Source organism: Mesoplodon densirostris, chromosome 5, assembly GCF_025265405.1.
Source record: "Mesoplodon densirostris isolate mMesDen1 chromosome 5, mMesDen1 primary haplotype, whole genome shotgun sequence".
NCBI classification, from domain to species: Eukaryota; Metazoa; Chordata; class Mammalia; order Artiodactyla; family Ziphiidae; genus Mesoplodon; species Mesoplodon densirostris.
The window spans coordinates 141,369,793-141,513,971 of record NC_082665.1 but is presented as its reverse complement, the minus strand read 5'-3'; the positions used below and the strand labels follow the sequence as shown (position 1 = coordinate 141,513,971).

General features: G+C 37.5%; 1 protein-coding gene across 3 annotated transcripts; it reads right to left on the bottom strand.

Moving 5' to 3' along the window:
• Positions 1–23,343: 23,343 nt before the first annotated feature.
• Positions 23,344–139,903, bottom strand: PLOD2 (procollagen-lysine,2-oxoglutarate 5-dioxygenase 2). Of its 3 annotated transcripts, XM_060099558.1 has the most exons (20): positions 139,431–139,902; positions 89,993–90,084; positions 86,771–86,907; positions 74,744–74,907; positions 71,283–71,395; positions 69,675–69,738; positions 68,121–68,218; positions 47,291–47,392; positions 43,037–43,162; positions 41,253–41,374; positions 37,892–37,996; positions 35,623–35,748; positions 33,280–33,421; positions 32,067–32,129; positions 30,956–31,069; positions 28,348–28,413; positions 26,683–26,787; positions 25,374–25,520; positions 25,139–25,264; positions 23,344–24,971 (listed from the first exon to the last, which is right to left on the bottom strand). In XM_060099558.1, exons 1-20 carry the CDS (start codon positions 139,543–139,545, stop codon positions 24,816–24,818), a joined length of 2,283 nt encoding a protein of 760 aa, XP_059955541.1. In that variant the 5' UTR covers positions 139,546–139,902; the 3' UTR covers positions 23,344–24,815. The 3 variants fall into 3 exon arrangements, with proteins under 3 accessions (XP_059955541.1, XP_059955543.1, XP_059955544.1); XM_060099560.1 differs by lacking the exon at positions 32,067–32,129 and having other exon boundaries at positions 139,431–139,903; XM_060099561.1 differs by lacking the exon at positions 43,037–43,162 and having other exon boundaries at positions 139,431–139,903.
• Positions 139,904–144,179: the final 4,276 nt, after the last annotated feature.

Sequence of the window (144,179 nt, the reverse complement as noted above, 5' to 3'; positions counted from 1 at the left end):
GTAAATTCCCCTGTGTCTTAGTCCATTTGGCTGCTATAACAAAATACTATTGACTGGGTGGCTTATAAGCAACAAAAAATTTATTTCTCACAGTTGTGAAGGCTGGGAAGTCCAAGATCATGGTGCCAGCAGATTTGGCTTGCTTTCTGATGCAGGCACTTTCTAAAACAGCTCGTATCTCTTATCACAGATGATTAGCTTTTGAAAAACAGTTTCAAATTAAAACTAAATGAGGGAGAGGAATCAAGATGGCGGAAGAGTAAGACGCGGAGATCACCTTCCTCCCCACAGATACACCAGAAATACATCTACACGTGGAACAACTCCTACAGAACACCCACTGAACGCTGGCAGAAGACCTCGGACTTCCCAAAAGGCAAGAAACTCATACCTGGGTAGGGCACATACCTGGGTAGGGCATACCTGGGTAGGGCAAAAGAAAAAAGAATAAACAGAGACAAAAGGATAGGGACCGGACCTGCACCAGTAGGAGGGAGCCGTGAAGGAGGAAAGGTTTCCACACACTAGAAGCCCCTTCGCGGGCGGAGACTGCGGGTGGCAGAGGGGGGAAGCTTCGGAGCCGTGGAGGAGAGCGCAGCAACAGGGGTGTGGAGGGCGAAGCGGAGAGATTCCCGCACAGAGGATCGGTGCTGACCAGCACTCACCAGTCCGAGAGGCTTGTCTGCTCACCCGCCGGGGCGGGCGGGGCTGGGAGCTGAGGCTCGGGCTTCGGTCGCAGCGCAGGGAGAAGACTGGTGGCGCCGGGAGGGAGTCCGGGAAAATGTCTGGACCTGCCGAAGAGGCAAGAGACTTTTTCTTCCCTCTTTGTTTCCTGGTGCGCGAGGAGAGGGGATTCAGAGTGCTGCTTAAAGGAGCTCCAGAGACGGGCGGGAGCTGCGGCTATCAGTGCGGACCCCAGAGACAGCATGAGACGCTAAGGCTGCTGCTGCTGCCACCAAGAAGCCTGTGTGCGAGCACAGGTCACTATCCACACCTCCCCTCCCGGGAGCCTGTGCAGCCCACCACTGCCACGGTCCCGGGATCCAGGGACAACTTCCCCGGGAGAATGCACGGCGTACCTCAGGCTGGTGCAACGTCACGCTGCATCTGCCGCCGCACGCTCGCCCCGCCTCCATGCCCCTCCCTCCCCTCTGCCTGAGTGAGCCAGCGTTCCCGAATCAGCGGCTCCTTTAACCCCGTACTGTCTGAGCGAAGAACAGACGCCCTCCGGTGACCTACATGCAGAGGCGGGGCCAAATCCAAAGCTGAGCCCCGGGAGCTGTGAGAACAATGAAGAGAAAGGGAAATCTCTCCCAGCAGCCTCAGAAGCAGCGGATTAAAGCTCCACAATCAACTTGATGTACCCTGCATCTGTGGAATATCTGAATAGACAACAAACCATCCCAAATTGAGGAGGTGGACTTTGAGAGCAAGATTTATGGTTTTTTCCCCTTTTCCTCTTTTTGTGAGTGTGTATGTGTATGCTTCTGTGTGAGATTTTGTCTGTATAGCTTTGCTTCCACCATTTGTCCTAGGGTTCTGTCTGTTTTTGTTTGTTTGTTTTACTTTTTAATTTTTTAATAAATATTTTTAATTATTTTATTTTACTTTATTTTATTTTACTTTATCTTTCTTTCTTTTTTCCTTCCTTCCCTCCTTCCTTGCTCCCTCCCTCCTTCCTTCCTTTCTTTCTTTCTTTCTTTCTACTTCTACTAATTCTTTCTTTCTACTTTTTCTCCCTTTTATTCTGAGCCGTGTGGATGAAAGGCTCTTGGTGCTGCAGCCAGGAGTCAGTGCTATGCCTCTGAGGTTGGACAGGACACCGGTCCTTGTGGACACTGGTCCACAAGAGATCTCCCAGCTCCACATAATATCACATGGCGAAAATCTCCCAGAGATCTCCATCTCAATGCCAGCACCCAGCTTCACTCAAGGACCATCAAGCTACAGTGCTGGACACCCTATGCCAAACAACTAGCAAGACAGGAACACAACCCCACCCATTAGCAGAGAGGCTGCCTAAAATCATAATAAGTCCACAGACACCCCAAAACACACCAGCAGACGTGGACCTGCCCACCAGAAAGACAAGATCCAGCCTCATCCACCAGAACACAGGCACTAGTCCCCTCCACCAGGAAGCCTACACAACCCACTGAACCAACCTTAGCCACTGGGAACAGACACCAAAAACAACGGGAACTACAAACCTGCAGCCTGCAATAAGGAGACCCCAAACACAGTAAGATAAGCAAAATGAGAAGACAGAAAAACACACAGCAGTTGAAGGAGCAAGATAAAAACCCACCACACCTAACAAAGAGGAAATAGGCAGTCTACCTGAAAAAGAATTCAGAATAATGACAGTAAAGATGATCCAAAATCTTGGAAATAGAATAGACAAAATGCAAGAAACATTTAACAAGGACTTAGAAGAACTAAAGAAGAAACAAACACAATAAATGAAATTAAAAATACTCTAGATGGGATCAATAGCAGAATAACTGATGCAGAAGAACGGATAAGTGACCTGGAAGATAAAATAGTGGAAATAACTACTGCAGAGAAGAATAAAGAAGAAAGAATGAAAAGAACTGAGAACAGTCTCAGAGACCTCTGGGACAACATTAAACACACCAACATTCGAAATATAGTAGTTCCAGAAGAAGAAGAGAAAAAGAAAGGGACTGAGAAAATATTTGAAGAGATTATAGTTGAAAACTTCCCTAATATGGGAAAGGAAATAGTTAATCAAGTCCAGGAAGCACAGAGAGTCCCATACAGGATAAATCCAAGGAGAAATATGCCAAGACATATAATAATCAAACTGTCAAAAATTAAATACAAAGAAAACATATTAAAAGCAGCAAGGGAAAAATAACACACAAGGGAATCCCCATAAGGTTAACTGCTGATCTTTCAGCAGAAACTCTGCAAGCCAGAAGGGACTGGCAGGACATATTTAAAGTGATGAAGGAGAAAAACCTACAACCAAGATTACTCTACCCAGCAAGGATCTCATTCAGATTTGATGGAGAAATTAAAACCTTTACAGACAATCGAAAGCTGAGAGAGTTCAGCACCACCAAACCAGCTTTACAACAAATGCTAAAGGAACTTCGCTAGGCAGGAAACACAAGAGGAGGAAAAGACCTACAATAACGAACCCAAAACAATTAAGAAAATGGGAATAGGAACATACCTATCAATAATTACCTTAAATGTAAATGGACTAAATGCTCCCACCAAAAGACACAGATTGGCTGAATGGATACAAAAACAAGACCCATATATATGCTGTCTACAAGAGACCCACTTCAGACCTAGGGACACATACAGAATATAAGTAAGGGGATGGAAATGGATATTCCATGCAAATGGAAACCAAAAGAAAGCTGGAGTAGCAATTCTCATATCAGACAAAATAGACTTTAAAATAAAGACTATTAGAAGAGACAAAAGGACACTACATAATGATCAAGGGATTGATCCAAGAAGAAGATATAACAATTGTAAATATTTATGCACCCAACACAGGAGCACCTCAATACATAAGGCAAATACTAACAGCCATAAAAGGGGAAATCGACAGTAACACATTCATAGTAGGGGACTTTAACACTCCACTTTCACCAATGGACAGACCATCCAAAATGAAAATAAATAAGGAAACACAAGCTTTAAATGATACGTTAAGCAAGATGGACTTAATTGATATTTATAGGACATTCCATCCAAAACAACAGAATACACATTTTTCTCAAGTGCTCATGGAACATCCTCCAGGATAGATCATATCTTGGGTCACAAATCAAGCCTTGGTAAATTTAAGGAAATTGAAATTCTATCAAGTACCTTTTCCGACCACAATGCTATGAGACTAGATATCAATTACAGGAAAAGATCTGTAAAAAATACAAACACATGGAGGCTAAACAATACACGACTTAATAACCAAGTGATCACTGAAGAAATCAAAGAGGAAATCAAAAAATACCTAGAAACAAATGACAATGGAGACACGACAACCCAAAACCTATGGGATGCAGTAATCAAGACAGTATGCTACTGGCACAAAAACAGAAAGATACATCAATGGAACAGGATAGAAAGCCCACGCACATATGGTCACCTTATCTTTGATAAAGGAGGCAGGAAGGTAGAGTGGAGAAAAGACAGCCTCTTCAATAAGTGGTGCTGGGAAAACTGGACAGGTACATGTAAATGTATGAGATTAGATCACTCCCTAACACCATACACAAAAATAAGCTCAAAATGGATTAAAGACCTAAATATAAGGCCAGAAACTATCAAACTCCTAGAGGAAAACATAAGCAGAACACTCTATGACAAAAATCAAAGCAAGATCCTTTTTGACCCACCTCCTAGAGAAATGGAAATAAAAACAAAAATAAACAAATGGGACCTAATGAAACTTAAAAGCTTTTCCACAGCAAAGGAAACCATAAACAAGATCAACAAGACAACCTTCAGAATGGGAGAAAATATCTGCAAATGAAGCAACTAACAAAGGATTAATCTCCAAAATATATAAACAGCTCATGCAGCTCAATAACAAAAAACAAACAACCCAGTCCAAAAATGGGCAGAAGACCTAAATTCACATTTCTCCAAAGAAGATATACAGACTGCAAAGAAACACATGAAAGAATACTCAACATCATTAATCATTAGAGAAATGCAAATCAAAACTAAAATGAGATATCATCTCACACCAGTCAGAATGGCCATCATCAAAAAATCTGGAAACAATAAATGCTGGAGAGGGTGTGGAGAAAAGGGAACACTCTTGCACTGCTGGTGGGAATATGAATTGGTACAGCCACTATGGAGAACAGTATGGAGATTCCTTAAAAAACTACAAAAATAGAACTACCATATGACCCAGCAATCCCATTACTGGGCATATACCCTGAGAAAACCATAATTCAAAAAGAGTCATGTACCAAAATGTTCACTGCAGCTCTACAATAGCCCGGAGATGGAAACAACCTAAGTGTCCATCATCGGATGAATGGATAAAGAAGATGTGGCACATATATACAATGGAATATTACTCAGCCATAAAAAGAAACGAAATTGAGCTATTTGTAATGAGGTGGATAGACCTAGAGTCTGTCATACAGAGTGAAGTAAGCCAGAAAGAGAAAGACAAATACCGTATGCTAACACATATATATGGAATTTAAGAAAAAAAAATGTCATGAAGAACCTAGGGGTAAAACAGGAATAAAGACACAGACCTACTAGAGAATGGACTTAAGGATATGGGGAGCAGGAAGGGTAAGCTGTGACAAAGCGTAAGAGAGGCATGGACATATATAAACTACCAAACATAAGGTAGATAGCTAGTGGGAAGCAGCCGCATAGCACAGGGAGATCAGCTCGGTGCTTTGTGACCGCCTGGAGGGGTGGGATAGGGAGGGTGGGAGGGAGGGAGACACAAGAGGGAAGAGATATGGGAACATGTATATGTATAACTGATTCACTTTGTTATAAAGCGGAAAGTAACACATCATTGTAAAGCAATTATACTCCAATAAAGATGTAAAAAAAAAAAACAGATATGTCTACTTAGAACCCAATTTGTGAATCACTGTTTCAAATTTTAAATAAATAATTTGAAAAATAACAGAATATTTGTAATAGGTTGTAATATTTGTAATATTTAGTATAAAATATTTTTAAAAAACTAAATGAAACTTCTAAAAACAGATGTAAAGAGGTTTTGTAAAAAAAAAATTGCTGGGCTTCCCTGGTGGCACAGTGGTTGAGAGTCCGCCTGCCGATGCAGGGGACACGGGTTCATGCCCTGGTCCGGGAAGATCCCACATGCCACGGAGCGGCTGGGCCCGTGAGCCATTGCCGCTGAGCCTGTGCGTCCGGAGCCTGTGCTCTGCAACGGGAGAGGCCACAACAGTGAGCGGCCTGCGTAGCACAAAAAAAATATATATATATATATATTGCTATATTGACTATCTAAAGAAAATACAGTCTCTTCTTGATTCCTTTAATCCTGAGAGTCTAAAACCGCATGTATTTTGTTCTATAATGCATGGAGGTACAATTTTTTTTAATTCCTTTTTTCTAAAACATAGATTTTTTTTTTTAATCCAGGGGTCATTAGTCCAGGGATGATGTGTTGTTCCAGCCAGGGAAAGTTGAGAAATTGAATATTTCCACTTTCTAGCTTTGATAGTGGAAGGAGATGAGAAATTTGAATGACTTTTAGGCAGCCTAAGTTCACATCTGCCCATAAACTGACATTCTGGATGACTTGATGATGAAACAAATAATGCACCCAAACTTACTCTCTACAGATGAAATTCTTCTGCACAAATATGGAGTGTATTAGCCTCTTGTACTGCAGCTTTTCACAACAAAAGTTTTAACCCCTGCTTAAAAATTTAAAAAAAAGATGAACTATGTAAATTGTTTAAATAAAAATAAGCTAGAGTATTTACAGAGTGTTTTAAGTTAGCCAGATGTTGGTCAGATGCTAGATATATCCAGACTTGACCCCAAATGTAACTTTGCTCTTTCTGTGGGTAAGCTCGAATTACTGCTCTCTATGCTTTATTTAACTTAGGCTTTAAGCTTGCACGTAATGGTAGTTTGTGCTCTCAAATTGCATGAATGGGAGACCCCAGGGCTGTCTGCGTCGCACAGACTACAAGCATATGGGGCTGATAAATTTCTCCAGTGAGAAGTAATGATGAACTAGGGCCGTAATTAGAATCGGATTATAATGTGATAAAATGTGTAATGATTATCTTTCAAAAAGTAAATTCTTGATCAAAGTTCAGGACATTTGTGAATACAAATCCCTCTACTTACGATCTTTTAAAGTTCATGTACAGATAAACAGATTAACAAATCAATGACCTATTCTAGAATTATTTTTCTTAGTAGTGAATTTGAGATTCTAAACTGATTTATAAGTTAACATCCATACATTACCTTCAAGATGTCAAATTCCTCATTGTCTAAAGTTATATTGTCTTCATTTTCTCTTTTAATGAATATAGATTCTGCTTGTACTTTTTGTTTATATAAACTTATTCACACAAAAATGTAAAGTGGAAGAGAAAAATAATTTTGAATTATGTCCAATTTTGACCATTACAGATAGGAAACAATTAGGAGTCCAACAAGGACAATGAGGTTACATACATAAAACTTCTTACTGTGTTGTGTTCCTAAGTTCTAAAAATTATTTTTAATTTTTAAAAGTAATTTAAATAATAATAATAATGATTCAATAAAAATTTAAAATAATAATTTTAATAATTATTATTTTTAACTGAAAGAAGCAGGAGGTGTAAATACATCACAATCAATAACGCTTTTCTAAAGAACTGGGTTTTGTCTCTAGTATAAGAAATAGTACAAGTACACAGCCTGGATTTTCATGGTAATACCAGATTCTAAGAGCATCTTCTAACTGCTCTCACACTAATAGACTATGGTTTGAGAACTGAAGCCACAGAACACTTTTACTTGAATGGAACTTCAGAAAGATACCAAATATACATTGTTTTGTTTTGCACCTGTGTGTTTCTTTAAAGCCTCAAATTCCCTCAAAATACCTTTCTTCCTACAGCCACATGTCTATCTGTGAGCAAGGCTCTCAGCTTGACAGGTGATTAAGAGGGGGAATAGAGGTTTTGCCAAAGCTTAAAACACTCATTCATTTTAAAGATGCCATAGAGAAGAGTTGTCTAGAATGTGCTTACAATATATAGTTCTGCATTTAACTATATTTAAAAGACCCAAAGCAAAGAAAACAGCTCACAGACAAGTATATAAATCTATTCCTTTATCTCTTGAGAGTTCAAAATGTACATTAACCTATCTGAGGCTTCAAGAAGTCCCACAGTGGGGAAATCTGTTTGGCTTTGTTTAACATGGTGGGGGGTCTCACCTTTCAAAATACTGTAATATTTATTAATGTGGCACTGTATATTGAGGAAATTGCCAAGAATAATAAAGTTGAAATGGGAAAAATTATTTTCAAATTATGTAGAAGTATTCAAAGGTCAATATCTTACCATGATCACAATCATAAGGTACTTTACAGTTTACAAAACACTTTCATATATGCCATTTCATTCTATTCCTATAAATATCTTAGGAATTAGAAAGGGCAAGTATTAATAACACTCCCTTTGAAGATGAAGTAACTGAAGCTTACAAAACTTAAGTGAGGGTTCATGTTCCTATGAAGATGAAGTAAGCAGCTCCACTCTGTCTCTCCAACAACATACAACCAAAGCCCTTGGCAGAATGCATGGAGTGGGCCACACAGGAACTCTAAGTAAATGGTAGAAGGTGGCTTGGGAAGAAAAGCAGAACTCAAAGTACAAGCAATCAGTGGGAAGTTTCCTTGTTTTATTCCTTTTTCATACATAGCTCCTTGTCTTTGAGTCAGCACAAGTCCCAGAATAGTGTACCAGGCATGGACAAAAAGAGTTCCAAGAGAAATTCATCTTCTTTGGTTCTTAGTATTGGGAAGTGCAGCCTCTAGAAGACAGAGAGAGTAGGGGTAAATTCCTAACCTTTTCTTCTTTCTTTCTCAGCTTTGCTGCCAGCAAGCCCCACTCCTGAAGCTGCAACCCTGTGGTGGTGGTGGCAGTGGCAGTTAGGTGAGTACCTGAAAAGAGGGTAATCCTGCTCTCCAACCAGAGAAACGATGTGATCCAAAGAGCATAAAGGAATATCTCCATTTTTTTCTCTCTATCCTCCTGCCACTTGCATCTAGAAGCAGAAGCAAGCTCAGGACATGCATGCAGGTTAAAAAGACTAGCAGAGGACCAGGAAGAAGGAACCTGGGGAGCAAGATAGTTTGGGGAGACACTGTAGAGAAGAAGGAGCTCAAGAAAAGGATTTCAAAACATTTTATATGAACCCTTTGACTCACCCCTGAGCTGAGCAGTAGATATGACCCTAAACAGTATACCAATAAGCTTTGAAAACTGACACATGAGGTAGACTGCCCTCAGGCTTCAGACTGGCTCCCATGAAGCACACATGCAGGAGAAAGCTGAATAACATTGGGAAGACTTTGAAAAGTATACTGACATTTGAACCACAGTCCACATAAGTCATGTCAGAAATTGCAACCAGCACCTGAGTCAACTGCTTACTAAAACAAAACAATAACAACAAGAAAGCATTCTCCGTAGGATCTAATCTAGACCAAGAACACTGTAACTTAATATTCAAAATATCCAGCCCCAAATTATTCAATATATGAAAGAATCAGAAAGGTCTCACAAATTGCCAAAGGAAAGGAAATCAACAGACATCAACCTAATATGAATCAGATGTTGAATTATCAGACAAAGACTTTAAAGAAGCTATTATGAAATGTTTAAAGAAGGAACAAAAAAACATTCTTAAAACAAATGGAAAGATAAAAATTTCATCAGATAAATAGAGGCTATAAAGGAGAACCAAATGGAAATTTTAGAACTGGAAAATACAATCACCAAAATAAAAAAAAATTTACTAGATGGGCTCAATAGCAGAATGAAGACAAAAGAAGAGTTAAAGAATTTGGAGGTAGATTAGTAGAAATTATCCAATTTGAACATTAGAAAGAAAAAAAATTGAAGGAAAAATGAACAGTCTTGAGAACCTGAAGAAAATATCAGAAGGTCTAACATTTGTGTTTTTGAAGTTTCAGAAAGAAGAGAGAAAGATTATTGTACAGAAAAAAATGTACTTGAAGAAATAATGCCTGAAAACTTTCCAACTTTGGGTAAAGGCATAAGCTTGCAGATTCAAGAAGTTCAGCAAACCCCTAACAGGATAAACTCAAAGAATTCCATGCCCATACATATCATGATCAAATTGATGAAAATCAAAGAGAAAAAATCTTGAAAGCCATTAGAGAAAAATAAAGCATTACATGTAGGAGAATAACTATTCAAGTGATTGTAAGTTTGTCATCAAAAAGAAGGCAGTGAAGCAAAAACAATATTGCACTGTAAGAAAAGAACTGTCAACCTATAATTCTCTATCCAGTAAAAATAACTTTCATTCACAAATTAAGATGAAATAAAGACATTCTCAAATGAATAAAAACTAAGATAACTTATCACCAGAAAACCTAATATACAAGAAGTGCAAAAGGAAGTGTTTCAGGTGAAAGGGAAAAGATACCAGAGAGAAACGTGGAACTTTGGGAATAAAGGAAGAGCAACACAAATGGTAAACATTGCATAAATAAATAGACTATTTTTCATTGAAGTTATTTTAAATGGTTCTTTAAATTTTTTAAATGGTTGAAAGTAAAAATTATAATATTGGTGGGTTGTTCAATGAACATAGAGTTAATAAATATCACAACTAAAATATAAAGGAAGATATGGTGGTAAGGGTTCTACATTTGACTAGAAATGGTAAAATAGTAACTCTAAGTAGACTGTGAAAACTTAAGTATGCATATTGTAATACCACTGGAAAAGATATAAAAAGACATATTAAAAATATAATTGATAAATTTAAAAGTAATACTTAAAATATTCAAATAACCCAAAAGAAGACAGAAGCAGTGGAATGAAAAATAGAGGGGACAAACACAAAACAAAAAATAAAACGGTAGACCTAACTCTAAACATATAAATAATTAATTTAAAGATAAATGATTTAAACATGGCAATTAAAAGACAGTTTTCAGATTAGGAAGAGGGTAACAAATATATATGGTTTATAAGAATTCCATTTTAAGTATAATAATTTAGGTAGATTAAAAAGGAAAACAACGGTAATATATAAACACTAGTCAGAGAAAAACTGGAATATATTACTATCAGACAGAATAAACCTCAGAGCCAAGAAAATTACCAGAAATAAAGAGGGACATTGCATAATGATCAAAGAGTCAATACATTAATAAGATATAACAATGCTAAATATATGTACCTAACAACAGAGCTTCAAAATACTTAAAGCAAAAGTGAATAGACATGACAAGAGAAACATTATCAATCTACAACTGTACTTGGGGATTTCAACACTCCTTTCTCAGGAATCATAAAGATACAGAAGAACTGAACACCACCATCAAACAATTGGACCAATTGACAGTTGTGGAACACGTCATTCAACAATAGCAGAATACTCATTGTTTTCATGTGCATGCAGAACATTCACCTTGATAGACTACATCATGAGTCATAGTACAAACCTTAACAAGTTCAAAAGAATGGTAATCACACAGTCATGTACTCTGACCATAAACATCATACATCTACCATATGGCACAGCAATCCCACTCTTAGCTATTTACTCTAATGAGATATAAACTTATGGTTATACAAAACATGTACATGAGTGTCTATAGACATTTTATTCATAATCACCTAAACTAGAAATAACTCAAATGTCCTTTTATAAGTCAATGGATTAAAAAGCTATAATTCTTCCATATCATGGATTACTATTGCAATTACTATTACTGTGCTATTGTACACAATAAAAAGGAACATGCAATAGTATTGATGAATCCCAAAGACATTATGCTGAGTGAAAGAAGCCAGTGGCCAAAGGTAACATGCTGTATGAGTTCAATAATATGACAACCTAAAAAAGGCAAAACTATTTGTTAGAACAGATTAGCTGATGTCATCAATTAGGAGTAGGGGGAGGTTTTAACTACAAAGGAGCAAAAAAAAAAAACCAGTTTTGCTGTGATGTTCTGTTCTATATCCTGATTATGGTGGTTGGTACAAGAATTTACACCCATGTTAAATCTTATAGAACTGTACATCAAGAAAAAGAAAAGTTTAAAACAAAAAACCTTAAGTGAGTTGCCAGAGATTATGTGACATTATGTGATGAATCAGAAGAGAAGGCAGGTTAGACGCTTTTGCCCTGGGCCTTCTAATATTTACTGAAAGAAATGAATTGATAAATGAACCAGCATCCTACTAGCATATGGCATAATAGTTATTTCGTAATACAGTGGACCCTTGAACAACACGGGTGTGAACTGCATGGGTCCACTTATTCCTGAATGCTTTCTCAATATGTACTAGCGTAGTATGTGATCTGTGGTTGGTTGAATCCGTGGATGCAGAACAGGGGATACGGAGGCTGACTATAAAGTCTTACTCAGATTTTCAACTGCATGAGGGTTGGTGCCCCTAAGTCCTGTGTTGTTCAAGGGGTCAACTGTACATTAATTAATTTTTTAAATTGGGATAATAATTTTTAATGTTTTAAATAACACTTCATACCTTTCAACAGTCCTTCCTGCTTCCACATTCTCTGCCATGTTTCTCTTCCTAAGGGTTCCAAGTATATTTCTTTATCCTTCAGATTAGGTTCAGCAATATGACTTGCTTTAGCAAAAGAATAATATGGAAGTGGTGATGTGCCAGTTCCAAGAGTTCTTCTATGTTTCCACTTGCCTTTCCCTCTATCATTGCCATGGGGGAAATATGCTGGGGTGAGACCACTGGGCCTGGAAGGGAAACGAGAGATTTACAGCAGAGAAAACCCCATTAAGCTGAGCCCAGGCAACTCACAGATCCATGAAATTAAATTATTGTAATTGTAAGGCACTGTGCTATGGGAGTGGTTTGTTATGTAATCTTTTGTTTGGCAAAAGCTAACTGTAATGTTTGCAAAGCACAAACTGACCTCTAGTCCTTGACAGGATCCCAGTCTCAGGGTAACAGCAATGAGAATCAAGATATCCAGGAAGGGGGCTTCCCTGGTGGCGCAGTGGTTGAGAGTCCGCCTGCCGATGCAGGGAACATGGGTTCGTGCCCCATTCTCGGAGGACCCCACTTGCCACGGAGCGGCTGGGCCCGTGAGCCATGGCCGCTGCTGAGCATGCGCGTCCGGAGCCTGAGCCATGGCCGCTGAGCATGTGCGTCCGGAGCCTGCGCGTCTGGAGCCTGTGTTCCGCAGCGGGAGAGGCCACAACAGTGAGAGGCCTGCGTACCATTAAAAAAAAAAAAAAAAAAAAAAAATCCAGGAATGTGTTCAGACAAAAAGAACAAGACAAATCCAGTTCTAATAAATGAAGAGTATGATTTCTCCACAGGCTCAAAATAAAACTTGGTTAACAAATCTGACAGGAAGAAGTCAAAGCAAAACAGGCATCAGTGTTAACTCGTTACTTGACCTACTTGGGGCCCTTAAGCACAGACAGGATTAGAACTGAGGTGAGGGCAAGCAAGACTGAACCTCTAGGTGAAGGTCTAATATATACAGATACAGAAAAAAAAAAAAGGTGAGTAACTGGGCAGTGAAAAATGCCTTTGGGCAACATCAAGAGACCTTTGTAGAGTAACCTATTGTGTTTCTTCTTTTGTCTTGGCTATAGAGAGAGAAATAATAAGTTTTGTGCGCAATTACAATAAATATCTCACCACTTCCTCTAAATGTTTTCTGACCTCTTGTATCTTCATTTTGATGGTATTAACATTATTCCTCTGGACTATCCCTAACTCATTTTAAGTGGATGTGAAAAACACTATGAACATCAAAGCATGATGCCTTAGCCTAAGAACTAGTGCTTTCAAAACTGTACATCGGGCTTCCCTGGTGGCACAGTGGTTGAGAGTCCGCCTTCCGATGTAGGGGACATGGGTTCGTGCCCCGGTCCGGGAAGATCCCACATGCCGCGGAGTGGCTGGGCCCGTGAGCCATGGCCGCTGGGCCTGCGCGTCCGGAGCCTGTGCTCCGCAACGGGAGAGGCCACAGCAGTGAGAGGCCCATGTACCGCAAAAAAGAAAAAAAACAAAACAAAACAAAAACCTGTACATCATGATCCTTATCAACAAGGTACTCAATATACCAAGAACAATGGGGGATGTAACATGAGGGCTGCTCCTGGCCTTTTAAATAAAGGGCCAATAACATGGATTTTTAAGAAATTCTAATTCACTCTACTGCAATGCTTGGGCAATCTTGACCCAGAGATGCACATTTAAATAACTGCAGTTGTTCCTCTTAACGCTTACTCAACACTGATTAATTTCAGATGTGCCAGACTCAAAGCTTTCTGCTGCCAAACTTTCTAAAACAACATTCCTTTAAACAGCTGAAAGATATCGAAAGTTAAAGGAATAAAAAGTAGTTTATACCAAACGTAAAACAGATAGCTAGTGGGAAGCAGCCACATAGCACAGGGAGATCAGCTCGGTGCTTTGTGACCACCTAGGGGGTGGGATAGGGAGGGTGGGAGGGAGGGAGACTCAAGAGGGAAGAGATATGGGAACATATGTATATGTATAACTGATTCACTTTGTTATAAAGCAGAAACTAACACACCATTGTAAAAAAAAAAAAGTAGTTTAATTTGGATATGCCTTGAAACCTAGTGTTTCAATAGAAAAGAGCTAACTAACCGAAGATTAATGCTTGTTTTGTTTGGAAGGACCTGGAATTCGGAAAAACATTCTTGTATCCCGTAAATACTGGTCTCTGTCATCTGCTAACAATGATCATCCAAGTTTATTCATAGTATGATGTAGGATGCTCTTACATACAGTACAAATTATGCATAAACCCAACAATATAAGAAATATTAAATTGAAATGAATTCATCCTTATACTTCTTAAAATTCCTTTCCAAACTGTTCTAAACATCTTATGGACATTTTAGTAGTTTCAGTGTTCTAGCTTTGTTGAAGATTGTTGAAGATTGACCTCACACAATTGCATTTGGAAATTATGGGACTCCTATTATCAGAGATAATTAAACTTGAACAGAGCAAAAGTCCGATATTTTGCATTCAAGTAAAAAATTGCATTTACATACAGGTTGAGGAAGCCTCATTTAAGAGCAAAACTCATTACTGCACATTAAAATCACTGAAGCACTTTTAAAAATAGCTGTACTTGGGCCTTACTCCTAGAGATTCTGGTTTCTTTGGTCAGGGCTAGGACGTGAGCATCAGCATTTTTTAACTGCTCCCCCAGGTGATTTTAATGTGCAGCCTGGTTTGAAAACTACTAATCTGGTGTTTTCTTTTAAATCATTGTGGTATAACCCCCTATACAAGATGATAAAATCTTAGGCTTTACATCTAGAAATAGAGTGACCAGACCAAAGGAGGCAATCAGAATCACTGCAGTAGCCAGGTTTCAGGTGACACACTGTCAAGTGTGATGTTGACAATGGAAAGAGAAGCAGAGAGCCACAGAGGACAGGATGAGGAGATGGCTGTGAATCCTGAAATGTTTGTCTTGGAGAGCAGATTTAGAAAAACCACAATCCATTTGCATTGCTAACACATAGAAAGGGCATTCAACTTAGTCTGTGTTCCTTTAGAAAGCAGAACAAGAGCTGACAGGAAGAAGTTGCAAGAGCAGCTGATATCAGCTCAATATAAGGAAAAGCATTCTGCTAACAGGAGCTTTTCAACCACAGATGAGCAATCTGCAAACCCTCAAGCAGAGGTCTAGTGATCTGTCACGGACATGGGAAGGAAGTTGGACTATGCGACCTTTCTTTCCCATTGTACAAATAACCTGAGAGAACATCTTGCAGCTTCATGAAATTTCTCAAACTGTGTCTGTGCTTTTGGAGCTGAAGAAACAAAAGACTGAGGGAACTCAGGCTATTGGCTGGAACCCAGGCTGTCTATAATCATGAGCTCTCTCTTCTTTGCGCGATTGCACCAAATCTTACTTGACCATCTTACCACTGGTCAAGTCTCTGGACATAGTATACCCTCGGGAGAAATTGGTTATTTTTGTCTTTCAATATAAAGGACTAGGGAAGAGTCTGATATTTTAAGTGTGGAAAAGATGAAAGGATGAGGCATAGGGGGTTGGGGGGAGAGAGGAAACAGTTGTGATTACTGCAGTTAAATATTTGAAAGAGACACCCATGTTAAAAGGCATTAATCTTTTTCATATCATTTTCAAATGTACATGTATAAACTTTAAGTAGAAGTTACAAAAGACAGATTCTAGCACAGTTAAGAAAATGCTCTGCTGTGTCTACGTCTGTATTCAATGACTTGATCATCACTGGATTTTAATGCAAGGATGATAAATCCTATCTATTCATCTAAATCAAATATTTAATGTCAGGTACAATGATAGACAAGTAAGAGACGCCTAATAAACATTCACTAAATAAAGTTTTCAAGTACAGTCTGGAAGATCATCAACCAGGGAAACCTGAAAGGGATTTGTTTAGGGTGAAAGCAAGACAGAGATTGGACTACCTAGCTTTTAAGACCACTCCAATATTGAGATTCTATTGTTAGATGATACAAATTAAATCACTAAACCCTAAAATAACTCTAGGTTTTCATTATTTTAAAACCAATACATACCTAGATCTATCTTCTTCAATTAAAATATGTATCTTTTTCTCAAACATGTGATTGGTATATTAGGTAAAAATAAGCCATCTTGCAAGCCTGGAAACCTCAGTGGCTTAACATGTAAAACTTATTTCTTTCTCACACATAGCTGTTGTGGGTCTGATACCCCTTAACGGAAACTCCCTTCCAAATAGTGACTCAGGATCCAGACATCTCAGTATATATGCTTCAAGGGTCACTATAATGGGCTTTTAAATGTTTGGCCTTGGGAGTGATCCACATCATTTCTGGTCATAGGCCAGTGGCCAAAAACCAGTCACATGGCCCCACTTAAGTGGGGCCCCACTTGAGTGGGTGGAAAATCTGGGAAGCACAGGGATGTTCAGGGAAAATTACATGTAACTCTTACAAATGTAAACCATCACTGAGGATTTACGTTCTGGGCTACAAGCATCTGAGCGCTCCAATTAATCATGTGACGTGGACAAGTACACATTCTGCACATCTCGTTCTGTCGTCATTTTAGACTTTAAAAAATAAGGAACCATTGGAATAAATATTTGCAAGAAAGTCTGCTGAAGGATGAAACTGTTCGAAAAACAGTGCACACAACATGCTGCCCCCCAAAACTAGAATCTGAAATCTTAAGGCCAAAACAAACGCCCCAAATTAGGAGAGGAAACCTTTCTAATCATTGGCAAGTTAGGTGGGGTTTATGTCCATTTTTCACATCCTCACTTTGGACTAGAATTAGATTGATTATAACTCCTTGATTTCATTGTTCTCTCCCACGTCTTTGTCACTTTACACACTTGAATTCACTGTTTGTTACCCGTTTAACGTCTCAGATCTGCCAAATCCTTTACCAATTTTAAACAGTTAAAGATATCTCCTCTGTATTTGTATAAAAATACTTTCTCCCTAGTCTGATTTATTCAAACTATTACTGACATGCAGTCAAGAAGTTTCTAAATTCTGTTTTTTCTTTCTGACATCATCCACATTACAGCTCTCCTAAACAATTCATTTTTTGAACAAATTCATACACGTCCATACTTTTGAAATAATAAAGTTTTAATTCCATTATTGATCACATTTCTAGCACCATACTGAATAGATGTTAAAATGTTGTTTGGTTAAAATCAACAAGCCACACCCAATGAGCAGTGTAATCTGTAACTATGGTAACAACAGTAGTTCCAGTGAAAATACACCTCCAGGACACACTCTCCTTGGCATTTAGAAATCCACCGTTTTCACGTTTCTACTTTAGAACTATTTTTTAGTTTAAAGTGAGATGATAAAATATAGATTTTTTAGTCAGTATATGGATATAATGCTTTTGCATTTTACTAAAATCTGTTTTAAGATGTGTAAAACCAAATTCATTCAATTCAAAATATTTATTTGAAGTCTAGTACACATATGGCCTCCAGGCAGTTTACTCATAAACTGACCATTCCCTGTCTCGGTCTTTCTCACAGGATATTGAGGATAACAGTGATATGGGTTTCTTTTTATAACATCTTAGTACATCACTATCCAACTTGGGGCCGCCTACATATCCTTTTATTCAGGAACAGATTGTACAGTCTTTCTCAAGGCTTTACCTCACACAGCACAGCCAAAGAACACATAGATTTATTTTTATTTTTGGTCTGTTAAATTCACACCTCCTATTTCCCTCAGGGATCATTTTGATTCAAATACAACAAAATCTCAGACATAAAATCAACTCCCAATTACTCATTCACACATATGAGTGCCTACTGAATGCCAGGCTATCTCTAAAACTGAAAAGACTGAATAAGGACCAGCCCCTTCCTTCAAGAAACATGGCTTTATTAAGGAAAATGAAAGGTAAATAAACAATCCAGGACCTTAAGTGCTCAGGAAAGCAGGCCCAATTAGAGAGGAAGTATGGGCAATTATCCCTGTTTTGGTATCTATTGCTGCGTAATAAACTATGCAGAACTTAGTGACTCAAAACAATGTAATCTTCCTCTCTCACGGCTCTGTGGGTTGACTGGGCTCAGCTGGGTGGTTCTCGCTTGGGGACTCATATGTGGTTGCAGGCAGAAGTCAACCATGGGGACAATAGTCATCTGAAGGTTCGACAGAGCTTGATGTCCATATAATTCACTCACATGGTGCCAGATGATGTAGGAACTGAGCTTCCACTGTTGGCTGGAGTGCTTTTATGTGGCATGGGCTTTTCACAGAATGGCACCTGGATTCCAGGAGTGCCTAGGAGTGAATGTTCTAAGAGATCAAAGCCACTGGGTCTCTCCTGACTCAACTTGGAAGTTATGCAGAGTAACTTCTACTGCACTCCACTGGTTACAGAAGGCCCACCAAGGTTCAAGGTGAGAGCGAAGGGTGCAGAGGTATGGATCCTGGGAGGCATGGGTCATTGAGGACCATCTTTGGAGACTTGCTATCACAGACACCAAACCATTGAGGTTTTGATCATATGTATATTTTAAAATTTCCTCTCCTCTTGGCTCACAGAAGATCAAAAGGAAAGCCACCTTAGGAAAATATGAATATCAATGAAATTGCTCTAGACTTAGATGAGTAGCACCTGAATTCAGTCAAGCAGCCAGGGTGCAAGGCAACTCAAAGAGGGAAAGATGATCAAGAAGGATGTGGGGCAACATCCGAATACGTGAGAGCTAGAGTAACTTAGAACTACTCTAGTACACCTACCTTCAATAACTTCAGCAGGAACAAACTTCCTTAATCCTCAAAAAACCAAAACAGAGAACCTGTCTTCATTGCTGCACTTTACTAGCCCTGTGCTAATTATGAGAAAAAAAAATTGTGATTTACCTTTCCCTGCCACAGAGGAATTTTTAAAAATTCATTTGTTCTTTATAATCAAACCCTTTGGAAGTTTTCTAAAGTCATGTAAGTTATTTTGTTTACTCAAAACCAATTACTGTATCAGTTGTAATTGAGTCTGACCATTTCTAAACTGATTTTATCATTGGCCCGTATTACCTAGTGAAAACAGATTAGCAGTTTCCAAAGTACATAAATTATAGAAAACAAATAACTTCATCAGTACTAACTGGGAATATGCTAGCTACCCCTTATTTCAGAGTAAGGTATCCCAATTCTTCCTTTTAAAACACTGTGTTGTGTCTACAAAAATAAAAAAAAGGAATACCTGAAAAAAAAATCACCTAAATTTATATCATTTTTATTTATGTTAGCCTTTAAGAAAAAGTTTTAAAGCATGAACCTTAAAAAAAATTTAAGGCTCTTGCTTTTTGCTTAAAATTTAGACTATTAGTTATCTACACTGGCCACAAGGTGGGGCTCTGATGTCACAATTTGGCTAGATTTGTAAAATGTATATTTATGTAATCACAGATGAAAATAATAAAACAAAATTTAATAGAATAATCTCATTTTTAAAATATGCACATTTTCAATTAATCAATTATCTCATCATTTATGATCAGCAGAAGAAAGTTATGCTTTAATTTGTCCATTTCTCAACTGGAAGTTAAGCTCTGTCATATTTTAAAAGTCTCCTGAGTAGGTGCAGGATTTTATATCATTATGTGCTTTCCTTAAGGATTTTTTCTGCCATTTCAGATTACATTCCTAAAGGAAAAAGTAACTGAACTTAAATCAGTGTTAAGAAAAATGTCTTTTAAAATTATTTTTTAAATTATTTTATAATTAAGCACAGAGAAGTTGATTACTTATTACAAATCTACATGAAAATTTTTTTTCTCCTTCTACATCCCTGAATTCTCTTTTTGCAATCTAATAGTTACTTTGGGATAAGGATAATTTGAAAGGAACAATATTTTCCTTAAATTGTTGATAGCATGCATGATGTTTTCCATTTCTTTTGTTAAGAGCATTCTTTAAGTCGATTACTTGTTTATTTTACCTCGTTAAATAGGCAGAAATTCTTTTCTAATTTTCAAAAGAGTTTAAGTAATCAGATTTTTTTAAGTCAGCCATTTTTCAGTAAAGATAGAATAGCATGCTAAAATAATCATTGTTACTTGATTTATCACACAAAAAATTACAGTACCTCAAGAATCAGCAAAGAACCTACTTTTCCAAATTAATATTTTCTAATTTATTTCAATATATAAGAATAAAACAAAAATATAATTTAAAGTTTATCTTTAAAATTTAAAAAAAAACTGTCTGGAAGATTTGAAATTTATAAAGTCCACACATCCCTTGCATATATATCCATCTTTCCACTTTTCTAATTCTTTTTATTAGAATAATTTAGCAATATAGTACTCTGCATTTTTGAAGCATGTCTGTGTGTACAGTTTTCTTCTCTTTTCATTACTTATTTCTTAGTGTATTTCTCTTCAAATTTAATCCAAAATTCATTGCTTTCATTGAAGAGCTTTATACATTTCCCCCGTTTCTCCCCAATAGCTTTTTCTTAATAAAGAGTTACACTAAAAGAAGTCTGTAGCTTGCTATTCTGAAAGACACAGATAAACAGTGCAGTTTGACAAAAGCTGCTTTCATCAAGCTTAGAGACTTTAATTTTCTGAAATAGTCAACATCTAGTCAAAGTGAGATATTTACTGAGACTGACTCTCAACTGTAACAGAAAATTTTGTTTGGCTTTCCTTCAACTTGAAGAGATCTATTGTATAGACCACTCCATATTCCAAATGAATGACATGCCCCAAAAATGTCATACAAGATGGGCTTTAGGGCTTAGCAAGCAGGGAAATTAAGAAGTGCATAGGACAGGAAAGTAGGAGTGAAGGAAAATATAAAGAGATTCTGTCATTAGGAGGGACCACTCAGATTATATGTTAACTGTTTTCCATATGTTTATTCTGTAGAAGGGTACTTGATTTCTTAGGTAAGTTACCAATACAGGTAAATTACTAGTGTTTTTCAAAAATAAAGCAGAGTGAAAAAAATTAATATACTGGATTACTACTAACGTATCCATATTAAGGGAAGATATTCACATTGATTCCTATGCACATTAAGAATGAGAAAAATGCCACCATTAGCATTTAAAAGCCCTTTGGTAATATATGTATACACACGTTCATACACACACACTCACATACATGTACCCGCAGACACCAATAGTTACTATTGACATCAATACACTTCAATTTATTGTAATTAAATTACATTCTCTTTTCTTTCTACTGTTTTTTTCTCTACAATTAATACACAGATGTGTTTCCATAGTAAAAGATTTTGGTTCCTCAAAAACTTAAAAATTGCGATGATATGATCTAGCAATTCCACTTCTGAGAATATATCTGAAGGAAACTAAATCATTATTCCCAAAAGCTGTTCACATTCCCATGTTCACTGGACCATTATTTATAACAGCCAAGACGTGGAAACAACCTAAGTGTCTATCAACGGATGAATGGGTAAAGAAAAAATGATATATATAAATACACACACACACACACACACACACACATGCACACACACTGGAATATTATTCAACCATGAAGCAGAAGGAAATATTGCCATTTGTGACAACATGGATGAGGCTTAAGGGCATTGTGCTAAGTGAAGTAGGACAGAGAAAGACAAATACTGTATGATCTCACATATATGTGGAATTTTAAACAACTGAACTCACAGAAACAGAGAATAGATTAGTGATTACCAGAGCTGAACATGTTTCAAGCTATAGCTTTCCCTATCCATCTAATCCTGCCTGATTTCCAGCTTTCAAATTTTTGACCTACTTAGGGAATTTGTGGCACTTTTGCTCATTAATTATGAATTGTTCTTTTTTTTGTTTGTTTGATGAAACCTCCCAGGGAACTTCAATCAACACGGATGTCCTCTCTCCTCCTTCCTGTTCATTTATAGCAATCATTGCTTGCAAAATGCACACATTTTCATTGTTCATGTTTTATATAGTATTTCCTTATCTGATAGTCTTTGTTTATTAATTTAACTCTTTCTCCTACACAGATATAATCCTATTAGAGGCAGGGATCATTCTTACAATTCAGTTTTATTTTCAAAAGACTGGGAGTTAGTGGAAAAAGACAGACCTTTGGGAGCCAGACAGATCTGTGTTTACAGACGAACTCTGCTTCTGCAATTTGCCCATTGTGTGGCCTTAGGAAAGTCATTTTATCTTCTTGAGATTTCGTTTTCTTCCATAAAATGAGGATAATAAAACTTGCACTGTGAGACTGTTGTGACAATTATAGATAACCTACATAAAGTAGCTGGCCTACAGTAGGGACTCAATAAGTGGCCCCAATTATTATAATATGGTGCCCAGCCCATGTTATGATCAGCACTTAGTAATATTTGATGAGTAATAAGATAATGATGATAGTTGATAGGATAACAATAGGATTAGATTTAATCTTCAGGATAAATTGTTCTATTTGAAAGTACATTTCGTATCATTTCATTAAGTCTGGAAAAAGAGGAAAGGTAGAAAATGTGCTCAGCTGATTGCCTTGATCCAATTTCTGGCAACATAGCATGAGATTAAAATAGCTACTATAAGTCACCACCTACTACTGGAAAGAACTAGTATCTGGTTATGTCTTTCCTCTGAAGTGTATCACAAGGGACATTAAGCTGGCTTGCACTGGTAGAACTGTTTTTTATAACCAAAGTCTGTTCTGAATGGTTGGTATCCATGACATACCAGTACCTATTCAGAATAGCATCCTGTAGTATAGTAATATAATTCATGAATAATTACTAAAATATCTCTTCAATCAAGTTGATGGATAGTAGGAGTTTACTTTGGATATTAAGTGCCAATAAAGAACAAAAAGGGGATAGAACCCAACTCCTTATTTCCTAAATCCATCTCCCAGTAATATAACATCTTATTCATCACCATACCTTCAGTGCTTGGACCAGTGTCTGGCCCACAGTAAGAACTTGAAAAACACCATTGAATAAATAAATATATATCAAATAAATATTTTTGTCTCTGTTTTCTCACTTGTAAAGTAAGTTAGATCAAATCCCTAGTCAGTATGAAATTGAAGATATTACAATTCAATTTGGAATTCAATAACTAGAATGTTTATTAAGTTCTGATATCAGTAAATGTACCAAGCAAAATTCAAAAATCACGGCCTATTGCATCCAGATATTCTTTCAGTATACTCCACCATATAGTCTCTTCTAAAGATAAATCACCAATAATAAAGAGAACAACAGAAACTTATTTTAAATTATTTTATTTTTCATAATTTTCTAACACATGGTGTTAGAAAAATGAAATTTGGCACCATGACTTAAAACTTTTTTTCAAGTTTAACCTTTAAATTAAAAACAGTAGCTACAATAAGAGTATTTAAACCCCACTCAGAGTAATGGTAAAAAATCAAGTCACAATTTTTTTTGTGTTGGGGAATTTTTTAAAGTGGGATAAAAGGAAGGTAATAAAAAGAGTAAGAAGGATAAAATGGAGACTATGCTGGGAAGACAAAAATGTGAATCACCCTCCCGAAGAAAAGAATTAGGAGGCAGACAAAGGGCAAAAGGGAAGAACAAAGGCTCACCAACTTTATCTTCCTGATATAAAATTCAAGTACTTAAAAACGTAAAAAGAGTTTTTTTTTTAAAAAAAATCATAAAGTGTTACTACTGATCTCAATGAAATTTTCTTTTTCCTCATTATTTTCTAGAATTAAAAAAAAAAAAACCCTGTTTTTAGTTAAGGACACTTGCTGATCTTAAGATGATACTTGATGTACTTTAAGAAATCGAAAGGCTCAAAAGCTTTCCTAAATCTAACATCTACTTAATATAATCTACCTTGGAAAATTCATCTGAAGGAACATAAGGCTTGATTTCTACTGCAAATGTAAAAAAACCTGTCTAACAATCTAAACAGAAATGTTTTCCACTGGATATGTACCTCAGTTGTATTTTGTACTAAGTTTCTTGAGGAAAAATACTGTGTAATATTGTTCTTTGTATTCCTTCAGTAACTACTGTAAAAGGTAGCTATATAGGCTGTCAAAAAAGCACTTACACAATTAGTTGCGTACAAATTCAGTTAGAACTCCAGTTTTTCAGCATTTCAAAAATTAAAATTTTTGAAATTTTCATTTATATCCATTTTGTCTACATGTTGATAAATAAAACTCTTCCCAGCCTTTTAATAAGAAAATATTATTAGTCTCATTTGTCACTTGTACATCTGTACCTGAATACTTTATCAACTGAAACACAAATTCAGAAAATTGTCATTATTCTCAGAGACAATAAGGCATAGAAATAAATATTTGCTTTTACATTTTTTTTCCTTTTTCTTCTTCTTCAATCTGTGTTTTAAGGCTCAGAGCAGATATTAAGAAATATCAATTTTTTATAAAAAGTTTTTCAAATGTTTGGCCCAAAGTGAAGCTGTTCTGTGGAAGTTATTTAAATATTCTTCTCATCGTCTCAAGCACAACTTCAAAGACATGTTCATGCCAGGCATCCATTCCAAAAGAAAACTGAGTTCAATGAAAAGTAAATAACTTAGGGATCTATAAATGACACAGCGATGTATCTCGTTCCATTTTTAACAGGAAGTCCTTCATGCAAATGCGTGAGTCTCCCTGGATGCATGAAACTCCAGCCTTTTCTTGGTGACTCAATAGAGCAATTGTACCTTAGAAATTTGCATCCACCTCCCTAAAAAAGATAGACCAATAAATGTATCAACTTGTTATGCTTTATTTTTAATGAGTGATAAAATTCAAATGATGATATCTAAGCAGAATCTAAAAAAAAATAAGGCACAGCCCTTTCATAATGACATATTTCTTTTGAAAAATATAGGAAAAAAAAGCCATAATTACCTGAAAATCTTCTCCCACATTATTGAGTGCAATGTTGATGGTAAATGTAGAAGCGTCATGATGAGGGCGAAGAGAGCGTTGTCTTTCAGGGGAGTATTTTACTACAAAATTCAATAGTGCAAACCCCTAAAAGAGCAAAGTAAGTCAATGGATTTGCTTATCAATAACAATATAAAATAGCACATTTGTGTAAAAACTGGTAGGAGGTAGGCAGCAGGAATAGGAGGATAATTACCTTAGTATAATAGCCTGCAAAGACCTTCAGCGTAACAGGTGCAATAAATTCCCGGATAAAATGAAGCCATACATTCTCCAGATCAATTTGCTTCATGTGGATATCATCAGTTGGGACATTTTCATAACCACCCGATATACGGCTATCCTAAAAAGAGTATTAATGACATCATAAACTGTGGTCTGTGTGCAATTCACACTTACATTATCTTGGAATTTTTTTCAACCACAAGATCATAATAGACAATAAAAATAACAGTTCAATTATGGTGTACCATCTGCTTTAATTGCAAAACTATCAAAATAACTTAGATAACATGGCTTTGCAAATGTATCAATGATGAAGCAAAGTATTACAGGGTAAGACTGCTTTCCTACTTATTTAATAGATATGTGAGGTCTAATGAGAAAGTAAATAAAGTTGATTGCCAAAGCCTTCCCATGTCCCCTAAAAAATGAGTTTTTTTACAGTGAACCTTCAGGCAGGCTTAGCTGGTGATGGGCATAGATTCTGTTTGTCTGCCACTTGGATTACCTATCACTGAAAATAAACTTTCCCTGCCAAGTTCCTCACTTTTATTTTGTGGCACCTAAAGTCCTTCCATGATTGCTTTTCATTATCCTACAACCTGCTGACTTCAAGTTCTTCCTCATACTTTGAACTCTGTCTTCCTGATCAGCTAACTAGCTGGGGAATATATAATTGAGCAGAGGCGGTGATATTCCAGAATATTCCACTAAAATTCCTCAGTACTGTGAAGGAGCTGGCATCTGTGGGTTCTCAGAGGAAAAGAAATACCTTGAACCACCTACAGTAATGCTTTCAGCCAAGTCTCTGAATGTAAATGAAAACTGAATTACACCAAAGGCATTCAAACAGATTCCTCCTTCCTATGTTTACACAAAAAATATAGCTTTGGCAGTCAACCAGAGAAACTTTGTCTTGGTATTTTCACTATAGCTCACTGCAAAAATGCAGAGAATAAAAAGTAACCTTGGAGAAGAGCAGTATCACACAATAGGCGTATATTACCTTACCATCCCCAGCCAGGAGACACTGACCCTTAAGGCCTAACCAGTGTAATTGGAGATGAAACTGAGGCCCGGATAGATTAAATGTTAAACAATTAGAACCAGAATTAGGCTAAAAACAAGAGTTCTCTTGACAGCTTTGGGTAGCCCCTTCATTTAGGTCTAAGACTCAGAGATGTAAGACAAAAAGGACAAACCTCCTCTACCTTCTCTAAATATCTACACTCCTCCTTGCCCCACATACACGTTGTAGTTCTTTGTGTGAAATGACAACTTACATGATGTTTCCCCCCAGACCACTGGCCATAATGCTCCATTTCTTCTACCAATTCATCGCAGGCTTTTTCAGAAAATATAGGAAACCAAAAAACATCTGGACAAGGCTATATATAAAACATGATATCACCATTAAGAGAATAACATTTTGTGTCTTTTTACTAAAAATGGCATTTCAAAAGTACAGAATATTCAATATTTATCTCACTTAGATGTCTTTTTAAGAAGTTTGCCCTATATTACTGACATTACCGTTACAAACAATACTAGCTTGGTTTTTTTTTTAAACAATTTCTAAGACTTTTATTTTCATTCATTTACTTATTTTGTTTGCATTTTAACATCTGTGCAATCAAGACGTGTCTTAGAGACACAGTTGGCCAGGCAGCCATAGTGATGTAGTTGTTAATGCCACAGGGCACGTACACTTGGTCGGGCATTCATTCTGTCCTCACTTTGTGCGTTTGTATGTATCTGTGTGTGTGCACATGCACACATTTAGTTGGCACTGCACTGTGTTGACTTGGCCTTTGAAACATCTTTTTAAATGATTTATACTACCACTCATTGAAATGAAATGCTATTATGTATACAGTGCTCTATAACATATATGCCTTAATAAGTCTAAAATAGCTCTTTCAATATGCATAAAATTAAAAATTCTAAGTGACTAGAAAACATTGCATCATAGTTTAATTGGCAGTATTTTTTTTCCTTTCTCATGGTACACAAAATAACAGAGCATCTCAGAATTAAAGACATTTTAGACACTTTACGTTCTCTGAAATAAGGTATTAGCAATAGTTTGGAATACTAACCTCAAACAGAATTCATTTTTTGTTTTTTTAAATTTTTTTTTTTTTTTTGCGGTACGCAGGCCTCTCACCGCTGTGGCCTCTCCCGCCACGGAGCACAGGCTCCGGACGCACAGGCTCAGCAGCCATGGCTCACGGGCCCAGCCGCTCCGCGGCATGTGGGATCCTCCCAGACTGGGGCAGGAACCCATGTCCCCTGCATCGGCCGGTGGACTCTCAACCACTGCGCCACCAGGGAAGCCCAAACAGAGTTCATTTTTTTTTTTTTTTTTTTTTTGCTGTACGCGGGCCTCTCACTGCCGTGGCCTCTCCCGTTGCGGAGCACAGGCTCCGGACACACAGGCTCCGCGGCCATGGCTCGCGGGCCCAGCCGCTCCGCGGCATGTGGGATCCTCCGGGATCGGGGCACGAACCCGTGTCCCCTGCATCGGCAGGCGGACTCTCAACCACTGCGCCACCAGGGAAGCCCCAGAGTTCATTTTTTAAAAGACCTCTCTGAGAAGAGACGTTTGGAGCTCAATTTCTTTCAAAGATAAACTTTCATTGAAAGAGGCCTACACCAGAGATCTGCCAAAAATTCCTTATTTTTGAGATAGCTATAACATTTGGGAGTATGCTAAAAACATGGCATGATCTTAAAATTATTGTTAATTCTCATTTTTCTACATGTTTACAACTGTATGACCCTTAAGGCTGTAAAATTGGTAATTAAGTCATATGAATTTTACCTAAAGGATAAAGTTTCTCCACTTTCACAACATCTGCTGCTAAAGCAGTATTGCATTAATAATATTCCCTGCTGGAAAATATAGCAAAAATGCTCTACATATCATAGTAATTATTAATACAAACCTGTTCAACTATATTTTCAGTGAAAATCTTTGAATAATCTCGGTTTATATACTTTTCCTTCCAGTCCTACAAAAAAATCAATTGCACAGATTAAAGCAAAAACCTTTTCATAAATACTTTAATAGAAAATATAAAGTACATGCACTTTAGAAATTGCTCAAGCAATTTATAAATGACTACATGTAGTAGACAAAGTAGGAATTTTCAGAAACCACAGTTTATGTTTTTTTAAACTTTGCCTGATTCTATGTATGTTCACATCATTTTCTGAAATGCAAAATTTTTATTTATGGAGTTTTATAACTCAGGATTTTAAAATTTGAGTAATCTTATAGTCACTATATTTGTATGCTATATTCTATGCATATAAATAGGTGTAGGTAAATATGTGTGTTTTAAAAGTAAAAGATAAGGAACATAATCCTACCAACAAATATTAGTAAAACTTAATTAGTAAAAATTAGTAAAATTCGTAAAAATATTAATCAACTTGGCCTTACTTATAATTTTATAGTGAATTACTCTAAAATAATTTTGATTTTTTTAAATATATTTAAATTTTCTGCCTTCAGTTTTAGATGTGTATCAAAGAATGATCATGGGGTTACTATTTCATATCTTTTAGTTACTGAAATTAAGGCATAAGACCATATATTGAAAAATAGCTCCTCTTCATACTAATTCATGAATCTGAATCTTCTCTTAGTCCAATCACTGACACCTAAGCCACATACTAAGATACATCAATTTTTGTCAATATCAGCTAAGGAATCCTTTTCCTGGGTCAAGTGTTTTATTTAAAAGCCCAATATTTAAAGGGTTTATATTAAAATATGAGTCAATATCCAAAACGATCTTTTCTTAAATATATTTAGACTATTTAACAAAATTCTTAATTTTCTCTTTGCAAAGTACAAATTAAGTGAGCAAACAGGAAAGAATGGAGATACGGGCTCAAAATAATTCCAATCAAAATACGTTTCAAAAATATTTGTCTGAAATATATCTTTGAGGCCACAATTCAGAAGGGCCCTGATAATTTATTTGCCATTCTTAGTTTTGCATATCTCTGCTTATATGTAACTCAGAAATTTTTGATATGGAAGAACAAAAGTTATCTTCAAATTCTTTAACAAATTTAATTTATACATAGTATATCACTATAAGGATCAAATAACTGTATTATCTCATTATTTCCTTTAACATTAATTGGTTCTCTGATTCCAAAACATGGGGGAAAATTAGCAGTAAATAATCATACATAACATTTCAGAATCTTTAAATATTTTTAAGTATCCTTTCCTGGCATCATTATAGATTTTTGAAGTTAAAGAAACAAGCTCCTAAGATTTTACATTAAAGCATTAATATTAACTTTTCATTTTAGACTGCTTTTCAAATGTCATGGAACAAACTGACTTTACTAATTTCTTAGAAGTTTTGATAATGGGATAATCATTAAATATTTTGCTATGGGATACCCCTCATGAGGCATATCAGTCAGGCTAATTTACCAAAAACAAAACAAAGCATGGAAAGAAAAGCAGTTCCTATTATTTCTGATATATTCCTTGCATACTCTCTAAAGATTTGAATCCTCACACAAATATCTACAGGATATAACTTAGGACATTTTTTTCAGGAAGCTAATTATTACCCAAGAAATCAAATAATTCTGTCTCTCAAAATACCAAGAGATTCAGTAAAGTAAAATATGTAATTCCACCCTCACCATTTAAAAAAAGCCTCTTTTAAATTCTACTCCTGTGAAAGATGGAGACACGCAGCTAAAATGAAACAAAAGTATTTTTAAAATACCCCAAAAAAGTCAAAAGATATTCTTTTTCCTTCAACAGAGTTCCAGAGACCATTAAATTTACTATTCCCAAAAGTCAACTACTACAAAATAAAAGACAATTCTCATCAGGTGGATTGAGTCTTTGTAATTTAAAACTTTTACTATTGGGAAGGAGAAAACCATAAATAGTAGTATTAACAGAGATTAGAGTATTTTCCCTTGAATAATTGTGCCAACCAACCCAGTAAGACAAAAAAGGAATTAATGCCTACATGATTCAAATCTTTCAGAAAAGAAATAATTTTGGACTTCAAAAGGAAATAGTTTCCTCAACTTAAGACTTTATATGCTGAATCCACTTACTCTGCAATTTTCTCTAGCTATCTTTGGCGTACATTCTCAAAATTGTTATAAAAAACAAACAAAATGATAAAGTAAAGTCCATTTTCACAAACTAACTTTTTGAATTTTTTTCCTGAAAGTCAAAATGTAATATTGTCACACGTGAGCTACTTGTAAACATTTTCCCCTGAAATTGTGATTAAAAATTTGTTGGAGTTTTTGAATATATAAAACAGAGATATTGGGAGAAATCAAAGAAACTGATAATTCCTTTCCCCAAACCTCATATGTCTTTAAAAGGAAAGTTCTTAGTCAAGAAATATAATTAATTATGCCTTAAAAAATATAATTAAAAATACCTTTTTAAAGCCTCTTACCATATTTTCATATTATTAACCTAATTGATTTATATCCATTTAGAGTTATAGGAAAATAAGTAATAAATGAAGCTGAGCATGAAATACATACCACAGGATTTTCAAAAATCTGCCAGAGGTCATTGTTATAATGGGAAATATTATAATTAGCAGTTGATAACAGTCTTCCAAATTCATGTCTATTAGAAATGTACATAAACACACCCTATATGCCAAAAAATAATAGTATTAATAATCTTGGAGGAAAGTACAAGAACATAAATTTAACCATAGGAAAAATATACAGAAGATATTAATTTCAACTTTTATATCTCATTCAGGAACATGCATTTCTATTTTTCATATAAAACATGCATGATTTAAAATAAAAAATAAAATTTTCATTAATTATGAATTCAGACACCACACAAAACTAATTGATAGCACTGACACTCAACTGAAAAAAAGAAGAATAACTGTTTTTGTCCCTTTCTCATTGGTCTTAAATGTAGACATCAAGGAAAAAGAATTCCTGTTTGAAAGCAGAAATATTTTTGAGACACCAAAGTGCAATTAATTGTACCTCTTTAAGCTTCTTTCCCTTTCAAAGAAGATATCACATTTTTAAACAAGAATTCAAAGGTCAATTTTATTTTGTCAGTCTATCTCATACTTTTATTGTCCTGATATTTAAAGACTGAACACAGAAATTACTCCTGCATTATGAGGCAGCTAAAGAAAATCAGTCTCCTGTCCTTGCCCCAAACCAAATAAATGTGGCAAACACCATTAAGGTAAGGTTGTTTCTTTTTGTACCTGTTTTAATAGTAAAAGAGTTAGTTAGTAATAAAAAAAAAATGGTGAAGAGTACCCAAATCTCATTTTAATCAGGATGTACTTTATACTTACTCCTACTTCTTCTCTCCCTTAAAAAAACAAAAACTGGAAAAACTAGTTAAAGTGATTTGGATTTAACTTTCACATTTGTCAACCATAAAATCTAAATCAGCCCAAAGAACTAAGAAGTGAATATCACACAATGCGTACCCCAACATGCAAAGCACACACATACATATACAGATTCAGAACCAAAGAATACCGACCAGTCACACCAAGCTAAAAGGAAAGAAGACTCTTAAATTTTACTTCTAGACAATATCTAGTTTAATTAAATAAACAAAATTAAATAAACCAAAACAAGTAAAAATAAATAAAAATAACACCTTTGGGGGCCTGAGCATTTGGAATGTTTCCGGAGTAGGGGAGTCTTTTTCCCTTTGTAAAGTCTAAAATGAAGAGAAGGATTGGGTAAGTTGACCTGCACATCCACTCTCTCAGGTATTCTTAGGTAAATAAAAATAGCAGCCTTTGATCAAAAGCTGACATTCTGAAATGTCCTTCACAGACAACATGCAGAACAAGCAAAGCTTACAGCGCACACAAAGAAACAACTCCAGCCCTTTTTTTCTGTTGGTCAAACATAAATCCAAGCTCATTCCTTAGTAGAATTTTTATTAGATACAAAATTAAGACAAAGGAAAAGTGTGTAAGAATGGCCATTCCAGGATGCGCTGTTGAGTCAAATTAGCCAAACATGAGCACAAATTACAATCACAAGTACTGAGTATATTCAATATAACAATGGACATAAGTTTATAGGAAAAACAAATATATTCAAACAATACATGCCTTATTAAACCAGAAAAAAAGTACTTGCCAACTTTCCTGATTTTTTCCAAAATCACATTTGCTTAAATAAATTTGAATAAAATAACCCAACCATTTAAAAACAGAAAACCATATAAATGTTTTAAGACGTATTAACACATTTTGAAAAACAAACTATTTTCTACAATCACTTAAGTTTTATCAAGAAAGTACATTTGTAGAATAGCAATGTATCATTAATTTTTCACATAGATTAAATAGACTATATGTTTCAATCCTCCTCCCAGATTAGTGGTAAGGAACTTACTTTTTGAGAGTATGGGATTAATAATGATAGAGAAAATATGGACATTGATTTTAGGACAAAAGTGTGTTTTTCTTAAATGTGTAACAGATCATTTCACCCAGGCTTCATATAGTTAACTTTAATTAGGTCAGGTTTTAACTATAGAATTTCAAATGAAAGTAAAGGCAAATTCTTAAAAATGCAAAGCTGATTTGTAATAAAGCTATGTTTATTATTGAAAATCTTACTGTTGCTTATGAGTTAGCCTAAGCACCTAACTTTTTTCAAGTTGTTTCTATAGGTAAATGTTCCACAGGTAAATTATTCTCCATAATTGCTTCCAGTATTTCAATACAGAACCAGAAAAATTGGCTAGTACTACAAATTAGAAAGAAAAAGGGCACCAAAACAAATGACACATCAACTGGGAAAGCAAGCCATCTTATAGAGACATTCAAGAAAGCCATCATTGTATACCATACCATTTCTCTAGCATTTCGGCAAAGAGCCATATCAGGATCCAATTTATCACGAACAAAATAGTTCCTTTCATTCATCTCTGATCGGAGTGTCTTTCCTTTAATTAAGTACACGTTAGCCATGTATGGGACATTCCATATCCCTCTGAAAGTAAAGATAAGACGTTCCAAAATACCACAAATACGAAGTTTTATTTTCATGTTTTTAAAATAAATGCCTTCTATGTTTTTAAATTTTTCAGATATAAACTACTGAATCAAGTTACACACAAATGCAAACACATTTAATGATATCTGACACATATATACACACACATATACATGAGATTACTTGGTAAACACTACATACTATGAGATAAACCACTATCTCCCTACATAAACTTCATTTTAAGGTTGATATGTTTGGCATTTTGGCTGTCATTCCTCACTCTGTTGATACAGCTAGAGTATAATTTTCTGTTGTACATATAAGATTAAGCAGTCTGATAGCAAAAAATAGCACACCCAGCCAGTGGCGTACTGCAGCCAGCTCACACAGGCTCCCCAGAGCATTTAGCTTGCCTTCCGACTTCACATTGGAAGCTTGAAATCAGCCGTGGTAGAACTATTCAGAACACAGAACTTGGCAAACACTACAAATCAGGGCCTCCTCCAACCCAAAGAACTACTTGTTAGACATTTACCAGCACATCGCTGAATACAGCCTAAAATTCTCCTAAAATATAGCCTTTTGAAATTCATTAAGCTATCTCAATTGTCTGTAGAAAAAGGAAGATATAAAGAAACATAGCTAGAAGTACATGAGTGTTGGGAGACACTTTATTTTGTCCTTTATTCTTTCCCACGCCTGTCTCCTTACTCTGAACATGACTCATTTCATAAAAACAATATAATAGAGGTTCACATGAAGGGATATACCTTTGCTTTTAGAGCACTGAAAGGGAAGATCCTGACCAAGGAAATGTAGTTAGATATTGAAAGCAATATACATAACATCATTTTGTCGTACTAGATGAGCCTCAAAGGAAATGGCCAATCAAAAATATACAATGTGTCCACTGAATTCAGAAATTAATCACTGGTATGGTAGAGTGTGCACTGTTTCAATTTTAGAGGAAAACACACACACAGACACACACACACACACACACGATGTCATTCTTTCATGTAGCTTTTATACACAAGGTACATTCTTCTATTAACTAAATCAAAAACCTCTACTTTATTCTTTTCCTTACACTTTAGACAACAATTACAGGAGGTTGGACAGAAAAACACCAGTGCCTAAAACAAATGAAATATGAGTTCTCTGTTTCTACTTCTGTGAAGCCTTATTCCCGCTATACCCACAGACAATATCAGGCATATGGTCTATCCTGATCATTCCAGAATCAATTAACGTACTTTGAAACAACAGAATATGATCTTAATAGTATTTTCTCAGTTATCATGCTTCTTAACTGCAGCTAACAAAAGCCTTTATCGTTTACATCATTCAAATTTACTATTACTGTTTTTACACCTATTATTATTTTCACAAGCAAAACATCTCTTTACCACTCAACTGTTCAACAAGAAGTGTGTGGGGGTTTTTTTTCCTAAATTTTAACCCTTTTTAATTGAGCTGATGTATCTGAGAAATTAGGCAAAGCACTTAATGTCTCAGTCACTCTGGTCCATCATCTGTATGAAAAACAGGATACATTCTTCCTTAATATTACCTTAGTAAAAAAAAACTACTTCAGGTGTGATTAATTTTTAGTTTAAAAAATATCAATTGTTGTCTCTGAAATAAATATCAGTCATGCACATACTTTGTAGTAAGTATATTCTTTTCAAACTCTAGAAATGGAAATCATACTGGCAAAGCAATTTCTCTTTAAAGCAGAATATTAGCTATATTACACAGAAAATTCTTGCAAAAGGAAATGTTGGAAGGTTTGATTGTTGGTGTTTTTGTTTGCTCATTTATAAAATTTTATAAGCTATCAAACAACCTTCACCCTGGCCACTAAAGAAATTAGCTAAACTAAATTCCCTTTCCAAACTTTAAAGAATATTCCTCTTCTAACAACCATAAGATTACTACCCATGGTAATCATACATTGTCTTTTAGTATTTCCCACAACTGAGAGTTTGTGCCTTTGAAGATTTACAACTTTAAGAACAATTTTTTAAATATTAGTTTTACACTAGTATTGCAGGATCCCAAGTGGTCTCCAGGTCTTCAAATTTCTATTTAACATAAAGAGATAAAAAAATGTTTGAAAATTCAATATAATATTAACAAGACCATATCTTTAGATAAAAGTATTTTACATTAAAAGATCAAATCAAGTAACTTACACTCTATTCCCTTGAACAATATCCACATAATCTTCAGATCGAGCGTAGTATCCATCAGGACTCAAGGCCCCCCAGAAGTTGGACCACAGCTTTCCATGACGAGTTACAAGAGGAGCAATGATCTTTCTAAAGAGAAGAGAGAAAAACAAACCCAGATAATTATTTATTTTTTAATTGCCACAGAATTATGTGTTTTGGGCTTAACATGACACAGAAAACAATAAAGTTCATTTAGCACACATGTAGTTAGTCCAAAAAACTAAATGTAAAATAAAATAGAGAGGAATTTCCTCCCCTCACTTTCTTTAAAAATAAGTACATTGCTGACTTTCAATGATGTTTTTTAAAAAAGACTAATGAGAAAGTAAAAGTAATTGAAAATGCGAATGAAAGTATAAAAACAACTTTTAAAAGTATCATACTTATATCCAAAAAGTATAACTACCTTAATTATTTAGTTATTTTAGTATTTCGAAAATTATACTAAATGAAATCAAATATTTTCATTGTTATTAGGCAGACGTAACAGTCCCTGGTGCATTAAGGTATCCAATAAATATTTGCTGAATAAAAAAATGTATGAAGATGGGCTGAGATATTTGTAAGTAGGCCAGTAAGTTAAGCCTTGAATTACTTTAAAGTATGTTTCCGTTTTGTTTTTTTTTTAACTTTTAAAATGGGTTGTGCTAGCCCTGGCAACACTAAACATTTTTCTGGTCTTTTGACTATTTTAGAAAACAAAATAAAAGGTGATTGCTATACCGTGCTGTCTCACTACCTACCAGGGAAGCAGCCCCTTTAAGACAAGTATATGTTACAAATTCAATACATGCCAGATTTCTTTTAAGGAAATCTAATTTATAATGTGTCAACATTTTCCAAATGAGGTAACAAAATCTGAAGTTCTGTTAGAACTATTTTTAAAATGAAGTAAATTGTAGTGGTGTCACACAATTTTGAAGAAAATCTCACACAACTCCTCCAAGAGGAAGGTTATAGACCAACTATTTCCACAAAAAAAAACGTATTTCACAACCCTCCAATCTTGTGAAGAACAGGTGTGCCCTTTCTCTTACCTATGGAAAAGTGACACACAGTCTGTAAATACACTTCATGCAAAATAATGATTGTAGTTTATTTTTCCTGGTTCCTATTAGAATAAAATGTTAACCAGATACATTTACATTTTGTTTTGTTTAGAATACTTACAATATTGGAAATAAAAACATAAATTAGAATCTACATATTATGTTAATCTAAGGAATGAATGATAATTCAATGTCGATAACTAACAAGATCAAATATTTAATAGAAAAAAATCTTGTAATTTATAATCTTAGCTGCCTGACAGCTGGGGAAAGAGACATTGAAAAGCAAAATCCATCTTCTGTGTGCCTCAATGTTTTCAGTATGGAATTAGAAGATTAATACTGAGAGGTTTTAGCTTTTGAAATAATAACTGAATTCTCAAATTGACAAATTATACAAACGATGGATTAGTGGAGTATAATAGACTTCTTACATATTTTATTCAGCAAAATGAAAACAGTAATTCTAACATTTCATTGCTAACCATTCTATTTGTTAAGAGAAATAATTGTGTTAATATATGTGAACATACACAGAGTAATACCTGGCACTTAATAAGCACTCACTAAAGGTGGGGTATTAGTGAGAGTATTAATAGTAGTAGCAGTAGTAGTTGTAAATGAAGATTAATATCATTATAAGCCGGTATAGATGGTGCCTTTTACGCATTTCAATTCAGTTAAATGAAAACAGGTATTGCCTAGAGATAATTAGTTCAGTACTAAACAAAATCACAGATCAGCCTGTGCAATAATATGTACCTCTGAAATTTATTTCATATTCTAAGAACTTCCAACTCTGTAATAACTTTTTAGGTCAGAAGTTTTATGAAATTCTACTTTAAAAATATCTGTGGAAAATAAGGCAATTCTATTTTTAGATAGATCACAATTTCATCTAGCTTTAAATAGAAAAATAGGCCAAATATAATTGATAAACATCACATTTGTGATTGTAACTAATATTGAATATTTTGAAATTTTCATCAGGTTGTTTTCTATTTGACTTCTTTAAAAGAAAACTAATTACTTAGAATTGAAAGTTTATAAGGTGTAGAAAATAATTTCTTGTGAGTTCCCTCAATTTGCTAAACACAGACAAGTAATTACAGCATGTCCATATAGATACAGAAAATAATTATAATTTTAAACATAAATTGACACTGAATTATATATAGTACCTGTTTTGTTCAATCAAAATTTTTAAAGTCCTTGGATTTGTCAAAACAACATCTGCATCCACACTAAAGTAATAATCACAGTTTTCATCCTGACGGCAAAAATCCCTGTCATTGAAAAAGAAATAAAATATGCATTAAATAAAAATTTGCTGGTTGAAAAATGTTAACATAAAGCTCATAAGCAAAATAAGGTTTCTCTAAAATACTTTTCTAATCAAAATAGTAAGACTATATCCAAAAGGATAAATATCTTAAATTTCAAAATGGTCAGTTGATCAACACAGATGTTCATGGGTAGAGTGAAACTAAAAATTTTAGGGGAAGTGAAATAGATTTTCAAGCCACTAAATACTTCAAAGCATAAAACATCCAGTCAGAAAGGCAATTTATAATTCAGCATTTAATTCTCTCTAAAAAGGGAACATAATTTATACCAATGGATTTATCAACAAATTTTTTTCACAAATCAAAATGTTTTCTGCACACACACACACACACATTCACAGTGTAAAATCCTGTATATCCAACAACTCAGTTTTAATTGAATCTTGGAAATACAGGTGTATAACTCTTTAGGTGTTAATACTTTTTAAACTTGATTTGCATGGAATTCTTTCTAAGATGGTCACTGCCCTGCTTCTTATCCAGGGACACGGATTGTGGTGTATGCTTTCTTGGTAGAGTCTGGAGCGTTATCATCAGGAACACGAAGGAATGAACTACTTGTGATACATGATAGGCTTCCAAGTATTATGGTTTCTGCATTTGGAGCCCTCTCTTTCTGAGCTCTCCTCCCTCACTGCTGATCCGAGTTATCACTTTCTGCTACTGTCAGTGTTTACCTCCATGACACATTTGTTTCTAAGCAACTGTCAAGCAGGACACCAGACAGGAAAATTTGTTACAATTGTGCAAAAAAATTAGAGGAAGTTTTTTTTAAAATACTATAACTATGCACGGTGACAGATAGTAACTACTTATTGTGGTGATTATTTCACAATGTATACAAATATTGAAGCTGTGTTGTACACCTCAAATTAACATTATATGTCAATTATACCTCAATAAAAATGAAAATTAAATATTTTTTTTAAAAACAGCTCAAATTATCTTGGAAAAAAATTTAAAAATTTATACCACATGATTTCAAGGTTAATATAAATCCCTAGTAATAAAGTGTAGCACTGATCTTAGAGCAACAAAACAGAATTGAGAGCTCACAATCACTCATAAACACTCAGTTATCTGATTTTTGACCAAGGCCAAGTCAATTAAGTAGGAAAAGAAAAGCCTTAAAGTAAAAAGGAGTATTGAAACAACTGGAATTTCATTTGCAAAGAATAAAAGTTGACCCCTACTTCACTCCAAACACAAAAATGTATTCAAGATGAATTGCAGATTGAAACATCTTAAACATAAATGCTAGAAAGATAAAGCTTATGAAAGAAAAATTCCAAAGAATGTCTTCATGACACTGGAAAAAGAAAGATTTCTTAAATAGAAAATAAACCCCAAAGCACAAAGCATAAAAGAAAAAGATGAAATAGAATTTTATTAAAATTAAAATTTCTTCTCATTAAAAGGCAATACTTAGAAAGTAAAAAATCAAGCCATAGAATGGAACAAATATTCACAAAATATTACAGAGATAGAGTTTAGATAGATAGATAGATTTTGTATACAAAATATATAAATAATTCCTACAAATACACAACTAACAAGATAACCCAATGTAAACAAAAATGCACAAAAGATTTAGATACCTTTAGATACCTAACCACAGTAAGATACCTTTTCATACCCAGTAGGGTGGCTAAAATAAAAAAGATGGGAAATATCAAATGTTGACAAACATGTGGAGCAGCTGGAGCTCTATTACCATGCTGTTACAAGTGTAAAATGTACAACCAAGGCTTCCCTGGTGGCGCAGTGGTTGAGAATCTTCCTGCTAATGCAGGGGACACGGGTTCGAGCCCTGGGAAGATCCCACATGCCACGGGGCAACTGGGCCTGTGAGCCACAACTACTGAGCCTGCACGTCTGGAGCCTGTGCTCCGCAACAAGAGAGGCCGCGACAGTGAGAGGCCCGCGCACCGCGATGAAGAGTGGCCCCCGCTCACTGCAACTAGAGAAAGCCCTCGCACAGAAACGAAGACACAACACAGCCAAAAAAAAAAAAAAAAAAAAAAAGTCCAACCATTTTGGACTATTTAGCTGTTTCTTATAAACATACATCTATCCTAACCCTATGACCTAGTTAGTCCACTCCTTGGTATTTTCCCAAAATATACTACAGCATATGTACACACACGCACACACACACACACACACACACACACACACACACATATTTACACTTCTAATAAAGAATCTTCATTAGCAGCCTTATTCATAATGGCCCCAAACTGGACATAGCCCAATGTCTATCACCAGGGGCGTGTGTAAACCACTTGCAGTATATTCATATGATAAAATACTAGTCAGCAATGAAAAGGAATGAGCTGCTGATAACTGTAATGACATGAGTGAATTTAAAAAACACTGTGCTAAGGCAAAGCCAGATATAACAGAGCACATACAACAAATTTTTAAATAGAGAAAATAAGTTCTAAATGTGGACCCAAGGTACTCTCCAATGATGAAGTTATGGAACCATTAGTAGTAACATCTGTTTGGTTTTTCTAAGGCCCGTTTTCCTGCCTGTCCCTTTACCCCCATAATAGGCACTGTCCATCACTTTGGGCCTGAAGCTTCCACAGCACAAGAACATCTCCTGCTGAGAAATCACTGAGTCTTACCTTTTCATTACCAGCTTTTAACCTACTGATGGGCATATTCAATTAACATTCACTGAATAAGTGATCGTTTTTGCTATTACCAGAATTTTATTAGTAATCTGTCTGAAGTATTAAAGGGGCTAAACAAAGGACTTAAAATATTTCTTCTGTGGTTACAGTACTATTTAGATCAATAGGTAACTAGAATATCTGAAACACACATTTCTGCCACACAAAAGCTTCAGATAATGTATATTTAAATCACTGTTACATCAGTCACACTACTCATCTGTCTGGGGATTTAAATCTTGATCTGAAGTTCAGTTAATAGTTTGAATAAACATATTGACTCTTAGCCATTAAAAGAAAAACATAAATAACTTTCATGGCCCTTTAGACATAAATACACACAAACATAGATATAGTCCGAACAACAGAGGTATGCTCACGTGTGGGCACAAACACACACAGACACACACAGTTGAGACATCCAAGTTTAGGACACTAATTTTGAAGAAAAGTTGTCTTTCTTTTTTAAGTTTCTTTAGTAGATACTGGTTGAATTTAAATTTGCTAAAACATACATTCCCATGTTTCTGGCTTCGGCTTGACTTAGATTTTCTTCCGGTCCTACTATTTTCATAGTAGTGATTTCATGTTTAGCTTTATCAAAAAACACCTTGATGTCCTTTTCATGATAAACTTCCTGTAACATATTTTAAAAATTGAAAATTAGTCTAAAAATGAAGAAAAGTAGTGAGAAAAAAGACAATAAGATGACTGAAGTATTCATATGTAGGGATGACTTCACATTCAAAATTTGTGAATTCCACCATTCACATATTCACTCACTACAGGCAAAGTGATAACTATATTAAGCATATTATATTGAAATATCATCTAAATATCACATGTAGAATCTAAAATAGATACATATCAATTTAAAAAAAAAGATACTTCAAAATTCTTTTAACATCTACTCCTAGTCCTTGCATTAATACTTAAATCCTGAGTGCTATAAAATATTTCTGACTTGAGGGGGAAAATGGCTTGTGCCCTGAGAATCTTAGACATGTTTTGTAAAATATCCATAAAAAATATCTATTAAACCTAACAGATTAATCTGTTATAATTTTTTTTATAAAATAAATATTACAATATTATTTTAAGCAGAGAGAAAATTAATGGTCACATAAAAAGTTGTGTTTTTTACAAAAAGAATGGAAAGTTAAAATTTTATTGATGAGAAAATAATCAACATGAAAAGTCATCAAATTAGTGTGATTCAACTGTGCTAAAATTTAGATAAGGTTATCTATCTCCATCATTAGAGCATTTCAGAGCTCTTTATGTATCAAGTCTCACTAAGTATTTTTGAAAGCTTTTCACAGGTTGTTAAAACTACTTATCATACAAAAGCTGCATAGAATTAATTTTAAATAAAAGAAGATAAAAACTCCTGCTATCAAGAGGTTTTAGGTCCTATGAAAGGAGGAAAAATATAAATAAAAGACACAATACATAAAAACAAAATACTTTAATGTAAGTACATGTATTACAATGCATTTTACAAAGCCAATTCTCAATACATTCACCCCTTTAAACTTATCTGAGGTGGTTTTCTGCAAATATAAAATAGTCTCTGGAAAAGGCAAATGATTAGCCGATATGTACATCAGGAAGAAAGAACAATCTTAAACAAAAAGTATTAGGACAAAAGAGAGAAAAGAGCATACTTCACAGCTATTGAGTTTTTCTAGGTGATAATAAATGCCAACTGTTTTAACAGGGAAGAGACAAGCAAAATTGAAAAATATTGAGGAAAAATGTCTTTAAATTTAGACTATACATAGGAGGTATTTGGGAGGTTCTGAATATTTTTGAAGGAAATGACAGTATCAAAATCTTTAGGGGAAGAGCATGCCATTGTGTAATTAATCAAAACAATACTGTATATGGAAGATATTTCAAGTTCTGATGTTGGGTATTATCATTAGCTGTAAACAATTTAATGATCGGTTCTATAAAAGAAAGTACCAGAACTAACCCAAAGGCAAAGGACTACAGGCCCTTTGATATCTCTTCATTATATAATAAGTTGAACATATAAAAATGGCTGATATTCAACCATTTTTGATATACAAAAAATTGACAGTTTCATGTGTCTCATCCCAATAGTATGATACTAGCTTCTAAACTCTAAAATCCTTAGGTTCTAAATACGCAGAGTAGTAATGACTTCAAAAATCCCCCACTGAATTTAACTCAAATTAAAAAAAAATTTTTAGACATGACTAAATAATAACAAATAGTTCCAAATAAGATCAAAATAGTTTTCCCATAAAATATTCATTTCTCAAATACTTACTTTGTTATGAATAAAGAGTTTAACTGCTTCTTTTGGGTAATCCAGTGTCAACAATATGTCCAGAAATCGAGGTAGGAAAGGGGTTGGTTGCTCAATAAAAACACCTATTGTTACATTTGGGTGAACCTTTGTTTTGTGGCAAACATAAAAGCAAATTAGAATTAGCATGGTTTTACTTTAAATTCTATTCAAGTTTTAATCAATACAACATAAAACATACTAGAATATCAGTACAACTTAACCTAAATTTGATTGCCCCATGACAATTCTCTAATACATTTTTGTGGACCCCACCAAAGTGATTTTCCTGAATCACATCTTGACATTATGATTTAGGTTGAAGAGGAAACTCACTATCGTATAACATAGGGATACTGTAATTAAGGTTACTGCCTGCTCTACTATTTAATGCTTCCTTTAAGATAGTCCTAAAAGAAACTTCCTTCAGATCTAAATCTATTTGATAGCTTCATCTATGAAACCAGAATGCTAATTGTGCTTCCGTGTTTGTTTCCATGGTTTGGAAGTTTAGTGGTTAATTTATAGCTCAAAGAAAACAATCACAGAGGCTTGAGACTTTATTTCTATCCTTGAAACTTTAATCTCATTTTACTGATAGTACTTTATTTTGCTTCATCATTATATTATATATAAGGAAAGCTACTTTCTTTCACTAATATATTTTATCTTGTATTGATTTTTAACATTTTCTTAATTTCTGTTTGGGTATGTTTTTTTTTTTTTTTTTTTTTTTTTTTTTTTTTTTTTTTTTTTTTTTTTTTTGCGGTATGAGGGCCTCTCACTGTTGTGGCCTCCCCCGTTGCGGAGCACAGGCTCCGGACGCGCAGGCTCCGGACGCGCAGGCTCAGCGGCCATGGCTCACGGGCCCAGCCGCTCCGCGGCATATGGGATCCTCCCAGACCGGGGCACGAACCCGTATCCCCTGCATCGGCAGGCGGACTCTCAACCACTTGCGCCACCCGGGAGGCCCTGTTTGGGTATGTTTTAGAGAATAGTTTCTTTCATTCATTGCATGAACAATTCTGAAATATCCACTATTAGTCCGTCCTTGTGATAAGAAATATTTTTAAAAAGGAGTGAAAATTCCTTGCTTGGAAAACTTACAAATGATTGAGGAAGACAGAAACATAAGTAAATGCCATGTAATAGTGTTATTACCAGAACCATATGAAAGATTTCTTTATAATGCCTTTTTTAATCAGTCTTAAAGCCTGACTTTAAAGATTATAGATTTTTAAATTACAAACTACATACAGATGGGTGAAGGAGGTCAAAAGGTAAAATAAATAAATAAATACAGTGCATTACTGAGCAAGAAAAAAAAATTTTAATAAAGATTACAGATATTTTAAAGTACCATATACGTTAAGTGCTGAATTAGGTAACTCTCCCCCATCTTTTCACACGTGATACCTCACATATTCCTCTGTTATCTGGATAATAACATTATTTGTTTGCAGTGAAGTACAAGTCATACACTGTTGTCCTTCTTATCAATTCATTCAGTCACCCAAATATTTATTGCTAAATCAATAAACAAAAACAAACAACTAAAGACAAAATATCTACCTTCTAGGAGTTCTCAATTTAAAAAGGAAAATGAGTAAAAACTAGATGACAACTCTCCCTTATCAAGTGATGTGATGCATTTCATTTAAATTTTGTAATAACCTTAGAAGTTATTTATTATCCCAAATTTACACATGAGGAAAATGGGACTTAGAAGAGTTAAGCAACTCAGAACACATAAATTAGTAAAGAACTGGGCTTCAACATGCTACATCTCCATTGTCAATCTAAGCTCATTTTTATATACTAATGATAATAAGAGTACAACAGTTAGCTATTATCAAGGCTTAGCACCTCATATATATAATTTATACATATAAAATATCATTATATATACATCTATATAATTTCATTTAACCCTCCTACCAATCCTCTGAGATAGCCATTATCATTTTTACATATAGAGAAACTTGCCTACGGCCCACACCTAAGTATATGGTAGCCCTAGATCTTAACTACCCACATAATTTTAATTTTTATATCCCTGTTGCATAATTATTACACATATAAAACACATAAGAAATTTATGCATAATAAAATGGTTTTCCTTTCTAACAGTCTACAAGACAAAAAAGCTTAGCTTAAGAATTAGGTGATTTTCACCTATATGCAAAAAATAAAGATAAAAACTATAACATAAATATTTTTCAATCTTTGCACCAGAAAGTTTATGTAAAAGGATACTAAACAGATAAAAAGCTTTAACTCTCCCTCCAGAAGACTTTGCAAAAAAGATCAGGATGAATTTTTTTTTTTTTTTTTCTTTTTGCGGTATGCGGGCCTCTCACTGTTGTGGCCTCTCCCGTTGCGGAGCACAGGCTCCGGATGCGCAGGCCCAGCGGCCATGGCTCACGGGCCCAGCCGCTCCGCGGCATATGGGATCCTCCCAGACCGGGGCACGAACCCGTATCCCCTGCATCGGCAGGCGGACTCTCAACCACTGCGCCACCAGGGAGGCCCCAGGATGAATTTTTAAACATCTTCATGATGCAGCTTCAGTCAGAAAGTTTCTGGCTTTCTTTCCACATAGGAAACATGCAGTCTGTTATTTGAGAGAGTAGCCAAAAAGTCTTATTTTCAAGTAAAATAGGTTATATTCAGAAGGTCCTAAATGTGGACAAGTTACTCTTTATCCTTCTTTTCAGAACAGAACAGAAACTATTTAATTCAGGAGCCTGAGTGTTATACGGTGAGAGTATTTTTGTATTTGCATGGGTACAGAAGTCACCAGAACTATAGTAAGGTGAATTTTATTTCTGTCTATACTTATCTGGCATGCTGTAGATACTCAATAAACCTATGGTGAATGAAGGAAAGAATCAGCCTTAATGACAAAATCATCCCTAGAATTCAATTGTTCATACACATAATTGTCTTCCAAGTTACAAGAGAAATTTTTTGGAAGAAAAATGTTACTACAGGATATCCTAAAACTGCTCTGGTTGATGAGAGAAGGATGCATAAAATGTTTAATAGACACATAATAATTACTTCCAGTTGCTCATTTACTCTCAACATATAAACGTTAAACTATAGCTGTAATTCTCTATGAAACACATGTATAAGTAGCACTGTGTCTGGCATATAATATGTACATCACATCCAGGCGAAATTGCACAGTGATCAAGATTATAGGATCTGGAGCCAGACTGCCTAAATTTAAATCCCACCCCCAACACTTAAAAAAAATCACATGCCTTAAGCAAGTTACTGAACGTATATATACCTCAGTTTTCTCATCTGTAAAACTCAGTCAACAGTACTACCTACTTAAGGGATTTGTGAAGTTACTATGTTACTATCTATAAAATATTAAAACAGTCCTTAGTCATATATTATTTTAAAATCATCAAATTTGAAAATCAAGCACAGATAAAATTAGTCCATATAAATAACGAAGTATTGTACCTCAACACTTTGACCAAGTTACCAGACTAAAATAAAACAAGAGCACCCAATCACAGCAAGCTAGTAAATATTAACAGCCAAGCCCTTTTCACTGGGGTCAATTATTAACTGGTTTTGCTGGAAATACACAAATCCAGCAATTTTTGGAGTCATCATGTTTTAGCTTTTAAATCCATTATCTACCATATTATCAATACTATAAAATAATGTGCTTTTTTTCTTTTATAAATTATTGTATTTCATGACAGTGTACTTTTTTAAAATAGATCTTTATTAGAGTATAATTGCTTCACAATACTGTGTTAGTTTCTGTTGCACAACAAAGTGAATCAGCCATATGCATACATATATCCCCATATCCCCTTCCTCTTGAGCCTCCCTCTCACCCTCCCTGTCCCATCTCTCTAGGTCATCTCAAAGCACCAAGCTGATCGCCCTGTGCTATGCTGCTGCTTCCCACCAGCTAACTATTTTACATTCAGTAGTGTATATATGTCGATGCTACTCTCACTTCGCCCCAGCTTTCCCCTACCCCCACTGTGTCCTCAAGTCCATTCTCTATGTCTACGTCTTTATTCCTGCCCTGCTACTAGATTCATCAGTACCATTTTTTTTTTTTAGATTCCATATATATGTGTTAGCATACAGTATTTGTTTTTCTCTTTTTCACTTACTTCACTCTGTATGACAGACTGTAGGTCCATCCACCTCACTACTTTTTATTACTACGTTTCACACAGAGTCAATTCCACTTACATCTACTGCAGACAAGTCAATTGTATCCACTTCACAAAGAGTGCAGCCATTGTCTTGTGTCCATGCATTAGGTACATAGTTTCCAAAATAATTCAGGAGAATCTAGCAAAAGAAGGAAAACTGTATTAACAAAAGTAAACCTTGGACTTCCCTGGTGGTGCAGTAGTTAAGAATCCGCCCGCCAATGCAGGGGACAGGGGTTCGATCCCTGGTCCGGGAAGATCCCACATGCTGCAGAGCAACTAAGCCTGTGAGCCACAGCTACTGAGCCTGCACATCTAGAGCCTGTGTTCCACAACCATAGCAAGAGAAGTCACCGCAATGAGAAGCCCACGCAGTGCAACGAAGAGTAGTCCCCGCTCACTGCAACTAGAGGAAGCCTGCGTGCAGCAATGAAGACCCAACGCAGCCATTAATTAATTAATTAATTAATTAAAAGACCCCTCTCAAAAAAAAAAGAAAAAAAGTAAGCCTCTCCCATCGATGTGCTTTCATTCAATAAACCTCTAACTTCAAAGCATGTTTTCTGCATTAGGATATCCCCTTAATAATTCTACTAATACAGTGTACAGTGAATGGGGCAGCGCCAGTGTGACCTCCTACCAAAAGTAAACGAGTTCATCACCACTAAACCACCCTTTTAAGAAATGTTAAAAGGACTTCTTTAAGCAGAAGAGACAAGAACATAACCAGAAATATGAAAATTATGCAAGAGAAAAATGCCACCAGTAAAGGCAAATACAAAGTAAAGGTAAGGATCAACCAACTATATAGCTAGTATGAAGATTAAAATAAAAAACTAGTAAAATCAAATATATCTACAGTAATTAGTTAAGGATACACAATTTTTTTTTTTTTTTTTTTTTTTTTTTGCGGTACGCGGGCCTCCCGTTGTTGTGGCCTCTCCCGTTGCGGAGCCTGCGGCCATGGCTCACGGGTCCAGCCACTCCGCGGTACGTGGGATCTTCCCAGGCCGGGGTACGAACCCGTGTCCCCTGCACCGGCAGGTGGACTCTCAACCACTGCACCACCAGGGAAGCCCCACAAAATTTTTTAGATGTAAAATATGACATCAAAAACATAAAACATGGCAGAGGGGAGTAAAAATGTAGTGTTTTTAGAATACACTCAAACTTAAGCAATGATCAACTTAAAATAAACTGCTATATACATAGGTTGTTACATAAGAACCTCATGGTAACCATAAACCAATTGATATTAGATACACAAAAATAAAGAGGAAGTAATACAAACATTAACTGTAAAGAAAGTAACCAAATCACAAGAGAAGAAAGGAACATAGAAGAACAACAAAAATAACCAGAATACAACTAACAAAATTGTAGTAAGTACATACCTATCAATAATTACTTTAAATGTGAATGGACTACATGTTGCAATCCAGAAAATAGGGTGGCTGAATGGATAAAAACAACAAGATCCATATACATGCTGCATACCAGAGACTCACTTCACATCTAACGTCACACATGGACTAAAAGTGAGGGGATGGAAAAGGGTATTCCATACCATACAAACAGACATGAAAAGAGACTGGTGATAGCAATCCTTATATCAGACAAAATAGACTTTAAAACAAAGACTGTAAAAAGAGACAAAGATATTACATAATAATAAAGGGATCAATCCACCAAGAAGATAGAATAACACACACATGTACATACACACACCCATAGGAGTATCTAAACACATAAAGCAATTACTAACAAACATAAAGGGAGGGGCTTCCCTGGTGGCACAGTGGTTGAGAGTCCGCCTGCCGATGCAGGGGACGCGGGTTCATGCCCTGGTCCGGGAAGATCCCACATGTCGCGGAGCGGCTGGGCCCGTGAGCCATGGCCGCTGAGCCTGGGCGTCCGGAGCCTGTGCTCCGCAACGGGAGAGGCCACAACAGTGAGAGGCCTGCGTACCGCAAAAAAAATAAATAAATAAATAAAGGGAGGAACTGACAGTAACACAATAATAGTAGAAGACCCTAACACCTCACTTACATCAGTGGACAGATCATCCAGATAGAAAATCAATAAGGAAACACTGGCCTTAAATGACGCATTAGACCATATGGACCTTTCTTTTTCTTTATGTTTTCAGTTTTTTTTTTAACATCTTTATTGGAGTATAATTGCTTTATAATGTTGTGTTAGTTTCTGCTGTATAACAAAGTGAATCAACTATATGTATACATATATCTCCATATCCCCTCCGTCTTGCATCTCCCTCCCACCCTCCCTATCTCACCCCTCTAAGTGGTCACAAAGCACCGAGGTGATCTCCCTGTGGGATGCAGCTGCTTCCCACTAGCTATCTGTTTTACATTTGGTAGTGTATATATGTCAGTGCTACTCTCTCACTTTGTCCCAGCTTACCCTTCCCCCACCCATGTCCTCAAGTCCATTCTCTACGTCTGTGTCTTTATTCCTGTCCTGCCCCTGGGTTCTTCAGAGCCATTTTTTTTTTAGATTCCATATATATGTGTTAGCATATGGTATTTGTTTTTCTATTTCTGACTTACTTCACTTTGTATGACAGACTCTAGGTCCATCCACCTCACTACAAACAACTCAATTTCGTTTCATTTTATGGCTGAGTAATATCCCATTGTATATATGTGTCACATCTTCTTTATCCATTCTTCTGTCAATGGACACTTAGGTTGCTTCCATGTCCTGGCTATTGTAAATAGTGCTGCAATGAACATGGACTTAATAGATCTGTATAGACTATACCATCCCAAAACAGCAAAATATACTTTCTTTTCAAGTGTACATGAAACACTTCCCAGGACAGATGATGCACTAGGCCACAGAACAAGTCTCAATAAATTTAAGACTGAAATCATATCAAGCATATTTTCCAACCACAAGGGTATGAGATTAGAAACCAACTACCAGAAAAAAAAACTGCAAAAAATACAAACATGTGAAGGCTAAACAATATACTAGTAACCAACCAATAGGTGACTGAAAAAATCAATGAGGAAATAAAAAAAATCTACAAATGAAAATGGAAAAACAAGGATCCAAAACCTGTGGGATGCAGCAAAAGTAGTTCTCAGAGGAAAATATACAGTGATACAGGCCGGCCTATCTGAGGAAACCGGAAAACAGTAAACAAGCTAACCTTACACTTACAGGAACTAGAAAAAGAACAAACAAAACCCAAAGTTAGTAGAAGGAAGGAAATAATAATAATTAAAGTGGAAATAAATGAAATAGATAGTAAAAAAAAGAAAAAAAATCAATGAAACTAAGAGCTGGTTGTTTGAAATGATAAACAAAATCAACAAAGCTTTAGCCAGATTCACTCAGGAAAAAAAAGAGAGCCCAAATCAATAAAACCAGAAATGAAGGAGGAGAAGTTAAAAAGGACACCACAGAAATACAAAGGACCATAAGAAATTACTACAAACAATTATATGCCAACAAACTGGCCAACCTAGAAGAAATGGATAAATTCCTAGAAACATACAGGCATACCTCAGAGATATTACAGGTTTAGTTCCAAACTACCACAATAAAACGTATATCGCAATAAAGCAAGTCACAGAAATTTTTTGGCTTCCCAGTGCATATATCAGGTTTGTTTACACAATAGTGTAGTCTATTAAGCGTGCAATAGCATTGTGTCTAAAAAAAACAATGTACATACCTTACTGAGGCTCATCATCTGAGCCTTCAGTAAGTCATAATCTTTTTGCTGGTTGCAGGTCTTGCCTCAATGCTGATGCTGCTGACTGATCAGAGTGGTGGCTGCTGGAGGGTGGGGTGACTGTAGCAATGTCTTAAACTAAGACAACAATGAAGTCTGCCACATCAACTGACTCTTCCTTTCACAAATTATTTCTCTGTAGCATGCAGTGCTGTTTAATAGCACTTTACCCACAGCAGAACTCTTTTCAAATTTGGAGTAAACCTCTCAAACCATACCACTGCTTTAAAACTACATTTATGTAATATTCTAAATGATTTGTCATCATTTCAATATTCGATTAAGTTTGCCATTTTATATGGGTGAGGTTCACGACACCCCAAAACAATTACATAGTAATATCAAAGATCACTTATCACCATAACTGCTAACTGGTCACAGATCACCATAACAAATAAAACAATAATGAAAAAGTTAGAAATATTATGAGAATTACCAAAATGTGACACAGACACATGAAGTGAGCAAATGCTGTTGGAAAAATGGTGCTGATAGACTACTCAACACATGGTTGCTACAAACCTTTAATTTATAAAAAACGTATCTGTGAAGTGCAATAAAACAAAGTGCAATAAAATGAAGTATGCCTATACAATCTTCCAAGAATGATCAGAAAGTTATAAAAACTCTAAACAGACCCATTACTAGAAATTGAATCAAACATCTAAAAAATCCCAACACATAAAAGTCCAAGACCAGACATCTTAACAGTCCATGACCTGTCAAACATTTAGAAAAGACTTAATAACTATTCTTCTCAAACTATTTCAAAAAACTGAAGAGGAAGGAACACTTTCAAAGTCATTCTATGTGGCCAGCATTACCCTAATACCAAAACCAAACAAAGACACTACCAAAAAGAAAATTATAGGTGATTATTACTGATGAACACAGATGCAAAAGTCTTCAACAAAATACCAGCAAACCAAATGCAATAATACATTAAAAGGATCATACATCTTGATCAAGTAAGATTTACTCTAGGGATGCAAGAATAGTTCAACATATGCAAATCACTCAGTGTGATACACCTCATTAACAAAAAGAAGGATAAAAATCATATAATCATCTCAATAGATGCAGAAAGAACTTCTGACAAAATTCAACATCCATTAACAACAAAAACTCTCAACAAAGTGTTATAGAGGAAACATACCTCAACATAAAGGCCACATATGACAAACCCACAGCTACTGTCATACTCAATGGTGAAAAGCTGAAAGCATTTCCTCTAAGATCAGGAAGAAGACAAGGATGCCCACTCTCCCCACTTTTATTCAACACAGTTTGGAAATCATTGCCAGAGAAATTAGGCAAGAAAAAGAAATAAAAGTCATCCAAGTTGGAAAGGAAGAAGTAAAAGTGCCACTGTTTGCAGATGGCATCATACTATATATAGAAAACCCTAAATACTCCACAAAAAAACTATTAGATCTACTAAATGAATTCAGAAAAGTTGCAAGATATAAACAATATACAGAAATCTGTTGCATTCCTATATAGTAATAATGATCTATCAGAAAGAGAAATTTAAAAAACAATTTCATTTACAATTGCATCGAGAAGAATAAAATACCTAGGAATAGATTTAACCAAGGAGGTAAAAGATTTGTACTCTGGAAATTATAAGACTGGTGAAAGAAACTGAAGAAGACACAAAAAAAGATAAACTATGCTCACAGATTGGAAGAATTAATATTGTGAAAATGTCCATACTACCCAAAGCAATCTTCATTCAACGCAATTCCTATCAAAATACCCATGATATTTTTCACAGAACTAGAACAAATAATCCTAAAATTTATATGGAACCACAGAAGATGCCAAATAGCCAAAGCAATCTTGAAAAAAGAAGAACAAAACTGAAGTATCATGCTCCCTGATTCAAACTATACTACAAAGGTACAGTAATCAAAACAGTATAGTATTGGCACAAAAACAGATACATAGATGAATGGAACAAAACAGAGAGCCCAGAAATAAAACTATGCTTACATGGTTAATAATCTATGACAAAGAAGGCAAGAATATACAATGAGAAAAGACAGCCTCTTTAATAAATGGTATTGGGAAAACTGGACAACTACATGCAAAAGAATCAAACTGCTTTCTCATACCATATACAACAATAAACTCACAAAAGATTAAAGACCTAAATGTAAGACTTGAAACCATAAAACTTCTAGAAGAAAACATAGGTAGTACAGTCTTTAACACTGATCTTAGCAATATTTTTTGGATATGTCTCCTCAGGCAAGGGAAACAAAAGCAAAATAAACAAATGGGACTAAATCAAACTATAAAGCTTTTGCACAGTGAAGGAAACTACTATCAACAAAACAAAAAGGTCACCCACTGAATGGGAGAAGATATTTGCAAATGATATGTCCAATAAGGGGTTAATATCCAAAACATACAAAGAACTCATACAACTCAACATCAAAAAACCAAACAACCCAATGAAATATGGGCGGAGAACCTGAACAGATATTTCACCAAAGAAGACACACAAATGGCCAACCAACACATGAAAAGATGCTCAAAATAATTAATCACTCAGGGAAATGCAAATCAAAACCACACATGAGATATCATCTCACATCTGTTAAAATGGCTATTATCAAAAAAAAAAAATAACAAATGTTGGTGAGGATGTGAAAGAAGGGGAACCCACATGCAATGTTGATGGGAATGTAAATTGGTGCATCCACTATGGAAAATAGTATGGAGGTCCCTCAAAAAAAAAAAAAACAGAACTACCATATAATCCAGCAATTCCACTTCTGGGTATTTTTTCCAAGTAAACAAAAACACTAACTCATAAAGATACATGCACCCCTATGTTCACAGCATTATTTACAATAGCCAGGATATGGAAGCAACCTAAATGTCCACCAATGTATGAATGTATTAATATATAGAAATGATGATACATATCTAAAATGGAATATTACTCAGCCATAAAAAAGAATGAAATCTTGCCATTTGCAACAACATGGATGAACCTAGAGGGTTTTATTCAAAGTGAAATAAGTCAGACAGTGAAAGAAAAATGCCATATAATTTCACTTACATGTGTAATCTAAAAAACAAAACAAATGATCAAACATAACAAATAACAGTCATAGATAGAGAACGAACAGGTGGTTGCCAGAGGGGATAGGAGTGGTGAGGTGAGAGAATTAGATGAGAGAGATTAAGAGGTACAAACTTGCAGTTACAAAATAAATGAGCCATGGGCATGAAATGAACAGTGTGGAGAATATAGTCCATAATAATGTAATATCTTTTATGGTGACAAATGATACTTAGATTTATTGTGGTGATCATTTTGTAATGTATAGAAATATCGAATCGCTATGTTGTGCACCAGGAACTAACATGGTGTTTTAGGCAATACTTCAAAAACAAACAAGCGAACAAACAATCTCACAGAAAAAGAGATCAGATTTGCAGTTCCCAGAGGCAGGAGGCGGGGGAGAAGAAACTAGATGAAGGTGATCAAAAGGTACAAACTTCAGCTATAAGATAAATAAGTACTAGGGATGTAATGTACATGATAAATATAATTAACACTGCTGTAGGTTATACATGAAAGTTGCTAAGAGAATAAATTCTAAGAGTTCTCGTCACAAGGAAAAATTGTTTTTTCTTTTATTTTGTATCTATATGAGATGATGGATATTTACTAAATTTATTGTGGTAATCATTTCATGATATATGTAAGTCAAATCATTATGCTATACACCTTAAACTTATACAGTGCTGTATATCAATTGTAAGACTGGAAGGAAAAAAAATAAAGTACAACATTGCTTCCCCACCTACTCCTTTCAGGTCTCTCAGAGCACCTCCTTTGTGACTTATCTCCCCTTCTCCTTAAGCATCTGTTGGCATTCATTTTATATGTAAAATCTGAGTCCTTGTGTATGTTTGGGGTTTAGGAGAAGGTGAGGGAAGATGGATGACAGAGAGAGGTAAACACACTGAGAGGTGCTCTGAGCCCTCAAAAAAAAAAAATCTTGAATATACCTAGCGTGTAAATATTGTAGGGAAAATTCTGCCTATCTTCTTTTAAAAATTACTACACATTCTACTGCAATTTTAACATCTGTAGTGGTAGGAACAGTTATAGTTTTTAATTTTTTTATTATTTCTTGTCATAAACTATACTTACCTCACCTCAACACAATGAAGCTGAAGCAAACTAGCTTTGGCTGTAATTTTATATTACTGTTAAAAGGAAGCACCTAAAATCCTCACTATGTTTATATAATCATTAATTTTTCACTGAAAATGTGAAACGAACTCAAAAGAAAAAATGTTTATACATTAAATATGATGGTCAAAAATGTACAGAAGTGCCAACTGACTTTTTCTAGCTTCCTAAGACCCTAAAAGAGATGTTATGGTATAGAATAGATGAGGAAATTAGTCCAGTACCATTTTATCCGATTCCTCTCAAATATCTGGTATCCCATCCAAATATTTCTATTGTACTAAAACTGAAGCAAATGCCATTGAAACAAGTACCGTATTAATTACAACGAGAAAACCTTTGTGTTTTACAGATATTGTAGACAGTTACATTATTCGGTACAGTGCAATCATAAGACGTGGAAAAGATAACTCATTCACATCCCTATTGAACTACGTGATAATTCAGGAAACAAATTATTCAATACAAGGCAGGAAATATGTAGTTATGACATTCATTAATGACACTTCAAGAGTCAATGTGGTCATCTGAATATGCCTCTATAACAAAAACAAAAATTTTACTGTTGTCAAACTACAGTGCAAACATTAATTTAATCTTTCATGTTCTATATAATATTATGGTTTTGAAGAAAATAAAAAGATTCATGCGAAAATGGATTCTCTATTAAGCATTATTTCTAACAGGAATTTTTTAAAAGGCTAGTGAGAAATTTTTTAAAGGCTAGTGTTTTACATATCCTGGGAAAGAATTTTTTTAAAAGAAAAAAAAACCCTCACAGAGTTGGACATACCTAAAATTCCCATCTATATATAAACACTGGCACTTTCCTCATCTCAGAAATCTCATAAGAAATTAAATATATATATATATATATTTTTTTTTTTTTTTTTTTTTTTGCTGTACGCGGGCCTCTCACTGCTGTGGCCTCTCCCGTTGCGGAGCACAGGCTCCGGACACACAGGCTCCGTGGCCATGGCTCGCGGGCCCAGCCGCTCCGCGGCATGTGGGATCTTCCGGGATCGGGGCACGAACCCGTGTCCCCTGCATCGGCAGGCGGACTCTCAACCACTGCGCCACCAGGGAAGCCCAGGAAATTAAATATTTATTTCATGAATTACTGATCAGTCTCTTAGGGTCCCTCTGTGAATATGAAAATGATCAATATCTTTTTTAAAAAGAGCATAGGAGGCATTACATTTAGTTTTCTGAGAATTAAAACTATATTATAACTTTTCTACTTTCTACTTTTCACCTAAATTTGATTTTCATAGATAATTAAGACTGGAAACCTCCCTCTTTAAGATCTCTCATCACACAGGCAGAGGTTACCATCATCACTGCCCTCCATTTACATCTGTTTTCTTCATTAAAAATCTCAGACATTTATGCTGGCAGCTTTGGAAAGTACAGAAAACTGTTTATGTAGTTACGCTATTACAGGCAGTCCCCAGCTACTAGGTGGTAGTACTTTCCTGATCCTTCTTTCACAGTATCAAAATGCTTCCAAGGGTGATGTCATGTCATTGGCAGAGAAACTTTTCCAACTGAATCTTTTCTTTTTTTTTCCTCAACTCATCCAATTATTCAAGGTCATAGTGACCCAAGCATTGAGGTTTATATGCACAAAATTAAGATTTCTATTTAGGTTGTAAATGAAATTCGTTTCAGAAATGACTTGTTTTCATGGGCACATTAGGTGATGTGCTCTTCCTACCTTTAACTTGTTTGTAAAAAAATACTACCAATAGAGGACTGGTGACGTGGAGGCAGCCTGAAGGGGTTAGTGCACCACGCCTAGCCAGGAGGGAGTCGGGGAAAAGTCTGGACCTGCCAAAGAGGCAAGAGACTTTTTCTTGCCTCTTTTGTTTCCTGGTGCGCGAGGACAGGGGATTAAGAGCGCTGCTTAAAGGAGCCGCAGAGACAGGCGAGCATCATGGCTAACAGCGCAGACCCCAGAGACGGGCATGAGACGCTAAGGCTGCTGCTGCCGCTACCAAGAAGCCTGTGTGCGAGCACAGGTCACTGTCCACACCTCCCCTCCCGGGAGCCTGGGCAGCCCGCCACTGCCACGGTCCCGGGATACACGGACAACTTGCCCAGGAGAACGCACAGCGCGCCGCAGGCTGCTGCAACATCCTGCCATCCTCTGCTGCCGCAGGCTCGCCCCGCATCCGTACCCCTCCCTCCCCCCGGCCTGAGTGAGCCGCAGCCCCCGAATCAGTTGCTCCTTTAATCCCGTCCTGTCTGAGCTAAGAACAGACACCCTCAGGCGACCTACAAGCAGAGGTGGGGCCAAATCCAAAGCTGAAGCCCAGGAGCTGTGCGAACAAAGAAAAGAAAGGGAAATCTCTCCCAGCAGCCTCAGGAGCAGGGATTAAATCTCCACAATCTCCTTGATGTACCTTGCATCTGTGGAATACCTGAATAGAAGACGAATCATCCCAAGTTGAGAAGGTGGACTTTGAGAGCAAGATATATTATTTTTTCCCCTTTTCCTCTTCTTGTGAGTGTGTATGTCTATGCTTCTGTGTGAGATTTTGTTTGTATAGCTTCGCTTTCACCATTTGTCCTAGGGTTCTGTTCATTCGTTTTTTTTTTTTTTACTTAAAAAAAATTTTTTTTCTTAATAATTATTTTTCATTTTATTAACTTTATTTTATCTTACTTTATTTTACTTTATTTTATCCTCTTTCTTTCTACTATTTCTCCCTTTTTTTCTGAGCCGTGTGGATGAAAGGCTCTTGGTGCTCCAGCCAGGAGTCAGTGCTGTGCCTCCGACGTGGGAGAGCCAACTTCAGGACACTGGTCCACAAGAGATCTCCCAGCTCCACGTAATATCAAATGGCGAAAATCTCCCAGAGATCTCCATCTCAACGCCAACACCCAGCTTCACTCAACAACCAGCAAGCTACAGTACTGGACACCTTATGCCAAACAACTAGCAAGACAGGAACACAACCCCACCCATTAGCAGAGAGGCTGCCTAAAATCATAATAAGTCCACAGACAACCCAAAACACACCATCAGATGTGGACCTGCCCACCAGAAAGACAAGATCCAGCCTCATCCACCAGAACACAGGCACTACTCCCCTCCACCAGGAAGCCTACACAACCCACTGAACCAACTTTAGCCACTGGGGACAGACACCAAAAACAATGGGAATTACGAACCTGCAGCCTGCAAAAAGGAGACCCCAAACACAGTAAGATAAGCAAAATGAGAAGACAGAAAAACACACAGCAGGAGAAGGAGCAAGATAAAAACCCACCAGACCTAACAAATAAAGAGTAAATAGGCAGTCTACCTGAAAAAGAATTCAAAATAATGATAGAAAAGATGATCCAAAATGTTGGAAACAGAAGAGAGAAAATGCAAGAAACACTTAAAAAAGAACTAGAAGAATTAAAGAGGAAACAACCAACAATGAACAACACAGTAAATGAAATTAAAAATACTCTAGAAGGGATCAATAGCAGAATAACTGAGGAAGAAGAATGGATAAATGACCTGGAAGATAAAATAGTGGAAATAACTACTGCAGAGCAGAATAAAGTTAAAAGAATGAAAAGAAATGAGGACAGTTTCAGAGACCTCTGGGACAACATTAAACACACCAACATTTGAATTACAGGGGTCTCAGAAGAAGAAGAGAAAAAGAAAGGGACTGAGAAAATATTTAAAGACATTATAGTTGAAAATTTCCCTCATATGGGAAAGGAAATAGTCAATCAAGTCCAGGAAGCACAGAGAGTCCCATACAGGATAAATCCAAGGAGAAACACACCAAGATACCTATTAATAAAACTACCAAAAATTAAAAACAAGGAAAATATATTAAAAGCAGCAAGGGAAAAACAACAAATAACACACAAGGGAATCCCCATAAGGTTAACTGCTGATCTTTCAGCAGGAACTCTGCAAGCCAGAAGGGAGTGGCAGGACATATTTAAAGTAATGAAGGAGAAAAACCTACAACCAAGATTACTCTACCCAGCAAGGATTTCATTCAGATTTGATGGAGAAATTAAAACCTTTACAGACAAGCAAAAGCTGAGAGAATTCAGCACCACCAAACCAGCTTTACAACAAATGCTAAAGGAACTTCACTAGGAAAGAAACACAGGAGGAGGAAAAGACCTACAATAACAAACCCAAAACAATTAAGAAAATAGGAATAGGAACATACATATCGATAATTACCTTAAATGTAAATGGACTAAATGCTCCCACCAAAAGACACAGACTGGCTGAAAGGATACAAAAACAAGACCCATATATATGCTGTCTACAAGAGACCCACTTCAGACCTAGGGACACATACAGACTGAAAGTGAGGGGATGGAAAAAGATATTCCATGCAAATGGAAATCAAAAGAAAGCTGAAGTAGCAATTCTCATATCAGACAAAATAGACTTAAAAAAAAAAAACTATTACAAGAGACAAAGAAGGACACTCCATAATGATCAAGGGATCGATCCAAGAAGAAGATATAACAATTGTAAATATTTATGCACCCAACATAGAAGCACCTCAATACCTAAGGCAAATACTAACAGCCATAAAAGGGGAAATCGACAGTAACACATTCATAGTAGGGGACTTTAACACCCCACTTTCACCAATGGACAGATCATCCAAAATGAAAATAAATAAGGAAACACAAGCTTTAAATGATACATTAAACAAGATGGACCTAGTTGATATTTATAGGACATTCCATCCAAAAACAACAGAATACACATTTTTTTTCAAGTGCTCATGGAACATTCTCCAGGATAGATCATATCTTGGGTCACAAATCAAGCCTTGGTAAATGTAAGAAAATTGAAATTGTATCAAGTATCTTTTCCAACCACAGCTCTATGAGACAACATATCAATTACAGGAAAAGATCTGTAAAAAATACAAATACATTGGAGGTTAAACAATACACTACTTAATAACCAAGTGATCACTGAAGAAATCAAAGAGGAAATCAAAAAATACCTAGAAACAAATAACAATGAAGACACGATGACCCAAAACCTATGGGATGAAGCAAAAGCAGTTCTAAGAGGGAAGTTTATAGCAATACAATCCCACCTTAAGAAACAGGAAACATCTCAAATAAACAACCTAACCTTGCACCTAAAGCAATTAGAGAAAGAAGAACAAAAAAAAAAAAAAAACCAAAGTTAGCAGAAGGAAAGAAATCATAAAAATCAGATGAGAAATAAATGAAAAAGAAATGAAGGAAATGATAGCAAAGATCAATAAAACTAAAAGCTGGTTCTTTAAGAAGATAAACAAAATTGATTAAATCATTAGCCAGACTCATCAAGAAAAAAAGGGAGAAGACTCAAATCAATAGAATTAGAAATGAAAAAGAGAAGTGAAAACAACACTGCAGAAATACAAAGGATCATGAGAGATTACTACAAGCAACTCTATGCCAATAAAATGGACAACCTGGAAGAAATGGACAAACTCTTAGAAATGCACAACCTGCCAAGACTGAACCAAGAAGAAATAGAAAGTATGAATAGACCAATCACAAGCACTAAAAATTGAGACTGTGATTAAAAATCTTCCAACAAACAAAAGCCCAGGACCAGATGGCTTCACAGGCGAATTCTATCAAACATTTAGAGAAGAGCTAACACTTATCCTTCTCAAACTCTTCCAAAATATAGCAGAAGGAGGAACACTTCCAAACTCATTCTATGAGACCACCATCACCCTGATCCAAAACCAGATAAAGATGTCACAAAGAAAGAAAACTACAGGCCAATAACACTGATGAACAGAGATGCAAAAATCCTCAACAAAATACTAGCAAACAGAATCCAACAGCACATTAAAAGGATTATGTACTATGATCAAGTGGGGTTTATTCCAGGAATGCAAGGATTCTTCAATATATACAAATCAATCAACGTCATACACCATATTCACAAATTGAAGGAGAAAAACCATATGATCATCTCAATAGATGCAGAGAAAGCTTTCGACAAAATTCAACACCCAGTTATGATAAAAACCCTGCAGAAAGTAGGCAGAGAGGGAACTTTCCTCAACATAATAAAGGCCATATATGACAAACCCACAGCCAACATCATCCTCAATGGTGAAAAACTGAAACCATTTCCACTAAGATCAGGAATAAGACAAGGTTGCCCACTCTCACCACTCTTATTCAACATAGTTTCGGAAGTTTTATCCACAGCAATCAGAGAAGATAAAGAAATAAAAGGAATCCAAATCGGAAAAGAAGTAAAGCTGTCACTGTTTGCAGATGACATGATACTATACATAGAGAATCCCAAAGATGCTACCAGAAAACTACTAGAGCTAATCAATGAATTTGGTAAAGTAGCAGGATACAAAATTAATGCACAGAAATCTCTGGTATCATTATACACTAATGATGAAAAATCTGAAAGTGAAATTAAGAAAACACTCCCATCTACCACTGCAACAAAAAGAATAAAATACCTAGGATGAAACCTACCTACGGAGACAAAAGACCTGTATGCAGAAAATTATAAGACACTGATGAAAGAAATTAAAGATGATACAAATAGATGGAGAGATATACCATGTTCTTGGATTGGAAGAATCCACATTGTGGAAATGACTCTACTACCCAAAACAATCTACATATTCAATGCAATCCCTATCAAACTACCACTGGCATTTTTCACAGAACTAGAACAAAAAATTTCACAATTTGTATGGAAATACAAAAGTCCCCGAATAACCAAAGCAATCTTGAGAACGAAAAATGGAGCTGGAGGAATCAGGCTCCCTGACTTCAGACTATACTACAAAGCTACAGTAATCAAAACAGTGTGCTACTGGCACAAAAACAGAAATATAGATCAATGGAACAGGATAGAAAGCCCAGAGCTAAATCCACGCACATATGGTCACCTTATCTTTGATACAGGAGACCAGAATATACAGTGGAGAAAAGACAGCCTCTTTAATAAGTGGTGCTGGGAAAACTGGACAGGTACATGTAAAAGTATGAGGTTAGAACAGTCCCTAACACCACACACAAAAATAAGCTCAAATGGATTAAAGACCTAAATATAAGGCCAGAAACTATCAAACTCTTAGAGGAAAACATAGGCAGAACACTCTGTGACATAAATCACAGCAAGATCCTTTTTGACCCACCTCCTAGAGAAATGGAAATAAAAACAAAAATAAACAAATGGGACCTAATGAAACTTAAAAGCTTTTCCACAGCAAAGGAAACCATAAACAAGACCAAAAGACAACCCTCAGAATGGGAGAAAATATTTGCAAATGAAGCAAATGACAAAGGATTAATCTCCAAAATTTATAAGCAGTTCATGCAGCTCAATATCAAAAAAACAAACAACCCAATCCAAAAATGGGCAGAAGACCTAAATAGACATTTCTCCAAAGAACATATACAGATTGCCAACAAACACATGAAAGAATGCTCAACATCATTAATCGTTAAGAGAAATTCAAATCAAAACTACAATGAGATATCATCTTACATGGGTCAGAATGGCCATCATCAAAAAATCTAGGAACAGGGCCTCCCTGGTGGTGCAGTGGTTAAGAGTCTGCCTGCCGATGCAGGGGATACGGGTTCGTACCCCGGTCTGGGAGGATCCCATATGCCGCGGAGCGGCTGGGCCCGTGAGCCATGGCCGCTGGGCCTGCGCATCCGGAGCCTGTGCTCCGCAACGGGAGAGGCCACAACAGTGAGAGGCCTGCATACCGCAAAAAGAAAAAAAAAAAAAAAAAAAAAAAGAAAATCTAGGAACAGTACATGCTGGAGAGGGTGTGGAGAAAAGGGAACACTCTTGCACTGCTGGTGGGAATGTAAATTGATACAGCCACTATGGAGAACAGTATGGAGGTTCCTTAAAAAACTACAAATAGAACTACCATATGACCCAGCAATCCCACTACTGGGCATATACCCTGACAAAACCATAATTCAAAAAGAGTCATGTACCAAAATGTTCATTGCAGCTCTATTTACAATAGCCAGGAGACGGAAGCAACCTAAGTGTCCATCAACAGATGAATGGATAAAGAAGATGTGGCACATACATACAATGGAATATTACTCAGCCATAAAAAGAAACGAAATTGAATTATTTGTAGTGAGGTGGATGGACCTAGAGTCTGTCATACAGAGTGAAGTAAGTGAGAAAGAGAAAAACAAATACCGTATGCTAACACATATATATGGAATCTAAGAAAAAAAAAAAAAAAGGTCATGAAGAACCTAGGGGTAAGATGGGAATAAAGACACAGACCTACTAGAGAATGGACTTGAGGATATGTGGAGGGGAAGGGTAAGCTGTGACAAAGTGAGAGAGTGGCATGGACATATACACTCTACCAAACGTAAAATAGATAGCTAGTGGGAAGCAGCCGCATAGCACAGGGAGATCAGCTCGATGCTTTGTGACCACCTAGAGGGGTGGGATAGGGCGGGTGGGAGGGAGGGAGATGCAAGAGGGAAGAGATATGGGAACATATGTATATGTATGTATATGTATAACTGATTCCCTTTGTTAGAAAGCAGAAACTAACACACCATTGTAAAGCAATTATACTCCAATAAAGATGTTAAAAAAAATACTACCAATCTCATAATGACTGATATTTAAAAGAAAAAGTTAGGTATTCAAATATTCAAATGCTATGAGTGTTACTAACAGTAAATAAGTTTCAAGAATAAAAAGTAAAACTTCACACCAGAAGTCATGGTTTCTGTCTAAAAACTGATTTATTTTAGATTGTATCTAGACAAGTATGAAAATAATTATGTAGAATAAGTTAAAAACATATTTCAAATAAAATGTTAATTAAAAAGCACAAAATTGTTTATACACCATTATGAAAACAAATGAAAAATATGAATGCTCATGTCTATATATCACAAGGACATAAATACTGAAAGCAACTATGAATGAAAACAATATGAGAGGGTAGTGGGATTATAAGTGATTTTTAAAACTTTTTATAATTTAAAAGTTGTTCTTCCTAATAACATGAGATTTAGAGAAAGTAACTGAGAAATAAACTCACCTTTACATACTTTGGTCTATAAACACATTATAAACAATTTATCATTTACAGATTATGTATATTTTTTTCAGACTATGTATACTTTTAAATGAAAGAAATGGCTTGAATATTAACATTCAGATTAAGGTTATGACTTACTGACATTATAATCATCTCTTAGCAAATAAAACAATGTTAAATTACAAAATATCATATAAAAATCCTTTCATCTTTTATGATGGTTAAATAAAAAGGGTATGTCTAAAATGAGTAATCTGCTTTCTTTCCGCATTATCCTGAACACAGAGGAAAATGTGGTATTATTTAACATATTCCTAAATAAAGTATTAGCATTAGTTGAATGCCTATTTCTATAATCCTTTCTCAAAGCATTAGTTGAATGCCTATTTCTATAATCCTTTCTCAAATTTTATATTATACCAAACATAATTTTTACAATAAAAAAATTACTTCATTTTTATTGCCAAATAGAATCATAAAATCATGTCACAGAAAATATAATAGGATCGTCATACTGCTTGAAATGCCGGAAACAGTGAAAGCCCAAACTGAAAATGTTTCTTGGAAGACTTAAAATTTCTTAGTACACACAGGTCTTTGTAAATGACTGAGGACTAGAGCTCCTTTCCTTAAGAGAAGTCTTTCAATCGCTTTGTAAAACTCCTATCAGCATTATCCTGGAAATTTGGAAAAAATTGGTGAAAACAATGGAATCACTGAATATCAGGCCTCACTCACAATAAATTCTGGGACCAAGCGCCCTCCTTAAAGACATTTAAATTTGATTAAAATATTACATTACCAAGGAGAAATAGCACACTATTTAGTTATATCTATAACTAATAGATATAACTGTAAAAGTCCATTTATCCAGCTGTAAAAGTCCATTTATCTGCCTGGGGACAGTTACAGGAACCCACAGAGATTTTATGACTATTTTGCCCTGCCAAAAGAAAATCTACCTCACCATTCCCAAGAATAATGCTAGGTCATTAGATTATTTATAGACTCTGACATTCAATCACAATTTATTGAAAGGCTAATATATGCTACACATGTGCTGGACCCTGGCAAAACAAAAAGTGAACAGGATAGATATGATTTCTGTAATTCCTAGGCTAAAGACCCAGTAAGAGATGAAAAAAAAAAGTTCAGTTCCATCCCTGTCCAGCGTGTGGTATTATGTTCTGTGATGGACAAAGTTCCAGATATTATAAAGGCATTCAGGAGACTTAAGGAATTAAAGCAAAGTTGACACCTAAAAGATGAAAGGCACTTAGTAGATGGGTACAGCAGGTGGGAATTAGGTCAGAGGACTCCAGAATGAGTGAAATGCATGTACAGAAGACTTGCAGACAGAGGAAACATGAAACATTTACAAAGTTCAAATTAACTCAGTATGGCAGGAGCTGAGGGAGAGAATTGGGAATGAGATATTCTGTATAGATATTACAGTATCAGGAGTGGGGGAGTAGATAGGATGGTAGACTTGGGACCCCTAAACCAGAAGCAAAATTTTTAAAAAAATAACCAAGTTGAGAATGTGGAACTTCATACCTAAGTCTATAGAGGGTATAACACAGGTGAGTAATGTAACTGGGTTTCTGCTTCAGCAGAATAGTCTAGTTCCAGACTGCTAGTGGCTGATTGCTACTGGTGGGAGGTTGCAGGTGGCCTGAACTAATGAGGTTGCTCTTGACTCTAAGCAAATTAGACAAACCACCATGCATGGGAGTTAGAAAGGATGTCTCTTGGATTGGGAGTGGGAGGTAAATACAGTCAAAACAAAACCCAGGTTCTGGTTAATCAAGTGGGTGGAAGAGGAGGCAGAGCTGAAGGTCCTGACCTCCAGGTCTTGTATGACACACAGATAAATCGAACAACTGGGTATTCACACCCAGAGCTCAGGAAAGACAGACACTACAGAAAGGATTTGAAAATAATCAGCGCTGCTGACTTGGGAATGAAGCAGATTACCTAAGAATGCGTGTAGCTGGGGAAAGGAAAGATGTCTCAGACAGACACCTGCAGAACACTTAACAAAACAATACAGGAAGAGGATCACCCAGCCCCTGAAACCCCCTACACACACAGAGTGTTCAATTTAAAAAATGTATATTAAAAAAAGAAAGAGAAAGAGAGAGACTGAAAAGGCCAGAAAATTATTAGACAAACCAGCAGAGCATCGTGGAAGCAAAGGGAAGTATTTCAAATTGGACCAAACGGGATGAACATCGTCAAATGTTATCTTTGGATGAAAGAGAAATGAGGGCTGATGAGTGTCTACTACTCAACAAGGATGTCACAACAGACCTTGACAGGAGCCATTCCTGGGGGTGATGGGAAGAGGAATAGTGGTAGCAGTGACTTGTCTCTACTTTAAAGAGTGTGGCTGTGAAGGGGAGGGAAAAAGACAGGCAGGCTGGGAGGCAAGGTAGATTGAAAAGGATGTTGCAGTTTGTGTTGGCTGGGTTTCTAGGATAAGAAAGGCTTGAGGGTCTTTAAAATGTTAATGAGAAGGAGAGACTTAGAGCTGGGAAAATTGCTACCAGAAAAGGAGCCCACTGGGAAGGCTCTGTAGGAGGGCTGGATGGGATGAAAAGCAATGTGGAAAGATTAACTAGAGAAGGGGAATCTACTTCCTCCATTTTTATGGTGGAAAAGCTGCCAGTGTGGGCTTTTTCTTGAATGTCTTCCCATGCAGATAGCTTTCATTGGAATTCAGGCTACTCACTCCACTGAAACAGCAGACCCCATCTCCCCATCCTCTCTTCCCACAATGCAAATTTATCTGGTAATCTCTTTTCTAGGTATTTATGAGTAAGCCAGGCATCATCTTAGTATCTCAGAACATTGTTTTAAGCACTGTATTACTAAACATATATGTGTACGTTTGTGTGTATATATGTGTGTGTATATACGTGTATATATACTTACATGTATATATAACAATTCATGTTCTATTTTAATTAGATTCCGGCGATACAATCTTATTACAGATTTTGCAGTCAGTAACACTGTCAGCAAGCTCAATTATACATGTTCCAAAAGCACATAAAATTTCATTAGACAAATTATATCTTTGTCAACTATAATCCATCAACCTTGTTACAGAATAAGTGCAAGAGGAAGCATTCTGGACCTATAGTTACACCCCCACGTTAAGAGCTATTAACTCTGACAACGGTGACTCAGGTGAAACGAATGATCCCTTATAAACCTCAACATTTCTTATTCAGAGAGGATACTCTGTATGAGGGAAATGTGGCTCACTCTCAAGTAAGCTATTACATTAAACACTAAGCTGAAATGTGTTACAAATAGAATAGAAAGTTATCCATCTGCTGAGGAAACATCATCAGTTTGATGAATCTAAATGAAACCAGATAATACACTGTGTAAAAGGCGAAACTAGTAAATTGTCGGCACCAAAATAAAACCTCTTAAAGGTATTTTTAAATTTTCTTTTTATTTAAGTGTAGTTGATTTACAATGTTGTACCAATCTCTGCTGTACAGCAAAGTGACTCAGTTATATACATATAGACATTCTTTTTTTTTAATATTCTTTTCCATTATGGTTTATCACAGGATATTGAATATAGGTTCCTGTGCTATACAGTAGGATCTTGTTGTTTACCAAGCCTCTTAAAGATATTAAAGGAGGAGGGGGAGGAAGAGGTGGGAGAGAAGGAAACAGGGGGAGGGGAAGACGCAGGGGAAGGGGGAGGAGAAGAAGTCATTCTATATATTGCTCCACAGTCTATCTCCAAGAAATAAGGAAACAGAGAATGGTCACTGTGACTCACCTTGGTGGGTCCATTTCCATTAATTGCCACTGGTAATGTTTCATAAAACACATTCTTAGCTCTGGCTTTGCCATTTTCAAATTTCAGAACAACTTCATCTGGGTTAAAAAGACAGATTTTAGTGATTTAAAACGTGTGTGTATGTATTCATATATACATATACATGTACACATATCTATCTATACATCTTGTTTTTGTTATAAAATTTCTCATGCATGCTATTCCATGTGCTACACTTCTGGAAATTTTGCCTGCTCCAAGTCAGCAGATATCCAAAATGAAGGACAACGCTGACACAGGTATGGATTCTGAGCACCTGACTTTCTCCAACCTGGTGCTGGCAAACTGAGGTGCTAAGACACCACGGGGTCTTGGTGGAAGGAAAGCATCTTTGCAATACTGCCTCTGCCTTTTGAGAGTGACATAATCCCAGATGAATTAAATTATTGTCTCAATTTATTCATCTATAAAATGGGATTCTTGCCTGCTTTTCTAGGTTATTATAAAGATAATAACAATATATGTATGGCAAATAGAAAACTGCTAGGCATAAGCTAGGTTTCTACAACTGGCCATCACTGATAGTATTTCCAGTTCTTGAAAATCAGGCCTAATGTAAATTCCAGGAACATACAAGTCAGATGGGAGCAGAAACATTTTATTGTTTTGTTTTCAAGTTCCTTTCCTCACATTTCCAGAGCACTCCAAACTAAATGCCTTCCATTCTAAGAATCTTTTTACTTATCAACTGCCTTGAAGAACTGTATTGAACTGCAATGTATTTTTAATTTGTGAAATATTAATGCATTAATGTATGTTTATTTTTAATGTGTCAATTAATTAAATTTAATGTGTTAATGTATTTTTATCAAGATACATGTCTATCAGGAAAACACATATAGGCATGCACACACGCACACACACTCACTCCACAATGTACATGTCTCGTTACCAGTTACCTTTAACCTAGGTTAAAATACTCTAATACTCCTGAGTAACTCACAATGTAAAGAGCTGATACTGAAAACCGTGTAATAACAGAGTGTAATTTATTCAAAACTGCATCTACAGTCCCCAGATGGTGAGATACTAAAGTCTAAGTTACCTAAGGGCAGAAGCTTATCTCCTTGTACTATTCTTAGAAAATGATTTTAACTGAATATATTTATATCAAGCTCAGCTTGAGTACAATGATTTTTAAAAGCTGCAATACCGGGCCTCCCTGGTGGCGCAGTAGTTAAGAGTCCGCCTGCCGATGCAGGGGATACGGGTTCGTGCCCCGGTCTGGGAGGATCCCATATGCCGCGGAGCGGCTGGGCCCGTGAGCCATGGCCGCTGGGCCTGCGCATCCGGAGCCTGTGCTCCGCAACGGGAGAGGCCACAACAGTGAGAGGCCCGCATACCGCCAAAAAAAGAATAAATAAATAAATAAAAGCTGCAATACCTACACATCAATCTTAGTCATAGCCCCAAATGAATATAACAAAAGACAGACAGTTGAAAACACAGGTGTTCATTTGCACACATGAGCAACCCAGTATTTAGGAAGCATACCTACAGCTCCATTTAACGTCTGGAAAATTTTGCATTTGTGATCCAGTGTGATGTTAAGAGCTTCCTAAAAATGAGAATAGAAAAAATATTTAAAATGACAATAAAAACAGCAAACACTATCATGTTAATATAGTTTGTTTTTTTAGGGAATTTAAAGATCCTATACATAAATTATTATAGCAACCTTCTTCAGAAAGACCCCTGTTATGTTAAGCTGTTGAGGTTGGGGATTATTATTATGCAGCATAACCTCCCTGACTGCTACAGTAGGTTTATAATTAATCAACCTAATCATAAAGATTAATCTGCTTTACAAATCTTATTCTCAATGTAGTTTTTCAGGTACATTGCTCTGTCATAGTAATACTCCTAAAATTGTCTTTGCACACTGCTATGGATTGAATTTTTGTGTTCCCTCAAAATTCATATGTTCAAGCCCTACCCCTCCCTCTGTCTCTGTCTCTGTCTCTCTCTCCACCATGTGGGGACACAGCAAGAAGGTGGCTGCCGTCTATAAGCCAGGAAGAGAGCTCTCACCAGAAACCAACCATTCAGGCACCCTGATCTCAGACTTCTAGCCTCCAGAATGGTGAGAAAATAAAGTTCTGTTATTTTAGCCACCCAGTCTATGATATTTTGTTATGGTAAGCCGAGCAGACTAAGACACATGCTAACCAGATAAAATCTTATGCTTAGAGAAAAACTTAAATAGAATTTACACAACAAAAAATATTACAGACCCAGCAGTGATATTTCAGAGGAAGCATCCTAAAGCAAAAACAATTAAATAAGACACAGAGCACTTTCACTGTTGAATTACACTCAGAAAGACAAGCATCAAGCTGCATGGGCTAGCACTCATGCCAAGAGTAGGTTTCTGCTCTCAGATGAGAAACCAAGTCCTCAGGCTGGCCGTGCCAGGCACGTAGAGACAGTAAAAAACTGGAGAGAAGAAAAACAAACATTGAAAGAATACAGTTTCTTAAGAAGTATCTACTGAAAATATATAGATAACTGGAGTATTTATCTAAGAAAAAGCAGCAGTTACAGCTGCAAACTCACTGTAAAATATACGTAAAAAAACACTTATGTTTCCTAAAGACAGCACCTAGAAATACACAATTCAGTAAATTTTAGAACTGTACTGGTTATACATAGTAAACTTATAAAACATTAACTTACACTAGGTGAATATACTAAAAATATTATCAAATTAGAGAACTTTGTTTTTACTTTTCTCCAAAGTTTCATTTAAACCAGTCTCAGGAATATTGCCCTTAGTGTTTACGGCAGGCTGCTATTGTCCCCAACATTCCTCCCATTAATAAGAGAATTCAGATTTTTAGTAGGACACATGTACTTGAAATAAAGAACAAAACTCCTTTGCATATTATGTGTGGCCAAATAAATATGTTCTGGTCAAAGAAAAGTATGAGAAAGTATTTTGTAAGACTTCTAGATAAGCTACTTAGAGAGCATTGACACAACTGAAATGGCCCTTTATTTATTATTCTGCCTGCTAACTGCCCAGAATATGGATGCAATGGCTGGAGCACCAGTAGCCATTTCAACAAGGAAGTTACACTGAAAGTGAGAGCTATTACCTACCCTCTTCAATGGATCAATGTAAATTTTAGTATAAAATAACTGATCATCATCATTATCCTGCAGATTCCACTGTTGAACTATACGGTTGATATGTGGAGCATAACCAATAAATCCTGCAATACAAAAGAGAAAGAATAGAGGATTCAGAATTCAAAGACCAAAACTCGTGTCTATGTTAATTTTATAGACCAGTCACACAGACTTGTAAAGCTATTAGTCCTAATCCTTAATTTTGAATTTCACACCTCACCATGAGAGAAATATGAGTTACTGGGTATCCTTTGTTTCCATATATAAACTGCAAGAGAGGTAGTTTTTACTACCAACTGCAAAATCAAAGACTCTCTTTGAATAAACGTATTCCCCAAATTAATTGACACAAGAGGGAGAACTAATGTTTTAGAAGGCTTATAAGGGAAAAAAGAGTTACTAGGAAAAAATTAGAATTAGACAGAAGAATTTTCTTTCTGACCTTCTAAAATGCTGTGCCTAGATCCTTTGTAAAGGATTCACTGTTTCTGAAAAAAAAAAAAAAAAAAAAAAAAAAACTCTACTACAGTGGTTTTAATGTTAGTATGCAATCAAAGGAATGTTGGATCTGTCACTGACTGCAAACATCCCAAAGAAATTTTATATCTAGGACATTTGGGGAATTTTTCCTTCACTGAGCTAGTCAGTAGTGTGTTTGCTAAACCATTTTCTGGCTGGGTTTTGCGTGTCATGGTCTGGAGAAAGAAAGTCTAAAACTGGATTGTTCACCTTGGCCTTAGAGCATAAACATTAAATATGCCAACAACAGCTGTCTGTAAAAGACACAGAAAACAGGATCATTTTTCCCGTGTTTGAGTCTTCCACTGAATTTCAGAAATGCAGCCAAACTGCTATGCTTCATTGATATGCAGTACTTTTTAAAAAGGACCAATTTTACTCCTGTGAATTGAAAGGAAACCTAGTTTGTTACCCTCAAAATTAAAATGTCCTCATAGGAATAAAAGAAATAGGTCCAGGAATATTATTGTTAACTACAGAAAACAAGACAAAATGAAACCATGACTAAATCAATCACTGGTGGCTCATTTTTTGTGTCATTTTTGCCAAATAAAAAAATCCCAAAACACTGAAAAAGATGTATTTTTTAATTCTTATAACCAATCTTTTGTGATAAAAAACATATTCAAGAAGCAACACATGATATTTTCCAATGGTTTATACTACTGTTTTTCAAAAATTATGTTTCCTTATCCGTTTCATAAATCCCAAGTGTCCTAAAAAGTGAAAAGGAATTACATCTATTTTCATAGTATGTGATATATATTTTATGATTTACATTTTTCTATTAAACTGTCATATTATTTCAAAAGAATTAAGTTTCTAATATTATGCAATTTTCCTCATAAGGAAACATGTTTACTCTCCATGATAAAGATTTTTTTAACTAAATGAGGTACCCACAAACAAAACTCATGTCTCTTAAATAACTCTCCATATATCATTCATAAACTTACACAAACTTTTATTGAACATACTTAGATTTTCTAGCATTTCTTTAATTATTTTGACTACAGAAGGCATAAGGATGATGTTTTGATGTCCTTGTATGATCACTTTCCCACATATGAACACCTTCTCCTTAATTAAACTTGCTCACAAAGGCACTCGCTAGTTTTTTGCTGTTTCCACAGTATTGTGCTTCTATTTGAAATTCAGATTCTGGAGTAGATATATCGTTATCTAGATACATTTACATATGATGTACACTCTACATGTTTAGAAAAACTAATAAATACAAAGTAAAACTTATCTCAGAGTTCCATAGCTAAGTGGCTCTTAAACTACCTAGGGCTTAGGATAAGTTAAAAGGTTAGCCATGTGTCACTGAGGGTCTGACAGCTGGAAATGGAAGCTGCACTCATTCCCAATTCAATTGCTCAGACAGAGGAGTCAAGAGTGGGCAGCCATCTCTACTGTAAATCTAAGAGGAAGGACTGCTAAAATACTGAGGACAAAGTGACCAATATGAGAAACCCTGGGTTCTGTCTTGAATATTGAAAATCCAAAGGTGGTAGATAAATTAGGAGAAAAATAAAATGGTCAGGAGATCCCCAAAACCATGAACTTTTTTTTTTTTTTTTTTTTTTGCGGTATGCGGGTCTCTCACTGTTGTGGCCTCTCCGTGTTGTGGCCTCTCCCGTTGCGGAGCACAGGCTCCGGATGCATAGGCTCAGCGGCCATGGCTCACGGGCCCAGCCGCTCCACGGCATATGGGATCCTCCCGGACCGGGGCACGAACCCGTATCCCCTGCATCGGCAGGCGGACTCTCAACCACTGCGCCACCAGGGAGGCCCAAACCATGAACTTTTTAAAAACATATGGAGATGAAGAGAAAAAGTGAGCTGAAACTAGGCAGTACACACTGGGATTTGAGGTTTCAAAAATGTAATATTCATATGGGTTGACAAAGTTCCAAGGTACCATATGGAAATGGGTTGCTAAAGTAAAATGCAGGTGAGTAGAGCTGTAATTGTGGCATCTCAGAGAAAGGGAATTACTTGCTGAAAGTTTCATTGACAAAAGTAACTGATCAAAGTCTAGAATCCAGACATAATGCTATCTCAAGCATCACTTATTTGAACTGACCTGAATACAATCAGTTATTATATATAAATTACCCCAAAATCTGTTTTCCCAATGTGGCTTGCAATTTCCACCCAACTTGTTTCTTTGACATGTCCCCCATCCTACAGCCATGTCTTCTGACCATATGTTTATATTATTCACAATCTAAGGAAAACATTTTGGAGTTATAATAAGGTCCAAAGTCAATTTTATTTTATTTTTTGAAGGAAAGAGGGAAATGTGATAATTTGTTCCTTTAATCTATGGTGGCATAGCTAATGCAGTACTTAAAGTACACCTAGACACTCAATGTTGAATCTTTTTTTTTGACTAGGGATTTCAAGATAAATAATTTATTCCAATATATTTAAAATATAGATAAAATTAAGTATGCCTATTTTTTAAAGCTACTTGAGTGTAGCTTGCACTTTTTCCTAAGTAAGGGAATTTACTAAACCCATTATCCTAGAGCCAGAAAATTCTTAATGAAATTATAGTCAGAAGACCTGGATCCCTGTTGTTTTTCCTTTAATAACTAAATGTCTCTAAGAAAAGTCACTTAAATCGGGGAAACATGGGTTTTCTCACTTATAATGCAGAAATAATAACATTTACGCTGCCTAGTGCTGTTAGGAGCATCATATGATATAATAGATGAAAAATGCTTTGTCAACTATAAAATGTACTGTGGATTTTAAACTGATATAATTTTCCCATAGGAAAAGAAGATAATGGTTATTTCAAACCTCATGTCTACAGTTACATATTTTAAAAAAGCTTGTTTCATCAACATTTATAATTTACTATGACTTGCATTATGCTTTTCTTCCAGCACCCTACCCACCTCCCGAATTCAGGTAGCGTTTCCCAATGTGCACAATGGGATACTTGTCTGCTAGTCTTTTATCCGGCCACAGAATTCCATCTGCTGCAAAGACCACTTTGTGGTTTGACTTTTGGAACTTTTTTAGAACTTCTTCTGGACCACCAGCAAATATAACATTAAAGCTGTTTGATGAGGGAAAAAAGAAGTTTTAAAATACAGTTGTCAGAATTTAGACATATAAACCAAGAAACAGTCTCTAACAAAAGTCAGAATTTAGAATCCAACACAGGATTAGTACAAATTATTTACAGAGTAAACCAAAGAAGCTTCCCTCCACTTAAATTATATGGATTGTATTAAATTATTAGTGTTTACATTACATTGGCAAATGAAATCCAAATAAAAGACAGCTTTTTTAGCATTAATATTTTTCAATAATCACTTACTCTCCAAAATCAAAATTCTAAAACAGTGTTGAAATGTTAAAAATCAGTAACTTGCTGTATAACATAATATAAACACAATCATTGACAGAAGCTGCCATTGTAACTGTCTAATGTTTCTATCTAATTTGTACCCATCCATTATAATTTCTGAAGATTTCTTTATCTTTGACACAATGTGTTTACCTACTAAATGTCATCAATATAAATTTATATTTGAATCACTATTTAGCCTGAAATCCGAAAATAAAAGTATATAGACAAGTGCATCTTTTTAAAGCTCAATACACTTGGAAAAAATATGTAAAAAATGAAATTTATAGCTTCACTGATTTTTCTGGAGACTTTATTCCTCATAGTTCATCCACAGAATCACAATGACTTATAATATGAAATTATTATAATTCTTAGAATAATTCTTATAATTCTTGCTACAACTACAAATTCTTTTGCATCTTTTTTTAACATCAGAGTACCTCAAAACCAAAGGTTTCCAAAGACAATAATTTAATGACTTGACATCCCAGGTGGCAAACAAGAAGAGTAAACTAATGCTCTTTATTTTTTTTAATTTTATTTTTTAATTTTTTAAATTTTTACTATTTTTTTGGTTGCACCGGGTCTTAGCTGTGGCAGGTGGGCTCTGTAGTTGCAGCTCACCAGCTCCTTAGTTGCAGCATGAATGTGGGATCTAGTTCCCTGAACAGGGATTGAATCTGGGCCCCCTGCATTGGGAGTGCGGAGTCTTATCCACTGCGACACCAGGGAAGTCCCACTAATGCTCTTTAATTCAGCACCAGGTCTTCCTAATAGCCAATAGTCCAAATGCACTGCTGTGATATCTGAATTGGGGAGTAGGGAGGCTGTTCCACATGCCCTTGCCAGACTTGCTCTCAAGGAGTTTGTTAATATGCTAGGACAGCAGTAATGCATCAGGCAACATTTAATAACTTTCTATATATGAAATATTTTATCAAAATAAAAGACTATTTCTCATCTCTATAAAAGTAAAAATCCAATGAAACTTTAAAAAATTAGTTTAGCAAGAATAGCGTAAGTTTACACTTACGGCAGAGATGCTAACTGACCCCCATATGCCCCCAAAGGCATTCCTATGCCTTTATTTTAATAATGGAATCCCGCATGTTAACTGGGCACATGGCTAAAGATTACTCTGAAGCCATGTGGCCACATGACCAAGCCTGTCCAATGGAGTGTGAGTGGAGCTGGTGTGTTCCTGCAGTCTCCAGGTCTTGTGCTTTAGAAAGGAAGCTGCCTGGGCTTCCCTGGTGGTGCAGTGGTTAAGAATCCGCCTGCCAATGCAGGGAACATGGGTTCGAGCCCTGGTCCGGGAAGATCCCACATGTCGCGAGACAACTGGGCCCGTGAGCCACAACTACTGAGCCTGCGCGTCTGGAGCCTGTGCTCCTCAACAAGAGAGGCCGCGACAGTGAGAGGCCCGCACACCGCGATGAAGAGTGGCCCTCGCTCGCCGCAACTAGAGAAAGCCCTTGCACAGAAATGAAGACCCAACACAGCCAAAAATAAATAAATAAAAATAAATAAATTTAAAAAAATTTTTTTTTAAAAAGGAAGCTGCCTACCCTCTGTTTCCTGTCTCTCTTTCTTTCCCTTAAAGAACCAGGCTTCACAAGTATACACGCCCTCACCAGACAGTCCATTTCTCAATCTTTTTTTTAAAAAAAAAAAGAGGTTTAAAATGTTGCTAATGTGCAACTAAATTTAGTAATTATGCCTAGCCAATTTTTAAAAAAATAGTAAACGTAAAGTTGGAGTCAGAGAGATAGACTATTTTTTTCATTTTAAATTGTTCTAGAGAATTTAAATTTTATCATTGCTTTTTATTTCAGTTACAAAAAATAACTTCAAAATTAAAACATATATTGATATATGTGTACATAGATACACTTTTGGCATATAGTTTTTTCTTTCTTCCAGGTTCAATGGGCAGGAAATTTTTAATACTATTAATAACATAATCATAAAGTGACTCAGTGCGTACAAGTTGAAGTCTGCCAGTTGGGTTTCTAATTCCAGCTCTGTCACTTGCTATCTGAGTAACCACAGACAAGTTAGTAATTTAAACTCTTTATGTTTCAGTTTCTTTAAGTATAAAATGAGGGAGAAAGTAGTACCTATCTCATCAAGTTATTGTTAAAAATAAAAAACAACAATACTTGACACGTTATAATCTCTCAAAAAAGTTAACAAAATTAACATTATTGTTACTATAGGAAAGGGACTGATGAAACAAGAGGTAGGAGAAAGCTCACTTTTAAGTTTACACCAGTCTGTAGTTTTAAACAACTTTATTTTTAGCCAAATACACACACGTTTTAAGATAAATTTTAAATCAGAATAAATTTGTTCTGACTAAAACCTCAAGCCAGCTCTTCCCTCCCTGTTTATTTACAAAACTGAATTAATCTGACTTCACAAAATGATATTTACATAAATACAACAAGTTTCTTTTTTTCTTATAAGTACAACTGATTTCATCAGTATGATCACTTTAGACTTTTGTCTCCAAGGATAATCCTATCTCTTCTAACAGGGATATTTTCCTCAAGACTACTAGTCACCGATATAATTTTTTTTTAATATTGAAGATTAGGAAATAAGACCAATTTTACGTGTAAGTGAGCCATGAGCGGTGAGGCAAGTAAAGCAAACCCTCTGAGGCAGAGACTGCCTGGCAAGTTGCAGAGGAACACCAATACATTGTCTGGAGAGATGGATGAAGAGAGTTCATTATGTCAGAGAATCATATGATTGGAGACTTGGACCAAATTGATTCAGATATTTTATAGGTAGCATCATGTATTCAAAGCTATAAATGCACAGTTGGCAAAGTGATTGTTTTGTCTTTGTAATCCCAGCGAAGGATATAGTATCTCCACAGTATAGCTCAAACTATTAGCAGACGTCAGTAGCTTGAGAAGGAGGAGTGTTAGCAACTTGTGCTCTTATAATTTAGTATTTTATAAGCAGGCATTACCTTTATAAACAAAAAGCAATTCCTGTAAAGCAAAATGTAAAAGGCAAAAATTATCTTCATGTAATTCAAATGAGGATTTGACTTTGAATAAAAATTGAAGGTTGCTGAAATGTTCCCCTCTTCTTCTAGTAGCATTGTTGTTTCTGTGTTTAAGTACTTCAGGAAAGTTATTTGAACCGATTTAACTTTTCAAAGAGCAAGAAAGGTTTTCTACTTAAAATTATTTTAGCCACAACAACCCAAAAGCTCAAACTTTCTAAAAACTGCATAACAGTCATAAAAATAGTTCTCATAGTAAATCGGTCCATTTAAATATGAAGAATAAAATAAAACTTTCCACAACTGTGGTAAATATTCCTGGGTCCTGCAAAAACCATAAGGTGGAAACCTCATGTGGTCATATTGAGTCCTCTAGCAGACACGTCAGTGTTCTCTAACAGGTCACTGAAACTTTTACAAGTGTTTGTCCTTCTGTGTTCCCTGTTTCTGTGGCACCAGCAACCATACAGTCACCCAAGCTGAAAATCTTTCACTCAGCCTTCCCTCCTCCCTTTCCAAGGCTTCTCTCATCAAATCTTTTTCCAGATCCCATTGATTCCATCTACTTAATCTATTTAGAATTTAAAGCCTCTCTACTCCCACTAAAAGTCACTGGACTAGATTAATTCAAACACCCTACAAGCCTCCACATCACCCACCTTCCTCCCCACTTCTAACAAGGACTGTCTGACAAACTCTCCTGAAAACTATTCTGTGCCAGTCCCCTGGCTGAATCGGTGGTTCTCCACTATGGTCGAAAGCAGGACTCAGCCAATATTTACTATCCAGCTTTTCACAGAAAATACCTTAGGCTTTGAGGGCAATATGGTCTCTGCTGAATGACTCAACTCTGCCATTGTGGTACAAAGCAGCCATAGGCAATATGCAAATAACTGAGCTTAGCTGTGCTCCAATAGAACTATTTACAAAAAAAGAGCCTGGGGCAGTCCATAGTTTACTAAACCCTGGCCTGTAAAATAAAATCTAAATGAATCAGCCTCACATTAATAACGTTCCATTAAATAACCTGTTCTGATGTCACACTGAATTACTTGATCTGTTCTCCATATCTTTAATCATGATGTTTTGTCTGCTTAGCACGTCTTTTCCCAATCATATCCAAACCACTCACCCTCAAGCCCCATTTCAAAGGTCACCTCCTCTACAAACCTCTACTTGAGCAGCATAAATGTAAAAGATTGTTTCCTTCCTCTTAACCTCCACAGCTCTTTTCCTCTCCTTTTTCACAGCATGTTTTACCTTCTACTCTTCATGCTGGGATTGCCTGTTTATACTAGACTGCATGGTCTTCCTTCAGATCCACAACTTTATTCATCTGTATATTCCCCCTACTGGGGAGCCAGAGAAGAAAGCAACAGAAGTGTTCCTTAAGCTTATTTATTTGTTCCTCGCTTCTGATATAAACTTAAGCCAAAAGTTATAATCACCCAAACTATTAGCAGCTAGTGTTTAAAAGCTTAAAAGCTAATGAAACTGAAGTAAGTAGCAACACACCTGATAATTCTGTCATTTTTTTAATCCATCTTTATTGGAGTATAATTGCTTTTCAATGGTGTGTTAGTTTCTGCTTCATAACAAAGTGAATCAGTTAAACATATACATATGTTCCCATATCCTGTCCCTCTTGCATCTCCCTCCCACCCTCCCTATCCCACCCCTCTAGGTGGTCACAAAGCACCGAGCTGATCTCCCTGTGCTACGTGGCTGCTTCCCACTAGCTATCTAGTTTACATTTGGTAGTGTATATATGTCCATGCCACTCTCTCACTTTGTCCCAGCTTACCCTTCCCCCCTCCCCGTGTCCTCAAGTCCATTCTCTACATCTGCATCTTTATTCCTGTCCTGCCCCTAGGTTCTTCAGAACCTTTTTTTTTTTAAGATTCCATATATATGTGTTGGCATATGGTATTTGTCTTTCTCTTTCTGACTTACTTCTCTCATTTGACAGACCCTAGGTCCTTCATGTCTTCACCTTAAACACATATTTATATTTTCAGTTAATTAATGCCACAAACCAATATTATGGAACCACTCTCTCCACCCCCCACCTAAAGGAAAAAGCAGTTGGAAATGTCCACCCAACTGAACTTGCAGAATAGATTACAATGAAATCACAATGGAAATTTAAATTTATTGTAGAAATTTTGAAGGAAGGGGAAGGAATTAGTTCGGATAAAGTGGGTTCTATTTTAAAAACTATTAGTTGGGGGAGTTTTCCTCCAAATGGTATATAATTTCATTTTCTGAATATAGAATTTTTACTGAGGCTCGGTCGGGGTAGGAGTCAAATGAGGACACTGGCTAGGTGGAGGGTTATTTTCTCCAGACAGTTTCCTTAGAGTAGCCTTGTGCTGGAGTAACACTAGCAGAGAGGGCAGCCAAGGAGAGAATGTGGCAAAGACCTCAAACTGCTCAAGCTGCTAGCTATCTGTCATTATCACTTGGTGTTTCTGGATCAGTCTCTTTATTGTAAAATAAATGGTGAAATGAAAATCTCCCTCTAATTTTAAATGATAGTGACACCAGAACTTTCAAATCGGATAACTATTTGGTGCACAATAAACATTCATTGAATCAATGAAGAAATCAAGAAGCTTTTTTTTAATCCCCAGCATTTATTATGATGTAGCTACAGCATGCCAGATACAACATATACAAACCTATGGATAGAAAAATGTATCCAGAGGGCAAAATTTCTGTCCCAGTAACCTCCCTGATCCAGCCACAGCAGCTAGTACCATATTTTACACAATAACACACGCTTAATATATGTTTACTCAAAAAAAAACAGGATTCAAGGAGAGGACTGGTTTGGGGGAAAAATTATATATATATATATATATATATATATATATATATATATATACAGACATAGACACAAAAAGTAGACAAATTAGTGCCATTTATCTAGATATATATAAACAACCAATGCTTCTTTTGTATACAATCTGCTCCTTCCTTATTTCAACATACCCACTAATATACTCAGTAAACACTGATAAGAACATTTGAACAATGTGAAAAAATGTCACTCATTTCCTACATAATTCCTAATCATACTTCACACTACCACGGAGGAGCCTGAAGGCACTGCATACGTCTAAGTGTCAGCTAAAGATTTCAACCTTTCCTTCGAAAAAAAGGGAAAAAAATTAAAAAGCAGTGTGGAAACTGAAAACTCTGATGTGTTCTGGCTTTCCTTCATACTAATATAATGAAATGCTGTCCATCACTAACGACTAGGTTCTTTGTGTCTGCACACTTAAGCTGCCCTCACTGCCAAAAAGAAGTCCATCAGATAAATCTGCCATATTTAGTTAAAATTTTAGCCATCACTCTTAAAAAGCTTTGCTTTTAGAAAATTTTCACTCTGCCTTCTGTATAAACTATGTAAGACAATACAAAATGTAGGCATATTGGGAATGTAACCTAAATTATGAGAGGCATAAAATGTTTATTTCATAGAATAAAAGAAGATAGGATCTGGTCCCCTGTAGAATACATATAAATTATACTTCTTAATAACAACAAAATCATAAAAATATTTTCACAAACAATTAGCAAAATGATCAAATAAAACATAATCTTTCAAAATTTTCCAAAGGCAAATGATTCTAAAGAGATTATGCCAACATTCAAGTTTTTTTTGAAGACACACATTTTTCTTCTAAATTAGATTGGTTCAGTTTTGTTTGCAGAATTAGTATAATACGAGAATTCCTTGAGGATGGGATTTGTGTCGATCTCTTTTTCTATAGTGTTAAGTTCAATACCTGGTCAAAGCTTCTGCTCAAGACATGTATTCTGAATGCAAAGTGAAAAATATGCTCACTGATGTCACTTCTAATATTTAATTAGAAGTTAAAAGAAACAAACATTGGTTGACATGGGAAAGATCAAAAGAAGCAGCAGCAGCATTTTCATTGTTTCTAATCAAAAATCAATTTTTAACATAATTTCTATCTTTGAGATTTAGAAAATGTGGATGCTTTCCTGCCTTTAAGTCACTTTATTTCTCCAAATGAATGAAGAAAAAATCTTTAAAAATAGTCTCAAAACATCCACCATATTTCTGCCTCTTGCAAGATGTTTCTCCGTCTTTTAATGTAATATACTGTTACCTAGTATTTATTGATTCCTTGCTATTTACCCTGACAATATGTAAATCAGGTACAGCTCTAAGTTTCACTGTCTGAAGCATGAAAACAATTACAGTTCAACATGAAAAGTGAACAAAAGCTAGCAATATACAATCAAAGTAAGATGAGGCATATACACTAACAGCAAAGATTTCTGTAACTAAGACCATCCCTCAATTTTCAACCAGTGTTTGCTGGATCAATCTCCCAGAACAGAGCCACCTAGAAAACTACTATAATATCAGCTTTACTTTATATTCATTTTAATTCAATATCAACTTTATTTTTATATTGTGACATTGACTACCATTCTAGTTTTTTTTTAATTCAGTCTACCTTACTGCTATCTTTAGTTAGCAAGAGCCTATAAACTGCAAAGTCAATTCCTTATCTTACCTCAAAGTCATAGAGCTAGTCAGCTTTAAACAAGTACTTTAATGAACTGGGGAGTTGCTATATAGCAAAATCCTTGGGTAGGTATTTTCAGAGAGGAAATACTCCTTTTGGTGAGGCCAAGAACCACCACCAAATACGTCTTTCAATTATTTCATATATTGAGAGTCTTTCAAAACAAAGCACATCTGTATTCTGTTTAATGGTGCTACATTCAGTGCCGCCAAAAAAATATAAATTTCTGCTCCGTCCAAATTCAAACTCAAATAATTACACCAACTGTATTTCTAACTACTTTTATTCTAAAGAATTTTCTTTAGCCTAAAAGAAAACAAATAAAACAAATGACCAAAGTTTTTATTATTTATCTGATACTCAAAAGTATTCTACAACATACTTACTTCAAGGTCTGGACTCTGCTGGTTTATGTTTTACTGTACCCAGCACAGAACAAGTTTGTGGGAATATTCAGTATGTATCGAATTTACTCACAATAATTAAACACCTTTTGCTACATATTGGCCTACGTATTATCCTTAAAAAAAAAAAAAAAAAAAAAAACAGAAAACTGCCCACTATGTAATAATAATTAGGTCTGACTATATGTCTTCAATGTGACTAGACTAAAAGAAATACATGTTTTACTAGGTAATTCTAAAAGTAATGCAAAGTACCTTATTATAAATTCAAAATGTTCAGCTACCTTGACCAAGGTGAATTATAAAATCATTATAATTTTAATCCATAGGGAATCTTCAGCTATCATGTTACAATATTTGTCCCCAAAATCTTTATGAGCCTATTTCAAAAGAACTCATCACGCTTTGTCCATTACAGTCATTAAATCCATTATATTTACTGGTGGTTGTTCTAATCAAAAGGAGAATGTCAATTTTACAAACTTTTTTAATTGCAATAAAACACACATGCACGCGCACGTGCGCGCACACACACCGCATTACGAAATAACTTGAAAAAATGTCTGTGGTACTTTCTCATATGGAGAGCTTCAGTTTTCATTTTGTTTTAAGTAGAACCCAAACCCTTGAAAAATATTTATTTATTATTATTTTTTTTTTTTCGGTATGCGGGCCTCTCACTGTTGTGGCCTCCCCCGTTGCGGAGCACAGGCTCCGGACGCGCAGGCTCCGGACGCGCAGGCTCAGCGGCCATGGCTCACGGGCCCAGCCGCTCCGCGGCATATGGGATCCTCCCAGACGGGGGCGCGAACCCGTATCCCCTGCATCGGCAGGCGGACTCTCAACCACTGCGCCACCAGGGAGGCCCGAAAAATATTTATTTTTATCTGAAATAAACATGATAAATCATAACTTACAAAGTATATTTATAAACACCCAGTCTCTAATTTTAAAGGTTCATCCAAAAGTCAGTTTAGAATACATATTCCCATGGAAACGATGTTATAAGATTGCTTCCAAATTAATTCACAAAAGCCTTTCTAAATGAGCACAAGGAATCACTGTGGGTTATTGGAAATGTTCTAAAATTGAATAGTGAAGATAACTGCATGACTCTGTAAATTTAATAAAAATTATTGAATTTTTCACTTAAAATAAGTGTCACAGTATATAAATTCTACCTCAACAAAGCTGTTCTTTTTTAAAAAAATACTATTTAAACTATTAAGTACATAAATCTTGGTATTTTTTTCATATAGTAGTAACCTATGCTTCCATAAAACTAATTAGTACAGTTAAACTGTCCTTTAAAAAAATCATATAAGAAGTAGGAATTTGTTTGATTTATTAAAATTACAATAAATTCTGAACTGTAGCCTTAACCAGAGGTAAGCTTAATTAGGAGATTAGCAATACTGTTGCAAAATGGTTTTCCTATTTCAAATAATTTACAGTCTAATTCATTTCTCCTAGACCTTGGATTACCCACAATTTCTACTGTATTGATCACTTGTACACAGTACTTTTTTAAAAGGGTGTTGTTTAAAAAAAAAAAAAAAAAGAAGAGAAAAGAGCTCTAAAGTGGCACTAGTTGTCCATCCTTCTTTATCTTGGTTACTTATTCATTATCCCTTGGTTTCTCCAGGAGGACAGATATGGCAGGTGGGGATGACAGAGAAAATGTTAATGCTTCTTCCTAGACAAGGGCTTGGCTGAGTTGGGCCTGCATGTTTTCAGTTAGCTGGCTGTTCTTACAGAGGGAGTTGTCAAGAAATTTAATCTTTGGTTCACTGATAAATCCCAAATACTAACAGTGCCTGGCACACACTGGACCTTCCATTAAAATTTTATTGTTGTCTTTTCTGTCACACTGGATCTTAAAGTATCATCTAAATAAAAAATGCAACCTCAAGCAGTCTTCAGATATCTCACAGTGTCCCTTTTCTTATTAGAAACAAATTGGCCCCTTTTTAAGCCAGTTTTTACAAGCCTAAATCTTAGGTGGGGGATAGCGGGGAGGGGCAGTCTGATAGGAGAGTAAAGGGAGAGGAAAACGAGTTCTTCCTAAAATGCAGAAAGAGGTTTGGGAATCCAAAACTATTACTGGCTCATATGTGGTAACTTCTACAAGGAGAATTTGCCTCAAAGTCAAAGTCAAAACATAGGTGTGGCAAGTTCAAGCTGACCAAAATGGTTGTTTAAAATCCATGGTAATTTTAACCCAAACATACTCAATATTTAATCTAAACCATTTATTATCAACTCCCTGCTCTTTTTTCTAAGGGTAAAAAAATATATAATAATAGATTCTGTAGAAAAATTCTCAGTACACAAGCTAACACCATCTATACCACATCTCATGTTGCAAGAATAAATAACTATAAGGAGAACTTTTTTTCCCAGGAGACAGTAGAGAAATTCTCAAGATGCAAGTATATGGACCCTTTCAAAACCTGTAAGTGTTGATGGCACCAGGACTTCGGTATGTCCATTTCATTTCAAAATTTCTGCCTTTATTTAACATTTGCATAAAAGCATTGTTCTTATTTTCATCTGTAATAATCTGTGGTTCTGGATTTTCAAATTGAGGGACAGATATAAAATAACTTTCCTAAGTTAAAGAGCAAAATGCAAAGGGATTTAAAATGATGACCAATGACCAAAAAATAAAAATAAAAAGGAATGTAGGGGGACTTCCCTGGAGGTCCAGTGGTTAAGACTCCACGCTTCCAATGCAGGGGACGTGGGTTCAATCCCTGGTCAGGCAAATAAGATCTCACACTCCGCATGGCCAAAAAAAAAAGTTTTTAAAAAAAAAGAATGTAGAGAAAACGGAAGAAAGAAGATGGCAACCAATAATGGCTCATGACAACTTGACATTATTAAAAACATGTGAGAAGAAGATGGAAACACAGTGAACACTCCAAATTTAGTAGACGAAAAGATATTTACAGATGAGAACGGTTTTTCTTTATTATTAAACATAGGCTTTTTTTTGTGTGTGTGGTATGCGGGCCTCTCACTGTTGTGGCCTCTCCCGCTGCAGAGCACAGGCTCCAGACGCGCCCGCTCAGCGGCCATGGCTCACGGGTCCAGCCGCTCCACGGCATGTGGGATCCTCCCAGACCGGGGCACGAACCCGTGTCCCCTGCATCGGCAGGCGGACTCTCAACCACTGCGCCACCAGGGAAGCCCAAACATAGGCTTTTTTATTTCTCATTTATAACTTACATGTATTTTCTCCCAGACAACCAGAATCCATTGAGTTGCTCTCTCAATAGAAAAATTCAATATGATCTTTATTCCATCTCAAGTGAGGATTAAAACATGAATTTCACAAAAATTTTAGCTCATGCCCTGTTTTTCCATTGGTGTTTATGGTAACTCATCTAATTTCATCATATTACGTAACTACGTCAGACCATGGTTTTATAATTGTGAGTAAAATCTCCTTTTTAAAACAATGATCCCATGTGAATAAAATAATTTAATATATAAGCTACGAATACGAATTTCAGCTCTTTTAAAATAATTTAATACAGACTTAGAAAGCCACAGGTTCTTTCTCTTACCATTCAGTAAACAAGACAACCAGATCCTCTTGACTGGCATAATGTTCCATGACTTCTTTCATCAATCTCACTTTTTGGCCCCCTCCAATAGTATTAATTCCATCACCACCTCTCCACTCCTTTCCTTGACCAAGGACCTATAAATGAAATCAACATTTCATCCCTGGGCAAAACTCAGATCATGATAGTATTATAAAAACTGGAACTCACCAGCAACTTGTACAGTATAACACAGTATCACTCTTTAAATGTTACATTAAATCATGATGCTAAACAGAAAAAAATGTGATGCCTAGGTTAGGTCATAATTCTTCAACATTATTTACCCTGTAGATGCCATTCCTAATTCTACCATTTCAAAAGTGGAGTCTAATCCAAGGAAGCTGGGGGTTGGTGGGGGAAGCCCCAGAAAGTATTTCTCACATCCTATTTCTCTCTATTCAGACTGAAATGAAAAAGAAAATGAAGAAATTTTCCGTAACACTTTTCAATCTGGCTGGAAATCTGTCTGATGAACGTTGGGAGCCCTGGAAGCTCAGTGATTCCTGGCTGGTGCCCTTAAGCGATTTTCCTGCTGAAACCAAATGGGTTGTCCAGGGAAACACAGAGGGCATCAAGTCAAACGTCACCTTCTTTACCTTAAAAATCTTAAGTTTAGGTTACCCTCAAAAGTTTAATAATTTATCAATACAAGAAATCGCCTAAGCACAATTACTCAGAGCTAAGCCTGCAGGCATTCTCTGCTTAGCCTCAGCAGTTGCCACCTGAATCATATGCCTGCTGACTCACCTGGCTGGGAGGGAGCAGAAAGCAGGTCTATGCCCCCTTCCACCACACACACACACACACGCCTTGTACCTTAGTTCCACTAAAACAAAGTCTGAAGTTCCCAAAATAAGGATCTACTAAAAGATGTGTGAAATTCAGGGGGAATGAAATTAAGAATAAATACAAAAGAAAAAGATCAAATTAATTTAGAAAATAATTATTATTAGTTCCATATTTACTTAACATTGAGCCAAATACAAGAGCTCGTGGGGTTCCCAGCCTCAAATCTCTAGTGAGCACTTCATCACTACTTATACTGAAGGGATAAATGTTAAACTGTGGCGGGCATCTGGATTCATACCGGGCCGAGTCTAATAGAATTATTTGTTTTTGCCCTAAGTGACCTCCTCTGGCCCTAAGATTTGTTACACTTCTGTTTTACAACCCTTCTGGACTTCTCCAATATTGCAGTCATACCGGGCCTAAGTGCATCTAAGCGCCTACTCTGTGCAGCAGTGTGTTGATTAAGCTCTAGTCTCTGTTTTCTTTCCACAGCATCCGTGTGTCAAACTTTGGTATGCATCAGAATCACGTGGAGGTTTCGTTAAAACACAGACTGCTGGTCCCTTCTCCCAGAGTATGCGATTCAGTAAGTGAGGTTGCGCCTAAGAATCCTCATTCCTATTTCCCAGATGATGCTGATGCTGGTGGTCTGGGTCCACACTTTGAGAACCACTGCATTTCACAATGGAAAGACAGCAGGAGGATCAAAAACTCCAGAGGGCTTCCCTGGTGGCGCAGTGGTTGAGAGTCTGCCTGCCGATGCGGGGGACACGGGTTTGTGCCCCGGTCCAGGAAGATCCCACATGCCGCGGAGCGGCTAGGCCCGTGAGCCATGGCCGCTGAGCCTGCGCGTCCGGAGCCTGTGCTCCGCAACGGGTGAGGCCACAACAGTGAGAGGCCCGCGTACCACAAAAAAAAAAAAAAAAAAAACAACTCCAGAGTCAGTCAAACGGGGCTGGGGTCCAACATTTGACGCCTTACAGATGCGTACCCTGGAGCAAGTTTTCCTACCTTACATGGTTTATACAACGAATCAACAGCATACTATATATGAAGGTCCTAACACAGTGCCTCACATGTAAAATATATTCCACACTCTCCCCTTGAGATGCCCCTCATTGGATTTCAGCATTATTTTACCCTGATTTTTCTTTCATATTGCCCCCTATCAATGCATACTACAATATTTCCCTTCTAACAAACTTCTCTAACGTATTTGTCATTTATCCTACATTAAACATCTACATCTCTTTTCTAGCAAAGTTAGCCTCTTTAATAGTTATTCTGTATTAACATCTGTACCTAGTCTTCCAGTGGCTACGTAGCAAATATTACCTTTTTTGTGCATTACATTCTGAAGTAGCTCAGTTTTTCCCTAGGCAAAAAAGCAATTTTTCTCTCCCTTTTTTTTTTGGTTTTGCTGTTTTGTTTTGTAAATGAACTAAGTTTATTTGTTTTCCTACCTGGGATATTTCCCTATTCTCCTCTGCATGTGGAAAAGACCTGGATGACATAGCCTAATTTCTAGTAGAAAATAAATAAGTTTTTTTGTTGTTTTTTTTTTAAACGCAGGCCTTTCACATCTCAGTTTACTAGTCCAACCAAATACCCCAGCTTTCCTCTGATCATTTATCGGTGAGCTATTTCCCTGGAGATAAGCCTTCTAAAACCCTTTTATACTTTTATAATGTTATTAAATTCCTCTGAAACAAACAAATAAAAAAACAGGAAAAGCACCTCTCAATACTGGAACAGAAAAGGTATCTCCTTCACAGTAATGTTTCCAGTTCTCAGGGTAGACAAACTCATTACAGAGAAAAATTCTTCAAAGTAAGTTAAAAAAAATTACTGTCAAATCTTAGTTATGTTGTACCTGTACATGAACCCCCCTGAAGAAATATAAATATAAATATATTTTTCTGTTGTTTTATAGAACATGTTTACACAAAGCACTAGCAAATATTAAGAAACTATTGTCTGAGTGGCAGAGTATTAATAAGGCCAAAACGTATCTTTAAAACAATCAAGTAGGGCTTCCCTGGTGGCGCAGTGGTTGAGAGTCTGCCTGCCGATGCAGGGGACACGGGTTCGTGCCCCGGTCCGGGAAGATACCACAGGCTGTGGAGCCGCTAGGCCCGTGAGCCATGGCCGCTGAGTCTGCACGTCCGGAGCCTGTGCTCCGCAGCGGGAGAGGCCACAACAGTGAGAGGCCTGCGTACCGCAAAAAAAAAAAAAAAATCAAGTATAGGTAAACTGACATCATAATGTAACCCAATTTCATCATCCTTCTAGGGATTGCAGACCATATTGTGGTTGTTATTGTTGTTGTTATGAAAAATGTACTTCAGGCACAAATTCTAACATCTCCATGAATTAAAAGATATACCATACCTTCACAGTATAATTGAAGTATTTGGCTGACTGCATAAATCGATGGAATCCATCACTTTCTTTTGTTGCTACAGTTATGACTAATAATTTATCTGCAAAGACAGAGGGAATAACATAAGACAGTTTACCAAGAGGCTAACTCCTCACACTTTACAGATCACTGCAGTGATTAGAGACCTCATTAAACCTATGGGAATGTTCTGGTTTATTCATCTACATGAGGCTAAACAAAGAGCTGTTGAAAAACTAGGCAATTAAAATTGGTTATATTACTGCCAAACAACAGACTGCCAAATAATGAATTATTTTAATGGTAAAAAAGTGCATTTATTTTTAAGGTAAAGCATGCCCTCAACAGAGGATTTCAACACTAAGAGAAACACTTCCATAAAATGCACAAAGTTTTTACCTGTAAAGACAAACTCTCCTGTTATCTAATCAACAAGGTTCACTGTCACCTATAAATCGTCACTGATTTATAACACACATCAGTGAGTCCAGAAGCACATTATATTCCTCAAAGCACATGTACAAAAAGAAGAGATCGGGCTTCCCTGGTGGTGCAGTGGTTGAGAGTCTGCCTGCCAATGCAGGGGACACGGGTTCGAGCCCTGGTCTGGGAAGATCCCACATGCCGCGGAGCAACTAGGCCCGTGAGCCACAATTACTGAGCCTGCGTGTCTGGAGCCTGTGCTCCGCAACAAGAGAGGCCGCAATAGTGAGAGGCCCGTGCACCGCAATGAAGAGTGGCCCCCGCTTGCCACAACTAGAGAAAGCCTTCGCACAGACACGAAGACCCAACACAGCCATAAATAAATAAATAAATTTAAAAAAAAAAAAGAGAGAGATCCAATCGTGAGACTGATCCGAATTTTTTAAAATAAATTATGATGAATTGGGAACAAATATTTAGAAAGAGAATCTTAATTTTTTCCTCCTATCAATGAATTTTTGTATATGGGAAGTCTATAAAATCCACATTTACACCACCTTCAGTGCTTTGTTTTTTCTTTAAAAAAATAAAAGGAACTAAAATCAGCACTGCCCTGGTACATACAGCTTTGAGTCACCATTTTATAATCAATTATTATTTTCAATCTAACAAAACACCTCTTCTTAGCAAAAGTAGATAGATTTAAGGAGTCATTTCAAAATACCTATAGAAGCTATTAAGGAAAATGCTTATCAGGAAAAGACATGTTAGAAAAATGCATAAAAGAAACAAGTGCATCAGAAAATGCCAACGGTTAGCAGCCAGGGCATTTTTTTTTAACCTTAGGATATAGGAGGACCAAAGGACTAAGAAAACAAAATTAACATCTTTTTAACATTCTAGGCACTGAGTTATATCATTTGACTCTCACTTGATTGTTATCAATAAGAAAAAAGTCAGACAGTGTTAAGTATCCCTTAAATAGTAGACAATCATTGAAAATGATAGCATTAATGTATTATAGGAATCAATTAAAAACAATTTAATATGACCCAAGGTAATCATCAAATTTTGAAAATACTTTAAACAAAATATACTAGTGTAGGACACATAAAGAAAGAAATTCAAACAAGTCAACCAAAAAAAAGGAAAACATTTTCATGAAAATAAATATTAACATTCTTAGATATTTTTCTAGAAATATGTATTTCTCACATAACTTTCACCATTATGAGAAATAGATATTTAAGGAAAAATAAAAGTCATTTTCACTAAAGCTGTCAGGGCTGAAGCAAATATATTTTAAGAGTACTTTTTCAATTAACTATTCTTTAAAAAACAAAATTTCATTTGTAAAGTTTCAAACAGGGCTTAACAATTAAGAAAACTTGACCTATTTATCATTTCCAATAAATTTTGAAATAGGCAATACAAGATTTTATTTCATAAGAGTAAAAGGCACACTTTTTAAGTCTCTTTTCTGCATAATAAAATGACTAAAGATAGCTTTCTTTCTTAACTTTTTCTACACAAAAAAAGTTTATAGATTTTGCCTGGATGGATTTTTATACTTATAATTTCCAGTACAAAATTAACAGCAAGGATTTCATCATCCTTAATAGGAAAAGTAATGGGAATATACGTATACATATAGCTGATTCACTTTGTTATACAGCACAAACTAACACAGCATTGTAAAGCAATTATACTCCAATAAAGATGTTAAAAAAAAAAAAAAAAGTCATGTTGGCCAGACCCTTGGGCAGACAGAAATGTTACGGAATCTAATGACTCAGAAGGCAAAACTAAAAATATGTAGTCTGTGTCTGGCAAGCCTATGCCAAATAAGGACTCCTGTTGCTTCAGTACTGTTGCTAATTACAAAAAAGCAAAACCAAGTAATAAATAAGTAATTCTGTCAAAGGCAGGCCTGTTCAATAACATTATGCAAAAACTTTTGTTTCTTCTTACCTGCTATTCACTATCGTGACTGTGATGAGAAATAAATCTTACTCAACTGGGGGAAGTAAAAGAAGAAAGTGCCTACATGCACCACTAATAAGTTCTTGCCAACCAGTTCAACAGTCCAACTTGTTCACCCTCTACGAAGTATGCGTGTCAAAAAATTTAACCTACATTTGACACATACTTTAGATTCCACTAAAATTTATACCACAAATTTATCAGAAATATAAGGACAGAAGACAACTGATCTACAGAATCAATGGCAAAAGAGAAAAAAGGAAAGGGAAACTATTATAGTATATCACCAGAATTAAGAGACAATTCAACCAAACATACATCATGGCTTTTATTTGGGTCCTAATCTGAAAAGTCAACTGTAAAAGGGTACTTATGAGAAAATTAGGAAAATCTGAACACTAACTTGTATTTGTCAATATTACGGAATTATTGTTAATTTTTTAGCATGCTAATGGCATTGGTATTTTTTAAAGGGTTCTTATAATTTAGAGACAAATAATAAAGTATTTATTCAATGAAAGGAAATAGTGTTTGTGATTTGTTTTAAAATTATTAGGGGTAGATGCGAGACAATGGAGGAGGAAGATAAAAAGTAAATAAGACTGCCCACGTATGCTGACTATTAAAAGTGGGTTCCATTTATATATGTTTGGAAATCCCTACAATTAAAAAAAGAGAGAGTTCAACTTTATGCACAATCCCTAATCTTCCAATCAGAAAAATATTCAATATAAAACTCTTTTCAACAATCTGAATCATCTAAGTAAAAGGAAAAATAGAATAGACAGCAGAAATTTTCTAACCAGACATTATAATTTAAACAACTATAATTAGTACCTTATCCAATCCACCCACAACAACCAAAAGGATCAAGTGAGATGATTGAAGAAATGGGCTTGAATAATGGTTACCCATCAACCACTACCAAAACCAGTCTAAGATGGTGTCAAAGAAAAGATAAATGGAAGCCCAAATGTGACCAAACATAAACTCTAGAGCCACTGCCTGACTCTGTTAGAAAACAGTTAATACAGTTTGCATGAGCAAGAAACATGTAAATCATCTATAGAGTGTGGTCTATTACAACAACCATTTATCAAATGAAAATCACATCATAGCAAAAAAAAAAAAAAAAAACTTTTGTAATCATATTTACAAAGTCCCTCAAAATACCTAGCACCACAGTAAGGTTTAATAAATATTTGTTAAGTGGCTTAATATTTAGCCTTCTACGAAAATTTAGATGAATAACAGAATTTCTCCAAAAATCTAAATCTTTTTTATTTAGAAAGGCAAAAAAAACAAAAAACACCCCACTCTGTTCTTTCTTACTAATGAAATTACAGCTCTGGGGAGGAAAAATGGCATTGTTAGTCTTTTTTTTTTTTTTTTCTCCAAATAGTTGTTGATACAATACCAGAATTCATCAATTTTTAGAGCTGATATAATTTTTCTTTCCAAAAACAAATCATGGCTTTAAAACAGGAAGTTTTTTGGCTAATATATCCCATCTCCAAAATGCTAAAAATAAAAAAAATAAATAAATAAAAATTAAAAAAATTAAAAAAAAAAAAAAAAAATCAGCCCATAAATCCAGCTGAAATTCATTGTCTTAATAACAGGCATCACATTCAGTAAATCAGCGCCAGCCCAGCTGCCTTTGATCTCACTCAGAGGGATTATTCTCCTACTTCCCAAGAAACTTTCCCTACACCCAGTCTTAATTTTACATTTGCAAAAATCAAGAAAAATAATTCTACCACAGAAGGAGCTCTGAGTATATACTTTACTCTGCAATAACTCATTTTATGAAAGACATGTCCTTCATCTGTAAGGATCAGTGGTGCTCAACTTTCTATTCAAGGAACGCATTTTCCTAGGAATGGTTAGCATAGGGGCCAGCAAACTTTCACTGTAAAAGGCCACATAGTAAATATTTTAGGCTTTGTGGTCTACATACAATCTCTGTCATGATTCTCCTTTTTTCTTTCTTCTTTAAAACTTTTTTAAAATTAAAAAAATAAAAATCCTTAGTTTTCTGGTTGGTTGTACAAAAGCAGCCATGGGCCAGATTTGGCCTAAGGGTCATAGTTTGCCACTGTGGTTGGCCATAGGGATCTGGCAACAAACTACTTGGGTTCCAATCTCAGACCTACCATTTATTACTTGTTTGAAATTGGTCAGTTACTTAAACTCTGTGTCTCATCTGTTTCTCATCTATGTGTGTAATAGCACCTGATAGGCTTGCTGTGAGAATTAATGAATTAATATATGTAAAGTGGATGATACACTTAAGTCCATACATATGTCTAATGACCATACCTTATTATTTCCACTCAACAGATAAATGTGTAAGGGAGTTGATGTGCAAATCTCAGCAAGTTATGCAACTCAATCTTTTTCTCTACCAGAGTTATTCATTCAAGAACCAAATATCTCTTCCAACTCTCAAGATTTTATGATGCTAGTACAGTACTGTCCCCTTACCCAAGGTTTCTGTTACCCACAGGGTCAATCATGGTCTGAAAATATTAAATAGAAAATTCCAAAAATAAATAACTTATAAGTTGTTTAAATTGCACACCATTCTGAGTAGCATGGTAAAATCAATTGCCATCCCATTCTGTACTGCCTGGGATGTGAATCATCCCTCTGTCCAGTGTATGCTGTCCATTAGTCATTTAGTAGCCATCTCAGTTATCAGATCCACTGTCACAGTATCACACTGCTTGTGTCCAAGTCACCCTTATTTTACTTAATAATGGCCCCAAAGCACAAGAGTAGTGATGCTGGTAATTCAAGTAAGCCAAAGAAAGCTGTAAAGTGCTTCCTTTAAATGAAAAGGTGAATGCTCTTGAGTTAATAAGGAAAAGGAAAGCATATGCTGAGGTTGCTAAGATCTATGCTAGGAACAAATCTATCTGTGAAACTGTGAAGAAAGAAAAAGAAATTCATGCTAGATTTGCTATCTTGCCTCAAACTGTAAAAGTCATGGCCACAGTGCATGGTAAGTGCTTAATTAAGATAAAAAGGCATTAACTTTATACAATAAGATATTTTGAGAGAGACCACATTCATATAACTTTCATTACAGTATACTGTTATAACTGTCTATTTTATTATTAGTTATTGTTCATTTCTTACTGTGCCTGATCTATAAATTAAACTTTATCATAGATATGTATGTATAGGAAAAAACAGAGTATATATAGGATTTGGTATTATCCACAGTTTCAGGCATCCACTGGGGGTCTTGGAATTTATCTGCCGCAGATGAGGGGTGGAGGCAACTCTAATGTGGGAAAAAAATCTATGTAAAAAGAGTTCAATTTAAACTGTGCACTAAAATAATTTAGCAAGTAACTACAGATACACCGTCTCAAATCTTTCCATTTCTCTCCATCTCCAAGCAAGCTAACTCAAATTACGATCATCACTAGCCCACGTTTCCACAATACCCTCCTAAATCCCACGATACCCACTCCAATCATATCTCTACAAAGCAGACTTAATCTTTTCAAAAAAATTAGATATCTAGTCATGTCACCCCATTGCTAAACATCCTTAAATGACTTTCCATTGCTATTAGCACAGCGGCCAAGCTACTTTGCCTTAATGTGGTCCTTGACTACCTTTATCCTCTCTAATCTCACCCACTATCTCTCTGCCCTTTGCTCTCTCTGCTCCAACTGCACAGTTTTTCTTTTTTTTTTTTAAGTTCTCCAACAATGCCTGCTCCCTCCCACCCTGAGGAGAAGAGCCTATGCAAAACCTTTATCTAATGTCACCTCTGATCTCTTGATGCAGCCACTGCCTGTTCAATTCATTGAGATTCTTACACATATGCCATTTCCTTGGGGGAAACTTCCCTGACCTACTCAAGTATGTCAGTGCCCATTATACATTTTCACTGCATTCTCTACCTCTCTTCTGGAGCACTTATGACAAATTGTAATTACATATTAATTTGCATGATTATTATTCAAGAGTAAAGTCTCTTTCTCCAACTAGACTGTAAATTCCAGAAAGGCAGGATGTTTTTTGCTCAGCACTACACCTCCAGGACCTATCAAAGTGTTTAGCATATAGTAGATTCTTAATAAATATTTGTTGAATGAGTGGATTCAGGAACAAGGGATGTTATATTTTATCTGTGTGGGTGTATAAAATAATTTGTTTGGGTTTCCCTGGTGGTGCAGTGGTTGAGAGTCTGCCTGCCGATGCAGGGGACACGGGTTCATGCCCTGGTCTGGGAGGATCCCACATGCCGTGGAGCGGCTGGGCCCGTGAGCCATGGCCGCTGAGCCTGCACGTCCGGAGCCTGTGCTCCGCAACGGGAGAGGCCACAACAGAGAGAGACCCGCGTGCCGCAAAAAAAAAAAAAAAAAAAAAAAAAATTGTTCCCAACAAAATCCTTATGTAGTTTGCATTATTACATCCAACTCATAGATGAAGAAAATAAGGCTAAATAGGTTAACTTAGCCAAAGTCACCCAACAAGTTACTAGCGAAGCTGGAAGAGGAACTTCGGGTATTCCTCAAAGTCCATTTCTTTCCAATGTTTCATGTGGCCTCACTTGGTGGTAAAGGTCAAGAGGCTAGAATCTGTTTAAAATTAAAATTAAAATCTGCTTAAATGTACAGAAAAGAGATAACATAGCAAGCCTAAGACTTCAATCTTAGTTTTCAGGATTGATCCTCAGCTGGCATCTGGAAAGCTGGATTTGGAGAGGATTCCCACCATTCCCAGATAAGAACAGCTCATTGTTTCTGAACTGTACAAACAAGGTATTTATGCTGAACACCAGCTTTCCTTCTAGGAGTTCGGAATTCTGGTACAGGGGTTGCCTCTATGACTAGCCCCGAATAAAAACCTTAGCCACTGAGTCTCTAATGAGCTTTCCCAACAAATAACATTTCACATGTGTTGTCACAACTAGTTGCTGGAGGAATTCAGCTAATCCTCTGTGACTCCACTGAAAAAAGACTCTTGGAAGCTGTGTCTGGTTCCCCTGGACTTTGCCTATGTGCCTTTTCCCTTTGCTGACTTTGCCTGGTATTCTTTTCAATGTAAAAAGTCATAGCTATCAATATGACGATATGCTGAATCACCTGAATCCTCCTACTGAATTGCTGAACCTGGAAATTGTCTTGGGGATAGCTGACCCATTATGCTTCTAGCTACAGGCAGCATTTCTTCATCTGAAAGAGACACTATGGGCCTAATTGAGTTTTACATTCTGGGCTCAGAGGCCAGGCTAGAGACATACAGGAAAGACTCCAAATAGACTCCATAAAGGAAATATTTGGTAGATAAGACAATCATACCCTGCTTCTCCACTGATTGAGAAGCATTTCATTTTAACAAAACATTACTCAAATACAAACTCAAAAATGAGCCAATGTGTGAACTGCTGACCAAAACAAACAAATAGACAAAAACACAATCTTAACGAGAGGTGACGATCCCGCTGTAACCTGTGCAGTTCATGTACAAAAACTATCGGACGTTTGGCATGCTACATTAAGGAGAATTTTAACAAACGTGGAGTTTGACCAGCATGGTTAGAGGTTTGGCAATCATTTCACATATCAAATAATTGAGGAAGTGAGAATTCTTCTACCTGAAAAAAAAAGATTCACCACCTCTCTACCTCACCATATTTGAAGAGAAAAAAAATGGATTTCCTCTATTTTATTTTCAAAGAGATAATTGGCTAGGGGAAGAATTAATGGAGAGGAGGCAAATTTTCTATCAATACTGTCTTACTCTGTTCAGGCTGCTATAACAAAATACCTCAGATGTGGTAGCTTATAAACAGCAGAAATTTATTCCTCCCAGTTCTGGAGGCCGGATGTCCAAGATCACAGCACCAGAATGAACACGTTCTGGTGAAGGCTCTTTTCCTGGCTCAGAGCCAGCACCTTCTCCCTGTGTCCTCACCCGGTGGAAGGGGCCAGGGACTCTGTGGGGTCTCTTTTATAAGAACACTGATCCTATTCATGAAGGCTCTGCCCTCATGACCTAAGTCTCTCCTATAGGCTCCACTTCATTGTCTTCAGATGTTAGGATTTCAACATATGAATTTTAGGGAGACACAAACATTCAGACCATTATAGTTACCAACCTGTTGACTAAAAAATATGGCTATTTTATGAAACACTTTCATCCATGGGAACTGTTACAGTGGGCAAATAAGAATAAGCTTTGGTCACTGGATATTAGCTTTAAGTAGACCTTCTAATGAATATCCTTCTCACAAATGGGATCGAATATTTCATAGTATAAGCATCTTCATAATTTTGCCATGGTGAAAGGGGATGAGGTATCTTCAGAACCTCTTTTATAAGAGCACTAACCCAATTCATGATGACTCCACCCTTATGACTTAAGGATCTGCCAAAGACCCCACCTTCTAATAACATCACCTTTGTGGGTTAGGATTTCAATATACGAATTTTGGGCAGCCACAAACATTCAGGTCGTAGCAAATACAAAGTACAGTTAAAAGCACCCAGGATGAATGGACTGTCTTGGAAAAGCAGCATTTCCTATCTTTACAAGTATTAAAATAAATAGCACAGGACCATTTTCCAGAATTTATGACTTGGAGAGCACAACTGATCCCTTCAAAAGTTATGAGATGCATACCTTGAATGTAATTTTAATGTCAAAGGAAAAAGGATCTGCCCTCTTCACATCCAGAGCTGACTCCAATCTGTTGAATTCCAAGGGTTCAAAGGTTGCAGCAGGACTTCCCTGGTGGCACAGTGGTTAAGAATCCACCTGTCAATGGAGGGGACACAGGTTCGAGCCCTGGTCCGGGAAGATCCCACATGCCGCAGAGCAACTAAGCCCGTGCGCCACAACTACTGAGCCTGCGCTCTAGAACCCGCGAGCCACAGCTACTGAGCCTGCGTGTCGCAACTACTGAAGCCCACGCATCTAGAACCCATGCTCCACAACAAGAGAAGCCACCGCAATGAGAAGCTTGTGCACCACAACGAAGAGTAGCCCCCGCTCGCGGCAACTAAAGAAAGCCCCTGTGCAGTGAAGACCCAATGCAGCCAAAATAAATTAATTCAAAAAAGAAAAAGGTTGCAGAAACGTCCAAAATAGAAAGATGTACCAGTAATGAGAACCTCCTTTGAGTGGGATGATATAACCCATCTCCTGGCCAAATGCTTTAGCAGAGAGTATAACCTGCCTGCCAGAAATTTGGTCCCAAGGTTGTACGGTTTGTTCAAACAAATTATTGTGTTTGATTTACAATCTGATCTACTGCTCTTTATTCCATATTTTGCATAGGCACTAGAAGTATTTCCCAGACTCATCAACAAAGGACATCAGTAATAAAGTTAATTACCAGAACAGAGCTTCCCTGGTGGCGCAGTGGTTGAGAGTCCGCCTGCCAATGCAGGGGACACGGGTTCCTGCCCCGGTCCGGGAAGATCCCACATGCCGCGGAGCGGCTGGGCTCGTGAGCCATGGCCGCTGAGCCTGCGCGTCCGGAGCCTGTGCTCCGCAACGGGAGAGGCCACAACAGTGAGAGGCCCGCGTATCACAAAAAAATTACCAGAACAAAACAGCAGGGGCTGAGATCATATACTCTTGCTAATTCACCTACAAATGGAAAAAAAAAAAATACACACACACACAAAAACAGTTGTCCTAGGGCAGAGAACATCCTGAGATGCACTTGTGGTCCATGTGAGACAAAGCTGCAAGGGTGAGGTGCCTGAGCCAAGATGACCTTTATTTCTTGATAATGGAAAACAAAAAAATCTTTTTAAAGATGTCTGCTTAATCTAAAGGAATGAAAATAAATCAATGTGGGACGCAAAATTAAAAGCAGACCTGACAAAGTGTGGAGGGGCTGAAAGGAAACAAATGAAAAGTCGTAACTGTAATTCACCATCTTCAAGTACAAGGAAACATTTGCTTCTCCCACTCCACATTGCCATGAACACATTATAATTATATATATTTTAAGAGGGCATTTTCCATTGTACCCAGGTAGCATAAAATGAGTACAATTAATCTGAGCAGCACCCCATCCCTCACCTGCCTTGAGAGTTTTATGGCATCTTTGCTGGCAGTTCAGAATCCTCCCCCACAACTTGCTAGTTCCCCACAATGTCCAACAAGTTGAAGTTGCCATATAAAAGATTACTATAAAACCAAATCAGCACATTAGACATTTCAGGGACATAAAATTAAATGTAGACGATGTGACATCTACAACTATAAATACCTTCTCCTATGGAATTACTACAAGACTCCAAAATAAAGCTTCATTATTCACTTTGTGTTATAAAATGTCATAAACTATCATCTTTATATGAGAAATGTCTTATTTTATTGGAGTATATCCCAGAAAATAAAAGAAATATTCTAGTATTCACTATGCCAAGTTAGAGATTAAAGCAATATATTTGTATATACACATGACTGCTTTTTCCTTCTCCAGCCACTTTTTGTAATTTAATTTTTGGACTGGGTGATAAAGTAGGAAGTGATATTCTTTCCCAGCCCTTTCTCCCAGACATATAGTTGACTTTCCCTCAGGAGATACCAATGCTATTGTTCTTATGGATGCTTCAAGAGATGTCAAGGCATACAATGCCAAACACTTTATAATCTATACCCCATTTTGCTTCTTTTTCCTTTTTTCAAAAAAAACAGTTCAATTTCTTCAACTTCTTCAACCCCTCAGCTCCCCAACTTTTGGCAATCACGAATCTGTTCCTTGTGTCCATGAACATATATACATATGTGTACATATATATCTGTGTGTATATATATGTATATATGTATGTGTATATATAGTGTGTGTGTATAAATATATATATGTTTTAAGATTCCACATGTGAGAGCAAACAGTATTTGTCCTTCTCTAACTTATTTCATTTAGCACAATGCCCTCAAGGTCCATCCATGTTGTCACAAATGGGAGGATTTCATTCTTTTCTATGGCTGAGTAATAATATTTCATTGTATATATGTACCACAATTTCTTTATCTGTTCATCTATCAATGGAAACTTAGGCTGCTTCAATATCTTAGCTATGGTAAATACTGCTGTGATGAACGTGATTGTGCACATAGCTTTTCGAATTAGTGTTTTCATTTTCTTCATATAAATAACCAGAAGTGGAATTGCTGGATCATATGACAGTTCTATTTTTAATTTTTTGAAGAACCTCTATAATGTCTTCTATAGTGGCTGAACCAAATTTACATTCCCACCAATACTGCACAAGGGAAACTTTTCTCTTATTAGAGTCTTTATTTTAAAGTCTACATTGCCTGATATAAGTATAGCTGCTCCAGCTTTCTGTTGGTTTCCATTTACATGGAATATCTTTTTCTATCCCTTCACTTTCAGTCTGTGTGTTTCCTTACATTTAAATGAGCCTCTTGTAGGCAGCACACAGATGAGTCTTGGCCTTTTTTTAAATTCATTCAGGTACTTTATGTCTTTGAATTGGAGAACTTAATCCATTTAAAGTAATTATTCATAGGCATGTGCTTATTGCCATTTTGTTAATTGTTTTCTGGCTATTTTTGTAGTTAAATATTTTTTTGCATCTTTTTAAAACATTTACATATCTTTGAGATATTTTCAAATGGAATCCAGCAGCACAGTATTCCATTGCATGGATGAACCATAACTTAATTACCACCATGCTAGTGGCAGATATTAAATTATTTCCAATCTAATACTGTACTAAAAAAAATTTGCAATTGATAATGATGTACATAAGTAATTTCTTACATGTAAGATTGTATTTGTAGAATAAATTCAAAATAGAATTTCTGAGTCAAAAATTTCCTCCCATTCACTATCACTATTATCATTTGACTTTGTTTAAATTTCTTTTCCTACAATATTGTTTTTATCAGCCATTAACTCTTACATTCCTAGGTTTGTGTTATACTTAAGAAAGTCTTTCCACATGTTATAATTATAAAATAATTCTTCCATATTTTCTTCCAGTTTTTTATATTTTTTTTCATATTTATTTCATCATGTGGCTGAAGTGGAATAAATGAAATGCTGAACCTGTTGAGGCTTTCTCTCATTCCAAACAAGGAAGTCCTTGGGTTCCATTCTGAATTTTATAGATAGATACATAGATAGGTAGGTAGACAGATAGATAGATAGATTTTCTTTTCTAGATAGCTCTCTCATTTTATTTTATTTTATTTCACTTCATTTCATTTCAGTCCACTCAGCATGCAGGATCTTAGTTCCCCGACCAGGGATCAAACCCGTGCTCCCTGCAGTGGAAGTGTGCAGTCCTAATCACTGGACAACCAGGAAATTCCCTCCATTCTGAATTATTAAAACTTATGTCAAGTTAACATACTAATGTTTTAAAGAGAAATAGTAATTATTTCAACTATGATTGCAAGCTGACCTATGATTTTTTAAAGACAGAAAAAAAACAAAAAAAAGTCTCAAAATATACAAATGCTGAGAACACTAAAAGTAACAGGAACATAATACTGTCCCATAATTTGTTTTTTTGTAAGTAAAACTGGCTTTATAACACTATTTTGATTGGATATAAAGTCCCACATAAAAGGTTCTCTACGTGCTCCCATCTGCCACACTGACAAAAACTCCCCTAAGATGGAATTATCTCTGACCCAATCAGCTCCCTGTTGTCTAAGTGCCTGATATTCCTCCCTTCTTATTTCTTCTTTCAGTTTTGAATAGGGACCTTCTTGAATTCTGAACCAGGTCATATGTGAAAAGACATACATAGATGATTCTCCCTGACAAGTCATTGTTGAACAAGTCTGTGGCTGATCAACCTCAGGACCTTGAGACAGCCAACCTCCCAGAATGGCCTCAGTCACATCAGTCATGGTTCATCAGAACCTGTGCACCACACTTCCAGACCTAGGTGAATTCCATAGGGTGGGGATGGTGTGGTGTGGGTAGGCATGCACCTCAGCATGGGGCTCAGAACGCTTGAAGGACAGCAGCAGCAGAAATCTACCCAACTGACCTTTCACCCTACCTCATGCAAGACAATATAAAGCCCTGAACGTGTTAACTTTTCTAAGTTCAGTGCCCATTATAATGAGTGTGTTAGGTCAGTTTTAACAGGAAGCCAAAGATCCTTCTGAACATGTGTTTATATTCTCCTGGTGCCTGAAGTACAGTTTAATTCAAGTTTGAAATTAGGGGGAAAAAATTCAAAAAGATTGGTATCATGTAGCAAACACAATTATATGATTAAAATAAGTCCTTAAAGAGCCAGTCATTTTAAGTGTTTGATTTCAATCCATTATCATTCAGGCAATAAAGAGATAGAAAGATGTATACTGGTACGTTACCTGTGTTCAAGTAAAATATTTAATTTGATATGTAACACATAGTTGACACTTGTTTGTTGACTTTAATGGTTTCTGTGATAACCGCCCCACCCCCACCCCAGGCCTCTAAGCACCCCCCCTGAGGCCATTTAACCTCCATCCCAGAGATCATACCAACCTCTTCTCAGTCCTCAGGTTCTTCCATGCCAAGCTCTTCTGCAGAGACATGTTCCTTTCCTTAATAACTGGGTTGTCTGTCCTTCACTTTTCCCATCAGTGATCAGATACCTATCATGACATATTATTTCAATAGACGACTAGAATCTGGTTTTGTACCTTCTTCCTCAATTTTAGCTCCTGTCAAAATATTCCAGTCTCAGAGCTGGCACCTCAAACGCTTACCAGGAAAGCCCATATGTGCTGCCTCAGACTTTACATGGCTGACCATTCTCAAGATTTGCCCAGTGCTAATGCTCACAACTTCCAAGTTCTCTGCTAACCTTCTACGGTCCAAAATTTACTCCACAAGAAGAAAATCTGAATCATGGACATAAGCATTCACTAACAGAGTTCCATTCCCCTGATTGTCCTTTATCCTGTAGACATGTTTCCCAGTTTCTTTTTCAGAGAAAAGTTTTTGTTTACTCATTCTTAGAACATTCTACCTCTGGCCCTCCTACACCCATTTTAGTTTCCTCCCATCTCTGGGGATTGCTGAACTTTGAAGATTCAACTGGTTCCTTAATTCAGACACTCCCAGTCTGGTCCATCATGCTGATGTCCTTCTCCAGCAGTTCTCAAACATCAGCTTGCATCAGAAATACACAAAGCCTTATTAAAACATGCATTTCTGGACCACACCCCCAGAATTTTTGATTTGTTATGTCTTAGGAGAGGTTCAGAAATAATTTCTGTGCACCAGGCATCAACACCAGGAGATGTTGATAATGCTGAACAAGGATCACATTCTAAGAACTACATCCTAGGTAGGCCAGTGAATATACACACTACAGTATCTCTAATTCTAGATAACAGCCCAGTGAAGAGATTAAACAATGAAGAAAGAAATCAAAAGTAGTTGGGGGGGTGGTAGTGCCATAGAAGAAAAAAAATTTAGGGGGCCTCAAAGATGGGATAAGACTTAGCTAGTCAGAAATGAGGAGGAAATAATAGTGTTTTCAGTATCCAGAATGACAGGAAATGGTTAATTGCAAATCATAATTTAGGAGTGAGAGAGACCAGCTGGCAGCAGAGATGCGGCAGACCAGGGAGGCCAAGGCCAAAGGCACCGAGCTCTGTAAGGGACAGGAATGCCACAGAAGGGTTTGAGCAGAGAACTAACATTGTTAAGGTGCCATAATTTCATTCACTCCTTCAAAAAATCTTTATTGTAGGCCTACTATATGCCAGACACTGTTCGGGAGTTTGGGGATTCCAGAGGGGACACGAGACAAAAAATAAATCTTTGCCATCATGGAGTTTACATTCTAATGCAGGGGGACAAAAACCAAAACAAAAAATAACTTCATCTAACTTACACGGCTAAAGAGAAAGGAGGAAGGGGCATAGGGAGTCTTGAATTGTTGGCATCTGGGAGAGCATAATCAAGTTTCACGGAGAGGGTGATGTGAAGTGAAGGAAGGGAGTTAGCTCCGCAGGTATCTGAGGGGATGTTATCCCGTAAGTGGAAAGAACAAATACAAAGAATCTGAATGAGCCAGTTTCAGGACTCACACGTGCTTGGGGGAGAGAGGGGAGTGCACTACAGGCACCAGAATACAGAGGAGACTAAGCAAGGGAGAAAATGAGATGCATCCAGAAACCAGAGTGACTAGATTGTGCAGGGCCTAGGAGGCCATTGCAAAGATTTTGGCTTCTACTCCAAATGCAATGGGAAGCTCTTAGAGGATTTTGAGTCAAAGGATGACATAACAGTTGTTCAAATACTAATACTATTACTATTACAACTACCACCGTTGCTGCTGCTGATACTAATACTAATAATAGTGTCTACCATGTAGACACTATTAACTCTTTTAATCCATACACTACAGCTATTCCAATTTTATATTTAAATATGTTGCCCAAGATTAAACACACCATAAATGTCAGGACCTAGATAAGGACCCAGACAGCCTGGCTCCAGAGTCTATGCCCATAACTGCAATAAATACTGCATTCCAAAATCCGACTAAAGTTTAAATCTTACGAAATCTGAATAAAGTTTATTCATTCTGGTTGCTATGATGAAAGAGGTCAAGGGTAAAATTAGGAAGCCTGACTGGGAGAAAGTTTACAGCAATAATCTAGGCCATGGCACTTCCCTGGTGGCACAGTGCTTGAGACTCGGCACATCCAATGCAAGGGGGCCAGGTTCCATCCCTGCTCGTGGAGCTGGATCCCGCATGCCTGCCGCAACTAAGAGTTCACGTGCCACAACTAAGAAGCCCGCATGCCAAAACTAAGAAGCCCACATGTCGCAAATAAGGAGCCCACTTGCTGCAACTGGGACCCGGCACAACCAAATAAATAATCTAGGCCACGGGGACATGCACCAAGGGGTAGCAGTAAAGAAGGTAAAAAGTGATCAGTCTGGGGCTTCCCTGGTGGCGCAGTGGTTGGGAGTCCGCCTGCCGATGCAGGGGATGCGGGTTCGTGCCCCGGTCCGGGAGGGTCCCGCATGCCGCGGAGCGGCTGGGCCCGTGAGCCATGGCCGCTGGGCCTGCGCATCCGGAGCCTGTGCTCCGCGACGGGAGAGGCCACAACAGTGAGAGGCCCGCGTACAGAAAAAAAAAAAAAAAAAAAAAAAAAAAGTGATCAGTCTGGATATGTTTTGATAGATTAAACAAGACTGACTGACATTAAATGTGGGATTTGAAAGAAAGGTGTGAAGGACTCCAGATTTATTTAAGAAGACTAACCTTAGAAGATTAGTCTGCTGCATGGGTAAAATGGTAAGAAAATGTTTAAATCAAAGGCGATTCCTGTGACCTTCAAGATGATACAAAAGCTAAATGCCACACTCCCTGTCCTGAAGGGGATACCGTCCTTATAACTTCTCTTTTGTTACTTGTTTGCTCCTGGAGCAGTTATGGACCCCAACTATCAACAACCTAAACATAAACTAAGTAGTTTATTTTAATACATAAAATAGGATCATGGCTGAGCTCACCCTAAAATGTAAAGGTTTTCTATACTTCATAATAGTTATAAATTTCGGTTTTCACTAGTTTTAGGCAGAAATCAAAATGCAGAGGTTTTCTCTCTTTTTAAATCTATTTTTCTAGAATAAGCAAGGCATACTTGCACATTCCTGTATAAATGCCATCATTTTAAGTCATTAGTAAGAAATGTGTTAGATTAGATTAGGACATGTATGTAGGGGATTAGGACATGTACATAGAAAAGCAACTGGGGAAAGAAATATCAGCTGCTGGCAAAGAGCACTGTTAGAGGAAGGTCACTGTGAAAACGTTGATCCCTCCCTCTCTCTTTCCCCATCTCCTGAACAATCATAGTCAATTAATAACTCACCCACTGGTTCCTCAAAAAGAAGAACAAAAACACAGCAAGTCATGAAGTAGTCATAAACAACATACATATTTAAAGCAGATGTTTATAAAATAGCTCCCTTTTGAATGCAGTCTAATCTCAGCAGTATAAATCCAGTTGGGGGGAGATGCTCCTGTAAACTGGGTCAGGGTGTATCTGAATGAGTCAGCAGCTCAGTCAGGGACCCTGTGTATCCGGGATGAAGATCCCCTAGTTGGAAAGCTTGGCCATTGTCACACGGGGCCAGTTGCTGCAAAGACCCCTCAAAAGTCCAAGCTCTCAAGAAGCCTCTACACACCAGAATCAAAGACATTCCCACTGCTGAAGGGGTCCTAGCATGACTCATCAGAGGGCTGCTCTGATGAACAGGGATAAGCATTCAGTATTTCTTAGCATAGGGGTACCTCTCCAACATTCCTCACTCCCTCTTAATTCCAAAATTTCTCAAAGTAGAAGAAAACTCACAATAATGTCATTAACTGGTATATTGTTAAATATTCATATGCCTCAAAGAATCTGGATTAAATGACACTGTGTATTTTTTCAGAAATAAACAACATAGCTTAAAATAAGAATAGAGAAGATTTCTCAAATTCACAAATTACTCTCTGTTAGCATTTTTAGTCATTGAGAATTCTGCTTATTTAAGCTGTGGAGTGTCTATCTTTTTTTTAAACACCTTTATTAGAGTATAATTACAATGGTGTGTTAGTTTCTGCTGTATAACAAAGCTAGTCAGCTATACGTATACTTATATCCCCATATCTCCTCCCTCTTGCGTCTCCCTCCCACCCTCCTTATCCCACCCCTCTAGGTGGTCACAAACCACTGAGATGATCTCCCTGTGCTATGCGGCTGCTTCCCACTAGCTATCTATTTTACATTTGGTAGTGTATATATGTCCATGCCACTCTCTCACTTCATCCCAGCTTACCCTTCCCCCTCCCCGTGTCCTCAAGTCCATTCTCTATGTCTGCGTCTGTCTTTATTCCTGTCCTGCCCCTAGGTTCTTCACAATCATTTTTTTTTATTCCATATATATGTGTTAGCATATGGTATTTGTTTTTCTCTTTCTGACTTACTTCACTCTGTATGACAGACTGTAGGTCCATCCACCTCACTACAAATAACTCAATTTCGTTTCTTTTTATGGCTGAGTAATATTCCATTGTATATACGTACCACATCTTCTTTATCCATTCATTTATCAATGGACGCTTAGGTTGCTTCCATGTCCTGGCTATGGTAAACAGTGCTGCAATGAACATTGTGGTACGTGACTTTTTTTGAGTTATGGTTTTCTCAGGGTATATGCCCAGTAGTCTAATTTTTCTCTAAATACTTTTTAATAGAAATCATTGTATAAAATACTATAATTAAGCAAAGAATCCCAAACAACTATAACCTCTTCCTGATGCTTCATGTTCATTTCTTACCGCACCTTCCAGTGATACAGCAATTCCCCAAAATGCATCTCATTCTCCACAGCTACTTATCCCCATAATGAGGGGGCCCAGACATAATTTTTCACATGCTGTTTCAGATCTTTAATTTCTTGTTCTCCATTTTGATGTCTGAGTGTCAGAATGCCTGCTTCCACCAGTAACACAGCACGTTTCTCCAGTTACCTCCCCCTTATAATTTTTATACTATATTATGTATGCAGAGGTAGAAAACTCATTTGTTCATACTGTATATTAAACAAATTAAAGATGGCCTTCCCATCTTTAATCATAAGTAATATAAAGAAACAGCTGGAGGTTTAGATTAATCATGGCCAAAAAAAGAAAAGTACAAACTATATTAAAATTAAAATTGCTGTATTTTATAAGTGTTCACCAATAATAAAATGATCACTATGACGCGAAGTCTTCAGAGATTTATCTTGCAGCCTGCTTAAACTATATATACTCCCCAGATGCAGTTTACAGAATAAGTTCTAACACTAAGGGGGCTCTACTTTATATTGAAAGAAAAGTCAGGCTGCCCTAAAACATTCTCAGGCTGAAGTAGTGAAAAATATCTCAGGCTTCCATGGTATTTGCTGAAAATTTGTGTTGCTTTGATATTTATTCAAGTGGTAAGGAAAAAATTCAAAACTCCTTCTGGGGAAGAAAATACACACACAAACATGCACACACCCTACCTACAAATTCATCTGCCAAAATAAAACAAGTAGTATTCGACGAGAAGAGAACCCTCTAGACAAAAACTCTTCATCCTTTAGAAGATGTAATTTTGGACCCTGCACGTATAATACAGTCACCTAAAGAGCCCAGAACTCATCTCAGACCAATTAATCATTCATAATCTCTGGGTTCTTCTTATCTCCCCTTTCAGAGAGGGAGGTCACCGTGGTCAGAGAGAAACTCTTGCACATCCAAGGAGCACCACAGAGGCAGGGGAAGCTGGAAATTTCAACCTGTGATAGGATAAAGGAGCCCCCAGCCTCAGAAGAAGTTTATATTCCTGAACTACAGATTTAAGCCTTGACTCCACTCTATCTCTGAGCTCTGCAAATAATCCTCAACAATTTCCATCCTCATTCTTTCAACAACTAGTTACTAACCATTCTCTGTGAACCACGCACTGTACTAAATGTTAGAGATACAATCGTAAAAAAAAGCATACACTAGAATTGAGGATAATCTAAACTCCAGGAGCAGATGTATCCCCAACTCCTAGTTGACACGTAGCAGGCACTCAATGAATAGTTTTGGAAGAATCAATCGCTGTCTTCGTGGACCTTACAATATAGTGGGGGGTAGGGTTGGGGTGGCAGATAGTAAGTAAATAATTGCATAAATAAGTACAAGTGGAAATTATGGTAAATGTTAAAAATGAATTTGAACAAGAATGAGGTGAGAGATTTTAACAGAGGAAGTTGTTTTAAATTGGAAGGTTAGGGAAGAACTCTGAGGAACTAGATTAAAGCTGATACCTGAAGGAAAGATGACTCCAGGTGAAGAAATGTGCTATTTGTATATAAGAGGGTGGAATTCAATATTATCCAGCAATATTGACATTTCAGAGGCCCCCTCTTTGTCATCTATTCTGGGTTCTCTCACTTCTGCCTCTAGAGAGTTAGAAGATTGGTAACAATGTTCCTTACTGTTTCAATGACCAAATGTTCCTGTCAGAAAAGCAATTACCAAGTTACAATTTAACACCATTCCTTCCTTACTTTTCAAAAAGAGGAAGAAAATATTTATCCCTTTGAAAGTAACTCTAAATTAACCACAACTGAAGCTACCATCTACTGTTATTTAATGTTCTTCATTAAAAGAAACCATTTTTTTCTAAACAGATTTTTGTCACCTAAACCAAATATGTGTACAGTGTTTTCTTTTTCCACTAAGTAGACAACTATATAATCCAACAAGTTTCCATGTTTGATTCAATTAGCCAAAAGGTTTAGTGCCAAATTCACTGTGCAGCTGTATCAAACCATCCTCCTGATGCTTCCCTCTATTATTTTTTTCTCCCTTTTTTTTTCTTTTTTTGTATTATTTAAACATCTTTATTGGAGTATAATTGATTTCCAATGGTGTGTTAGTTTCTGCTTTATAACAAAGTGAATCAGTTATACATATACATATATCCCCATATCTCTTCCCTCTTGTGTCTCCCTCCCTCCCACCCTCCCTATCCCACCCCTCTAGGTGGTCACAAACCACTGAACTGATCTCTCTGTGCTATGCGGCTGCTTCCCACTAGCTATCTATTTTACATTTGGTACCGTATATATGTCCATGTCACTCTCTCACTTTGTCACAGCTTGCCCTTCCTCCTCCCCGTGTCCTCAAGTCCATTCTCTAGTAGGTCTGTGTCTTTATTCCTGTCTTACCCCTAGGTTCTTCATGACCTTTTTTTTTTTTCTTAGATTCCATATATATGTGTTAGCATATGGTATTTGTTTTTCTCTTTCTGACTTACTTCACTCTGTATGACAGACTCTAGGTCCATCCACCTCAATACAAATAACTCAATTTTGTTTCTTTCTATGGCTGAGTAATATTCCATTGTATATATGTGCCACATCTTCTTTATCCATTCATTTGACCCACCTCCAAGAGAAATGTAAATAAAACCAAAAATAAACAAATGGGACCTAATGAAACTTAAAAGCTTTTGCACAGCAAAGGAAACCATAAATAAGACCAAAAGACAACCCTCAGAATGGGAGAAAATATTTGCAAATGAAGCAAATGACAAAGGATTAATCTCCAAAATTTATAAGCAGCTCATGCAGCTCAATAACAAAAAACAAACAACCCAATCCAAAAATGGGCAGAAGACCTAAATAGACATTTCTCCAAAGAAGATATACAGATGGCCAACAAACACATGAAAGAATGGTCAACATCATTAATCATTAGAGAAATGCAAATCAAAACTACAATGGTATATCATCTCACACTGGTCAGAATGGCCATCATCAAAAAATCTAGAAACAATAAATGCTGGAGAGGGTGTGGAGAAAAGGGAACACTCTTGCACTGTTGGTGGGAATGTAAATGGATACAGCCAGTATGGAGAACAGTATGGAGGTTCCTTAAAAAACTACAAATAGAACTACCATGTGACCCAGCAATCCCACTACTGGGCATATACCCTGACAAAACCATAATTCAAAAAGAGTCATGTACCAAAATGTTCATTGCAGCTCTATTTACAATAGCCAGGACATGGAAGCAACCTAAATATCCTCCCTTTGCCTATTCATTTTCAGTCTCTTTTTCCTGTGTTTCTTCCTCCATCTGCTTCTGAAAACTAAGAGTGGCACATATCAGAATCTCTAGGGACCTTTTTTCCAACTACAGGGTAGCTAGATTTTTATGCAAAGGATAATCAGTGAAAATCCAACAAAACCCAAACCTCCCATCTCACAGGATTAATTTTCCCACCGAACTAAAAGGAAAGCAGAGGGAGAGCGGAGGACTTTCCGGTCACATATATCTCCCAGTGCTTGTCTTTAAACATAATTTAAGCATAAAAAAATAACAATAAACACTAAATTCACAATCAAGCTTTTTGATTAATAGACTGCATCAAAGTATAAGAGAAGGGCATGCTCAACACATTCTGCTCTCCTGCCAAATCAAATGCACTGATGCCTTGGTACAAACCACAGCTGACTCGGGGGTGCACTGCAGCAGTACTAAGCCTATAGTCATGAAGCTACATTCCCCCCACACTATTTGTTCCCATCTTACTTGCTTTGGTTACATGACAACTTCTGTAAACTTAAAATTCTGCTTCAAGCTGCTCTGTAATTTTTCAGCACTTTACCATTTTGCAGAGTGCTGGTTTCCAAACTCAGAGCTCAGTGAATCACAGCAGCTGTTTTGGCCTTCTTCCTAGAGTTTAACATTCGGACTTCCCTTGCAAAGTTTCTGTTGTGGTGGCCTGTTTCTCAGCACTCACACTCTACTGAATAAACACCTCAGTACCAACATCAGAGGCACAAAATGGACTAAAAATTTAATAACGGTGATTATTAAGATAACTGTAAAATAGTCACCAAAATCCTTCACAAGGAAGTTTTAATCCATGTAAACAAGAGGGAGAAGATAAAGAATGGCTGGTAGAGTTATTCCTAATTGATGCAGGCTTCGGCAAATTTAAACTTTTTTATTTTGGCCGTGCCGCGCAGCTTGCAGGGATCTTAGTTCCCTGACCAGGGATCGAACCCATGCCCTCCGCAGTGGAAGTGAGTAGTCTTAACCACTGGACCACCAGGGAATTCCCAAATTTAAACTTTTAACATGTAAAGTGTTAACTCCTCTGTTCCTCTCACATTCCCCATCCAATCAATCAATCTGCAAGTTCTACCAGTGGGAGAGAATCCAGCCTCACATACCCACCTTCTCTGTGACCAGCCTCTGTGACTGGGCACCATCATCTCCTCCCTGGACAATGAAACGGCCTCCTAAGGGATCTCCCCTCATTCACCCATGCCCACTTCAATCTTCTCTACATGGCCACCAACGAAGGCAACACGTCTACAATTCTGTCCCTTGAGGGCCGCAGTGTACAGCTGTGCAGTTGCACTGCACCCAGCCACCCAACAGAGAAGCCAAAGGGGAGACGGGGCTGAAACCCAGCCCCACTCCATTCACAGGTGGTAACTTATTCTAATTCACACAGCTCTTGTGTCTTTTTGACTCAAAATAGTTCAACAGTTTCCTTCTTGTTCTCCATAAAATCCAAACTCCTCACCATAGTCCCCAAGTCCCTAAGCAATCTGGTCCTGTCATTCTGATCTCCTCTTGGAGCACCAGCCCCTTCCTGTCCCACTGCAGGCAGGTGGGAAAATATGCTGTTCCAGGAACACATCAAGCACATTCTACACTCAAGGCATTTGCCCTTGTGATCCCTGCTGCCTGTAAGTCTCGCTCTTCTCCTAGCAAAATCCCCTCCCATCAGGTCCGTGCTCAAATGTAACCAGTACAAAAAGTTTTCCCTGAAAGCAGCACCTAAAATGGCATTTCTGACCTCAGCATTCTTGTCCCTAATTTCATTTTACTTTTCTTCTTAGTACTTGAATCCACTAGATACATCTATTTATTGTCCCTTCTTGTTCCACTAAGATGTACACTCCATTTATATGAATATGTGGCTCACAGAAGAAATAGCAGTGACTAAAAAAATGAATGAAAGCTTCTAGTTTGGCAAGTAAAGAAATAAGTCACCATAAATTTAAGAAATTAAAAAGGGAGGATAAAGAGAAGCAAAACTTATTTTTCCCTAAAAATTAGATGAGATTCTTTAAAAAGTAATGCTGCTGAGAATTTCATACTGCAGACCATCTGGTACCCTGTTAGGGGAGATGCCAATCCATACAACCTTCTGGAAAGTGACTCAAGGATGTGGAACAAGAGATATAAGAGTTCATATCCTTTGATTTCAGTGTCTTGTTTCTTGGACCTATCCTGTAAAAACAGAAACCAAAACTCATTTTTGAGAACATCCCTACAATATTATTTCTGTTAGCACAAAATTGCAAACTATATATCCAATATTGTTACATATTGAATATTGTTATATATCTAATAACAGGATAGTGGCTCTAAAAATTATGGTATAATCTCATGACAGTTATCAAAATGTTACTTAAAATTCATGACTTGAAGATTATTCAAAGCCATGGGAAAATACTTACAATATAGTGTTTTGTGAATAACATAGAATAAAAAATTATCTCTTTCTGTTTGTCAATATGTGTATGTATCCTGATTTTATAAAGAAAACATATGAGGATATATGAAAAGGAAAAAAATACTATCACAATATTTTACATTGTTTACTAATGACAGTGAGATCAAGAACAAATTTAATCTCCTTAAATGTCTTCATTTTCAGTTATAAGCACTTATTTTCATTGTAACCAAAAATGCAAATTTTTAAGTGAAGTTATACCATTTTCATGAAGTTTGTTATATCCTAGTTCTTAGGGATTCCTACTGGTGCTTCACCATTTCTTACAAAAGATCTGTCATTTCTTACTAAAGCTTTCAGAATGATTTATAGATAAAAACATTATGAGAGAAGGTTAAACTGACTGCATATTGGGCACATGTTACAGTATTGGGCACATGTCATCAAAATAAATCCAGATTCACCAAAGGTTTATTTTTATCTTCATCAGAACGAAAGCAAAAATCTTGGAGGTGTTTCATTTAAACACACACACACACACAAAACCTAAAAGCTAAAATTCCCATATTAAACCTATATAGGTAATTATTAACCAAATCCATCCATTTCCAAACTAGTTCTGTCTGCTTATTCATTTTAACATTGAAGTGTATGTATTTATCACCTGGAATTGTCACAAACAATAAGCAAAACAAATGTAATTTAAAAATAAATAAGTGTGTAGTTGGGAAGAACCTAGAAAAGTCAAATAAAATGAAACACTTTTGCATGTCCCAACTCTAAGAAATTTTAAGGAAAACCAATATTCAAAATCTAATGCAAGATAATCTTCTGTAGATTTGCTCAGCAGAAGTTTCAGCCACAAGCTTATTTAAAGTTTCTGCTATGAGCAGAGAAATTACAAAGGTAAAAAAAGTGTTACCTGAAAAACCAAGCTTTCAAATAAAAATCACTAAAAATAAATGTATAATTATGAAGTGTAGTTATGGTGATCCACAAAGGTTTTGAGTTTTGTTTTGTTTTGTTTCATACTTTTGCTTCCATGAATACTTAAGAAGTGGAGTCAAATAAAATCCTTCCTTCCTAAATGAGCCAGAATTTTTCCATTATCTCTTGACCTTCTCAAATTCCAGAAGCCTTGAGTAAGCCCCAGTTCTTTCATCTCAGAAAAGTCGCTTTAGCCAGCTAAGTACTTAGTGAAATTAATAGGGTGTTGTATAAGATGAAAGGACTAGAAAATAAAATTTTAAAATAGCTGAAAAAAAAGAAAAAAATAGCTGAAAGTCAAACAAACACTACAAAATGGTAATTAGAGATAAGCTGCACTACATAAGTTATGATCCACTGGCCTAAAAATGGAGGGCAAGGCAAGATATCTTTATGGTTTTATTTCATTTTTCCATGACTGTCTTCAGTAATTGCTGAAATTTGGGAAAGTGTTCAATAATCTTCAAACTTTATAAGAGTCCGTGTTAACAAGCAGAGCACGTGTTTCCTGTAATGCTGAGCCCATACTTGCGTTCCTACTGTCAAAAAGACTTATAAATTTCTAAAATTACTGAATGATTTATCAAGCTGCAAGGAGAACAATTACTGAAGAAAGTCATGGGAAAAATAAATATTAAAGCTACATTTCGGACCCGGAGGAAGATGGCGGAAGAGTAAGACGCGGAGATCACCTTCCTCCCCACAGATACATCAGAAATTCATCTACACGTGGAACAACTCCTACAGAACACCTACTGAACGCTGACAGAAGACCTCAGTCCCCCCAAAAGGCAAGAAACTCCCCACATACCTGGGTAGGGCAAAAGAAAAAAAGAATAAACAGAGACAATAGGATAGGGACGGGACCTGCACCAGTGGGAGGGAGCCGTTTAGGAGGGAAGGTTTCTACACACTACAAGCCCCTTCGCGGGCGGAGACTGCAGGTGGCGGAGGGGGAAAGCTTCGGAGTAGCGGAGGAGAGCACAGCAACAGGGGTGTGGAGGGCAACGTTAGAGATTCCAGCACAGAGGATCGGTGCCCTCAGGCACACACCAGCCTGAGAGGCTTGTCTGCTCGGCCGCCGTGGCGGGCGGGGCTGGGAGCTGAGGCTTGGGTATCTGCTTTCAGTCGGAGCGCAGGGAGAGGACTGGGGCTGGCGGCAGGAAGAGAGCCTGAAGGGGTTAGTGCACCACGGCTAGCCCAGAGGGAGTCCGGAGAAAGGGTCTGGAGCTGCTGAAGAGGCAAGAGACTTTTTCCCCTTTTGTTTCCTGGTGTGCGAGGAGAGGGCATTAAGAGGGCTGCTTAGGGAAGCGCCGTAGACAGGCGCGAGCCGCGGGTAAGGCGCGGACCTCGGAGACGGGCGTGGGCCGCCGCCGCCGCGGCCCGCCGCCGCCGCGGCCCCCGCGGCCCGCCACCGCCGCCGCCCGCCGCCGCCGCAGCCGCGGGGCCTGTGTGCGAGCGCGGGTCACTGTCCGCCCCGCCTTCCGGGGGACCTGTGCACCCCGCCACTGCCGGGGTCCCGAGACCCGGGGACGGCTTTCCCGGGAAAGCGCACGGAGCGCCACGGGCTGCTGCAACGTCACGCCGGCCTCTGCCGCCGCAGGCCCGCCCCACACTGCGCGCCCCTCCCTCCCCTCTGCCTGAGTGAGCCAGAGCCCCCGAATCAGCGGCTCCTTTAAACCCGTCCTGTCTGAGCGAAGAACGGACGCCCTCCGGCGACCTACGCACAGAGGCGGGGCCCGGTCCAAGGCTGAGACCCGGGAGCTGTGAGAGCAGAGTCAGGGAAATCTCTCTGTGCAGCCTCGGAGGCAGCGGATTAAAGCTCCACGGTCCATTTGATGTGCCCTGCGTCTGTGGAGTGCATGAATGGACAGCGAATCATCCCAAATTGAGGAAGTGGACTTTGAGGACAAGATTTAAGACTTTCCCCCCTTTTCCTCTTTTTACAACGAATTATTCCAAAGTAAGGAGGTGGACTTAGAGAGCAAGATTTCAGACTTCTTGCCCTTTTCCTCTTTTTACAACGAATTATCCCAAATTGAGGAGGTGGACTTGGAGAGCAAGATTTTTGATTTTTCCCCCTGCTCTCTTTTTGTGAATGTGTATGTGTAATCTTCTGTGTAAGATTCTCTCTGTATAGCTTTGCTTCCACCATATGTCCCAGGGTTCTATCGGTCCGTTTTTTTTTTTTTTCAATAATTACTTTCTAATTTTAATAACGCTACTATATTCCATACTTTATTCTATTTTACTTTACCTGCTCTTTCTTTTTTTCCTACCTTCCCTTCCTCCCTCCCTCCCTCCGCTCTTCCTTTCCTTCTTTCTTTTTCTTTCCTCCCTCCCTCCCACCCTTCTTCTTTCCACTTTCTTTTTCTTTCCTTCCTCCCTCCCTCCCTGTCTTTCTTTCTTTCTTTCCTTCCTCCCTTCCTCCCTCCCTTCTTCCATTCACTCTTCCTTTTGCTTTCATTGCTCCCTCCCTCCCCCCTTTCTTTCCTTCTTTCTTTCCATCCTTCCTGACTCCCTCCCTCCTTTCTTTCTTCCTTCCTTCCTTCCTTTCTTCCCTTCTTCCTTTCTTTCCCTCTCTCTTTCTTTCTTCTACTAATTCTTTCTTTCTGCTTTTTCTCCCTGTTATTCTGAGCCGGGTGGATGAAAGGCTCTTGGTGCTGCAGCCAGGAGCCAGTGCTGTGCCTCTGAAGTGGGAGAGCCAACTTCAGGACACGGGTCCACAAGAGACCTCCCAGCTCCACATAATATCAAGCAGCGAAAATCTCCCAGAGATCTCCATCCCAACACCAGCACCCAGCTTCAGTCAACGACCAGCAAGCTACAGTGCTGGTCACCCTATGCCAAGCAACTAGCAAGGCAGGAACACAACCCCACCCATTAGCAGAGAAGCTACCTAAAAACATAATAAGGCCATAGGCACCCCAAAACACATCACCAGACGTGGACCTGTCCACCAGAAAGACAAGATCGAGCCTCAACCACCAGAACACAGGCATTAGTCCCCCCCACCAGGAAGCCTACACAACCTACTGAAACAACCTTAGCCACTGGAGTCAGACACGAAAAACAACGGGAACTACGAATCTGCAGCCTGCAAAAAGGAGACCCCAAACACAGTAACATAAGCAAAATGAGAAGACAGAAAAACACACAGCAGGAGAAGGAGCAAGATAAAAACCTACCAGACCTAACAAATGAAGAGGTAATAGGCAGTCTACCTGAAAAAGAATTCAGAATAATGATAGTAAAGCTGATCCAAGATTCTATTTCCAAGATCCATAATCTTGGAAATAGAATAGACAAAATGCAAGAAACAGTTAACAAGGACCTAGAAGAACTAAAGATGAATCAAGCATCGATTAAAAACACAATAAATGAAATGAAAAATACTCTAGATGGGATCAATAGCAGAATAACTGAGGCAGAAGAACGGATAAGTGAGGTGGAAGATAAAATAGTGGAAATAACTGATGCAGAGCAAAATAAAGAAAAAAGAATGAAAAGAACAGAGGACAGTCTCAGAGACCTCTGGGACAACATTAAACGCACCAACATTCGAATTACAGGGGTTCCAGAAGAAGAAGAGAAAAAGAAAGGGACTGAGAAAATATTTGAAGAGATTATAGCTGAAAACTTCCCCAATATGGGAAAGGAAATAGTTAATCAAGTCCAGGAGGCACAGAGAGTCCCATACAGAATAAATCCAAGGAGAAATACACCAAGACACATATTAATCAAACTGTCAAAAATTAAACACAAAGAAATCATATTAAAAGCAGCAAGGGAAAAACAACAAATAACACACAAGGGAATCCCCATCAGGTTAACAGCTGATCTCTCAGCAGAAACTCTACAAGCCAGAAGGGAGTGGCAGGACATAATTAAAGTGATGAAGGAGAGAAACCTGCAGCCAAGATTACTCTACCCAGCAAGGATCTCATTCAGATTTGATGGAGAAATTAAAACCTTTACAGACAAGCAAAAGCTGAGAGAGTTCAGCACCACCAAACCAGCTTTACAACAAATGCTAAAGGAACTTCTCTAGGCAAGAAACACAACAGAAGGAATATACCTACAATAACGAACCCAAAGCAATTAAGGAAATGGGAATAGGAACATACATATCAATAATTACCTTAAATGTACATGGACTAAATGCTCCCACCAAAAGACACAGAGTGGCTGAATGGATACAAAAACAAGACCCATATATATGCTGTCTACAAGAGACCCACTTCAGACCTAAAGACACATACAGATTGAAAGTAAGGGGATGGAAAAAGATATTCCATGCAAATGGAAATCAAAAGAAAGCTGGAGTAGCAATTCTTATATCAGACAAAATAGACTTTAAAATAAAGACTATTAGAAGAGACAAAGAAGGACACTACATAATGATCAAGGGATCGATCCAAGAAGAAGATATAACAATTGTAAATATTTATGCACCCAACATAGGAGCACCTCAATACATAAGGCAAATACTAACAGCCATAAAAGGGGAAATCGACAGTAACACAATCATAGTAGGGGACTTTAACACCCCACTTTCACCAATGGACAGATCGTCCAAAATGAAAATAAATAAGGAAACACAAGCTTTAAATGATACATTAAACAAGATGGACTTAGTTGATATTTATAGGACATTCCATCCAAAAACAACAGAATACATATTTTTCTCAAGTGCTCATGGAACATTCTCCAGGATAGATCATATCTTGGGTCACAAATCAAGCCTTGGTAAATTTAAGAAAATTGAAATTGTATCAAGTATCTTTTCCGACCACAATGCTATGAGACTAGACATCAATTACAGGAAAAGATCTGTAAAAAATACAAACACATGGAGGCTAAACAATACACTACTCAATAACGAAGTGATCACTGAAGAAATCAAAGAGGAAATTAAAAAATACCTAGAAACAAATGACAATGGAGACACGACGACCCAAAACCTATGGGACGCAGCAAAAGCAGTTCTAAGGGGGAAGTTTATAGCAATACAATCCCACCTTAAGAAACAGGAAACATCTCGAGTAAACAACCTGACCCTGCACCTAAAGCAATTAGAGAAAGAAGAACAAAAAACCCCCAAAGCTAGCAGAAGGAAAGAAATCATAAAGATCAGATCAGAAATAAATGAAAAAGAAATGAAGGAAACAATAGCAAAGATCAACCAAACTAAAAGCTGGTTCTTTGAGAAGATAAACAAAATTGACAAACCATTAGCCAGACTCATCAAGAAAAGAAGGGAGAAGACTCAAATCAATAGAAATGAAAAAGGAGAAGTAACAACTGACACTGCAGAAATACAAAAGATCATGAGAGATTACTACAAGCAACTCTATGCCAATAAAATGGACAACCTGGAAGAAATGGACAAATTCTTAGAAATGCACAACCTGCCAAGACTGACTCAGGAAGAAATAGAAAATATGAATAGACCAATCACAAGCACTGAAATTGAAACTGTGATTAAAAATCTTCCAACAAACAAAAGCCCAGGACCAGATGGCTTCACAGGCGAATTCTATCAAACATTTAGAGAAGAGCTAACACCCATCCTTCTCAAACTCTTCCAAACAATTTCAGAGGAAGGAACACTCCCAAACTCATTCTACGAGGCCACCATCACCTTGATACCAAAACCAGGCAAGGATGTCACAAAGAAAGAAAACTACAGGCCAATATCACTGATGAACATAGATGCAAAAATCCTCAACAAAATACTAGCAAACAGAATCCAACAGCACATTAAAAGGATCATACACCATGATCAAGTGGGGTTTATTCCAGGAATGCAAGGATTCTTCAATATACGCAAATCAATCAATGTGATACACCATATTAACAAGTTGAAGGAGAAAAACCATATGATCATCTCAATAGATGCAGAGAAAGCTTTCGACAAAATTCAACACCCATTTATGATAAAAACCCTGCAGTAAGTAGGCATAGAGGGATCTTTCCTCAACATAATAAAGGCCATATATGACAAACCCACAGCCAACATCGTCCTCAATGGTGAAAAACTGAAATCATTTCCACTAAGATCAGGAACAAGACAAGGCTGCCCACTCTCACCACTCTTATTCAACCTAGTTTTGGCAGTCAGAGAAGAAAAGGAAATAAAAGGAATCCAAATCAGAAAAGAAGAAGTAAAGCTGTCACTGTTTGCAGATGACATGATACTATACATAGAGAATCCTAAAGATGCTACCGAAAAACTACTAGAGCTAATCAATGAATTTGGTAAAGTAGCAGGTTACAAAATTAATGTACAGAAATCTCTGGCATTCCTGTACACTAATGATGAAAAATCTGAAAATGAAATCAAGAAAACACTCCTATTTACCATTGCAACAAAAAGAATAAAATATCTAGGAATAAACCTACCTAAGGAGACAAAAGACCTGTATGCAGAAAATTATAAGACACTGATGAAAGAAATTAAAGATGATACAAACAGATGGAGAGATATACCATGCTCCTGGATTGGAAGAATCAATATTGTGAAAATGACTCTACTACCCAAAGCAATCTACAGATTCAATGCAATCCCTATCAAACTACCACTGGCATTTTTCACAGAACTAGAACAAAAAATTTCAAAATTTGTTTGGAAAAACAAAAGACCCCGAATAGCCAAAGCAATCTTGAGAACGAAAAAAGGAGCTGGAGGAATCAGGCTCCCTGACTTCAGACTATACTACAAAGCTACAGTAATTAAGACAGTGTGGTACTGGCATAAAAACAGAAAGATAGATCAGTGGATCAGGATAGAAAGCCCAGAGATAAAACCTCGCACATATGGCCAACTTATCTTTGATAAAGGAGGCAGGAATGTACAGTGGAGAAAGGACAGCCTCTTCAATAAGTGGTGCTGGGAAAACTGGACAGGGACATGTAAAAGTATGAGATTAGATCATTCCCTAACACCATACACAAAAATAAGCTCAAAATGGATTAAAGACTTAAATGTAAGGCCAGAAACTATCAAACTCTTAGAGGAAAACATAGGTAGAACACTCTATGACATAAATCACAGCAAGATCCTTTTGGACCCACCTCCTAGAGAAATGGAAATAAAAACAAAGATAAACAAATGGGACCTAATGAAACTTCAAAGCTTTTGCACAGCAAAGGAAACCATAAACAAGACCAAAAGACAACCCTCAGAATGGGAGAAAATATTTGCAAATGAAGCAACTGACAAAGGATTAATCTCCAAAATTTATAAACAGCTCATGCAGCTCAATAGCAAAAAAACAAACAACCCAATCCAAAAATGGGCAGAAGACTTAAATAGGCATTTCTCCAAAGAAGATATACAGACTGCCAACAAACACATGAAAGAATGCTCAACATCATTAATCATTAGAGAAATGCAAATCAAAACTACAATGAGATATCATCTCACACCAGTCAGAATGGCCATCATCAAGAAATCTAGAAACAATAAATGCTGGAGAGGGTGTGGAGAAAAGGGAACCCTCTTGCACTGCTGGTGGGAATGTGAATTGGTACAGCCACTATGGAGAACAGTATGGAGGTTCCTTAAAAACCTAAAAATAGAACTACCATATGACCCAGCAGTCCCACTACTAGGCATATACCCTGAGAAAACCATAATTCAAAAAGAGACATGTACCAAAATGTTCATTGCAGCTCTATTCACAATAGCCCGGAGCTGGAAACAACCTAAGTGTCCATCATCGGATGAATGGATAAAGAAGATGTGGCACATATATACAATGGAATATTACTCAGCCATAAAAAGAAACGAAACTGAGCTATTTGTAATGAGGTGGATAGACCTAGAGTCTGTCATACAGAGTGAAGTAAGTCAGAAAGAGAAAGACAAATACCGTATGCTAACACATATATATGGAATATAAGAAAAAAAATGTCATGAAGAACCTAGGGGTAAAACGGGAATAAAGACACAGACCTACTTGAGAATGGACTTGAGGATATGGGGAGGGGGAAGGGTAAGCTGTGACAAAGCGAAAGAGAGGCATGGACATATATACACTACCAAACGTAGGGTAGATAGATAGTGGGAAGCAGCCGCAGAGCACAGGGAGATCAGCTCGGTGCTTTGTGACCGCCTGGAGGGGAGGGATGGGGAGGGTGGGAGGGAGGGAGATGCATGAGGGAGGGGATGTGGGAACAGATGTATATGTATGACTGATTCACTTTGTTATAAAGCAGAAACTAATAAAAAAAATAGAAAAAAAAAAAAAGCTACATTTCCCCCACTCCTTTGGAGCTAAGCTTCTCGATGAAAATCATGCCCCTCCTTTTCAGATACATTCCTATGAAATTTGGAAGACAGGTGGTCTTCCCACCACTGCTGGCCGATTCCATTGGTAAATATGGTCAGGAAGGTACCTCAGTGTTCCAGTCTTCCACTTTGTGGAGGGAGGGATGGAGGGCAGGAGGGAGACACACAGATAGATATGCAGCAGAGGCAGTGGTTGAATTCTGCTTTCTAGAGTCCAGTCACCAGCTTCCGGTGCAGAAGAAGTCAATGGAGAAAGCTTCCTGATCCCGGGATTACATTTACAGCAGCATACTCATGTGGCAGTAGTTCTAATGGAGGCCTCCTGATTCCCCCAAGTTGGGACTGAGGTAGTAACCTCAGAGCCTGGTTAGCTCTCTCTGCTGTTCTAGGAATCAATGCTGGAGGCTCAGCCTACAGCCTCCTCTTCCAGCCTTTCCAACAGCTGCATAAACCCATAATTACTTTTGTTCAATAATCCCCTTCTGCTCAAGATATCTAGAATGGTCTCTCTTTCCTGAATGGAATGGACAAACACAGGTGCCCACTCGCCTTGTTAGTTGTGACTGGGGTGACACGGGTTATCTGACTACCCCTCTGTAGGGCCTACAGGCAAAGAAACCTCCTGAGGCTTGGAGGTCTGAAGCACAGCAATTCACAGACTTGGTACCAACAATAAGAGATACTGTCTCTGTCCTCTTGCAGTTTAAAATCCAGCAGAGAACATAAAGCTAATTAACATGAAAAGTCTGAAAATAACATACTAAATCCCTAATTAAGTAACAGATTATAAGCTAGCAAATAATGTTGCAGGAGTCCAGCATGGAGGGAAGAACAAAGAACTAGGAGATACCTTGCATATACCACTTAATACCTCCCGATGCAATTTCTTGGTTTGGAGAAGCAGAAACAGTATTGAGGGAAAGATCATCTTGAAGAAAGTTTAAAGATCATCTTTAAGAAAGTTTCCAGTTCTAATAAGATGATTTTTGGAGAATAATGTGGAAAAGTGTCATAAAAAACAGCTTCATGAATGGGCAAAACAGAGGACTTAAAAATGTTGAGTAGGGGGGACCTCCCCGGCGGTCCAGTGGTTAAGACTCCGCGCTTCCACTGTAGGGAGCACGGGTTCGATCCCTGGCTGGGGAACTAAGATCCTGCATGCCACGCGGCGAGACCAAAAAATTTTTAAAAAAAATTTTTTAATGTTAAGTAGGATTTTGACAGTGAGAAGAAACTGGAAAAACAGATATCATTAAAAAAACGATAAAATTGTGGTATCTTGGCTGGATAAGGAGTCCAGTATGCATTATCAAGTGAAAATTGGAAACAGTGATAAATACATTTGAAAATAGGGAAGACACAGAAATTTTCTAAACAGGGCAGTGGAATTGCAAATGTGCCATCAGACAAGAGCAGAGTTTCTCAATCTTAGCTCCACTGACGTTTGGGACCAAATAATTCTTGTGCTGTGCATTGTCAGATGTTTTAGCAGCATCCCTGGTCTCTACCCATAGGATGCCAGGAGCACCCACCACTCATGACAATCAAAAATGTCTCCAGACGTTACCAAACATGCTATGGAGGGCAAAAAACCTCTCCCAGTTAAAAGCCACTAGACTCGAGAAAGATTAGTATGGAAAGATGAGGCACGATAATTTAACAATTTAAGAAGCAAGTATAACTGTCTTATTCTGTGATGTGTGCCCAGACCAGGAGTTGTAACACACAATAAACAGTGAAGAGGTGGGGCGGTGCGGGGAGAGTATGGCGAACAGGAGTACACAAGTACCACCTACAGGGGGCACACCACTCAGCATCAGCCAGCTGTGGCTGCCACATCGGAGGGCAAATCCAGGGTCTCCAGGCCTCCTCCCCACCCCACCCCACCCCACCCCACCCCAAGGAAATAAATTCCAGACCCTTTAGTAAATTTTCCTAATTTTAAAAACACAGGACTTAGTTCAAGTTTTCTGAAAAACAATAAGCAGGCTGAATTTGACCCTCAAGCTGCCAGAGATCAGGAGCTTAGACTAAGGTGATGACAGCTTGAAAGGGTGTTTAGGAGAAAGTGATGGATCTTGACCAAATAAACTAACTGTTAAAAGTCAGTTTTGAAAAAAAAAGAGGATCACTCCTACTTTCCATCCTCACTCTACAGTGATAAATGGTCAAACTTCGTCAACTTGTAACTACGTAACAGAAATGTTAATCTTCTGATTTGGTATTCTTTCCTGCTTCATTGAATGTATGCTTACAGTAAAAAGTAATAAAGTCACTCACTTGCATTTCCTAGAATTAAAAAAAAAAAAAGTCAGTTTTGAGAACGGGGGGCAAAAGTGAACTTGAATAAGTATTAGATGATATGAAGGAATTACTATTGAGTGTGATAACAGTCTTAAGATTATGTTTTAAAAAAGACAGGCCTTATCTGTTTGTGGTATTTAACCATATATATATATATAAGCTTTCCACTACAGATGAAACAAAAAACAGGGAGAGAGAAAAAATAATGGGTAAAACTCAACATATCTGAATATTAAGAGTAAGTAAGAGGAATGAGGAAATGTGACTTCAAAATTTTGAATTCGAATAAGCAATCAAAGAACATCACCAGAGAGACTGCACCACTAAACTTATTTATTTCCTTTGGGTTCCCCTGGAAAAAGCTGTCTTTACATCTTAACTTGTTAAAACTTATTTTCTAGAATTCACTGACAGCCCACACTTTCCTCTCCATTATCAATCAGACCACAAGAATTAATTCCATACCTTATATGCTCCACTTTAGAATAAGGCTAACTGGAATCATACTCTTTAAAATTATACTCTAACTAAATGATAAATTTAGTTAGTAGCACTTATTGAGCAATTTCTGTTTGCAGACTCTGTGCTAAGCCTTTTACTGGCATTATCACATTTAATCCTCAAGTCAAACCCAGGAGGCAATTACTGTTATAAAGAAACTATGATTCAAAGAGGTTAACTAACTTGTTCCCAGGACAATCAGCAAATAAGTGGCAGAGATGGGATTTAAATGCAGGCTGTCTGATTCCATAATCCCATCTCCTTAGCATTATCCTATACTGTCTTCCACAGGGCATCTTTCATAATTAGCACACAAGCAGTTTATGAACATCTGGCCTTCAAATAAATCATGTATCTCAGTAAGCCAGGCAAGCTCATACGTACCTTTAATTCACACTTAGAGGTGTCTAGCCCCCTTCCTGTACGGTGAACGCTCTCTGGCTATATCTAGAAAGCAAGCATCCCCTTCTGTACTGCCTTTGCATTTGCCCTAATGTTTCAGGAGCAAAGTAGCATCTTGCTCAGATTCTTAATAATATATTCAGGATGAAAGTAGGAACAATACAGCTTTCCAGATAATTCAAAGCACAATGGACTTGCACCTTAATTTATCAGGAACACCAAGAAATGTGACGCGACCTCTTCCACCATGGAACACATCCATGGTTGGCATCATAGAGTCACAGTGTCTAGGTTTCTGAACTTCTGCTGATTACCATGGCAACCGGCTAATTCCCCATAACCAAAGGAAAAGCAAATCCAGTACTGCATACCGTCTCAGGGTGCATGTCCCACCAGGATCCATGCACCCGGGCCTGCAGCCTGGGAGTCACTGCATGGCGAGAATGGCTGGGTCGTATGGTTTATTATGGTTAAAACAAAATGCTACAGTATCAGTTAGCACAAACCAGGGAGATAAATTCCTCATATGAAACTATTCAAACCAAATTTCTGCTCAGGGAGTGTCCAGTTTTACAGAAGCAAGCTTCCCCTCTGCCAGCATTGGAGGCAGCGGCACTTTCAGGTATTTCTGAATTAATCGCCTGAACCCATTCGAATCACATATTGTATAATTTTCTAACAGGCTTGCAAGCAATTTCAGCTCCTCTCCCCCACTTCACCTCTACCTCCCGTCACCTCTTCACACTGCGTAAGACTCGTTTTTCAAAAGAATCTTCTACAGTTCAGATATGCTTTCAACTCATTCAAATGTGGACTATTCTGACACGTAGTAAGAAAAAGTCATACCTTACATCAACGAAGAATTTAAATCCAGTTTTAGAAAAGGAGATAGAGCTGTCAAGTGTGGACATGTCTTAAGTTTACGTGTACGATTTAAAATAAGCCTCTTGGTTTATCTCTTACCTCAACCTAAAAACATCCCACTCAGCCATACACTGTAACCCGCTGGAACTGCAACCCGTGATGCTGCCGGCACTTGTGTAACAGAGCCATTCAGCGACTTGCTATAGAGAGGAGGAGCTTGACTATTTAGGATTATATACACTACGAAAAAAAACATGCTTACACTTGAGGGATGTAAACGTATCAACTATTTTAGAGTAATACAAAAGTAATCATTTTAATGAAACAGATTTTTCTTCAACCTTACCGACGCTACAGGAGAAACATCTGCTAATGTTTACTTGCTTATTCAATAAATCACAGTTAATCTCCAAAAACAACACCCAGACTAAACGGTTCTGTGATTTCTTGGTAATCTTATAGTTGAAAAAGTTAACAACTGTATGTTTTCAAAATTAAGCCACCCTCTTTCCCATCCAATTGTTTTCTTTGAACCGCTTCCTTCAATTTACATAAAATCCATCTGCAGCAGCAGGAAAAATAGTCCGAAGAGAAAAGCACCACCACCTCTTCCAAGGCCTGGGTCTAAGACTATACCATTTACTAGATATGTTTCACTCCAGGGGTGCAAACACATGCAGAATAAATGGCACTGTGACAATGAACGAAAAATATATCCAAGAAAAGTCCAGATCAAAAGGCACTCCAAATTTCTACTCCATTCTCAAGGCTTAACAGTTATCTCTGTGGGTAGCAAACACTATGCATACACACACACAATGCACACAAAAACTTTTCTCCCATAAGTTGATTTTCTTTTTATTTACCACGTCTCTAGTTTACTAAATGCAATCATATTTTAAAAATATTTAATGACTCTAAAAAGTAGATCTAGGTGATTTGATAAGTGTTTCAGAACAATCTGGAGGAGGGCTTCCAATTTTTTTTGTGTGTGTGGTACACGGGCCTCTCACTGTTGTGGCCTCTCCCATTGCGGAGCACAGGCTCCGCACGCGCAGGCTCAGCGGCCATCGCTCACGGGCCCAGCTGCTCCGCGGCATGTGGGATCTTCCCGGACCGGGGCACGAACCTGTGTCCCCTGCATCGGCAGGCGGACTCTCAACCACTGCACCACCAGGGAAGCCCGAGGGCTTCCAATTTTTAAACAGCATATTTCATTAAAAAAATTCTTTAACTTCGAAAGAGTTATCAGCATCATTTTTGTTAACCAACAGGACTTAAACAGTCAGGGTGGAAACAGAGGAATATACAGTTATTTTTAAAAACAGCTTACAATATTTAAATGTACTGAAGAGTATATGATTCCTCTCAGGAGATGGAAAATAGCTTCATATAAACACCAGATTGTTTTCTCCTCTCACATTAAAACACTTGAAATATTTTTAAATGTAAATTTAATTATTCTTGGCCCTATTTTCCTACCTCTAAATCAAAAGTTTATTAGGAAAAAAAAAATCAAAGCCTAAGTCCAGCTCCTGATAGAATAACTAGAATATTAAAATACAAAACAACTTTGTATCTATGCTTTCTTTGGCCTAACAAAAACATAGATAGTAAATTTCCTTGAGACCTCGTTTCTGATTCCTGCAGCACTTTGTCTCCACTACACATCCTGACATTTAGAATTCAAGAAACATCAAATAACAGAGCTAGAGAGATCATAAATTACAAAGAAGTTGGGAGAGGCAAGATAATTGATTCAAGGTTAGTGAGTGGAAGGGTTAGAACTTAGATGTGGGTTTCCCGATGCCCAGATGTCTATTGTCTTCCCCACAGGCCATCATAAATGCTCTTTTGATTTGTTCAGTTTTATATATGCATTATTTTCTATGTAAGAGTCTTAGAATTTTAATGTGGAACAGGAACTGAGCCTAACACATTTTTGGTCTGTCATGTTTTTTCTCTTTTTCCTCCACATAAGGCAACTTGGAACACAGACTAGCCATTCAATAAATACTCATAGAATTAAATTTTGAAATATTAATTGTGACACTTCAGAATATTACACAGTAGGAATTGTTCTTAGCATCCATTTGTATCTAAGAAGTTACAATACTGCTAATTACCTCTAGAAAAAGTGTATTCTGGGAGAATTTTTAAAGTTATTTAAATAAGTGTAGATTTATTGAAGAGTGTAGATTCATATAAGCCAATGTAAATTACTACTCAAAACCAAGAAAAAAGCACTGTGAGCAAAAGAGCTGTGAGCAAAAATGCATTAAAAACTTACCCACTGAAGAAAATAAATGACTAGGGTTAGGCTGATAGGTCCCTACGAAACTATAAAGATATCTCGTCCACCGATGTCTAGAGAAAACACTATGGTGTTCTCCTCTACTATATACACACACAATACTTCTGACACCCATGTGTGGGTTTTTTCCCACACAGATCCTTTCTCCCACATCAGCTGGGTGTCCTGCAATTCAGTTCAATTGAACCAGAATTACCACAGAGCCGACAGGTTAAGGGCTCAGTCCCATAAGGCTGCCCCCACTTCAGATGCCCATCGCAAGTAGTAGGTCCCCAGGTTACCCACAACTTCTGTGTGACTTGGCTACAAATCAGAAATTTCCAAGACCCCCCCCCCCCGCTTCTCAGGTTCAATAATTTTCTAGAGTGGCTCACAGAACCAAGGAAAACAGCTGACTTACTATTGCCAATTTATTACAAAAATATTTTAAAGGATACAAATGAACAGCAAGATGAAGAGGTACATAGGTCAAGGTCTAGAAGGGTCCCCAGGGCAGGAGTTTCTGTCCCCTCGGGAGTTGGAGTATACTACCTTCCTGGCTTGTAGATGCATTCCAAGATTCAGAAGCTCTCCAAAACCTGGACTTTAGGGATCTCTGTAGAGGCTTCATCACATAGGCATGGTCGATTATTAACTTAGTTTCAAAACCCTCTCCCTCCGTGGAATATAGGGGGTAGGGCTGAAAGCTCCAAGTTTCTAATCATGGCTTGGTCTTTCTAGTGACCAGACTCCATCCAAGAGCCCACCAAGAGTTGTCTCATTAGAACAAAAGATGCTCCTATCATCTAGGAAATTCCAAGGGATAGAGGAGCTCTGTGTCAGACACGCCTATCACTCAGGAAATTACAAGGGTTTTAGGAGCTCTGTGTCAGGAACAAGGCTCAAAGGCCAAATATTAGCAGGAATGGGGCAAAGGGGGGCGGCAGTTGAGACCAAAATAAGCATTTTTTTTATTATTTCACAACCTAGTAACACTTATCTACCTATGAACTTCATGGACTCCAATGCTGGAGAAGAAAGAGCTCTCTGTGTAAAAGAAGCTGGTGAGGAGAAGTAGGACGGAAGAGAGGAGAAAGAAAAGCTGAGCACGGACACAGAACCTATGAATCCCTGAGGATGTGCAGGTAGGCAGGTCTTTAAGTAAAGTCACAGTAGAGTAAGAACTCTGAGTCTCTAATTTGTAAGTCTGTTCATTGCTTTGCTTGGGAGATTTTCCAGTTTGGGGTTTTGTTTTGTTTTGCCCTTGGTTACCCAGTAAAGTCACTGTTTAAAAAATTCCACCCCTGTATAAACTAAACTAAGAAGAAAAGGAGAATTGTCCTTCTCTAGACATGGCTGACAGGAATTTCAAAGGCTCTGGATGACCAAGGCACTCTGGTCACAGTTGTGGTGCCAGCTGGAGGCCAGGAGAGAGGTCTGAAAGGTTAGCGCAGGACAGCAAGGGGCCCTCGGAAGACCAGGGGCCTCAGAGCTGGCTTGGGCATGACTGGAAAATCCCATCAGAGAGCCAGTTTGCCCTTTGCATGATGGCTCTGTAAGACTTCCCTAGGCGACTGAATTAGGGAGTTCATTTTAATCTGCCTACAAACTGTTAGCCAGTTTCTTCCAAAAAAAAAAAAATTTAATTCTACATTTGCTTTTTATTGTTGTTTTTGTTGTTGTTGTTTTTTGGCATGCTAAAACAGCTTCTCGTGTTTAGTATACTGCTAGACCCAGGAAGAAAAGGATCACATATTTAAAGAACCAGTTTTGAGAATGAATTTTAAAAATCTAAAAGTAACTGGCTCCCTTCCTAGCCAGGTATGTAGCACATAAAAGTAATTAGCACCCTAAGGCCCAATAAAAGTTGTAGCTTCAAAGCAGTAAAACAGACTAGTCAACGAAAGAGCCTTGCTGACGGGACACTGGCTCTGTGTTGGGGCTCTGTGGTCACTGGAACTGAGATGCCGAGTTTCTGGGGCTTTTGCTGGACAGTGTCCCAGAATCAGGAACTCAAGACTGCCAGGACCTCACGTCCTTCTTCCACTTGCTGCTGTGCCTGCAGACAGTGAAGCTGTGTGGCACGATGCATATACAGTGTCTCCTCAGTACCTCTGAATGTCTGGGTCGGACTAGGGCTGGTGATGAGAGCAATAAAAATTACATGTGCTTGCAAGTTCCTTCCTGCCGTAAGAATCTTTACCATATGACATCCACAGCATTAGAAGAACAGAACCACAGCATTTTAATCAGAGGAAAATCCCCTCTCTCTTTCTCTTTGGAAGAAATGTTGAAACAGATTAGCAGTAACTAGAAAAATAAATAGAATTCCTTTTAGAAATTTTAGTATGTAACCCTAAAGTAAATGAGCAGATGATCAGTTAATGTAATAACACCAGGATGTCTTATACATCCAAAATAATAAAAGCAATGTTAAAATCAATATAACAAATGAGATTTGGTTATAACCCTATAGCCCATTTTGGAAACTCAACCATGTTTTTCAGAAGCACTTTCCCTGACCATTTAAATTTTAGCCCCCTCATTTTAGCTGTATGTCCTCAAAAACTCTTTTTGTATTAAAAGTTTCACAGAATATATTAATAGCAATAAGCATGTTCTTTCAATTGTATGAAATTAAAGTGTTTTTTTCCATTTCTAATGAAGATTTTCATTATAAAGCAAAGATAGTCTACTCACTTTTCAAAGTTTTCTCCCTAACTAGACAAAATGCAATTCCAACCCTATACAAACTAAATTTTAAACCAAATTTTATAGCAGAATATAAACAGTAAACAAAGTATATGTCCACACTAGCAAATTAAGCATTTTCTCATATAATCACATCTTTTTTTAAGAAATAAATTTAAGGGGGGAGATATACCCACATTTCAATTGGCATAAACAATGACTGTTATTTTCCCATAACGGCTACAGTATGCTACTAATACAATCAAGGCCTGAAAAACACTTATGAATCAATCTAGTAACTAAGTATGTAAATGCACTAACCTGAATTAATTTATTTTTTAATAAAGAGATTTATATTTAAAAACTAAATCGAAATCATTAACAGAAGTTGATGTGCCTCTTTTAACAAACAAAAGAAAATATGTAATGGAAATCTTTCCTCTGGGTATAAAAATAACATATCTTCACCCTTTAAATTTTGTTTTAAATAAAGTTATCCTGAATGGGAAACATTAAAACGTATTTAAAGTTTCCGTATTTTTTAATTATAAACAGTATTTTTTGACGGAGCATTCTTGTGACACAGTTAATAACGTAGTGATAAATTCAGTAGCACCATTACCAAACAAAGGTTGCAACATAATAGGCCATAATATAGTAAGTAGCAAATCAAGTGTACTTCAATTTTAAAAAGATAGTAAGTAGCCTAAGGACAACAAATCATAACGCACTGTTTATAATTCTACTACTCTGGATAACTATTTCTTGGCTAATTAAAATCTCAATAGTTCTGAAAATTAGTTGTTATTTAAGTTAAGTGAGGCAAACATATCGCAGCAAATGCAAAGGGGTAAAATGTAAAAGAAAAATATCTGTCATTTTAAAAGCACCAATTTCTCAGTTTAGCCTAAGTTTTACAGCAACGGTTGAAGAAGAATAAAAATAGTCATTGATAAATGTGCTAATCATTTCCTCCCAGGAATCAAGCCACAAATTCAGTCAAGTTTCTAGACCAAATTTCTAGAACACACACAAGCTCTGAAAAAGAAATATGCATCTCCTTTCCAATCGGCCACCAGCTGTTTTATGCTTTTTTTTTTAACATCTTTATTGGAGTATAATTGCTTTACAATGGTGTGTTAGTTTCTGCTTTATAACAAAGTGAATCCATTGTACATATACATATATCCCCATATCTCTTCCCTCTTGTGTCTCCCTCTCTCCCACCCTCCCTATCCCACCCCTCTAGGTGGTCACAAAGCACAGAGCTGATCTCCTTGTGCTATGCGGCTGCTTCCCACTAGCTATCTAGTTTACATTTGGTAGTATATATAAATCCATTTTTTATCCTAAGCACACTATTTACACCAAAGTACATGTCTAGTTAGCATCAAGCACCAGGTTTAAAAAGATGTAACAGAGAAGCTCTATGTTTGAATTCAAAATGCCACAGGAATCACTGGCAAAGGCTAAAATGAAAAACAGCTCTCTCAAGTGCCCAGAGCCAGCTGCTACTGTCCAGAATGTGGCTCCTTCCAAGAGAGCAGCAGATCTGCAGGAGACATGCCTTAAGAGGGAATATCACCTCCTAAGGCCAAAGGCGGCAAAGGGTTTCTGTACAGGGCCAGAGAGCAAATAAATTTAGACTTTGCAGGACATATAGCCTCTGTGACAACTAATCGACTCTGCCTTGTAGCACCAAAGCAGCCACAAATGATATGTTAACGAACGAATGTGGTTGTGAGCCAATAAAACTTTACAGACCCCGAATATTGGATTTCATATAACTTTCATATGTCACGAGACATATATATATATATATATATATATATATATATTTATATTTATATTTATATTTATAGTTTTCAGTCATTTAAAAATGTAAAACTCATCATTAGCTCACTGGCTGTACAAAAACAGGTAGCTGTTTATAGTCTGCCGGATTTAGCCCATGGGCTGTAGTTTGTCATCCCTGGCCAGGGGCCCAGCTTTCCTTCAGCCCCTGCCTATCCCTTTCCCCTCCATTTATATAAACCTACAAAATTAGTGCTCTTTAGCAAAGCAGCCCTTTTGCTTCTTTAGATCTCTGATGCCCAGTCTCTATTTCTTTCCCATCGGTACCGAAAGTCCAGAAGAATAAAGGGGTCAGGGAAGACACAGAGCATGGCCTGAAGAAAGGGCACAAGTCCCTCTTGTGTTGCTTTCAGCTATCTGATCTTCAGGTAACAAACCATCTAAATGTCCATTTCATCATCTATAAAAAAAGGATCATGGTATCCAACCACGTGAAAGTATTTCTGAAGGTATGATTTTATATTGAGAAAGCTAGGTAGAGCAGAAAATATAACTTCTGGAGAAGAACTGCCAACAACTGGACTTACCTGGTGGCACAGTGGTTGAGAATATGCCTGCCAATGCAGGGGACGCAGGTTCAATCCCTAGTCCAGGAAGATCCCACATGCCGTGGAGCAACTAAGGCCGTGCACCACAACTACTGAGCCTGCGCTCTAGAGGCACAACTGCGGAGCCCACACGCTGCAACTACTAAAGCCCACGCGCCTGGAGCCCGTGCTCTGCAACAAGAGAAGCCACTGCAATGAGAAGCCCGCGCACTGCAGCGAACAGTAACCCCCACTCACCACGACAAGAGAAAGTCCACATGCAAAAACGAAGACCCAACACAGCCAAGGAAAAAAAAAAAAAAAAAGAGTTGCCAACAACTTGTTCAGAAACAAAGCCTTGCCTGATGTTTCACGGGTAAGTTCCTTGATCATGGTAGTGCATGGGTCCCCGGGTAGAGAAAGGAAACTCAGTGAACTTAGTTAAAACCCTAGGAAAAGGAGCAGCTAGCAATCTCATCGACTGCATGCCACTTTTCATAATTCTCCGAGTGGCCAGAAACTCAACAAACATAAACTGAGAATCTTCTTTGTGTTAAAAGAACAGGGAAGGTACTGTGAGGCGCACAAAAATGAATAAGACTCAGTCCTTTACTCCAAAAAATTTATAATTTATTAAACATGAACATCTATCATACAAAGCAGATATGATCGTATAAACCAACTGCATTAAGAAGTTAGAAAGAGAGCCAAACAAAAGGATGGAGAAGGATTTCTTAGGAGCTAGATATAAACAAAGAATATAATTTCAAGGAGAACAGACAGAAGTAGAAATTTGAGAGACCTGTACATGTGTATCTAGGATGGCAGGATACGTGGATTCTCAATTTCACCAGACATTACTAAATTGTTCTCCAAAGGTGTTGTGCTTCCTGAGACTTCTCACCCTCATAACAGTTGGTATGATCAGAGTTTATTTTTTAAATGTTTTAGTCAATGTGATGGGTAGAAAAGGGTATTTCAATTTAATTTTCATTTCTGGTCTTCACATTCTCTAGAATTGTTTTGTATGTCTGTTTTTACATGAACGAAAGGCAGAGACTGGTCGTTCTGTGTGGCTGGAGCCCAGGACACAGAAAGTACACAAAGGACAAGCCTCCCTCTCTTCTTCTCGAGGTTTTTCCAGGACCTTGGTTTTTTCCTCTCCACCCCGTAAATTGTCAGTTTGCATCAGCAGATAGGGACAGACCTTTCCTTTCCTCCTTGAGTGTGCCAGGGTAAATTAAAGAGTTTATAAATGAACATGGTTGAAAAATACTGGTCTTGACAGAAACGTCTGAAACCATTTCCTCCATTTTTGTGCAAAACTTGGTTTCTGCCCAATTTAGATCATGGAATAGGCAAGGTACCTTAGAAAACACTGAATGTTGATCTAGGTCTGGAGACCTAGTTACAAATTCTTGGCAGGAATACACCTTTTCTCATTGAGAAGGAAAAAAGTGTAGGAAACATAAATCAGGGTATGAACTTGATTTGTTGACGCTTGTTAGGTGGGTTTTGCCTTGAAAGCTCCCATGGAGATAAAAGTTTAAGGCAAAATTCCTATAAATGATTCTAGGAGAAAATGATTGTTTCTAACCAAATTCTTATTTAGAATCTTTCCATGCTGAGAAGAAAGTGGCAACCGAAAAGGAATGAATGCAGTACACTGTAGAACTTTCAGTAAAGAGAACAAAAAGCAGTGTTCTCAACTCTGGTTAATGCACAGCATCAAAGCTAGGAAAAACTATATTCCAAAACTTGATTAATGTAATGTGATTCAAACAACACATTCCCTACTACAGTGGAAAAATGGAAAAATCACTATAAATATTTGTTTCCAAAAAAGAGTAGCCATTATCATTCCAGTACACTGTAACGCCACATTGCCTCAAATACACATAGATTTGTCTAATCCAGTGATTTCCAACCCTGGGCAATTTTGTCCCTCAGGAGACATATGTCCATTTTTCATTTTGAGACATATTTCATTTTCACTCCTGGAGGAGGGTGCTCCTGACCTCTAGTGGGTAGAGGCCAAGGATGCTGCTAAACATAAAATGCACTGGATAGTCTCCCACAATAAATAATTATCTAGCTCAAAATGAAAATACAGCCACAAAACCCTGGTGTAATCTATTTCTTCATGTTTAGCTGGGACATGGTGACAAAAATAGCGGGTTAGAGATGATAAGCACTCTTCTTAAAGACCTCCTATTAAGCAAGCTAGACAACTTAGAGTTCTAAAGTTTGCTTGATATTTACATAGATAAGAAAGGTTTCCAATTCAGCAATTTTCAGTTGTAATAGTTTAGAGAGAAAATGGAACATAATCCATGATTCTCCCCATGTTATGAAGCACTGTACCATCTATATTTATTAGCTTATCACATCTACCTATACACAGTTCATAATCAAACTGGCTACTGCTGGCTCCATCTATGACAAATCAATATTTTTCTGCATTTAGATGATATCCGAATTCCCCACGCCCACCCACCAAAATCAGTCCTCAGTTGTCAGCAGTGGGTTTTATGGTCATTTTCTGAGAAACGCGTTCATATCTGAAATTCCCTTCTCTGATGTTACAATCCATTAAAACTTTACTGTCCTGCTCCATGAAACTTAAAAGTCAGATTAGGAAAGAAAGATAATTTTGAATGTAAACCTAAAAGCAGCCACAAAGAGATGTCTTCTATAAAAAGTAAGGGGTGTTGATAATGAAGTGAAATAAAATATACAAAGGCTGAAGAGGTCCCTCTAAAAGTGGCAAAGTCCTTAGAGGTTATTTTTTTTCCCAGTAAGTTTCCTTGGGTGTTTCAACAAAGAAAGTCATTTTTCTGGGAATTTTTTTTTAATGTCTCCTTTTCCAGGTTTGCTGAAGGCATTTTCTTGTCTATTTTCTAGAGGTTACAGTAAAAGATAATTTTAAAATAATGAAAAAAATTCAGTTCAAATTTAAAGAAACCACAAAGGGTTGAGAAACTCATTTTGAAGCCATCACATATATCTGAGAGAAAGAAAAGTATCCTGTAACTGACAAAAATCTATCCAAATGCTGAAGTTTCTCAAGCTAACAAAGCAAGTACTGTTTGGCAGGAATGTAGAAAGATGGGCAACTTAGTCCACTGAAGTTTTCTGAAACACTTACAGATGAAAACAAAAGTATTGCTTACATGGATTGACTGGGTTCTACACCAAATGTCAACTTCTGAATGTAAACCTAAAATAGAAATTTCTGTCCTTGTGCTTAAGTAAAGTTCAAGCAGAAAAGTGCCCTATTTACTCCCCCCCAAAAAAAATGACAGAATGATTTTAATTTTTAAACAAAAGTGGTACAGCAGAAGGACATTTAAATGCAAGATCTAATTTCAGAAGAGAGCACAGAGTTAGAGCACAAAAGTGGAACACTCCAAGGCTATCTCATGTGCAGCAAATGGCAGCAAAGTATGTTTGACAAACATGCGGTGAGGCTCCCTTTAATCTTGTTAAATGTAAAAAGTTTTATTTTACATGAACTTGACTATTTGCTGCAGTTCCAGCTTCTGAAAACAAGGAAGGGCACCAGGCTTACGAAAAGGGTGGCTAAGCGGAAAAGCTGTGGACAGCTTCCCCTCCATAATCCCCAAAGAGGAAAGCTACCTCTTGGAGGTATTGGGTAGCCAAGCAGCCTTACTGAAAACAACCAAGGTTTTGAGCGTTGTTTCTGGCAGGAGGTAGGTGTTACCAGCTGCTTCCTGGGGCGCTGGAAGGAATGTGTCACCATCAATCAGAAAGTACACTAGCCCAGTGTTTAGGTCACAAAGGGAGTACTGCTTCGTCCAAAACGGATAAATCATGACAACTCCAGCAAAGGAGGAGAAAGCAAAGTTGCAAGAAAGGTGTTGGTGCCCACCGACCTGCAAGACCAATAGGAAACCCCAACTTGTGCTGAAGAAAACTTCGTGCGCTCTCGGGTTACGGAGAACTCCGAGAGCCCACGAGGGCGGATGCTCCCACACTCCCCCGGGGATCAGCACAGACAGAGCGCAGTTCTGGGGAAGACCTGGGCGGTCCTGGGGAGGATGGACAGCCCACCCCCACTCACCTCGGTGGTCCTGCGGAAGAACAGGCTCCCACCAAATCACCTCTGTGGACCTGGGAGGGACGGGCGCCACCCTCCACCAACTCACCCGGCCGACACCACGCGAAGGACCGGTGGATGAATGAACTGCTCATCCGGCCGAGCCTCGCGGGACAGGGCGGCCCGCGGGAGTGCTCACCTGTGGGGATGCTGGAGGACTTCCCCGAGTCTGCACCCAAGCAGGGGTCCCAGGGCTGGAGGACGAGCGCCAGCAGCAGCAGCAGCAGCCGCGGCTGCACCGCGCATCGCCCCATCTTCGGCCCGTCGGGGACGGGGGCTCCGGAGCCCCTGACGCCCTGCAGCGGCCCACTTCTCGCGAGAGTGGGGACCCCTGATCCGCCCCGGGCCGACGAAGGCGGGCGGAGGCGGCCGCGCCGAGTGGGCGCAGGGTACCCGCGGCCGGCAGGTCAAGCGGCGTGGAGAGGGGCGGGAATCAGGTGGTCTGGAAGGCGCAGAGCGGCGGGCGCCCGCGGCGTCGCGGGCAACTTATAGGCTCCCCGAGGGGGAGGTGACGGGGCGGGTCGCGCCCCGGCTATTGGCCGCCGGCTGACCCGCCGCGCTGCTGCGTGCACCGTGCGGTTGCCTGCGCTCGCCTGCCGGCGCGCCTGTCCCAGCCCCACGTCTGGGATTGTTTGCTTAACTCCGACCTATTTAAGGAGCCGTCTGCCGCTACGTGTGGAGGCTCACGCAGGGCTTCTGGCTGGAACCCGGAAGCGTGCAGTTAAGTTTGGGAGTGGGCCTGAGACAGGGGGAGGAGACGCTGGGAGTCTGGCCGACGGGCGGCGCTCCCCGCTCCCTCTCGGCTTCCCCAGCGCCCTGAGCTTCCCGGTAGCCTCTAAGGGTGCGAATCTGCTCTTCTCTACATTTAGATGCTACCCCCAGAGCAGAAGCGACGTCAAATCCACAGCAATCCTGGTTGAATGGGACCTCGCCCGACAATGAATGATGGACATGTAGACACATCCCGCCCCCCCCCGCCCCGTTAACTCAGGGGCAAGTTTAAACCCTGTAAAAGGAAGGCCCTGTTTTTAGTTTACTCTATAAACAGAAAGTTTTTATTGTCCATTGAACATTTCTTCCTTCTCTCTCTGTGCCAGGAGAGCCTTAGACTCTCTCCAGTAATGGCTTGTAAATACTGCGGAATCGGAGTCCAGCATGTGTAACCCGGGGCTGTGCCTTACAAGATCTTCCTTCAGTCCACATGGAAAATTACTCCCAGAGATGCTGTCAGAGCGAGCGATCTCTCAGCTAGCTCCCTGGCGCGTCCTCCCCTGCTTCCAGTTTTGACTCATGTCTGAGAAAATTCCTTTTAATGTATTACTTCTCAGCACAGTTTAGCTAGCCCAGTGTTTAATCTGTTGGGATGAGCAGGGGCAAAAGCACAAATTAAGGCAAAAGCCTGACAATCTGCCTCGTATATTTCACGACACGAGCTATCCTATGGGAGAAAAAAAATCATATTGTTAGTGTGGCAATATTCTATAATGTTCTACCTCTATCTTCCTAAAATGCAGAGGGGGGAGCTGATTTGAGCCAATACCCTTTCCAACTCTGAGCCTTTGAAGTTAAAACAAAATTATTGGAAAAGACGTTCCTTTATGATCACATTTTGTCTGAAATTAGCATGATGTCTAGATGAGTACTAAGTGGTCGCGTTAAAAACAGGTGGAAAACCTGTAAAGAAATGTTGCCTGTGTGTGACATTTTAGAAAAAGAATAATTTCCTGTGCCCAGCCCTAAGCCAGTTGTCATGGTGTGTGTAAGGTTTGGTCTCAGTATTTTTTTTTTTTTTTTTTTTTTTTTTTTTTTTGCTGTACGCGGGCCTCTCGCTGCTGTGGTCTCTCCCGTTGCCGAGCACAGGCTCCGGACGCGCAGGCTCCGGACGCGCAGGCTCAGCGGCCATGGCTCACGGGCCCAGCCGCTCCGCGGCATGTGGGATCTTCCCGGACCGGGGCACGAACCCGCGTCCCCTGCATCGGCAGGCGGACTCCCAACCACTGCGCCACCAGGGAAGCCCTGGTCTCAGTATTTTAAGGGGGATATTGGAGAAAGTTCAGAGAAGAGAAACAAATAATTAAAGAAATGGAAAGTATGACACGTGAGAATGAAATAAGGATTGTTTAGCCCGAAGAAGAAAAGGCTAAGAAAGGGATTCCTTAATAACATCCTTCTGTGTCTGGCAGTGCCGCTCCATAAAACTAGGCAGAAAACAAACAGCATCAGTCTTCTAAATCTGAGGACTCTGCTGGGATTGGCTGGTCTTTTGGCCAAATCTCAGTCTCCAGAATTCCAAACTTGTCTTCTGTGCCTGAATCCTGCCAAAGTCCTTGAACTTGACTTCTCATTTCCCTGGTTGTCCAGTATCTTCAAGAACTTGCATGGTTAGAACCTACTTTCTGCCCTTCCAATCCCCCTCTCGCCCACATGCATACTTACAGCCTCTCCACATCACAAGGGTGTGTGTGTTTCAACTGCAAAGTCCACCAATAGTTGCAGGTTACTATGACATTCCTCCTTCTCTACTGAGAGTCACAAGGTCAGGACTATAAGACTTGTATAAAGTTAAGTGATTGGATTTGTTGTGCAACAGAAACTAACACGGTATTGTGAAGTAATTATACTCCAATCAAGATCTATTGAAAAAAAAAAGTTAAGTGTTTCTTTGGGCTTTTCAAAATAGCCAGCCACATTTATCGCTGCCTGAAAGAGCCCCAATTCTGAAACCAAATCCTTCCTCCCTTCTTATATTTCCAGCCGTCTGCTGGACATTTCTTCTTGGACATTCCACTGGCACAAACTCCAAATGTCTTTAACTCATGAAATCCAGATCCCACTCATGGCTTCCTCATCTCTGTTAATGATACTGCTGCTCTTTAGCTCACAGAGCCTCAGGCATTTTCTACTTCTCTCCTCCCACCACCTCCCTCCCCACAACACAGAGCTAGACTCCAAATCCTGTCATTTTTTCCCCTCACATTGCCTCTCCTCTATTCCTTTCCATTCTCACTGCTACCTCACTAATGCACTCCTAACTGTGCTGTTTGAACTGTTTCCTAACTGATCACCCTCCGTGTACACCCTCCCTGCCCCCACGTACCACAGCTAGATTCATCATACTCAAATATCCTTTCACTTACTTTATCCCCAAACTCAAAGATTTCAGAAGAAATTTGGAAGCAAACCAAATCTCATAACCTAGAATTCAAATTCCTTCACTTCACCTCTCCCTATAGCCGATCTGGTTTGCTTTATTACCTCCCAAAGCAGACCAAAGACTGTAATTTTTATTCTCTAGAGTTTGGGAAGTAATCACCATCTTCCTCTTCATTCTTACAGAGGCCAACCCAGAGCCAAGTTTCAAGGACCAGCAGTTTGTTGGGAGTTTCAAGGAAGAGGGGTAGCTGAGGGTGAAGTGACACAGGAAAGGGAATTAACCAATAATGGGTTCATTATTAAATCTACCACAGTAGGTAACCACAATCCCACAGAATTGATGTAAAGTACACCCCACAGAAATATCCTAGCCAAGGGGCAGGAGAATAGGAATATATATATGCCAACACTCATCAGTCATGGATTAAGGGCTGGGGGCACTCATTCATTCTCAGACATTCCCAGCCTGCTATGCTCACAGGCATAGTAGCTCCCCAGGAATGATGCACGTCTTAGCCATGAGAAGTGAGGTTGGCATGCTCAGAAATGGTAAGGAGATTTGAGGAGAAAAGAGAAAAGCAGTAACAGCATCTTCTTAGCCACCATGCCTTTGTTCATGTTATCGCTCTATTTTAAAAGCTCTTCTAAAATAGATATCTAATAAGGACCTACTTTATAGCACAGGAAACTCTACTCAATACTCTGTAATGACCTATATGGGAAAAGAATCTAAAAAGGAGTAGATATCTGTATATGTATAACTGATTCACTTTGCTGTGCAGCACAAACTAACACAACATTATAAAGCAACTATACTCCAATAAAAATTAACAAAAAGAATTAAAGGTAAATGTTCTCAAGGAAAAAAAACAAAAAAACTCTTCTCCAAATCTCTCCTCTTCCTTTCATTGGGCCAACTTCTGTCAGGCTCAGGTGCCACCTCCTACAGGAAGCCCAACTTGAGTGCCTCATCCTATCTCAGGATGGGTTAAGTATCCCTGCTCCATGCTTTCTAACTATTTAAACAAAACTCTCTCATTTTTGACAGTCTTTTACTAGACAGTTTGTTTATCAAGGGCAGGATCCAATTTTTCTTCATCATTATACTCAGTACTGGCACATAATAGCATGTATTCATTCATTCAGTTGTTCATTCAAAACGCACCCACTGTGTGCCTACTACATCTAGGCACTGTTCTAGATGCTGGTAAGACAGATATATCAGTAAAAAAAACAAAGTCCCTCCCTTATGTAGCTTTTACTCTTGTGTAAAGAAGGAGATAATAAACACACAATGGTGATAAGTTGTAGAGAGAAAATAAATTCGGAAAGCTAACTAAGAAGGAGAGGGTATGCTGAAATTTTGAAGTGGGCTGTCCTGAGAAGCCGTCACTGAGAAGATGATCCTTGAGCAAAGACCTGAAAGTGGTGAGGGAGAGAGGTAGTCATGCTCTATGGGGGAACTGTGTCCAGGAAGAAAAACAGGAAGTGCGAAGACCCTGGGGCCAGAACATGTCTGAAGTGTTGGAAAGGGCCATGAGGGCATTGAGCAGGAGTTCAGTGACTGTAAGATTAGTAGGATATGAAGCCTGGGTGGTAACAAGCAAGGGATGGGAAAGGTAAACAGATAATCAGACAGTGTGATAGTGTGGAGCCTGATATCAACTTTGAACTGAGGACATTATGCTAAGTGAAAGAAGCCAGTCACAGAAGGACAAATACTGCATGATTCCAC

What these genes read in the sequence shown, in the direction of transcription:
- PLOD2 (XM_060099558.1), bottom strand. Translation starts at nt 139,545, where the DNA reads ATGGGGCGATGCGCGGTGCAGCCGCGGCTGCTGCTGCTGCTGCTGGCG. An exon ending in ACGCTACCTGAATTCGGGAG is followed by an intron (nt 71,396 to 74,743) that starts GTGGGTAGGGTG and finishes TTTGTATTGCAG; the next exon opens with GATTTATTGGTTATGCTCCA. An exon ending in ATTTTGATTGAACAAAACAG is followed by an intron (nt 35,749 to 37,891) that starts GTACTATATATA and finishes TCTTCTCTTTAG; the next exon opens with AAAGATCATTGCTCCTCTTG.